Source organism: Oncorhynchus clarkii, chromosome 6 (genome assembly GCF_045791955.1).
Source record: "Oncorhynchus clarkii lewisi isolate Uvic-CL-2024 chromosome 6, UVic_Ocla_1.0, whole genome shotgun sequence".
Lineage (NCBI taxonomy): Eukaryota > Metazoa > Chordata > Actinopteri > Salmoniformes > Salmonidae > Oncorhynchus > Oncorhynchus clarkii.
Window position 1 is genome coordinate 49,896,802 of NC_092152.1, and position 137,400 is coordinate 50,034,201.

At 40.5% G+C, this 137,400-nt stretch overlaps 2 protein-coding genes across 2 annotated transcripts; one reads left to right on the plus strand and one right to left on the minus strand.

Moving 5' to 3' along the window:
- Positions 1-2,788: 2,788 nt before the first annotated feature.
- Positions 2,789-60,610, plus strand: LOC139411271 (centrosomal protein 120). The gene is made up of 20 exons (XM_071157335.1): positions 2,789-3,024; positions 3,432-3,588; positions 3,765-3,879; positions 11,122-11,266; positions 12,533-12,681; positions 15,528-15,725; positions 15,950-16,174; positions 16,385-16,622; positions 16,955-17,129; positions 20,655-20,804; positions 26,849-27,052; positions 27,218-27,314; positions 27,665-27,826; positions 27,919-28,008; positions 28,191-28,283; positions 30,569-30,730; positions 32,546-32,668; positions 40,210-40,308; positions 51,602-51,747; positions 59,727-60,610. Exons 1-20 carry the CDS (start codon positions 2,976-2,978, stop codon positions 59,935-59,937), a joined length of 2,988 nt encoding a protein of 995 aa, XP_071013436.1. The 5' UTR covers positions 2,789-2,975; the 3' UTR covers positions 59,938-60,610.
- Positions 60,611-69,453: 8,843 nt separating this feature from the next.
- Positions 69,454-125,124, minus strand: LOC139412121 (PR domain containing 6). Its single transcript, XM_071158929.1, has 8 exons — positions 124,632-125,124; positions 121,894-122,201; positions 90,298-90,425; positions 85,890-86,014; positions 83,268-83,610; positions 79,226-79,309; positions 73,652-73,828; positions 69,454-69,571 (listed from the first exon to the last, which is right to left on the minus strand). The coding sequence occupies exons 1-8, from the start codon at positions 125,122-125,124 to the stop codon at positions 69,454-69,456; spliced, it is 1,776 nt and encodes a 591-aa protein (XP_071015030.1).
- Between the last annotated feature and the right edge of the window lie 12,276 nt (positions 125,125-137,400).

The window sequence follows — 137,400 nt, forward strand, 5'->3', positions numbered from 1 at the left end:
AGGGGCAGAACGGCAGATTTTTACCTTGTCAGCTCTGGGATTTGATCTAGCAACCTTTTGATTACTGGCCCAATGCTCTAACCACTAGGCATACCTTGTTGATCTTGTGAACTTCACACGTGAATGCAGAGCCTCTCAGTCAGGAAATGTGTGCAAGTACTTAAACTTTGCAAACATAGTGTTGTCAGCCAGAGGTAAGTCAGTGAATGAAACATGGCAAAAACTTGCTCAGGTGATAGTGGAGAAGAAATCAGACCTGCTTGATAGAAACAGTCTTAACTGTATTTTTGGACGAAGGTAGTACTGGTGTTGTCAATATGGAAAATGGTTATTGTTCATGTAACACCAGTAGCTTTGGGCAAAAGTGTGTCTGTCAAAATGTTTATCACATGATAACAGAGGAGCAAACTGAGCATGAGGTAGCTACATCAATCGAAGCTGAACCACCAAGCACTTATTTTTCAGCAACATGCCCACCGCTGCTACACACACAGACCATGCTAGGTGAGCTTCACCAGTGGAGCACCTCTTCTCAGTACATGGAGACAGAGATGTGCAACTCTGTAGAGAGAGCCTACATAATTGCCTTTGGTAAATTTCCCTCTTGCGCATCAGCCCGCAGAATCACACCTCCACATCCATACAGATGGAGAATACATGGACAAAACACAGCAGGGTAGTCAGAGAAAAAAGGCAGTCAAGAATGTTAACACTGACGCAGCGTTTGTTGTAAGATCGAATCCCCGAGCTGACAAGGTAAAAATCTGTTGTTCTGCCCCTGATCAAGGTAGTTAACCCACTGTTCCTAGGCCGTCATTGAAATAAGAATTTGTTCTTAACTGATTTGCCTAGTTAAATAAAGGTAAAATAAATAAAAAATTGTGTGAGGACTGTAAATCAAATGTCTATGCGTTTATTAATGTACATTATTGTTACTGGTGTAGAGAGTAGGCAGGAGGCAGTCGCAAGTTTAGAACTAACTGTATACAAGACCCCTGGGAGCTAGAAAGAAGGGGTCAAATACTTATTTCCCTCATTAAAATGCAAATCAATTTATAACATTTTTGACATGCATTTTTATGGATTTTTGTTGTTGTTATTCTGTCTCTAACTGTTCAAATAAACCTATCATTAAAATTATAGATGGATCATTTCTTTATCAGTGGGCAAACGTACAAAATCAGCAGGGGCCAAGGTGAGTCCAAAAATGTATTGTATGCTACTGCATAAATTATGCAATATGCAAGGGAGATATGTATACTGTAGCTGAGAAAGTAATACTAAGTGTATGTTGTGTAGTAAGCTGTTCGTAGCCCATGTGCCTCACCCTAATAATTTAGTATATTTTCACCAACGTTGTATTGTAAACACATCGTCGCTGGTGTGTGCTTATTTACCTATTACCTGTTTTATAGAAATGTAATCATCGCATATTGTAAGAGCTTTCATTGTCTGTTTGTATGTAAGAACAGCCCGGTTTCTGACTTCTGTCGCTGTACATTTCAAAAGTTCTGAACAAATTGTTATACTGATTACGTGGGGGCAGGTAGCCTAGTGGTTGGAGCATTGGGCCAGTAACTGAAAGGTTGCTCGATGGAATGCCCGGGCTGTTTTGCCCCTTAAGTACCCAGTGTTCCCCGGGCGCCGAAGGCGTGGATCAGCCTCCCGCACCTCTCTTATTCAGATTTTAGTTGAATGCATTCAGTTGTACAACTGACTAGGTATCCCCCTTTCGTCCGTCGTCTCTCGCTCATTAATGACTGAAACGATTGTTGTAAGTAGGAACCACATTTGTTTAAGCAAGTCAGCCATATTAGCATTTTTTTTGAATGCATTAAAACGAGGCGGAATTAACAGTAGCAGTGGTAAGGTGTTGGGACTGCTGTTGGAACAGCTTTATGTAGGCACCGTCTGTCACCGTTATAGTGCAATTAATGTATTGTTTAGTGTTGTGGCTTTGCTGGCATGCATCCCATTTTTTTGTTTGCCCCGCCAAGATTTACATACTAAAATCGCCACTGCCTATATCTCAATGTATTTTTGAGGTAAATCTATTTCGCACCACCAGCGGGATTCCCTTTCATGCTCAACAGGCTGGTGAAGCGAGTCAATCAGAAGAGGCTTTACCAGCGCTGTGAACTGACCAATCAGCGAAGCGAAGTAGCAGCATATTTTAGTTTCAACTAATTTATGCCCGATGTCCACAAGTTGAATATATCCGTCCTTGATGCACATGTGTCTCGCAAGGCTGCAGAAACGTTTGCAGCATTGATAATGTCATTTTCGCTGTGTCTGGGTTCGACCAAAGCGTCGATTTCTACCGGGATCTCCATGCTAAAAATGTTGCATGGAGACACATTGCCAATATGATTGGATTACCTGGTTAGTTGAATGTGGAAGATAGGTGCTGGCAATTAGCTAAACGATCTAGCAAAGTGGTTAGCTTTGTAGTTAGTTGGTTTGGCTGTTTTATGAACGTCTGTTTGTAACAACGCACGAGTTGAAAATAAGGAATTCTTGCGCTATACAGAACGCACCGCAGCATCACCAACCCAGCGTTGCGGACTGCTTCATTAACAATAAGACTTCAGCCGGAACACATAGTTTGTGCAACTTCTGGACATGAGGCTTTATGCGATTCTGCAAATGTAACGAAACAGAGGAGGACCTACCTAAATGTGTCCAATATAAACGTTCCAAAACGTTTAGCGTTTGGAGTTAAACGGTTGCTACAGACGAAACGATTTGCAACAGAATCGGCGTAATGAATACACCCGAGGTCTCATTCGACACTTCCGATTTTGAACGAAAGGGGTGGCGGCAAATAATAACAACAAAGCGGGGTATGCAACGGGCAGACTCCCCGGTGAAACATATTTCTGACAGCCATTGCTAGATAAGTCTAGCAAGACAACCAGAAACACTTTGTTAAAAAATAAAGTTAGCTAGCCAGTCTAACTTACACAAATGCCATTATGGCATCGAAGTCCGACCAACTTCTCATCGTGGTGTCCATTCTTGAAGGTAACGTTTGGTCAAAGTCAATCCGTCTTGTATTTTATTTATTTATCTAAACATTAGTTCTACAATATTTACTAAGCGTATGTATTGTAGCTAACGTCAGCCAAAAGATACTGGTAGCTAGTTAGCTAATTTTCTCACTTTTGTTTCTTCAACGTTAACGTAGCTAACTAACGTTAGCTAGTTAGCTATCTTGTAACTTTAGTTAGCGAGCACATTACGGTAATGTTTAGTTAACGCCAGCTAGTTAACTGTTAAATCTAGCTAGCTACATTTTGCTAGCTGATAAGCTTCTTATTGAAGTGGTTGGTTAGATGGCTAGCCATGGTGTACATTTAGCTAAGCACATTATTGTATGCCACATAGAAGCTACGAGCATGTCTGTTTGAAATATTTTTTGCTCGACCCAGGTCGTCAATTCCCAAAGAGCCAGCGCCACAACCTTATAGTACATGCAAAGTTTGATGGAGAGCAGTTGGCTACAGACCCTGTTGATCACAAGGAGCAGCCTCAGTTCTGCACAGAGTTGGCCTGGGAACTTGATCGCAGGACCTTGCACCAGCACAGGTCATTAATAACTACATACCTTCTCTCTAGATACTATTGATGCCCAGTTACTTAATTTTACTTTCATGATGGTTCATTTCCCTGCAGTTATGCACTTTGATTGCTGATGCACAAGGCTACTACTAGTACACATGCATGCAACTGAAGATTGTAATGTCAATGTTTTGTACCCCCAGACTCCAGCGCACACCCATCAAACTACAGTGCTATGCTGTTGATACAACCACATCTGTGAAAGAGTGTGTTGGATATATTATTCTTGATTTAAGATCTGTGCAAGAAATCAAACAGGTGAGCTCCTCCGGTGTTCTCTGAATATTGCTATTCTGCAATTCAAGATGTTAGCTATCAATGTGATACCGTCTTTTTGCTAATTACATTCATACATTGAAGATAAGTTCAAATTTGATCTGTCACATGCTTCGTCAACAACAGGTGTAGACGAACAGTGAAATGCCTACTTATGGGTCCTTTTCCAACTATGCAGAGTTGAATAAATAGAAATAGTGACTAAATACACAGACAATAACGAGTAAATGTAACATGGATGTACACAGACTCGGTACTGGTACTCCCTATGTGTAGGGGTAAAAGGTAATTGAGGTAGCTATAGTTATGGGGTAAGTGAGTAGGCAACAGGATCAATAATAGACAGGAGCAGCGTATGTGCTGTGTGTATGGCGTCAGTATGCATATGTGTTGGGATGTGAGTGTGTGGGTAGAGTCCAGTGTGTGTTCCTAGTCAGTGCAAAAGACGGTAAGTCCAGGTAGCCATTTGATTAGCTATTTAGCAGTCTTGTTTAGTAGTCTTATGGCTTGAGGCTAGAAGCTTTTCAGGGTCCTGTTGGTTCTAGACTTTGTGCACTGGTACAGCTTGTCGTGCGGTAGCTTGGGTGACTGGATTCTTGGACACTTTTTTTTGGGCCTTCATCTGACACCACCTGGTGTAGAGGTCCTGGATGACAGGGAGCTTGGCCTTAGTGATATACTGGGCTGTGCTCCGTACCCTCTATAGTAGAGGTCGACCGATTCATCGGAATGGCTGATTAATTGGGGCCGATTTCAAGTTTTCATAACAATTGGTAATCAGCATTTTTGGACACCGATCATGGCCGGTTACATTGCACTCCACGAGGAGACTGCGTGGCAGGCTGACTACCTGTTATGCGAGTGCAGCAAGGAGCTAAGGTGCTAGCTAGCATTAAACTTATCTTTATAAAAAACAATCAATCTTAACATAATCACTAGTTTACTACACATGGGTAATGATATTACTAGTTTATCTAGATTGTCCTGCGTTGCATATAATCTATGCGGTGCCTGTTAATTTATCATTGAATCAGAGCCTACTTCGCCAAACGGGTGACTTAACAAGCGCATGCACGGAAAAAGCACTGTCGTTGCACCATTGTGTACCTAACCATAAACATCAATGCCTTTCTTAAAATCAATACACAGGTATATATTTTTAAACCTGCATATTTAGTTAATATTTCCTGTTAACATAAAATAAATTAAACTAGGGAAATTGTCACTTCTCTTGCATTCTGTGCAAGCAGAGTCAGGGTAAATGCAGCAGTTTGGGCCGCCTGGCTCGTTGCGAACTGTGTGAAGACCAATTCTTCCTAACAAAGACCGTAATTAATTTGCCAGAATTGTACATAATTATGACATTGAAGGTTGTGCAATGTAACAGCAATATTTAGACTTAGGGATGCCACCCGTTAGATGAAATACGGAACGGTTCTGTATTTCACTGAAAGAATAAACGTTTTGATTTTGAAATTATAGTTTCTGGTTTTGACCATATTAATGACCCAAGGCTCGTATTTCTGTGTTATTATAATTAAGTCTATGATTTGATCGAGCAGTCTGACTGAGCGGTGGTAGGCAGTAGCAGGCTCGGCAAGCATTCATTCAAACAGCAATTTCCTGCATTTGCCAGCAGCTCTTTGCTGTGCTTCAAGCATTGCGCTGTTTATGACTTCAAGCCTATCAACTCCCGAGATTAGGCTGGCAATACTAAAGTACTATTAGAACATCCAATAGTCAAAGGTATATGAAATACAATTGGTATAGAGAGAAATAGTCCTTTAACTACAACATTAAACTTGTTACCTGGGAATATTGAAGACTCATGTTAAAAGGAACCACCAGCTTTCATATGTTCTCATGTTCTGAGCAAGGAACTTAAACATAAGCTTTTTTACATGGGAAATATTGCACTTTTACTTTCTTTTCTAACACTTTGTTTTTGCGTTATTTAAACCAAATTGAACATGTTTCATTATTTATTTGAGACTAAGTTGATTTTATTGATGTATTATATTAAGTTAAAATAAGTGTTCATTCAGTATTGTTGTAATTGTCATTATTACAAATCTTCCAATTAATTGGTATCAGCTTTTTTTGGTCCTCCAATAATCGGTATCGGCGTTGAAAATTCATAATCGGTCGACTCTATAGTGCCTTGCGGTCGGGTGCTTTGCAGTTGCTGTATGTGGTGCAGCCTGTCAAGATGCTATCAATGTTGCAGCTGTAGAACTTTTTGAAGATCTGAAGGCCCATGCCAAAGGGGGAAGTTACTCTGACGTGCCCTCTTCACAACTGTCTGTGTTAGAGGTCGACCGATTATGATTTTTCAGTGCCGATACCGATTATTGGAGGACCAAAAAAGCCGATACCGATTATTGGAGGACCAAAAAAGCCGATACCGATTAATCGGCCAATTTTTATTTATTTGTAATAATGACAATTACAACAATACTGAATTAACACTTATTTTAACTTAATATAAAACATAAATAAAATCCATTTAGCCTCAAATAAATAATGAAACATGTTCAATTTGGTTTAAATAATCCAAAAACAAAGTGTGGGAGAAGAAAGTAATGTGTGCCATGTAAAAAAGCTAACGTTTAAGTTCCTTGCTCAGAACATGAGAACATATGAAAGCTGGTGGTTCCTTTTAACATGAGACTTCAATATTCCAAGGTAAGGGGTTTTAGGTTGTAGTTAATATAGTATTTATAGGACTATTTATCTCTATACCATTTGTATTTCATATACCTTTGACTATGGGATGTTCTTATAGGCACTATAGTATTGCCAGTGTAACAGTATAGCTTCCGTCCCCCTCCTCGCCCCTACCTGGGCTCGAACCAGGAACACATCGACAACAGCCACACTCGAAGCATCGTTACCATCGCTCCACAAAAGCCGTGGCCCTTGCAGCGCAAGGGGAATAACTACTCCAAATCTAAAAGCGCGTGAAGTTTGAAACAGTATTAGCGCACACCCAGCTAACTAGCTAGCCATTTCACATTGGTTACACCAGCCATTAGGCTGATAGGCTTGAAGTCATAAATAGCGCTGTGCTTGCGAAGAGCTGCTGGCAAACGCACAAAAGTGCTGTTTGAATTAATGATTACGGACCTGCTGCTGCTCAGTCAGACTGCTCTATCAAATCAGACTTAATTATAACATAATAACACACAGAAATACGAGCCTTTGGTCATTAATATGATCGAATCCGGAAACTATCATTTCGAAAACAAAACGTTTATTTCAGTGAAATACGGAACCGTTAGGGATGCCACTCGTTAGATAAAATACCGAAGTCTAAATATTCTTGTTACATTGCACAACCTTCAATGTATGTCATAATTACATAAAATTCTGGCAAATTAGTTTGCAATGAGCCAGGCAGCCCAAACTCTTGCATATACCCTGACTCTGCTTGCAATGAACGCAAGATAAATTACCAATTTCACCTGGTTAATATTGCCTGCTAAACTGGATTAGTAGTTATAACTAGTGATTATGATTGATTGTTTTTCATAAGATAAGTTTAATGCTAGCTAGCAATTTACCTTTGCTTCTACTGCATTCGCGTAACAGGCAGGCTACTCGTGGAGTGCAATGTTTAGAGCGTTGGACTAGTTAACTGAGCGGTTGCAAGAATGGAACCCCTGAGCTGACAAGGTGAAAATCTGTCGTTCTGTCCCTGAACAAGGCAGTTAACCCACAGTTCCTAGGCCGTCATTGAAAATAAGAATGTGTTCTTAACTGACTTGCCTAGTTAAATAAAAGGTATATAAAAATATATATATATTTGTATTTTTATATAAATGGAAATCGGTGCCCAAAAATACTGATTTCCGATTGTTATGAAAACTTGAAATAATTAATCGGCCATTCCGATCAATCGGCCGACCTCTAGTCTGTGTGTGAACCATGTTAATTCCTTAGTGATGTGGACACTGAACTTGAAGCTCTCAATCGCTCCACTACAGCTCCATCGATGTGGATGGGGGCGTACTCGCCCCTCTTTTTTCTGTAGGCCATGATCAGCTTCTTTTGTCTTCCTGATGTTGAGGAAGAGGTTGTTGTCCTGGCACCAGATCTTATGTCTGAATAATGTACAAAGTTAGCTTGAACTCATGAAAGTCTGTATTTTGACAAAATGTCACATAACATACTGTATGTGTGTTGTGTAAATTCTGTCTTTTTATAAATACATACAGTGCATTCAGAAATTATTCAGACCCCTTGACGTTTTTCCACATTTTGTTACATTACAACCTTATTCTAAAATGTTTTTCCCCCTTTTCAATCTACACATAATACCCCACAATGACATAGCAAAAACAGGTTTTTAGAAATTGTAGCAAATTTATTTAAAAAAATCAGAGGTATCACATTTACATAAGTATTCAGACTCTTTACTCAGTACTTTGTTGAAGCACCTTTGGCAGTGATTACAGCCTAGAGTCTTCTTTGGTATGACGCTACAAGCTTGGCACATCTGTATTTAGGGAGTTTCTCCCATTCTTCTCTGCAGATCCTTTCAAGTTCTATCAGGTTGGATGGGGAGCGTCGCTGCACAGCTATTCCCGGGTCTCTCCAGAGATATTCGATCGAGTTCAAGTCCGGCCTTTGCCTGGGCCACTCAAGCACATTGAGACTTGTCCCGAAGCCACTCCTGCCTTGTCTTGGCTGTGTGCTCCGGGTCGCTGTCCTGTTGGGTGGTGAATCTGAGGTTCTGAGTACTCTGGAGCAGGTTTTCATCAAGGATTTCTCTACTTTGCTCCGTTCATCTTTCCCTTGATCCTGACTGGTCTCCCAGTCCCTGCCACTGAAAACATCTCCACATCATGATGCTGCCGCCACCATGCTTCACCGCCGGGATGGTGCTAGGTTTGTTCCAGATGCGACGCTTGGCATTCAGGCCAAATAGTTCAATCTCTGTTTCATCAGACCAGAGAATCTTGTTTCTCATGGACAGAGTCCTTTACGTGCTTTTTCGCAAACTCCAAGCGGGCTGTCATGTGCCTTTTACTGAGGAGTGGCTTCTGTTTGGCCACTCTACCATGGAGGCCTGATTTCATGGAGTGGTGCAGATATGGTTGTCCTTCTGGAAGGTTCTCCCATCTCCACAGAGGAACTCTGGAGCTCTGTCCGAGTGACTATTGGGTTCTTGGTTACCTCCCTGACCAAGGTCCTTCTCCCTGGATTGCTCAGAGCAAACTCTTTCCATTTAAGGATGATGGAGGTCACTTTGTTCTTGGGGACCTTCAATTCTGCCAAAACATTTTTGGTACCCTTCCCCAGATCTGTGCCTCGACACAATCCTTTCTCTGAGCTCTATGGACAATTCCTTTGACCTCGTGGCCTGGTTTTTTTCTCTGACCTGCACTGCCAACTGTGGGACCTTTTTATATAGAGCTGTGTGTGCCTTTCCAAATCAAGTCCAATTTAATTGATTACACCACAGGTGGACTTCAATCAAGTTGTAGAAACCTCAAGGATGATCAATGGAAACAGGATGCACCTGAGCTCAATTTTGTGTCTCATAGCAAATAGTCTGAATACTTGTGTAAAGATTTTTTTTTTTTTTTAAATCTTATTTTCAAAATTGTTTCAACATGTTTTCGCTTTGTCATAGTGGGGTATTGTGTGTAGATTGCTGAGAAATGTTTTATTTAATACATTACAGCCTCATTCTAAAATGTGGAAAACGTTGAGGGGTCTGAATACTTTCCAGACTGCACTGTGTGTGTGAGATGTACAGTACCAGTCCATTTTTTTTTTGTTGGTACTATTTTCTACATTGTAGAATAATAGTGAAGACATCAAAACTATGAAATAACACATGGAATTGTGTAGTAACCCAAAAAGTGTTAAACATCAATGTTTTATATTCTTTGCCTTGAGGACAGCTTTGCACAGTCTTGGCATTTTCTCAACCAGCTTCATGAGGTAGTCACCTGGAATGCATTTCAATTAACAGGTGTGCCTTGTTAATTTGTGGAATTTCTTTCCTCAATGCGTTGGAGTCAATCAGTTGTGACAAGGTAGGAGTGGTATACAGAAGATTGTCATTTCCCAAATAGGGCTAAGAACTGCTAAAATAAGCAAAGAGAAATGACAGTCCATTATTACTTTAAGACATGAAGCTCAGTCAATCTAGAAAATGTCAAGAACTTTGAATGTTTCTTCAAGTACAGTCACAAAAACCATCAAGCGCTATTATAAAACTGGCTCTAATGAGGACTGCCACAGGAAAGGAAGACCCACAGTTCATTAGATTTAACTGCACCTTAAATTGCAGCCCAAGTAAATGCTTGACAGAGTTCAAGTAACAGACACATGTCAAAATCAACTGTTCAGAGGGGACTGCGTGAGTCAGGCCTTCATGGTTGAATTGCTGCAGAGAAACCACTACTAAAGGACACCAATAAGAAGAGACTTGCTTGGACCAAGAAACACAAGCAATGGACATTAGACTGGTTGAAATCTGTCCTTTGGCCTGGAGTCCAAATTTGAGATTTTTGGTTCCAACCGCTGTGTCTTTGTGAGACGCAAAGTAGGTTAACAGATTATTTCCGTTTGTGTGATTCCCACCTTGAAGCATGGAAATGTGGTTGTCCTTTGCTGGTGATCCTGATTTATTTAGAGTTCAAGGCACACTTAACCAGTATGGCTACCACAGTATTCTGCAGCGATACTCCATCCCATCTGGTTTGGGCTTAGTGAGACTATTTGTTTTTCAACATGACAATGACCCAAAACACCTCCAGGCTGTGTAAGGGCTATTTGACCAAGAAGGCATCAGATGACCTGGCCTCCACCATCACCAATTTGAGATGGTTTGGGATGAGTTGTACTGCAGAGTGAAGGAAAAGCAGCCCAAAATTGCTCAGCATATGTGAGAACTCCTTCAAGACTGTTGGAAAAGTATTCCAGGTGAAGCTGGTTGAGAGAATGCCAAGAGTGCAAAGCTGTCATCAAGGCAAAGGATATCTACTTTGAATAATCTAAAATATATTTTGATTTAACGCGATTCCATATGTTATTTCATAGTTTTAACGTATTCACTATTCTACAATGTATCCAAACTTTTGACTGGTACTGTGTGTCTCTCTTTGTTTTTTGTGCCAGCACAATTTCACCCAGTCAAATTCCTGTACATACAAATGTATCTGAAGAATAAAAGTGATTCTGATGAGACTTGTTTCATTGTGTCCCCAGGCTCCTAAATGGTATCCCTTACTAAGCAGCAAGTACACCAAGTTGAAGCCAGCCATTCTGCTCACCATTGCACTGGAGAATGACACCAAACAAACAGAGTTGTCACAAGAACGATTCAAGGCCAAAAAAGCACCACCAAGACAAGGTGAGGAGTGTCTTCATAGGATGTGTCCCAAATGACACCCTTTTCCCTACATGGTGCACTCTGGTCATAGGACTCTCATCAAATGAAGAGCACTATATAGGGAATTGGGTGCCATTTGGGATGCACAAATTTGAGATGGTGCCTTGCAAAAGTATTCACCCCACCTTGGCATTTTTCCTATTTTGTTGCCTTACAACCTGGAATTAAAATGGATTTTTATCATCATTTGATTTACACAACATGCCTACCACTTTGAAGATGTAAAATATTTGTTGTGAAACATAAGAAATAAGACAAAAAAACAGAACTTGCATAACTACCCCCCCCCCCCCCCCCCAAAAAAAAAAGTCAATACTTGGTAGAACCACCTTTTGCAGAAATTACAGCTGCAAATCTCTTGGGGTATGTCTCTATAAGCTTGGCACATCTAGCCACTGGGGTTTTTGCCCATTCTTCAAGGCAAATCTGTTCCAGTTCCTTGAAGTAGGATGGGTTCTGCTGGTGTACAACAATCTTTAAGTCCTTCCACAGATTCTCAATTGGATTGAAGTCTGGGCTTTGACTAGGCCATTCCAAGACATTTAAATGTTTTTCCTTAAACCACTCAAGTGTTGCTTTAGCAGTATTCTTAGGGTCAATGTCCTACTGGAAGGTGAACCTCTGTCCTAGTCTCATATCTGTGGAAGACTGAAACAGGTTTCCATCAAGAATTTCCCTGTATCTCCACCTTGTCCCTGACCTGTTTGGAGAGCTCCTTGGTCTTCATGTTGCCGCTTACTGGTGTTGCAGAATGTGGCCTTTCAGAACAGGTGTGTGTGTGTATATACCTACTGAGATCATGTGACACTTAGATTGCACACAGGTGGACTTTTTATTTAACTAACTTGTGACTTCTGAAGGTAATTGGTTGCAACAGATCTTATTTAGGGGCTTTATAGCAAAGAGGGTGAATACATATGCACGCACCACTTTTCAGTTTTTTATTTTTTGGAACACGTTTTTTCCATTTCACACAAAATAGTCCAACTTGGTGAAGTATGTCCATTACATTAAGTAAAAATCTATTTAAATTAAAGCTATAAAAATCTATTTAAATTAAAGCTATAAAAATCTATTTAGATTGTAATGCAACAAAATAGGAAAAACGCCTAGGGGGATGAATACTTTTGCAAGACACTGTAGATAAGTTATAATATATTACTTGAACACGTTTGGGAGATTAGGCTATATTTGGTGTTTTTAACAACTGTCACCTGTTTTTTGTAGGTTCTCCTGTGTTGAGTAACCTTTTGCCAGAGAAACTAGAGGCTGTTCTGAAAGAGGATGAAGGATATCTCCAGATTGGACATCAAGATTATTGCACTGACTTGTTTGTTTTGTCTGTTACTGTGGCCTTTGCTACCAAGCTTGAACAGGTAAAGTGCTTCTTCACAAGCATTGTGTAAACATATATCTAGTAGTTACTTTTCAATAGCTAGGTGTCCATCCAGTTGGCCACAGATTTTCATGTGGATATTTTATAATCCGCATAAAAACAGTATGCACATTTTCCCACCAGAGATGTTTCCATCAAATGTACTTGTTGCTGTGCGTGATGGTGTAGTGCACATAAAAAAACTTTTTGTGGTTAACCTGTTGCGACGACCAAACCCGGATCCGGGATTCTATTTATAGACCTAAGCTCATTACCATAACGCAACGTTAACTATTCATGAAAATCGCAAATGAAATGAAATAAATATGCTAGCTCTCAAGCTTAGCCTTTTGTTAACAACACTGTCATCTCAGATTTTCAAAATATGCTTTTCAACCATAGGAAAACAATCATTTGTGTAACAGTAGCTAGCTAGCGTAGCATTTAGCGTTAGCATTAGCGTTAGCATTAGCGTTAGCATTTAGCAGGCAACTATCACAAAAACAAGTAAAGCCTTCAAATAAAATAACTTACCTTTGAAGAACTTCTGATGTTTTCAATGAGGAGACTCTCAGTTAGATAGCAGATGCTCCGTTTTTCCAAAAAGATTCTTTGTGTATTAGAAATAGCTCCGTTTTGTACATCACATTTGGCTACCAAAAAAAAAAAAAAAAAAAAAAAAACGAAAATTCAGCCCTCAAAACGCGAACTTTTTTCCAAATTAACTCCATAATATGGACTGAAACATGGCAAACGTGGTTTAGAATCAATCCTCAAGGTGTTTTTCCACATATCTCTTCAATGATATATCCTTCGTGGAAGCCTGGTTTCTCCTTGCTCTCAAATGGAAAAATAATTGCACCTGGCTTTACGCTCCAATTTCGACGCAGGGACACCAGGCGGACACTTGGAAAATGTAGTCTCTTATGGTCAATCTTCCAATGATATGCCTACAAATACGTCACAATGCTGCTAACACTTTGGGGGAACGACAGAAAGTGTAGGCTCATTCCTTGCGCAATCACAGCCATATAAGGAGACAATGGAAAACAGAGCTTCAGAAATTCTGATCATTTCCTGGTTGATGCATCATCTTGGTTTCGCCTGTAGAATGAGTTCTGGGGCACTTACAGACAATATCTTTGCAGATTCTGAAACTTCAGAGTGTTTTCTTTCAAAAACTGTCAAGAATATGCATAGTCGAGCATCTTTTCGTGACAAAATATCGCGCTTAAAACGGGAACGTTTTTTATCCAAAAATGAAATAGCGCCCCTAGAGATCAAAGAGGTTAAATTCCCATGTATTAAAATAAAAAATACAAGTTAAATAGGTTTCCGTCACATTTTCAACTACTGATGGTTTCTCACAAAAAATGTTGCTTTATAGACCGAGTGTGCCCGCTCTGGTATTGGCATGTGCGTTCTAGCCACCAGTGGTATCTGCGTGCTGTTGACTATAGCACATGTATAGCCTACACAATAATGATGATGATATTATTATATGATATTATTATTGACGAAGAGCAAGATCATTTCTTTGGTCTAACAGCAGCCAAGCAACGATGATCGTGTCACCAGAATAGTGTGTGTGTGTGTGTGTGTGTATATATATATATATATGTGTATATATGTGTATATATGTATATATGTATGTTTGTGTGAAATGTTCATGAAAAGTCTTCTTGCTTTCCCAAAGACCTTTTTTCAATTAAACGTTATCTTCAAAGTTGCCTATGCTTCCCTGGCACAATTTTATGATTATTTTTATTAATCCGGTGGTATTTGTTTAGCAAATTCTACTATAATGTGGGCTATAAGCACTGCTAAACAGCAGCCTCTTGCTAGGTGTGAATTAAAGGGTAACTACACCCAAATATCAGCATTTCTCAGATTTCTTCCAGACCTCAAAAGCGGTCTACTGATGTGGTTTAAGTATTGTGCACTTGGATCATCATTTTTGGTTTTCTATTAAAAAAAATATGTAAAAAAAAATTGAAAGTGGGATTTTGAGAGCGAAAACCTGAAACAAATGGTTAAATGGAAACCTTATTTTTCAAGATAATGTGGGCTATGTGCTTTTTTTCTGTTTTACCCTCTTGAGCTGACAGCCTTGGGGCGATATTTGCATACATTGTCAATGCCTCGGTAAAGTATGAAGAGGGCCATTAAGACTAGAGGCTCTCGAGTGGTGCAGCGGTCCTAAGGCACTGCATCAGTGCTAGAAGCATAACTACATACCCTGCTTTGATCCCGGGCTGTATCACAACCGGCCGTGATCGGTAGTCCCATAGGGCGGCGCACAATTGGCCCAGCGTCGTCCGGGTTAGTGTAGGGTCTGGCTGGGACAGGCCGTCATTGTAAAATAACTGACTCGCCTAGTTAAATAAAAATAGGCTACCACCTTCTGCTACTCTATATACTTGTGGAAAACACTGAGGATTCAAAGATAACTGCAATGTACACTAATGCTGAAAATATTAGCATAAACATTAGTCAAACTTGACCCCAGAATTTGTATATAAACTCAAAACGTTAAGTAATGTCTTTACGAAGGATTGCCTGCTGCATTCAAACAACCAACCTACAGCGCTAGTCTAAACTTGACTTGCGTCATCTGTTATCACTTGGTATTAAGGGATAAACATGGTAATGCTTTCACTGATTGTATATAAAGGAAGATAGTTCCTAAATGATTGTGCTTGCTTTGTTATCCAACTGATCTTGTCCTTTGTCATCCTGTGAACACCATTCATTGCTGCTCGCAGCTAGATTTAAATATGTATTCTGTAGTTCATGCCGGTATTGCAGGTGTGCATTGACAGTGATTTGTTTGCTTGTGTGTTTCAGTTGATTCCTAGTACGATGAAGCTGGTCGGTGAAGGGTCTGAGTTTTTCTTCTATTATACCCTGCTGGGTAACGACATCACCAGTGAACCTTTCCAAAACCTGATTAGCCCCAGCTTTGAGCCAGAGAGGGCCTCGGTCCGAATCCGCAGCAGTGATCCCGTTCTACTGGCCTTTCTCAGCCTGCAGCCCAGTCTTCAGGTGCTGTGCTGTCTGTCATGCTCTCACGTGCTAACGTGACGCAAGTAGTTGCTTTGCTGGAGTGTCAACAAAGTCTGGTGTCATTGTCATTTGATTTTTAATCAGATATAACATGACTCCCATAAAATGGTGACAGAAATATTGCAAAAAAGTTTATTTTTTGGCGTCAATGGAATCCGTTACACTAGTGTTTCATAATCGTCTCTGTGTATGTTTTGTCACAGGTCCACCTCTGCTGTGGGAACCACTCCCTTGGCAGCACAGAGGTCTCCCTAGCTGGCCTGGCTAAGAGCAGTGTGGACCTGGAGAAGCAGGTGGCCACAGTGGAGGGGGCCTTCATTCTCCAGCCTCCTAACCGAGCCAAGCAAAGCTTGCCTCCTGTCCCCATGGATCTGCAGCCCACTGTGGGGGTGTCCGTCACACTCAGGAGAGAGGCTCTCACTACTCCGGTAAAGAAAGGCCTACTTGACACATTGAGCTAATCACGGTTACTAACCTACTGATCTGATGTAATAGAATGTTTAATACCCTACTGCTGTAGGGCTCAATTACTTGGTTACTGTCTCTGATGTTGGTTGTCTCGATTTTGCATCATTGCAAATGACAGGAGGAACTTTGACAGAGGTGGTTTCTCTCTGTCTCTCTCTGTGTGTTGGTAGGTGGGAGCTAATGCAGAGGGAGATGGTCCTCTGATTCCACTGAAGACCGGGACTGTGGAGCACGTCCTCCCTCCATCTCCCCCTGCTGAAAAGTGGCACCGAACTCCCTCACCTGGCATAAAGTCCCCCATTAAGTCTCCCACGTCCCTAGCTGAGTCCCCTCCCAACCCCCTCACAGAAAGTGGGGCTAACAGCCTGCAGGTAGAAGCTGCCTTGCAGGCTCAACCTCTCCCAACTGGTAGGTGTTTGTTTGAGTGGGCTCATTCACATTCATTTGGACATTTTAGACCATTCCATTGGTCCTAAAGTTAAATCTCTGGGAGACGCAACACAAATGCGCCCCCATCTCAAGGGTTTGGCAGTAAAACCTGACCTCTTTCAGTTCCACTTTTGGGGAACGACACAGTAGGCACACCCACCACACTTCCCCTAAAGGCTTTTCGCACAGCATTTTTCTTAGCCCTCGGTTAAGCCCAAGAATTAGTCCATTTGAAAAGCCTCTGAACAAGAAAGCCAGGATAAAAAGCACTAACATGTCTGTGGTTGTTTCTGTCTGACTTGGGCCTCCAGGTTCGGTCCTTGCTCCGTGCCAGGTGGAGGACGAGCCTGAAGGAGGCTTGTCCTCGGTCAGCGTCTCTGCACCAAAGATAGCCATCCCCTCCTCGGCACATCACTACTGTTTCTCCATGGACCTGCGCAGTGTCCGCAACATAAACCTGGGCTTCCCTGTCAGCTGCACACTTCGGTAGAGTGATCATCACAGTTTTTGCTCTGTACTGAAAATGCTGTATCCTGAAAACTTGACTGCTGAAATGCACAATTTTCTAGGATTGTATTAACAGTGGACTAAAATGTATTTGTGTAGAATTCCTTTAACAAGCCTTTGGTTTAGTCCAGTTATTCCCCCCTTCTTGGCACATTTGAGGTCTCGTTTTATCTCTTTATTTTTCTTGAAGTGTCAACTTTGATTCAGCTCGAAAATGTACATTCCATTCCTCCAATCATTCTTTCATACCACAAAATGTAAGCCACGTTACCATATGGGTTATTCCAGCAATTCGTTGCCTTTTGGTCAAAGAAACGTTTGCTTTCACAAAATGTTTACATTCTGGGCTCTATTTTAACAAAGCCCTACAGCAACGGTAAATCTTAGTGCTGGTGGTAGCGTTATAGGTTCAGGGGTGCGTCAAATATTTTAGCTATTTTCACAACTAGAATTATGGGCACAGTAGCTGGCGGTGGTGTGAATGAGCTGGGTTTTGATTAATTAACTAGTTGTGGGTATGTCGAGGCTTGGCCCCTCACTAGCCAATCTGAACGTGCTCAATGGCGTAATACAGTTATTTCAGAAAGTATTCACACCCCTTGACTTTTTCCACATTTTGTTATGTTACAGCCTGAATTTAAAATGGATTCAATTTATATTTTTTTGTCACTGGTCTACATTCAATGTTCCATAATGCCAAAAGTGGAATTGTTTTTAGAATTTATATATATATATATTTATATATTTTTTTTACAAATCAAATACTCTGTCTTCAGTCAATTATTCAACCCCTTTGTTATGGCAAGCCTAAATAAGTTCAGGCGTAAACATTCGCTTAACAAGTCACATAACAAGGTGCATGGATGGACTCTTTGTACAATAGTAGTGTTTAACATGATTTTTGAATGACTACCTCATCTCTGTACCCCACACATACAATTATATGTAAGGTCCCTCAGTCAAGCAGTGAATTTCAAACACAGATTCAACCACAAAGACCAGGGAGGTTTTCCAATGCCTCAAAGAAGGGCACCTATTGATATAAAAAAAAGAAGACATTAAAAATCCCTTTGAGCATGGTGAAGTTATTAATTACACTTTGGATGGTGTATCACTACAAGATACAGGCGTCCTTTCTAACTTAGTTGCCGGAGAGGAAGGAAAACGCTCAGGGATTTCACTATGATGCCAATGGTGACATTAGAACATTTAGAGTTTAATGGCTGAGTTAGGGTTATAGGACATTGTAGTTACTTCACAATACTTACCTAATTGACAGAGTGAAAAGAAGGAAGCCTGTACAGAATAAAATATTCCAAAACAAACACTAAGCCACTAAAGTAATGCTGCAAAAATGGTGGCAAAGCAATTAACTTTTTGTCCTGAATAGAAAGTGTTATGTTTGGGGCAAATCCAATACAAGCATAGTGGTGGCTGCTTCGTGTTTATTCGTATGCTTGTAATCATTAAGGACTGGGGACTTCTTCAGGATAAAAAAAACAACATAATGGCGCTAAGCACAGGCAAAATCCTAGAGGAAAACCCGGTTCAGTTTGCTTTCCACTGGCACTGGGAGATTAGCAGGACAATAACCTAAGACACAAGGCCAAAACAACCCTGGAGTTGCTTACCAAGAAGACAGTGAATGTTAGTTTTGACTTAAATCTATTTTTTTTTTTTTTTGAATTTTACCCCTTTTTCTCCCCAATTTCGTAGTATCCAATTGTTGTAGTAGCTACTATCTTGTCTCATCGCTACAACTCCCGTACGGGCTCGGGAGAGACGAAGGTTGAAAGTCATGCGTCCTCCGATACACAACCAACCAAGCCGCTGCTTCTTTAACACAGCGCACATCCAACCCGGAAGCCAGCCGCACCAATGCGCCGGAGGAAACACCGTGCACCTGGCCACCTTGGCTAGCGTACACTGCGCCCAGCCCGCCACAGGAGTCGCTGGTGCGCGATGAGACAAGGACACCCCTACCGACCAAGCCCTCCCTAACCCGGGCGACGCTAGGCCAATTGTGCGTCGCCCCACGGACCTCCCGGTCGCGGCCGGTTACGACAGAGCCTGGGCGCGAACCCAGGAGTTTTGACTTAAATCTACGTGAAAATATATGGCCAGACCTGAAAATGTTTGTCTAGCAATGATCAACCACCAATTTGACAGCTTGAAGAATTTTGAAAACAATAATGGGCAAATGTTGCACAATCCAGTTGTGGAAAGCTCTTAGAAATGTACCCAGAAAGACTCACAGCTGTAATCGCTGCCAAAGTGCTTCTACAAAATATTGACTATGGTGTGAATACTTCTGTAAATTAGATATTTCTGTATTTAATTTTTAATAATTTGGCAAACATTTCAAAAACATGTTTTCGCTTTGTCATTATGGGGTATTGTGTGTAGATGGACCCCTCCCTCACCTATTTAATCAATTTTGAATTCAGGCTGTAACACCACAAAATGTGGAATAAGTCAAGGGGTATGAATACTTTCTGAAGGCACTGTATAGCCAAGATGCATGACTGATGAATGGCAAAGATTGACTTTATTCAGTCAGTTCGTCACCTTTTATAAACTAGTTGTCAAGCAAAGCACAACAAATAGCTTATGCACCACGACTCTGCGTGGCTAAGTGGATTTCGACTCATTGTTACCACAAATACTCTCCCTGTCATGAAAAAACGATTTCAACCAACCACAGCCCATACAAATTGTCCTGGGAGGCGGGACAGACGGCAGACTGCATTCCCCTGTCATCATTTGCTTTGTGACTGACATGCGAATGCCTATCTTATCAATAGATCACTAGAAGATGCACATCATTCATTCTAGCGGGAGAGGGCTTGACGTATTGGTGAATTCAAACTTTTTTAAATGAAAAGTAGCCTGGTTAATTTGAAGTGGGGAAAAATAGCAGGCGGAAAATGTGTCTGTAACCGGCTGATTTAGCCGACAGCTGGCGCTAATGGAAAACACTGCCATATTAAAAATCTGATCTATTGAATTCTCCATGTGGTCTATTTTAAAGGGAACTTCATTTTAAAGCTGCAGTATTTAACTTTTTGGGCAACCCTGCCCAAATTAACGTAGACAGTTATAGATCTGTCATTCTCTCTGAAAGCAAGTCTAAGAAGTGGTAGATCTGTTCTATGTGTGCTCTTTCTGTGCTTCCCATTCTTAAGTTTAGTTTTTCCTTTTACTTTCGGTTTTGTACACCAGTTGAAAACACAATATTTTCGGGTATTGATAAGATTTTTCCACAGCAGTTTAAATCGTAAAATTATTCTCTACACTTGCTTGCTTTGTCACAAACTGAAATTAGGCATACTATTAGAATTTTAGCAACCAGGAAATGGCGGAGTGATTTCTGCAAATTGCACCTTTTTTAATATAACAGGCTTTTAAAATCTATATTGTTACACAATTTCTACTTCAAATATCAAAGTGACGCAAAAGGCACTTTTTTTCGTGGAAAGACCCAAGTATTTTCTCTCGTTTCAGGTATGCATACCAGTTTTTCGGGAGTGCCGCCCCCATCATGACCAACCCCCCAGTGGAGGTGAAGAGGAACATGGAGGTGTTCCTGCCCCAGTCGTACTGTGCCTTTGATTTTGCCGCTCTACCTCACCAAGTCCAGGACACCTTCCTCAGGTGTCTTGTCACATTCTAGAGGAATACGTGAAGCATGCACTTTTAGGGGCTTGTTGTGCCTACTTGTTTCATTGTGCCAAAGGGGTGTTTTTGACCTAGCACTAACAAATCCAGAATCAAATCAATTGCTTGATTAGTTGGTTAGTTGAATCAAGTGTGTTAGTGTTAGGGAAAAATCTAAAATGTGCACTCCTTAGGGTCCCCAGGACCAGGGGCCTAATTTATCAAAGGTGCGTGCACACAAAAACACACTCTAAACCTTGCGTTTCCACAGGTTGGTATTTATACATTTTGAACTTGAGGAAAGTGTGTGTATCTCCATGTACAGCTCAGGCCTGTTAGTAGTGGTTGATCAATTGTATTGCAAGCAAATATTATTATTTTGGGGGTAATGTATGTGTTTGATGCCTTTGAATTATAATGATGTTAACGGATGCATTTGCCGTTGGTAAGGAGATTGCATAGCAGCATGTTGTCTAATATGTTTATTTTACTTGTATTATCTAGGCCTAAATCATAATCATATTGCAGGGCTGGTTTATTCCCGCTACACAACAAATATTAGGCTATCATTTAGCCATTGCTCATTCAATATCCAAGCATGCTACCATTTAGCCATCGCTAAATAAATCATTCAACTGCATCAGTAAAACAACAATGGCGAGGCTATATACAGGGGTTACCGGTACAGAGTCAATGTGTGGGGGCACCGGTTACTCGAGGTATGAGGTAATATGTAGAATTATTGAAGTGACTATGCATAGATAATAACAGAGTAGCGGCAGCGTAAAAGAGGGGTCTGGGTAGCCCTTTTGATTAGCTGGAGTCATGGCTTTGGGGTAGAAGCCTAGACCTAGACTTGACACTCTGGTACCGCTTGCCGTGCGGTATCAGTGAGAACAGTCTATGACTAGGGTGGCTTGGGTATTTGACCATTTTTAGGGCCTTCCTCTGACACCACCTGGTATAGAGGTCCTGGATGGCAGGAAGCTTGGCCCCAGTAATGTACTGGGCCGTACACACTACCCTCTGCAGTTCCTTGAGGCCGAGCAGTTGCCATACCAGGCAGTGATGCAACCAGTCAGGATGCTCTCGATGGTGCAGCTGTAGAACATTTTGAGGATCTGAGGGCCCATGCCAAGTCTTTTCAGTCTCCTGAGGGGGAATAGGTTTTGTCGTGCCTTCTTCGCGACTGTCTTAGTATGTTTAGACCATGGTAGTTCCACTGCAGCCCCGTCGATGAGAATGGTGGCATGCTCGGTCCTCCTTTTTCTGTAGTCCTCAATCATCTCCTTTATCACGTTGAGGGAGAGGTTGTTGTCCTGGCACCACACGGCCAGGTCTCTGACCTCCCTATAGGCTGTCTCATCGTTGGTGTCATCGGCAAACTTGATGATGGTGTTGGATTTGTGCGTGGCCATGCATTCATGAGTGAACGGGAAGTACAGGAGGGGACTGAGCACGCACCCCTGAGGGTCCCCCGTGTTGAGGATCAGCGTGGTGGATATGTTGTTACCTACCCTTACCACTTCGGGGAAGACCATCAGGAAGTCTAGGATCCAGTTGCAGAGGGAGGTGTTTAGTCTCAGGGTCCTTAGGTTAGTGATGAGCTTTGAGGGCACTATGGTGTTGAACTCTGAGCTGTAGTCAATGAATAGTGGGAAAGGGTCTTGTGGAGTGCAATAGAGATTGCATCATCTGTGGATCTGTTGGGGCGGTATGCAAATTGGAGTGGGTCTATGGTCTCTGGGATAATGGTGTTGTGAACCATGACCAGCCTTTCAAAACACTTCATGGCTACAGATGTGAGTGCTACATGTCAGTAGTAATTTAGGCAGTTTACCTTAGTGTTCTTGGGTATCTGAGAGTATGGTGGTCTGCTTGCAACATTGGTATTACAGACTCAGTCAAGGACAGTTTGAAAATGTCAGTGAAGACACTTGCCAGTTGGTCAGCACTTGCTCGGTGTACACGTCCTAGTAATCCGTCTGGCCTTGTGAATGTTGACCTGTTTAAAGGTCTTACATCGGCTATGGAGAGCGTGAGCACTCAGTCGTCCGGAAAAGCTGATGGACTCATGCATGCTTCAATGTTACTTGCCTTGAAACAAGCATAGAAGTAATTTAGCTCGTCTGGCAGACTCGTGTCACTGGGCAGCTCGCAAGCCCTGCCACATCTGACGAGCGACCATTTTTCCATCTCGCTCATTCAATATCCAAGCGTGCTCGAAAGTAAATAGACTGGTAACCTATTTTACGTTTTGGGTTGGCTACAGTATTGCTGTTCGATAGGCTGATGTCACTCTCCTATTTGATATCAGAGCCAAAACCAAGACAGATAAACATAATCATCTATTGATGAACATAGCATCGTCTCAGTCAAAAGGCTATGACCTATTATTGAACATGTAACTGATGTAATGAAGCAGCTAATAAAGAGTTAAAGAAAAAAAAAAACATTTGCCTAAAATGCAATTAGCTGGAAAACACTTGTAAACAGCACACCTAATGTGAGCGGTTCCATATGTGACATGACAGAGATGAAAATCTCAAATTTAGAGGTAATCTAATAGCAACAATAATTGCCTCCAATTATTTTTGGATTTTGGCTAGGCTACTTTGAAGCAAGTTAAGACATTCCTCATTATGATAAATAAGATACTTTTCTTCATAAAGTCTGTGGACACCTGCTTGTCAAACATCTGATTCCAAAATCATGGGCATTAATATGGAGTTGGTACCCCCTTTGCTATAACAGCCTCCACTCATCTGGGAAGGCTTTTCACTACATTTTGGAATATTGCTGCAGGGACTTGCTTCCATTCAGCCACGAGCATTTGTGAGGTCAGGCACTGATGTTGGGCGATTTGGCAGGACAGAATCCTGTAGGAAGCACAGAATCATTTAGAATGTCAATGTATGCGGTTGCGTTAATATTTCTCTTCACTGGAACTAAGAGGCCTAGCCCGAACCATGGAAAAACCCCAGACCATTATTCCTTCTCCACCGAACTTTACAGTTGCCACTATTTATTGCGGCAGATAACGTTCTCCTGGCATCCGCCAAACCCAGATTTGTCTGTTAGACTACCAGATGGTCAAGCGTGAGTCATCCCTCCAGAGAACGCGTTTCCAATGCTCCAGAGTCCAATAGCGGCGAGCTTTCCACTCCAGCCGACGCTTGGCATTGCTCATAGTGATCTTAGGCTTGTGTGCGGTTGCTCGAGCCATGGAAACCCATTTTATGAAGCTCCCGACGAACAGTTCTTGTGCTGACGTTGCTTCCAGGGGCAGTTTGGATCTCGGTAATGAGTGTTGCAACCGAAGACAGGCGATTTTTATGAGTTAAAGCACATGGCGTCCCGTTCTGTGAGCTTGTGTGGCGTACCACTTCTCGGCTGAGCAGTTGTTGCTCCTACATGTCCTACACCTGGCAGCAACGGGTGTGGCAGAAATAGCAGATTTCACCATTTTGAAGGGGTGTTCACTTACTTTTGTATGATTAATTGATGAATTGTTAACCGTTAACATCCCTAGTTCGAATAGACAATCACTTGTTTTTAACAGTCACTGCGAAATGTTTAAACGTTCCGATCAAATTTGCCATTTCGAAACTCTCATGGCCAAAGTTCCAACATTTCCAAATCATACAGCATTTTTGCTACCACAGAAGGTGAAAGTGAGGGTTTGGGGTTGCTTGTTCACAAGCACACGTGTCTATTATGGCTCTAATTTATAATTGAAAACATGCCTATATGTTGCCTGCGACAGATTAATGAATCCCAATCATTTGCTGCGCAAGCAAATCCTAGAATCTCCACCTGCACCAGAATTTTACATTACATTTAGTATGCACGGTTGATAAATGAGGCCCCAGGATTGGGAAACACTGGCTAGTTGATGGTTGTCTACTTGTTTCATTTTGGTTGTGTACAGATAAGACAACTCAAGGTTTCTTTTGATTTACAGTGCCTTCGGAAAGTACTCAGACCCCTTAACTTTTTCTGCAGTTTGTTACATTACAGCCTTATTCTAAAATGGATTAAATAAAATAAGCAGCAATCTACACACAATACCCCATAATGACAAAGCGAAAACAGGTTTTTTGAAATTTTTGCAAATGGATTAAAAAAAAACGGATATCTTTATCTAAATAAGTATTCAGACCCTTTGCTATGAGACTCGAACTTGAGCTCAGATGCATTCTGTTTCTATTGATCCTTGAGAGGTTTCTACAAACCTGGAGGTCCACCTGTGGTAAATTCAATTGATTGGACATGATTTGGAAAGGCACACACTTCTTTTTATATAAGCTCCCACATTTGACAGTTCATGTCAGAGCAAAAACCAAGCCATTAGGTTGGAGGAATTGTCCGTAGCGCTCCGAGACATGATTGTGTTGAGGCACAGATCTGGGGAAGGGCACCAAAACATTTCTGCAGCATTGAAGGTCTCCAAGAACACAGTGGCCTCCATCATTCTTAAATGGAAATAGTTTGGAACCACAAGTCTCTCCCTAGAGCTGGCCGCCCGGCCAAACTGAGCAATCGGGGGAGAAGGGCCTTCAGGGAGGTGACCAAGAACCCGATGGTCACTCTGACAGAGCTCTAGAGTTCCTCTGGAGATTTGAGAACCTCCCAGAAGGACAACCATCTCTGCAGCACTCTACCAATTAGGCCTTTTATGGTAGAGTGCCCAGACAGTTCTCTTGGAGTTTGCCAAAAGGCACCTAAAGACTCAGACCATGAGCAACAATATTCTCTGGTGTGATGACCTGAATGCCAAGTGTCACGTCTGGAGGAAACTTGGCGCCATCACTACGGTGAAGCATTATGGTGGCAGCATCATGCTGTGGGGATGTTCTTCAGCGGCAGGGACTGGGCGTCTAGTCCGGATCGAGGCAAAGATGAATAGAGGAAAGTACAGAGAGATCCTTGATGAAAACCTGTTTCAGAGCGCTCAGGACCTCCGACTGGAGCTAAGTTTAACCTTCCAGCAGGAAAACGACCCTAAGCACACAGCCAAGACAACTCAGGAGTGGCTTCTGGACTAGTCTCTGAATGTCCTTAAGTGGCCTTGCCTGAGCCCGGATTTGAACCTGATCAAACATCACTGGAGAGACCTGAAAATAGTTGTGCAGCAACACTCCCCAACCAACCTGACAGAGCAGGAGAGGATCTGCAGTGAAGAATGGGATGAACTCCCCAAATACAGGTGTGCCAAGGTTGTGGGTTTATATCCAAGATGACTTGATGCTGTAATCGCCTCCAAAAGTGCATCAACAAAGTACTGACTAAAGGGTCTGAATACTGTAAATGTGATTATTTTTTTGAAAGTTTATTAAATTAGCACAAAAAAAATCTAACCGGTTTTGGTTTGTCATTATGGGGTATTGTTTGTAGGTTGGGGGGGGGGGGGGTGTGATATTTAATACATTTCAGAATAAGGTTGTAACGTAACAATGTGGAAAAAGTCAAGAGGTCTGAATATTTTCCCAAGCCACTGTAAATACCCATTAATGTACACCTTTTTAAGAGGGATTTATCTATACAAAGACACATATGACTGAATAATCAGTCCACCATTCTGGTGTGTTCAGACAATCAGACTATGTATGGCCACAAGGAGAAGGGGTGAATTTGCCCCTAATTGCTGATCTTTGGTCAGTTTTTTCCACTAATGGTTGTTAGGATTGTGGGAGGTGAAGCTGATTCTAGATCTGTACCAAAGGGAAACTTCACCCTGGAGCCCACCAGAGATTCTAGTCCCACTGTGCTTGGGCTGCAGGTAGCCTGGTGGGTAGGGGTTGTTGGGCCAGTAAACGAAAGGTTGCTGGATCAAATCCCTGAGCTGCCCCTGAGAAAGGCAGTTAACCCACTGTTCCCCGGACTCCGATGACGTGGATGTCGAGGCAGCCCTCTGCACACCTCTGATTCAGAGGGGTTGGGTTAAATGCGGACGACAGATTTCAGTTGAATGCATTCAGATGTACAACTGACTAGGTATCCCCTTTTCCCCTGTTAATGGATTTTTCTCCTTGGTGTAGGGTGCCCCTAGTGGTGGAGGTGTGGAACAAAAATACCAGCTCCAGAGACATTCTCCTCGGCACGGCCAGCATACAGCTGTCCCACCTCCTGACTGCAGAGAAGAGCCGCTTCCTGGGCCCCATGGGCCAGCAGCACTGGAGGCAGACCTTCTCCGAGAGGATCCCAGTCATAAAGGCCCAAGGGATTTCAGCGGCAGGGACTGGGCATGCTATATATAGACTCTTGGAAGATATTATCATCAGTAGTAGTCATGTGTGGCTGCAGTTCTATGTATGCTTGCTAGATGGCACCCTTGACTGCCTCTTGACTGCTTGGTTGAGCTAATGTTAGTACGGTGTGAAACAACTTGCGTGTGTCTCCTTCCACAGGCCCAGTGAAAAGGTGGCTGAGCTGTGCTACGTCACAACCCTGGAGAACCTTGGTTTAGTCAAGGTCCAAGATATTGTCATGTCTGAGTCCTCCCAGGTACAATGTGGTACATGCTGTATGTTTGTACACAAGTTGATGCTTTTAGATTTGTGCACCACTAATTCTGTAATTCACCATTTGAGCTGTAGTGAGAGACCAAGTAGAATGACCAGGGCACATTCATAAATCATCTTAGTGGGTGCTGTTCTAGGATCAGGTCTTCCCTGCCCATGTAATCAGATTCATTATACTTTTAAAAGGCCACTACTTCTACTTTGAGATGCTTTGTGTATACGGGACTGGTCAGGGCCCATATTTATAAAGTTGTCTCACAGTAGAAGGGCAGATCCAGGATCTGTTTGGCCTTTTTAGATCATAGTAAATAACATGATATTGTATTGTGACAGAATGGGTATTCTGTGGCACAGAAGACGATGCCAGCTCTGCGACCAGCTCCTCCCAGCAGTGCAGGCGGAGTCCCCACTGAGCCCCGCGAGACACTGGAGTACAGGGCTGCCCTGGAGCTGGAGATGTGGAAGGAGATGCAGGAGGATCTCTTTGATGACCAGGTGGCTATACTGCAGTGAATGTGTTATTGTAGCAATTCCATTGATGCCTTTTTGTTTTGGTACAAACGTGTGTGTGCGCTCAACTTCCTCAGCTGAAGAAGAAAGAGCTGGGCCATATGCAGGCGTTGGCCGAGGAATGGAAGAAGAGGGATCGGGAGCGCGAGTCTCTGGTCAGAAAAAAGGTACACCCCCCCCCCAGTTTTGCATCCCCCCCCCCCCCCCCCCCAGTAATGGTTAAGGGTTTGATTGGGCAAGGGGAAGATGATCCTAGATCTGTACCTAGGGGAAACTTCACTCCGGAGCATTATACTACTTTTCTTATGGTCGTTTTGTGACAGATGTGCCTTATGTGATGTGTTTCCAGGAGGTAGAGTACAACATCTTGGAGGAGCAGCTTCAGAAGATTCTGGCTGACTTGGAGAAGAGAGAGAAGCATCTAGGCCATGCAGAAATGGAGGTTGGTATATTTAATATTTTTTAAATGTAAACATTTCAAGGAGAGCGCCGGACGCACAGTGTAATGCACTGTATGTATAGTCTTACAAATGTGAAACTGCACATGCGCTGGGTGCAATCTGACTGCCTGATAGGCACCCTGTAGTCACCTCACTGATGAAGCCGGTATCGCTACACTTTAAATGACTGTATTCTACGTAGTGCAACTATATGTAGAGAAGATAATGGAGCTATATATTTTTGACAATTAACAATTCCCAAAATATAAACTAATCAGTCCTTGACAATCTAAAATTCCCCAAATGTCATGTGTGGAGCTCGGACCCAGCTCCGCTAGGGGGCGGAAGAGGACCCCTCAGTTTCATGTCCCTCTATAAAAATAGAAAAAAAGTTCAAATGATTGAGTGGCAGGTTGACGCAAAATCTGTATCTCCCCTTCACTGTGTCAGCAAAATGGACAGAGCACCTATGTGTTGGTGGGCAATGGAAAGCCACCGGGGCAGTTAGGTATGACTCCTTTTGGGTTTCCATAAAAAGCAGGAAAAAACAAGCTTTACTTAGTGGTTGTTCAGGCAATGTCTGAGAATGCACTGTAGGACTTTTTATGTCTGTGACTCACTAGTTCTTAAAGAAACCAACAGTGGCTGCCCTGTGCACTGGAGAAACCGTGAAAAGGCTAATAGATCAAAGGTGGGCCGGACACCTCGCTACTGTGTCAGTGGTTGTTTAAAGTTGTGACAGCATTGTGAAGTTCCTCTGACATCGAATGCACGGGTTCGTACAACACAGAAGTAAGACTTGAGGCTACAGGGCTGCTGAAGGTGGTGACCGAGCCAGGCTTGGAAGTTTGTAGCCACCGTGGTGCACAGTATCCTCAGTCTTCTCGATCCTCCAAACAAATTTACTCGAGGCAAAAGCAACGGATCTACACTGGCATCCGCAGTGCGTTGGAGTGCATCGAGAAGCTGAGGTGTGACAGAGTTCGAAGTCATTTGGGCATAGTGCAAATGCTGTCATTGGTGAAATGTCAGAACGATTTAGCAAACACAACAGCCAACTGCTGGAGGACCTTTGTACCCTTGACCCAGATAGTCTTTCTAGATGTGAAACCATTCGCCTTTTGTTTACTGCGTTTGTTTGGTGTTAATTTTAAGTAGCCTAAATATAGATTGTGTCAATCTGATATTTAGTTTACTAGGCCTACTACTTGGTACCGCTGTTTTGTTCTGTTCTGTTCGCATCTGTTCACATTAGCAGTTGTCTGTATTCTAAGCCAAACTGGAATTCAGTATTTTTGTTGGCTACTACTTTCAGCATTTAGTTTGCATTATTTTGGTAAGTCAGCTGTGTGTACGGCTGCATTCACATAGGTGAATTACCCAATTACAAACAGCCTATCTATATTCATTACCAAAACGACCTTGCGCTGTCCGTTGTGCTGATACAGCGCAGCGGAGATGGGCTACAGATTTCGTGCCAACCTGTCACTTCTAAAGCACTCAATGATCTCGGAGTCTCAGCATTTGAACATTGTTTATTTTGGTACAGTGTGATATAAGCAGAATTCAATAAGTCCAATGCAGGAACCCCCAAAAATTGTGCCACCCCCGCTGATTTCAACTGCCCCATTAATCACTTTATCCTGGCGCTGAGACTGATGGGTCTCCCATTTGATTTTGTTATGTTTGAGTCACTCGGCTAGCATAAGAGCACGGCATGAGCCATGGCAAAATGTGTAGCACTGCAGAAAAAATAATTATACATTATTCTATCTGTTTTGTCACATACACTGGATAGGAAACTAGCTTTAAAACTCCACATTTTCTCTCAGCCCCATGGCAAAATGTGTATAATTGCATGGAATTAGCTTTGAAACATTTTCTCTGTGGCCAAGGGGGGGAGGGGGGCCCTCAAATTGTTGGTCGGAGAGAATGCCATTGGCTACGCCCACTACCCCCCCTCCCCCGTGAACTTTGCCACCGCTGCAAAAACAAATCCTCGGGAAATACTGCAACGGGATAGAAATGATTCACCATAGGTTGAAGGTGATCACTCGGACAGCTGGTTATTATCTTGCCTTCTAAGGGATTGGACCTTAACCATACCAGGAAAATGGACACCATAACACCACACCATAACAGAACTCTCATTTACTTTTTTTGGGCAGTTTGGCAGTTACCTGTACATCCCAATAATACATTTCACTCTGCATACCTTTAGCGTTACGAGGGTGTGGATCCTTGCTCAAACCTGTATTATTAACCCCATCACTGCTTGTGCTTTCAGATGCAGCGCTTGCAGAGGGAGATGCGGGCTGAGCACGAGTTAAGCATGTGCAAGCTGCAGGAGAGCGGCCGGCGGCTCCGCGAGGACTGCACTCACCAGGTGGATCTGGAGAGGTCAAGGGTCAGGCAGCTGGAGGAGGAGCGTGGCAGGCAGCAACAGCAGGTAGGCGTCAGGGCGCTGGACTGGGGAAGGAATGCTAGGCTGGCCCGCTCAATACCCACCTTGGGAGCAGATGAGGGTCCTGGGGTGACCATTGACCATGAGGTCAATGGGCCATGTCATCCCCCGGTGGACATTGTGAAATGGACAAAAAAAAGAGAGAAGAAAGCAGCACGGGTCAGACGGACACTGGGGTTTCGGCCAGGCTTCTTGCCTCTTGCAGTCTCTGAGGATACCATCAATATCTGACCAGCCGTGACCATAAAACCCCGATCTGCTGTTCTCTCAGGCCTAACACACCCGGTGCATTGCATGGTTCTGTAGTAGAACAGACCTGGCCTTTAGCATTTATTAAATTCTTAATTTTGTTTTCCCAGTCTCTCAATGACTTACCTGGTTAAATGAAGGCAAAATGTGTATATTTATTTCATTACAGAATGAGAGGTGATAGCATGTTCAAGTTCTGGAAAATGTATCACATACTCCCCTGTTTGATTTCCATGTGTCACGAATGTGTTCTGCTCTATAGTAGATTGTCAAAATGATCAAAATAGCGGAAAGAGTTCAGCAGCAGCCATGTGTGTGAACTTATACATAATACACCTTGAAGAGCAGGCTAAAGCAGGGATTCAAGCTGTGAAATTGGCTCAGTTTTTCTTCATTTTAAAATAGTGAGTTTGATTTAGTCCAGATATAGTCCTTAGTGCTTTTTCAATGTTAAGAGAGGAGAGGAGAGAAACCAGCCCCCCTGCTTTACTAATGTAGGCCAACCTATGGTATGTAGGCTACAGTATGCAATGAGATGTTGGTTCTTTTCAGTCCCACTCCATCCCCCCAGTATGCTCTGGATATTTTGCAGTGAAGAAGAAAATGTGCATTATTTTCGCTAGAATCTCTCCCTTGTCCTCCTCACAGACAAACCCACTTACTGAAATAGTTGTCTGCCGTCTCATTTTCCCAGAAAATATCTGGACTCTCCGGCCATAACAAATCAAGCAAAGTAGGTTTCTGACATGCGGAAAGAAGGCAGTGCTGTGAAATCTGCTAGCCAGCCTGCCATGCTGCTCTATATCTTGTCTCCCCATGTCAGGAATGTGTAAACATACATTTGTCGTCCTCTGTCGGCACACACCAGAGCCCGTTTATCAGGCCTGGATCCATCCACCCTGCCTTCCAGCACAGAATACCAGGCATTGTGTGTGGGGTTTGTTGCTCTTCCGCCTGCCTTGTCTAAAAGACCGACAGGATAACATTGAGAACCGCACAATCTCAATTACTCTGGGGATTTAGATGTCAGCAAACACCAGCTAGGCTCCTATGATTTTGAGGAATCTGGCATTTGTTTATTAATCAGTGGAAGCATTGCATAGGACTCACGGCCGTCAGTGAAAGTTGTTACAGTATAATGTATTGTTCTCGTTTGTGGGTCGCGCTCCTAGCCAAGTCATGAGCTACTCTCCTGTTCTCCATTTAGTCAGAGCAGTTGTAAGGTTGTTAAAATGTAACACTGACAGTTAAGCCTTTGGGTGACATTTATTTTTATGCAAAAATAACAATCATCATTATCTGTGTCATTAATTGTGCGGTGATAATTTAACTGGAGTTTAGTAAACTGAGCAATACATAAATAGTCTCTTTATAACACACATTGTTGAAGAGTTTTAAATCAAATCACATTGCGAGGTTGAGTTTTGTGGGAAGTTTTGCACTGTGCGCTATAAAAACGTTGCCCTATATGTGTAACACATGACATAATTGGTAGTGATGAGGAATAATCCTTTTCTGTTTCGCTCCTCATAGTAAGTTCTTCTGTTGTAGATGCTGGATGCAGAGAACAAATACAAGCTGTTGGAGAAGGAATACCAGCAGTTTCGGGAGCAGCAGAGCATTCGCCCTGAGATCAGACTACAGTCTGAGATCAACCTGCTAAGTCTGGAGAAGGTGAGCACATCAACTTCTAACTATACTGCTTACATAACCCCAGTTCTCTGATATTATGAGTGACGTATTTCAGTGGGATTTCATTCCCATAACTTGAAGAAACCAATCACAAGCGTCTGTTGAAGACAGACCTGAAGAGCAGCGACTATGGTGCGCCCTCACCCTGTATAAAGACGCCACTCTCCTGCTCACTGCCACATTTTTTCAAACATGCGTCTTGCGATTAGGGAAGTGCGGTGAAATATTTCACTCATAACATCAGAGAACTGGGGTTGTGTAAATAACCTTGTTCTCTTTCAATTACCTGTTCTGTATTTCACGGTGGGATATGGTAAACTCCGTATCGCAACATGCTCTCCAAAAGCCAGGATATCCCAACACAGAGACCCTCAAAGGTCCCTAAACTGAGGGTACACGCTCCGTAAAGGCATGGAAACGATTAATGGCAAAGAAGACTGGTGTTTTGCGGTTACTATTTAGTGAAGCTGCCAGTTGAGGACTTCGAAGGCATCTGTTTCTCAAACTAGACACTCTAATGTACTTGTCCTCTTGCTCAGTTGTGCACCGGGGCCTCCCACTCCTCTTTCTATTCTGGTCAGAGCCAGTTTGCGCTGTTCTGTGAAGGGACTAGTACACAGAGTTGTACGAGATCTTCAGTTTCTTGGCAATTTCTCGCATGGAATAGCCTTCATTTTTCAGAACAAGAATAGACTGAAGAGTCTCAGAAGAAAGTTCTTTGTTGTTCTTTGTTTTGAGCCTGTAATCGAACCCACAAATGCTGATGCCCCAGATACTCAACTAGTCTAAAGGCCAGTTTTATTGCTTCTTTAATCAGCACAACAGTTTTCAGCTGTGCTAACATAATTGCAAAATGGTTTTCTAATGCTCAATTAGCCTTTTTAAAACGATACCTTTGGATTAGCTAACACAACGTGCCATTGGAACACAGGAGTGATGGTTGCTGATAATGTGACTCTGTATGCCTATGTAGATATTTCATTCAAAAATCAGCTGTTTCCAGCTACAATAGGTATTTACAACATTAACAATGTCTACACTGTATTTCGGATCAATTTGATGTTATTTTAATGGGAAAAAAATGAGCTTTTCTTTCAAAAACATTTCTAAGTGATCCGAAATACATTTCTAACATTTCTAAGTGACCCTAAACTTTTGAACTGTAGAGTACATAGAATGAACAAATACGTCTGCTCATTTTTTGTAATTTTTCAATGGTTGCTTCAGGGCGCTGCTCATTGAACATCATTCAGCCCGTAAGTCACAACGAACGAGAAAGTTGGCATGGTGGTTTGACGGTGAGTTGCTTGCCAGCGACACTGTAGTTAAGTAAATAATCAAAGTACACTTCACCAAGCAAGCAGTGGCCCTGTCCTCATCACATACACGCATAGCTAGCCAGTAATGTATTTAGCCTAGCTAGATAGCTATCAATTTGTACTTATATGCGAACACTGGACGGTCGCCAAAGTGAACACCTACTCATCCTTGACACAAAATATGCAATCTACAAAAAAAGCAAGACAGTTGGTGAAGAGCTATCTTTCAGGCCATGTGTTTACATTCATGATGAGATAAGATTGTTTGTTAGCTAGCTAAATTAGAACGTGTGTGACTGAAATCAGTGCTGCAAACATTTTCCTGCATGAATGTTTTCAGTCATCAGCGCATGCCATTTGCAGCTGAAATATATATAGAAAATACATTTTGTATTGAATAACACTGTAATTGACATTCATTTCAATAAGAAAACATTCCCGTAATGAACAGGTAGCGTGTGCTTGTCATAACAAGCTCCCATTGCCAGGTTGTCATAATGTTTCTTTACATGACTGTTTTACGTTGACTGTTGTAAGGCACTGTAGTGAATCTACTCCATACAAATGCTGACATCTAGTGGTGACATTATGGACTGCATGCTACTACATATTTTGTGAACTTGTCAACAGTGCCGTTTCAGATTTACTTGGAGACTAAGTTTCATTAATCTCATTCAACCCTTGTTTATTTGTGAGCTTGTGGTGCTTTAGCACAAACACTTCTGCATTCGTATCCACTGCCATAGATGAGTACATCTTAAAGATAAGCTTTAGAAGGTAAACCGAACACGTTTTTTGTATTTACTTCCTTATTTATAGAGGATACAGTATTTTTTTGTGGTTATAACATGACAAATTAACTTTGATTTGACTTGTTCTCAAAAGCCATTGAAATGGCAGCAGCGGTATGAGAACCAGCACATTCTTGCTCAAACAATATGGCTTTCCTTAGTGTGAAATCCTCGTCGACCCACTGTGCTGTCACTCACTATGATCAATGGGCTGATGTCGCTTGTCTAAATGTCAGTTGTGAAGCTAATGGCAGTGACGCCCATAGCAAGTAGCTCATGGATGTGCGTTTTACCAATACTGTGCAACTCCGGTAGGGCAACAACTGGGAAGAAAAGAAAAAGAAACGCACATACTTGGTAGTGTGTGCCGGGGCTCGAGGTTCTTGACCAGTCGGCGAAAGCCAACATCATCCACGACAGAGAACTGTTGATTGTCAAGGGCAATGAATTCTATTATCTTAGCGCTAATGGATTTCATCTTTGAGTTGTCTCGCTGACATTGTCTTACTCTTTCAAATGACTGCTCGACTTGAACTTGTTAAGTTGTTGGAAGTGCGCACCTAGTTTTTTTTTCTGCTTTTGTTCAAAGTAGTCAATGAACGTCTGGGGGTGATGCACTTTCAAATGAGTAATTTGGTTTGTGGTATTGAACGATTTCACTTTCTCCCCTCGGGAAATAATAGCAGCAGAAACGTTTCATATGGCCTTTTTATCTTCCTTTTGAAACTTAAAAATAGATCCACACAGCAGACATTGTGGGCTAGGTTAGGAATGCTGTTTTCGTGGCGTCATTGCGACATGTACCTACGTTAAATAGGAATGCACGTCAGCTTTGACATTGGTTTTGCACATTGGCGTTAAACTAGACATTGGGCCAATGCCGATGTTGGCATTTTTAGCTAATATAGTACGATTCTCATGTGCTTACCATTTATATTGTGCATCCCTAGCTGTAACATAAAATGTGGGAAAGGTTAAGCGGTCTGAATACTTTCCCGAAGGCACTGTATGCATCTGTTGGTCAGAGATACCTTTAAAAAAAAAAAAATCAGATCAGAAAACCAGTCAGTATCTAGTGTGACTGCCATTTGCCTCATGCAGCGCAAAATCCCACTGGCTACCATCCATTTGCCTCATGCAGCGCGAGGCATCTGCTTCGCAGTTGGTCAGTCTGTTGATGGTAGCCAGTGGGATTTTGTCCCACTCCTCTTCAGTGGCTTTGCGAAGTTTCTGGATATTGGTGGGAACTTGAACACGCTGTCGTACACGTCGATCCAGAGCATCCCAAACTTCCTCAATGGGTGACATGTCTATTGTGTATGCAGGCCATAGAAGAACTGGGGCTTCCAGGAATTGTGAACAGGTCCTTGCTACATGGAGCTGTGCGTTATAATGCTGAAACACGAGATGATGGCGGTGGATGAATAGCACAACAATGGGCCTTGATCTCGTCACGGTATCTCCGTGCATTCAAATTACTATAGATAAAATGCAATTGTGTTCATCGTCCGGGGCTTATGCCTGCCCATACCATAACCCCACCGCCACAAGGGCGGAATATTTTCACATCAGCAAACCGCTCGACCATACGAGGCCATACACGTGGTCTGCGGTTGTGAGACTGGTTGGACGCACTGTCAAATTCTCTAAAATTACATTGGAGAAGGCTTATGGTAGATAAATGAAAACTCGACAGCACGCTCCCTCAACTTGAGACGTGGCATTGAGTGGGCTTTTATTGTCCCCAGCATAAGGTGCACCTGTGTAATGATCATGCTGTTGAAACAGCTACTTGATATGCTACACCTGTCCGGTAGATGAATTATCTTGGCAAAGGAGAAATGCTTACTAACAGGGATGTTATAAAAATTTGTGCACACAATTTGAGAGATACGCTTTTTGTGCATGTGGAGCATTTCTTGGATCTTTTATTTCAGCTCATGAAACATTGGCCCAACACTTTACATATTTGTGTGTGTGGTACTAGACAAAAAATTGGACACCTACTCATTCAAGGGTTTTTCTTTATTTTTAAAACTATTTTCTACATTGTAGAATAATAGTGAAGACAGCAGTACTATGAAATACACACATGGATTCACGTAGTAACCAAAAAAGTGTTATACAAATTCTTCAAATTAGCCAACCTTTGCCTTGATGACAGCTTTGCACACTCTTGGCATTATCTCAACCAGCTGTGAGGTAGTCACTTGGAATGCATTTCAATGAACAGGTGCGCCTTGTTAAAAGCTAATTTGTGGAATTTCTTTCCTTAATTCATTTGAGCCAATCAGTTGTGTTGTGACAAGGTAGGGTTGGTATACAGAAGATATTTGGTAGAAGACCAAGTCCATATTATGGCAAGAACCGCTCAAATAAGCAAAGAGAAACAACAGTCCTTCATTACTTTTAGACATGAAGGTCAGTCAACACGGAATATTTCAAGAATGTTTCTTCAAGTTCAGTTGCAAAAACCATCAAGCGCTATGATGAGGACCGTCACAGGAAAGGAAGACCTGCTGCAGAGGATTAGTTCATTAGTTACCAGCCTCAGAAATTGCAGCCCAAATATATGTAACAGACCTATCCCAACATCAACTGTTCAGAGGAGACTGTGTGAATCAGGCCTTCATGGTTGAATTGCTGCAAAGAACACTACGAAAGGACATCAATAAGATGAAGAGACTTGCTTGGGCCAAGAAACATGAGCAATGGACATTAGACCGGTGGATATCTGTCCTTTTTGGGTCTGAGTCCAAATTTGCAAATGCCGTGTCTTTGTGAGACGCAGAGTAGGTGAACGGATGATCTCCGCATGTGCGTTTCCCACCGTGAAGCATGGAGGAGGTGGTGTGTTGGTGCTTTGCTGGTGACACCTGTGATTTATTTAGAATACAAGTCACGCTTAATCAGCGCAGCATTCTGAAGCGATATGACATCCCATCTGGCTTGGGCTTAGTCCGGCTATCATTTGTTTTTCAACTGGACAATGACCCAAAACACAGCTCCAGGCTGTGTAGGGGCTATTTCACCAAGAAGGAGATGGAGTGCTGCATCTGATGACCTGGCCTCCACAATCACCCAACCTTAACACATTTGAGATTGTTTGGGTTGAGTTGGACCGCAGAGTGAAGGAAAAGCAGCCAACAAGTGCTCAGCATATGTGGGAACTCCTTCAAAACTGTTGGAAAAGCATTTCTCATGAAGATGGTTGAGAGAATTCCAAGAGTGTGTAAAGCTGTCATCAAGGCAAAGGGTGGATATTTTAAAGAAATTAAAATGTATTTTGATTTCTTTAACACTTTTTCGGTTACTACATGATTCCATGTGTGTTATTTCATAGTATTGCTGTCTTCACTATTATTCTACAATGTAGAAAATAGTAAAAATAAAGAAAAACCCTTGAATGAGTAGGTATATTCAAACTTTTGACTGGTACGGCATGTTTATGTAAATACAGTACCAGTCAAAAGATCACCCGGCGCAATGCTAAACTTTGGCTGGAGTGGTGTAAAGCTCACCGCTATTGGATTCTGGAGAAGCGGAAACGCATTCTCTGGAGTGATGAGTCACGCTACACCATCTGGCAGTCTGACTGACTAATCTTTGTTTGGTGGATGCCAGGAGAACAATACCTCCCCGAAGTCAAAGTGCCAACTGTAAAGTTTGGTGGAGGAGGCTGGTTCATGGTTCGTGCTAGGCCCTTTAGTTCCAGTGAAGGGAAATATTAATGCAACCACATACAATGACCTTCTAGACATTTCTGTGCCTCCAACAGTTTGGGGAGGGCCTTTTCCTTTTTCAGCATGACAATGGCCCCGTGCGCGCACACATACAGAAATGGTTTGTCGATCGGTGTGGGAGAACTTGACTGGCCTGCACAGAGCTCTGACCTCAACCTCATCAAACTCCTTTGGGATTAATTGGAACGCTGACTACAGGCCTAATCGCGCAACATCAGAGCCCGACCTCGCTAAAGCGCTTGTGACTGAATGGAAGCAAGTCCCCCCTGCAATGTTCCAACATCTAGTGGAAAGCCTTCCCAGATGAGTGGAGGCTGTTATAGCAGCAAAGGGGGGGACCAAATCCTTATTTATACCCATGATTTTGGAATTGGATGTTCGATAAGCGTGTAGTGTATGTATCCATTGTCAGATGTTTGATAGGCAATGCATTTGGTACAGTTTATGATTTGACCAAGTGACAGCCTTATTCTAACCAGCTCGTCAAAACAGTGTGCAAAAAGTATTGTATTAGTAGCTAACTGTATTGCTATAAAAGTATTCTAGCGTATTGCTATAAAAGTATTCTAGCTAGTGTCCATCACTGATACACGCAATAGTTCCTTTTCCTGGCTCTCTACAAAAAGCTTTAGGGCCAACTGTTATATTGGTCCCCTAGTAGCCAGCTAGTGGAGAACCTTGTAAACATTACAGCTAGATCGTTACAGCTGTTGTTTAGTTAGCAAGCCAGGTAGCTAACAAGCTAGCTACATTTCGAGTACAGTAGCTAGACGAACTACCTAAACTTTACTCATCAGATATCCTAATCAGAAAAACTGCTGAATGTTAGATAGCAAGCATTGTTACAGGTACTATTTATGCGTTAAACTACATTGGAAACTATCCATATTGCTAATAGTTACCGGTAGCTGGCTGGCTGGCTAGCTAGCTTTATTGGTGTAGGGAGTAGATTAGCTAGCCTCCCGTATTGCCGCTAAACTCTGTATTCATCCTCCTTGATTATTCAATTCCTTTCCACGCCATTCTTAACAGCTTCTACCACCAAGCCATAAGACTGCTGAACATCTAATCAAAGGGCTTACCCAGACTATTTGCATTGCTACTCTGTTATTATCTATGCATAGTCACTTTAATAACTCTACCTACATGTACATATTACCTCGACTAACCGGTACCCCCTGTATATTGTCTCGCTATTGTTATTTCACCGCTGCTCTTTAATTACTTGTTCCTTTTATTTCTTATTCGTATTTTTTTAACTGCGTTGTTGGTTAGGGGCTTGTAGGTAAGCATTTCACTAAGGTCTACACCTGTTGTGTTCGGCGCATGTGACTAATAAAATTTGATTAGCAATGTACATTTGCTTTAAAAAAAAAAACATTTTAATAATTTCGCAGACGCTCTTATCCAGAGCCTAGCTGGCTCTGGGGTTCGTACCAGCGACCTCTGAACCGTTAGGCTACCTGTAATTGAAAGAGAACCACTTATAACTTGTTTATAACAATGTATAACTTATTTGCAACCACTTATAGTCTGTTTGTAACCACTTAGAACTAGTTTACAACCACTTCTAACCTGTTTGTAACCACTTAAAACCACAGGTTGTAATTTTTACCTTTTTTTTTGTTGAGGTTGTGCTGCATCTTTTAATCAACAATCTGTTATTCAAGGTGGAACTTGAAAGGACACTGGAATCGACGACAAAGTCTAAACTTCATTACAAGCAGCAGTGGGGGCGTGCTTTGAAAGAACTGGCCAGATTCAAACAGGTAGGCCAATTTAGATGACTACCACTTTGATTCAACAGAAATGTATTTGCCTGTGGTATGCTAATACCAACATGATCAGCATGTTTGTGCTATTCTATAGTTAGAATATGTAGGGGTCATATAGATATATACATTAGGAACAACTGCTCTTTCCATGACATAGACTGACCAGTTCAATCCAGGTGAAAGCTATGATCCCTTATTGATTTTACTTGTTAAATCAGTATAGATTAATCAGTGTAGATAAAGGGGTGGAGACAGGTCAAATAATGATTTTCATGCCTTGAGACAATTTACACATGGCTTGTGTATGTGTGCCATTCAGAGGGTGAATGGGCAAGAGCTGTTCCTAATGTTTTGTACACATATGTGCTATACAGTGCCTTCGGAAAGTATTCAGACCTTGACCTTTTTTCACATTTTGTTACAGCCTTATTCTAAAATGGATTAAATGAAAAATAAAAAATCCTCAGCAATCTACACACAATACCCCATAATAACAAGGCAAAAACAGTTTTAAAAATTGTTACAAATAAACAGATACCTTATGTAAATAAGTATTCAGACCCTTTGCTATGAGACTCAAAATTGAGCTCTGTTTTCATAGATCATCCTTGAGATGTTTCTACAACTTCAATGGAGTCCACCTGTGGTAAATTAAATTGATTAGACATAATTTGGAAAGGCACACGCTTGTCTATATAAGGTCCAATAGTTGACAGTGCATGTCAAAAAAATAGAACTGAAAATAGCTGTGCTGCAACGCTCCCCATTCAACCTGACAGTGCTTGAGAGGCTCTGCGGAGGAGAATGGGAGAAACTCCCCAAATATATAGGTGTGCCAAGCTTGTAGCGTCATACCCAAGAAGAGTTGAGGTTGTGGACAGGTGTCTTTTTATACTGATAACAATTTCAAACAGGTGCCATTAATACAGGTAACGAGTGGAGGACAGATGAGCCTCTTAAAGAAGAAGTTACAGATCTGTGAGAGCCAGAAATCTTGCTTGTTTGTAGGTGACCAAATACTTATTTTCCACCATAATTTGCAAATAAATTCATTAAAAATCCTACAATGTGATTTTCTGGATTTTTTTTTTCTCTCATTTTGTCTGTCATAGTTGAAGTGTACCTATGATGAAAAATTACAGGCCTCTCATCTTTTTAAGTGGGAGAACTTGCACAATTGGTGGCTGACTAAATACTTTTTTGCCCCACTGTACACTACCAGTCAAAGTTTGTTCACACCTACTCATTCAAGGGTTTTTCTTTATTTTTACAATGTTTTACTTTGTAGAATAATAGTGAAGGCGTCAAAACTATGAAACGACACATATGGAATCATTTAGTAACCAAAAAAAAGTGTTAAACAAATCAAAATAGTGTGTGCAAACCTGTCAAGTCAAAGGGTGGCACCTTTTGAAGAATCTCAAATATAAAATATATTTTGATTTGTTTAACACTTTTTGGGTTTCTACATGATTCCATATGTGTTATTTCATAGTTTTGATTATTCTACAATGTAGAAAATAGTAAATAATAAAGAAAAACCCTTGAATGAGTAGGTGTCCAAACATTTGACTGGTATTGTACTGTATTTACGCATGTACATACAGTGCATTCGGAAAGTATTCAGACTTTTTTACGTTACAGTCTTACTCTAAAATGTATTAAATAAAAAATCCTCATGAATCTACACACAATACCCCATAAATCCAAAGCAACAGTTTTTGGTCATTGTTTTGTTAATTTTTAACAAATATTGCATTTACATATGTATTCAGACCTTTTACTCAGTACTTTGTTGGACTTTTGGCAGCGATAACAGCCTCAAGTCTTCTTGGATATGACAAGCTTGGCACACCTGTGTTTTTGGAGTTTCTCTTATTCTCTGCAGATCCTCTCAAGCTCTATCAGGTTGGATGGGGAACGTCACTGCACAGCTATTTTCAGGTCTCTCCTGCCTCGTCTTGGTTATGTGCTTAGGGTCGTTGTCCTGTTGGAAGGTGAACCTTCTCCCTAGTTTGAGGTCCTGAGTGCTCTGGAGCAGGTTTTGGTATTTTATTAGGATACTCATTAGCTGTTGCAAAAGCTTCATGGGGTCCACATGAAACATGACATAATACAGAACGTTAATAGACCAGATCAGCTGAAGAGCAGAACTACATCAATGTTTTTTTCAAGGCACACGCAGCCTAAATATCAATACATGCACACAAACTATCTAGGTCAAATAGGGGAGAGTTGTGAGATGTATTTGTTTTTTGAAACTAGATTTTCTGTTCATTTGAACAATATGAGATGGAACAGAGTTTCATGCAGTAATGGCTCTATATAATACGGTACGCTTTCTTGAATTTGCTCTCGATTTTGGGACTGTGGAAAGACACCAGGTGGCATGTCTGGTGGGGTAAGTGTGTGTCAGAGCTGTGTGTAAGTTGACTATGTAAACAACAATTTGGGATTTTCAACACATTAATGTTTCTTATAAAAAGTGATGCAGTCAGTCTCTCCTCAACTCTTAGCCAGGAGACTGGCATGCATAATATTTATATCAGCCATCTGATTACAATGAAGAGCAGGACGTTCTGTTCAGGGCCAGCTGCAGCTTAACTAGGTCTTTCCTTGCAGAACTCGACCACACGACTGGACATTAATCAAGATGAGAAAAAACTAGAGCCTACAGAACTTGCTTTTTGGAATATGGTGTCAAAACAACCATTGACTCTAGCGGGTTCTTGGTCACCTCCCTGACCAAGGTCCTTCTCCCCGATTGCTCAGTTTGGCCGGGTGGCCAGCTCTAGGAAGAGTTTTGTGGTTCCGCACTGTGGTTCCGCACTTTTTCCATTTAAGAATGATGGAGGCCACTGTGATCTCAGGGACCTTTAATGCTGCAGACATTTTTTGGTCGCCTTCCCCAGATCTGTGCCTCGACACTCTATTCCTTCGAACTCATGGCTTTGTTTTTGCTCTGACATGCACTGTCAACTGTGAGACATTATATAGACAAGTGTGTGCCTTTCCATATGCCCAATCAATTGCATTTACCACAGGTGGACTCCAAGTTGTAGAAAGATTTCAAGGATGATCAATGGACACCTGATGCACTTAACTCCTCTAGGGTAGGGGGCAGCATTTGGAATTTTGGATGAAAGCGTGCCCAAATTTAACTGCCTTCTACTCAGGCCCAGAAGATAGGATGTGCATATAATTAGTAGATGTGGATAGAAAACACTCTAAAGTTTCCAAAACTGTTAAAATAATGTCTGAGTATAACAGAACTGATTTGGCAGGTGAAAACCTGAGAGAAATCCATTCAGGAAGTAGGATTTTTTTGTTGTTGTAGTTTTCTGTTCAATGTCATTACAGTATCCATTGACTTAGGACTCAAATTGCAGTTCCTATGCCTTCCACTAGATGTCAACAGTCTTTAGAAATTGTTTCAGGCTTGTATTCTGAAAAATGAGAGAGTAAGAGCAGTCTGAATGAGTGGACCCTGCCGTGTCACAGCTTTTTCATGCGCGCGACCGAGAGTGTGCCTTTCTTGTTTACCTTTTATATTGACAACGTTATTGTCCGGTTGAAATATTATCGATTTATTTAGGCTAAAAACAACCTGAGGATTGAATATAAACATCATTTGACATGTTTCTATGAACTTTACGGATACAGGTTTTTTTTGTCTGCCTGTTGTGAATGCGTTTGAGCCTGTGGATTACCGAACAAAACGCGCAAACAAAACGGAGGTTTTTGGATATAAAGAGAGACTTTATCGAACAAAAGGAACATTTATTGAATAAATGAATGTCTTCTGAGTGCAACCATATGAAGATCATCAAAGGTAAGTAATTCATTTTATCTCTATTTCTGACTTGTGTAACTTCTACTTGGCTGGTTACTGTTTAATGATTTGTCTGCTGGGCTATGTTCTCAAATAATTGTAAGGTATGCTTTCGCTGTAAAGCATTTTTTAAATCTCACACCGTGGTTGGATTCACAAGAAGTTAATATTTTAAACCTATGTAAAATAGTTGTATCTTTTCTGAATTTTTATAATTAGTATTTCTGTATTTGAATTTGGCGCTCTGCAATCTCACTGGATGTTGGCCAGATGGGACGCTAGCGGTCCCACATACCTTAGAGGTTAAGCTCAATTGCGAGTCTCTTAGCTCTTAGATTTATTTAAATGTTTTATAAATTTGCAAACATTTCTATAAACCTGTTTTCGCTTTGCCATTATGGGGTATTGTGTGTAGATTGGGGGGGGATGATACATTTTAGAATAAGGCTGTAACGTAACAGTATGGGAAAAGTAAAGGGGTCTGAATACTTTCTGATTGCACTGTGTGATATAGCCCATATCATGCACACCTACGGGGCATAGTGTGGAAATGATAACAAAAGTGCAGGGAATGCAGACATTTTTGGTGATGTTGAAGTTTGATTGAATAATCAGAATGAAGTTAGCCACATTGTTGCATCCCTAGAGTAATGAACTACTTATGTAGCATGTTTAGAGCTTTTTTTCCAAAACATAAAATACTGTCATACTGTGAAAAACATTTTGTTATTTTGGCCATATTTCCCAGCCCTAGGCATAAATCATATCTTTGTTCCCCCCACCCTCTGATGTCTAAATATTTTACATTTGTTGCATCCTTGCAGCATGTGTCAATGATAAATAATTAACAGCTGGAGGATAAGTGTGAATGCAAATAAAGGAAGCCGCGTTAGTTAACTTTATTCTACCTTTCACAGCCTCATCATACAGTATATCATGTGGATTCATTCGGTGTGTGTGTGTTTTTACATGGGCCCCCCCCCCCCCAAAAAAAAATTCAAAGGTCTATTAGACATTGATCACTTTTAAATCAGCACAACCTTATAGTGGGCTTTGAAACCTGTGCTGCGTCTGGAGTGAACCCTTCGAGGGACTGATCCAATGTCAACAACGTCGGCACACTGGGCTTATCAGGCCTCACTAATAACTGTTAAAGACAAAAGCCAGCTGGAAAATCTGAACCCCCTTTTTTCTGGACTTTCTAAGTGCCAGATATATGTTAAGAAAACACAAGTTGATTTATGTTGCACTAAGGGCTTCATAACTTAATGTGAAATAGTCCTATAAATCATGTTTGTATTATGTTAAGCATTAGCCCAGGCGTTAACCATTTAAATGTCACACTTGTTTTTAGGAGTATCTGTCAGACCTGTGCTTGGATACGCTCAGTGTAGTTAACGTTTGTTTGGTATCATTATTTGTTTCACCTATCAACTCGTCTGCATAATGTTTAGCTACGTTGCGGCAAAGAAATTCTCCCTTCAGGAATAATGCCTTTTCCCTCTAAAATGTCCAGATGGTAAGAATGAAATGCAGTTCTTTAGAAAACTTCTACATTCCTGACTTAGCCCTTAGCCTTATCTTATCTCTTAGCCTCTAATACAGCAGATACGGTCAACTGGTTAATTTGAGCCCAAGTATGCCTCCTACTCCCCTAACTCTGAACCGCCTTGGTATTTGGTGTCAGATAGTGTGAGACCTGAAAAACTGGAGCTTTGAAATCCCCCAGGTGTCTGTCTGTCAGTCGGCTTATTTTCCAGAAAACTGTAGTTGAGGCCCATCTGGGCAGCTTGCTTCACTCAGGCGAGTACCTAGTCTAACCCACTGGATGCAGGCCACTGGGAATGGGGGTCATTCACTGGTCACTCAGTCCTGCTTGTGCTGCCTTTGTCCTCTCTCCTCCCTCTTGGAGAGAGCCAGACTCTGGAGGGCTGTGTTTACCAAGATCCTGTCCTCCATTACTGAGAATGCAGTGGAGTACCACACACCTAACCCCTAGCGTGGCGCTGTTGTCCACTATAAATACTTAATGCACTTTTCAACCAGCAGTAACTGAGGAAATCCTTTGCCCAAGAGGCCTTACAAAAATCACTGCCATAATTGTTTCAGTGTTGTTGCTTTGGCGCTTACTTGGCAATGTGCGATCCAGAAATGTTTCTGTGGTTTGTTTTTCTAGCAATTTTGGTAAAATAAATGTATTACAGGCGACTAATGTTCAGTTTTGCCCTGGCTGTGTGAGAAAAAGTAACTTGTCTGTATTTTAACCAGTGATTGTCTGGAAAAGGGAAGCGGTGTCCATATCTGAACCAATAACTGCTAAGTGTCAGGGAACACATGACATGTCCCTAAGCTGCTGTTCTTTGAAACCGTCATAGGATTCTCTTGGTCAAAATGCTTTTTATTCTATGATCAGCTTTTTATTCCATGGTACCAATGTAAACACTGGTGATTGGGGAAAAAATCTGTAGTTATGTATCGCAATATTATTTTGGATAATATACTTTCCAAGTATTGATTTGTAGTAATAATAATATACCATTGAAGTCGGAAGTTTACATACACTTAGGTTGGAGTCATTAAAACTAGTTTTTCAACCACTCCACAAATTTCTTATCAAACTATAGTTTTGGCAAGTCGGTTAGGACATCTACTTTGTGCATGACACAAGTAATTTCCAACAATTGTTTACAGACAGATTATTTAACTTAAAATTCACTGTATCACAATTCCAGTGGGTCAGAAGTGTACATACACTAATTTGACTGTGCCTTTTTAAACAGCTTGGAAAATTCCAGAAAATGATGCCATGGCTTTAGAAGCTTCTGATAGGCTAATTGACATAATTTGAGTCAATTGGAGGTGTACCTGTGGATGTATTTCAAGGCCTACCTTCCAACTCAGTGCCTCTTTGCTTGACATCATGGGACAATCGAAATAAATCAGCTAAGACCTCTGGGGGGGGTGGAAATGGTGGACCTCCAAGTCTGGTTCATCCTTGGGAGAAATATCCAAACGCTTGAAGGTACGACGTTCATCTGTACAAACAATAGTACGCAAGTATAAACACCATGGGACCATGCAGCCGTCATACCGCTCAAGAAGGAGACGTGTTCTGTCTCCTAGAGATGAATGTACTTTGGTGTGAAAAGTGCAAATCAATCCCAGAACAACAGCAAAGGACCGTGTGAAGATGCTGGAGGACACGGGTACAAAAGTATCTATATCCACAGTAAAATGAGTCCTATATCGACATAACCTGAAAGGCCGCTCAGCAAACAAGAAGCCACTGCTCCAAAAACGGCATTTAAAAAAGCCTGACTACGGTTTGCAACTGCACATGGGGACAAAGATCACACTTTTTGGAGAAATGTCCTCTGGTCTGATGAAACAAAAATAGAACCTTGTGGCCATAATGACCATCGTTCCGTTTGGAGGAAAACGGGTGATACTTGCAAGACGAAGAACACCATCCCAACCGTGAAGCACGGGGTTGGCAACATCATGTGGGGTTGCTTTGCTGCAGGAGGGATTGGTGCACTTCACAAAATAGATGGAATCATGAGGAGGGGAAATGATTGGATATATGGATATATTGAAGCAAAATCTCAAGACATCGGTCAGGAAGTTAAAGCTTGGTCGCAAATGGGTCTTTTCAAATGGACAATGACCCCATACTTCCGAAGTTGTGGCAAAATGGCTTAAGGACACCAAAGTCAAGGTATTGGAGTGGCCATCACAAAACCCTGACATCAATCCCATAGAACATTTGTGGGCAGAACTGAGAAAGTGTGCATTAAAGGAGGCCTAGAAACCTGACTCCAGTTCTGTCAGGAGGAATGGGCCAAAATTCACCCAACTTATTGTGTGAAGCTTGTGGAAGGCTACCCAAAATGTTTGACCCAAGTTAAACAATTTAAAGGCAATGCTACCAAATACTACTTGTGTACGTAAACTTCTAACCCACTGGGAATGTGATGAAAAAAATAAAAGCTGAAATTAATCACTCTCTCTACTATTATTCTGACATTTCACTTTCTTAAAATAAAGTGGTGATCCTAACTGACCTAAGACAGGGAATTTATACTAGGATTAAATGTCAGGTATTGTGAAAAACTGAGTTTAAATGTATTTGGCTAAGGTGTATGTGAACTTCTGACTTCAACTGTATATAGCTATATCTATTTATTTAAGATGGTGTTAGCTAGTGCTAGTCTGCTGTACTTCAACAAAACGCCAGTATTCTTCAGCCTATAGCTTGTTATTATTTTTCATAGTGAGCCAACATGTTTTCAACACTTATTTCCATGACTAATCAAAACAAATTTTGTCGTGCTTGTCTCTCTGCTGCAGATATATAGTGAGCATTATGTTGGAAACATCATCTCAATAAAATCGCAACATTGAATTGCTATATATATATATATATATATATATATATATATGTATGTATGTGTATGTATGTATGTATGTATGTGTATGCATGTATATGTATATGTATGTATGTATGTGTATATACAGTGCCTTGCGAAAGTATTCGGCCCCCTTGAACTTTGCGACCTTTTGCCACATTTCAGGCTTCGAACATAAAGATATAAAACTGTATTTTTTTGTGAAGAATCAACAAGTGGGACACAATCATGAAGTGGAACGACATTTATTGGACATTACAAACTTTTTTAACAAATCAAAAGCTGAAAAATTGGGCGTGCAAAATTATTCAGCCCCTTTACTTTCAGTGCAGCAAACTCTCCAGAAGTTCAGTGAGGATCTCTGAATGATCCAATGTTGACCTAAATGTCTAATGATGATAAATACAATCCACCTGTGTGTAATCAAGTCTCCGTATAAATGCACCTGCACTGTGATAGTCTCAGAGGTCCGTTAAAAGCGCAGAGAGCATCATGAAAAACAAGGAACACACCAGGCAGGCCCGAGATACTGTTGTGAAGAAGTTTAAAGCCGGATTTGGATACAAAAATATTTCCCAAGCTTTAAACATCCCAAGGAGCACTGTGCAAGCGATAATATTGAAATGGAAAGAGTATCAGAACACTGCAAATCTACCAAGACCTGGCCGTCCCTCTAAACTTTCAGCTCATACAAGGAGAAGACTGATCAGAGATGCAGCCAAGAGGCCCATGATCACTCTGGATGAACTGCAGAGATCTACAGCTGAGGTGGGAGACTCTGTCCATAGGACAACAATCAGTCGTATATTGCACAAATCTGGCCTTTATGGAAGAGTGGCAAGAAGAAAGCCATTTCTTAAAGATATCCATAAAAAGTGTCGTTTAAAGTTTGCCACAAGCCACCTGGGAGACACACCAAACGTATGGAAGAAGGTGCTCTGGTCAGATGAAACCAAAATTGAACTTTTTGGCAACAATGCAAAACGTTATGTTTGGCGTAAAAGCAACACAGCTGAACACACCATCCCCACTGTCAAACATGGTGGTGGCAGCATCATGGTTTGGGCCTGCTTTTCTTCAGCAGGGACAGGGAAGATTGTTAAAATTGATGGGAAGATGGATGGAGCCAAATACAGGACCATTCTGGAAGAAAACCTGATGGAGTCTACAAAAGACCTGAGACTGAGATTGAGATTTGTCTTCCAACAAGACAATGATCCAAAACATAAAGCAAAATCTACAATGGAATGGTTCAAAAATAAACATATCCAGGTGATAGAATGGCTAAGTCAAAGTCCAGACCTGAATCCAATCGAGAATCTGTGGAAAGAACTGAAAACCGCTGTTCACACATGCTCTCCATCCAACCTCACTGAGCTCGAGCTGTTTTGCAAGGAGGAATTGGAAAAAAATTCAGTCTCGATGTGCAAAACTGATAGAGACATACCCCAAGCGACTTACAGCTGTAATCGCAGCAAAAGGTGGCGCTACAAAGTATTAACTTAACCTGTTGCGTCGACCAAACCCGGATCAGGGATTCTATTTACAGACCTAAGCTCATTACCATAACGCAACGTTAACTATTAATGAAAATCGCAAATGAAATGAAATAAATATGCCATCTCTCAAGCTTAGCCTTTTGTAAACAACACTGTCATCTCAGATTTTCAAAATATGCTTCTCAACCATAGGAAAACAATAATTTGTGTAAAAGTGGCTAGCTAGCGTAGCATTTAGCGTTAGCATTAGCCTTAGCATCCAGCACGCAAGATTTCAACAAAAACATAAAAGCCTTCAAATAAAATCATTTACCTTTGAAGAACTTTGGATGTTTTCAATGAGGAGACTCTCAGTTAGGCAGATGTTCAGTTTTTCCAAAAAAGATTCTTTGTGTATTAGAAATAGCTCCGTTTTGTACATCACATTTGGCTACCAAAAAAAAAACAAATTCAGTCCTCAAAACGCGAACTTTTTTCCAAATTAACTCCATAATATCGACTGAAAACATGGCAAACGTTGTTTAGAATCAATCCTCAAGGTGTTTTTCACATATCTCTTCAATGATATATCGTTCGTGGAAGCATGGTTTCTCCCCTCAATCAAATGGAAAAGTACAAGCAGCTGGCGTTTGCGCACCGAATTCCACGCAGGACACCAGGCGGACACTTGGAAAATGTAGTCTCTTATGGTCAATCTTCCAATGATATGCCTACAAATACGTCACAATGCTGCAAACACCTTGGGGAAACGACAGAAAGTGTAGGCTCATTCCTTGCGCAATCACAGCCATATAAGGAGACAATGGAAAACAGAGCTTCAGAGATTCTGCTCATTTCCTGCTTGACGCATCATCTTGGTTTCGCCTGTAGAATGAGTTCTGGGGCACTTACAGACAATATCTTTGCAGATTCTGAAACTTCAGAGTGTTTTCTTTCCAAAAACGGTCAATAATATGCATAGTCGAGCATCTTTTCGTGACAAAATATTGCGTTTAAAACGGGAACGTTTTTTATCCAAAAATGAAATAGCGCCCCTAGAGATCCAAGAGGTTAAGGGGGCTGAATAATTTTGCACGCCCAATTTTTCAGTTTTTGATTTGTTAAAAAAGTTTGAAATATCCAATAAATGTCGTTCCACTTCATGATTGTGTCCCACTTGTTGATTCTTCACAAAAAAATACAGTTTTATATCTTTATGTTTGAAGCCTGAAATGTGGCAAAAGGTCGCAAAGTTCGAGGGGGCCGAATACTTTCGCAAGGCACTGTATATGTATGTATGTGTATATGTATGTGTATATGTATGTGTGTATATATATATATATGTGTGTATATATATATATATGTATGTATGTGTATATACGTGTGTGTATAGGGATACCCTATTATCGTATTCAGCACCTCAGTATCGTGATAATTTTGTATCTTTTAGGTCCCTGCCAATTCCCATCCCTCAAACACCTGGTTATTTTCCTACTGTGTTTGAGAAAGTATGCTGTGCTGCAGAACAGAGTGATATGATAACAGCCTTCTCTGGTATGTTGTGTTAGAGAGAGCAGGAGAGCGCCATGACACGGCTGAAGAAGCAGCAGCAGGAGCTGGAGACCATGAGGCTGCGCTACCTGGCAGCCGAGGAGAAGGAAGCCGTCAAAAGCGAGAAACACGAGCTGGAGGACATCAGGAACGAGCTGAACAGGTACTAACTACCACATTCTACGCTAGCATTATTTATCTTCCAAGAGCCTGGAAGGTTCACTTAAGACAAGTTAAGTGGAATTTAATTCAAAACAACTATAGTCAAAGGCAAAAGGGACTTCTATGCTCCCTGTATTTATTCATTGACATTCTTATGCCAGCTTTATACTAAACTTGGCAACAAAAAAAATGAAACGTTCTCTCACTGTTAACTGTGTTTATTTTCACCAAACTTAACGTGTAAATATTTGTATGGACATAACCAGATTCAACAACTGAGACATAAACGGAACAAGTTCCACAGACATGAGACTAACAGCAATGTAATAATGTGTCCCTGAACAAAGGGGGTGGGGGGTCAAAATCAAAAGTAACAGTATCTGGTGTGGCCACCACCAGGTACTGCTGTGCATCTCCTCATGGTCTGCACCAAATTTGCAGATTCTTGCTGTGAGATGTTACCCCACTCTTCCACCGAGTCACCTGCAAGTTCCCAGACATTTCTGTTGGGAATGGCCCTATCCCTCACCCTCTAATCCAACAGGTCCCAGACGTGCTCAATGGGATTGAGATCTGAGCTGTATGCTGGCCATGGCAGAACACTTTCATTCCTGTCTGCAGGAAATCACGCGCAGAACGAGCAGTATGGCTGGTGGCATTGTCATGCTGGCGGGTCATGTCAGGATGAGCCTGCAGGGAATGTACCACACGAGGGAGAAGGATGTCTTCCCTGTAACGCACAACGTTGAGATTGCCTGCAATGACAACAAGCTCAGCCTGATGATGCTGTGACACACTGCCTCAGACCATGACGGACCCTCCAACGCCAAATCGATCCCGCTCCAGAGTTCAGGTCTCGGTGTAACGCTCATTCCTTCAACGATAAACGCGAATCCGACCATCACCCCTGATGAGACAAAACCGTGACTCGCCATTGAAGAGCACTTTTTGCCAGTCCTGTCTGATCCAGCGACGGTGGGTTTGTTCCCATAGGCGACGTTGTTGCCAGTGATATCTGGTGATGACCTGCCTTACAACAGGCCTACAAGCTCTCAGTCCAGCCTTTCTCAGCCTATTGTGGACAGTCAGAGCACTGATGGAGGGATTGTGCGTTCCTGGTGTAACTCAGGCAGTTATTGTTGCCATCCTGTACCTGTCCCGCAGGTGTGATGTTCGGATGTACCGATCCTGTGCAGGTGTTGTTACACGTGGTCTGCCACTGCGAGAACCATCAGCTGTCCATCCTGTCTCCCTGTAGCACTGTCTTAGGCATCTCACAGTACGGACATTGCAATTTATTGCCCTGGCCACAGTCCTCATGCCTCCTTGAAGTATGCCTAAGGCACGTTCACACAGATGAGCAGGGACCCTGGGCATCTTTCTTTAGGTGTTTTTCAGAGTCAGTAGAAAGGCCTCTCTAAGGTCACAGTTATGAAAACTTAGGACACTAATTGCCTGAGGTGCATGTTCATTAATTGTTTCTGTTCGTTGAACAAGCATGGGAAACAGTGTTTAAACCCTTTACAATGAAGATCTGTGAAGTTATTTGGATTTTTACAAAACATATTTGAAAGACATGGTCCTGAAAAAGGGATGTTTATTTTTTTAATAAGTTAATAAATATTTACAGTTTAAGTCATCCATTTACATACACTTAGGTTGGAATCGTTAACTTGTTTTTCAACCACTCCACATATTTCTTGTTAACAAACTATAGTTTTGGCAACTCTGTAAGAACATCTCCTTCGTGCATGACACAAGTAATTTTTCCAACAATTGTTTACAGACAGATTATTTCACTCATAATTCACTATCACAATTCCAGGTCAGAAGTTTACATACACTAAGTTGACTGTGCCTTTAAACAGCTTGGAAAATTCCGGAAAATTATGTCATGGCTTTAGAAGCTTCTGATAGGCTATTGACATAATTTGAGTCAATTGGAGGTCTACCTGTGGATGTATTTCAAGGCCTACCTTCCAACTCTGTGCATCTTTGCTTAACATCATGGGAAAAATCTAAATGAATCAGCCACCAAAAAATGGTGGACTTCCAAGTCTGGTTCATCCTTGGGAGCAATTTCCAAACGCCTGAAGGTACCACGTTAGTCTGTACAAACAATAGTACTTGAGTATTAACAGTATGGGACCACGCATACCATCATACCGCTCAGGAAGGAGACTTGTTCTGTCTCCTAGAGATGAACGTACTTTGGTGCGAAAAGTGCAAGATGCTGGAGGAAACCGGTACAAAAGTATCTATATCCACAGTAAAACAAGTCCTATATCAACATAACCTAAAAGGCCGCTCAGCAAACAAGAAGCCACTGCTCAAAAACCGCCATTAAAAAAGCCAGACTATGGTTTGCAACTGCACATGGGGACAAAGATCGTACTTTTTGGAGAAATGTCCTCTGGTCTGATGAAACAAAAATGGAACTGTTTGGCCATAATGATCATCAGTATGTTTGGAGGAGAAAGGGTGAAGACTAAGAACACCATCCCAACCGTGAAGCACAATGGTGGCAGCATCATGTTGTGGGGGTGCTTTTGCTGCAGGAGGGACTGGTGCACTTCACAAAAATAGATTGCATCATGAGAAGGGGAAATTATGTGGATATATATTGAAGCAACATCTCAAGGCATCAGTTAAAGCTTGGTTGCAAATGGGTCTTCTAAATGGACAATGACCACAAGCATATTTCCGAAGTTGTGGCAAAATGGCTTAAGGGCAACAAATTCAAGGTATTGGAGTGGCCATCACAAAGCCCTGACCTATAGAACATTTGTGGGCAGAACTGAAAAGGCGTGTGCGAGCAAGGAGGCCTAGAAACCTGACTCAGTTACTCCAGCTCTGTCAGGAGGAATGGGCCAAAATTCACCCAGCTCATTGTGGGAAGCTTGTGGAAGGCTACCCGTAACATTTGACCCAAGTTACACTCAAGTAGTATTGCCTTTAAATAGTTTATGTAAACTTCTGACCCACTGGGAATGTGATGAAAGAAATAAAATCTGAAATTAATCATTGTGTGTGTGTGTGTGTGTGTGTGTGTGTGTGTGTGTGTGTGTGTGTGTACACTGCTCAAAAAAAGGGACTTGGAGTTACATTGTGTTGTGTTCCCCTTATTTTTTTGAGCAGTGTATATATACAGACACACATACATGTGTGTATTTATATATATATATATATATATTAATACAGCAGTAGGACCGCTACCAATGTAACTCCACGTCAATCACACTTCTGTGAAATCAAACTGTCCACTTAGGAAGCAACACTGATTGACAATAAATGTCACATGCTGTTGTGCAAATGGAATAGACAACAGGTGCTTTCACTCTAGTGGTAGCATGAGACGGAGTCTACAATTTTTGTGTGATTTTTGTTGTCAGCACATTCAACTATGTAAAGAAAAATTATTTAATACGAATATTTCATTCATTCAGATCAAGGATGTGTTATTTTAGTGTTCCCTTTATTTTTTTGAGCAGTGTATATATTTGTGTGTGTGTGTGTGTGTGTGTGTGTGTGTGTGTGTATATATATATATATGTGTGTGTGTGTGTATATATATATATATGTGTGTGTGTGTGTATATATATATATATATATATATGTGTGTGTATATATATATATATATATATATATATATATATATGTGTGTGTATATATATATATATATATATATGTGTGTGTATATATATATATATATATATATATATATATATGTGTGTGTATATATATATATATATATATATATATGTGTGTGTATATATATATATATATATATATATATATATATATATATATATATATATATATATATATATATGTGTGTGTATATATATATATATATATATATATATATATATATGTGTGTGTATATATATATATATATATATATATATATATATGTGTATGTGTGTGTATATATATATATATATATATATATATATATATGTGTGTGTGTATATATATATATATATATATATATATATATATATATATATATATATATATATATATATATATATATATATATATATATATATATATATATATATATATATATATATATATATATATGTATATATTGATTTATTTATATATTTATTTATATACACACAGTGGGGCAAAAAAGTATTTAGTCAGCCACCAATTGTGCAAGTTCTCCCACTTAAAAATATGAAAGGCCTGTAATTTTCATCATAGGTACACTTCAACTATGACAGACAAAATGAGAATCCAGAAAATCACATTTATTTGCAAATTATGGTGGATAATAAGTATTTGGTCACCTACAAACAAGTAAGATTTCTGGCTCTCACAGACCTGTAACTTCTTCTTTAAGAGGCTCCTCTGTCCTCCACTCGTTACCTGTATTAATGGCACCTGTTTGAACTTGTTATCAGTTTAAAAGACACCTGTCCACAACCTCAAACAGTCACACTCCAAACTCCACTATGGCCAAGACCAAAGAGCTGTCAAAGGACACCAGAAACAAAATTGTAGACCTGCACCAGGCTGGGAAGAATGAATCTGCAATAGGTAAGCAGCTTGGTTTGAAGAAATCAACTGTGGGAGCAATTATTAGGAAATGGACATACAAGACAGCTGATAATCTCCCTCGATCTGGGGCTTCACGTAAGATCTCACCCCGTGGGGTCAAAATGATCACAAAAACGGTGAGCAAAAATCCCAGAACCACACGGGGGGACCTAGTGAATGACCTGCAGAGAGCTGGGACCAAAGTAACAAAGCCTACCATCAGTAACACACTACGCCGCCAGGGACTCAAATCCTGCAGTGCCAGACGTGTCCCCCTGCTTAAGCCAGTACATGTCCAGGCCCATCTGAAGTTTGCTAGAGAGCATTTGGATGATCCAGAAGAAGATTGGGAGAATGTCATATGGTCAGATGAAACCAAAATAGAACTTTTTGGTAAAAACTCAACTCATTGTGTTTGGAGAACAAAGAATGCTGAGTTGCATCCAAAGAACACCATACCTACTGTGAGGCATGGGGTGGAAACATCATGCTTTGGGGCTGTTTTTCTGCAAAGGGACCAGGACGACTGATCCGTGTAAAGGAAAGAATGAATGGGGCCATGTATCGTGAGATTTTGAGTGAAAATCTCCTTCCATCAGCAAGGGCATTGAAGATGAAACGTGGCTGGGTCTTTCAGCATGACAATGATCCCAAAAACACCGCCCGGGCAACGAAGGAGTGGCTTCGTAAGAAGCATTTCAATGTCCTGGAGTGGCCTAGCCAGTCTCCAGATCTCAACCCCATAGAAAATCTTTGGAGGGAGTTGAATGTCCGTGTTGCCCAGCAACAGCCCCAAAACATCACTGCTCTAGAGGAGATCTGCATGGAGAAATGGGCCAAAATACCAGCAACAGTGTGAAAATCTTGTGAAGACTTACAGAAAACCTCTGTCATTGCCAACAAAGGTTATATAACAAAGTATTGAGAAACTTTTGTTATTGAACAAATACTTATTTTCCACCCTAATTTGCAAATAAATTCATAAAAAATCCTACAATGTGATTTTCTGGATTTTTTTTTTCTCTCATTTTGTCTGTCATAGTTGAAGTGTACTTATGATGAAAGTTACAGGCCTCTCGTCTTTTTAAGTGGGAGAACTTGCACAATTGGTGGCTTACTAAATACTTTTTTGCCCCACTGTATGCATACACACACACACACACACACACACACACACGGATATATATGTACAGTGCCTTGCGAAAGTATTCGGCCCCCTTGAACTTTGTGACCTTTTGCCACATTTCAGGCTTCAAACATAAAGATATAAAACTGTATTTTTTTGTGAAGAATCAACAACAAGTGGGACACAATCATGAAGTGGAACGACATTTATTGGATATTTCAAACTTTTTTAACAAATCAAAAACTGAAAAATTGGGCGTGCAAAATTATTCAGCCCCTTTACTTTCAGTGCAGCAAACTCTCTCCAGAAGTTCAGTGAGGATCTCTGAATGATCCAATGTTGACCTAAATGACTAATGATGATAAATACAATCCACCTGTGTGTAGTTCAGGGGCGGCAGCGTAGCCTAGTGGTTAGAGCGTTGGACTAGTAACCGGAAGGTTGCGAGTTCAAACCCCCGAGCTGACAAGGTACAAATCTGTCAACAGGCAGTTAACCCACTGTTCCCAGGCCGTCATTGAAAATAAGAATTTGTTCTTAACTGACTTGCCTGGTTAAATAAAGGTTAAAAAAAAAAAAAAAAAAAAAAAAAAAATCAAGTCTCCGTATAAATGCACCTGCACTGTGATAGTCTCAGAGGTCCGTTAAAAGCGCAGAGAGCATCATGAAGAACAAGGAACACACCAGGCAGGTCCGAGATACTGTTGTGAAGAAGTTTAAAGCCGGATTTGGATACAAAAAGATTTCCCAAGCTTTAAACATCCCAAGGAGCACTGTGCAAGCGATAATATTGAAATGGAAGGAGTATCAGACCACTGCAAATCTACCAAGACCTGGCCGTCCCTCTAAACTTTCAGCTCATACAAGGAGAAGACTGATCAGAGATGCAGCCAAGAGGCCCATGATCACTCTGGATGAACTGCAGAGATCTACAGCTGAGGTGGGAGACTCTGTCCATAGGACAACAATCAGTCGTATATTGCACAAATCTGGCCTTTATGGAAGAGTGGCAAGAAGAAAGCCATTTCTTAAAGATATCCATAAAAAGTGTTGTTTAAAGTTTGCCACAATCCACCTGGGAGACACACCAAACATGTGGAAGAAGGTGCTCGGGTCAGATGAAACCAAAATGGAACTTTTTGGCAACAATGCAAAACGTTATGTTTGGCGTAAAAGCAACACAGCTGAACACACCATCCCCACTGTCAAACATGGTGGTGGCAGCATCATGGTTTGGGCCTGCTTTTCTTCAGCAGGGACAGGGAAGATGGTTAAAATTGATGGGAAGATGGATGGAGCCAAATACATGACCATTCTGGAAGAAAACCTGATGGAGTCTGCAAAAGACCTGAGACTGGGACGGAGATTTGTCTTCCAACAAGACAATGATCCAAAACATAAAGCAAAATCTACAATGGAATGGTTCACAAATAAACATATCCAGGTGTTAGAATGGCCAAGTCAGGCCAGACCTGTCCAGACCTGTCCAGACCTGAATCCAATCGAGAATCTGTGGAAAGAACTGAAAATTGCTGTTCACAAATGCTCTCCATCCAACCTCACTGAGCTCGAGCTGTTTTGCAAGGAGGAATGGGAAAAAATGTCAGTCTCTCGATGTGCAAAACTGATAGAGACATACCCCAAGCGACTTACAGCTGTAATCGCAGCAAAAGGTGGCGCTACAAAGTATTAACTTAAGGGGGCTGAATAATTTTGCACGCCCAATTTTTCAGTTTTTGATTTGTTAAAAAAGTTTGAAATATCCAATAAATGTTGTTCCACTTCATGATTGTGTCCCACTTGTTGTTGATTCTTCACAAAAAAACAGTTTTATATCTTTATGTTTGAAGCCTGAAATGTGGCAAAAGGTCGCAAAGTTCAAGGAGGCCGAATACTTTCGCAAGGCACTGTATGTGTATGTGTGTGTGTGTGTGTGTGTGTGTGTGTGTGTGTGTGTGTGTGTGTGTGTATGTATATATATATATATTCTCTCACTCACACACGGATATATATATTATACATACCTACATACAACTGTATATTCATATATATCCGTGTGTATATATAGATATATCTGTGTGTAGTAATATATATTTATCTATATATGTATGTGTGTAGATATATATGTGAATATTATATGTATGTATATTATATATACGTGTGTGTATATGTATGTATGTGTGTACTTATGTGTGTATATGTCATTTATCTGATGTGAAGTTCCACTCTTCCTTGGGTTGTTTTCTGAATCCATTTGCTTCAACATCTTACCCTACTCCCCCACTGGCTGTGTTTTTCTACTGCAGGTTAAAACAACAGGAGGACAAGAAGCCATGGGGCAGCAGCTCTGCCGGCCCCGCCGTGTCTCTCAACGAGAGTGCCGATGATCACCTCAGCCGGCTGCTGGAGGAGAGAGACACTCTGTTACGCACAGGCGTGTATACACACGAAGACCGCATCATCAGCGAGCTCAACAGGCAAATCCAAGAGGCCATGGCACACAGGGTGGACCACTAGTCTAGCATCTCATGCGAATGCATGATAGAAAACCAGCCATCAGACTCATCTAAATGTGAAGTGTTGATCAATTCCTAGTGTGCCAAATGGTCCGAATTGGACTATCAGATCACTTCAAGCTCCAGGGACAGTAGAAAGTTAGCACAAAGGCAGAAAACTTGAAGGAACAAGTGAGAGTGTCTGCCTTTGCAAAGGATTGACTTTGTTTTGTGTAAGTGTTTTTGGTTATTTTTCCATTATCATTTTGGCTTTCTTTGTTACATTTGTTTTTAATTAGTGTTACTACTACATACTAATGTTATTATTAGACTATATTATCTGTTTTATACTATGGGCTAATGTCCACATTTTAGAGATGATTGTGAAAAGGGAAAGGCCTAAAATTATTTTACCAAGCGTTACATTCCAAATGGATATGGTTTAAATTATTAGAACGAGAGGTCACTTAGTGGTTGAAGGTTCGTTGGTGTGTTTATACTGAATAAGTTGTCTGTATACACCAGGTGGCGCTGTAACATCAGCAAAGCTACATGTAAATTTACCAGTTTCTTTTTTCAGATCCAGAATTAGTGTGATAATTATTTGTTTGTCATGACTAACATGCATAGACGATTCTTGAATGTATATTGATTTGTGTGTATTAAATAAATAAATTATTTTGGGATTATATGCACCTTCATAGTCTTGTGTTAGTGAGCTCAGGTTGGTTTTCATCTCTGCACCAGTGGAGGATGCAGAGGGGAGGACGGCTCATGGTAATGGATGGAACGGAATTAATGGAATGGTATCAAACACATACTCTCCTTGTGTTTGACATTCCATCCACTCCATTCCAGCCATTATTATGAGCTGTCCTCCCCTCTGCATCCTCCACTGCTCTACACCAGTGTCAAATAGTCAAATCATACTTAATTGTATTCGAAATGGTATCGCATGCATTTAGGTTAAGTCAACTTGTTGTTTGCCATTGGACCCACTTAAATCTAACATCTTAAAAAGGCTTTATAGAGCATTCATATGTTCTTCATAAGCAGTATAAAACTTGACTAAACAATTATAAACAAAGTCATCGACATAAAGGTGATTTGCAAAAGGTGCCGTAAGAAGCCATTCTACATAGTTTTATTTGCTAATGAAGGATTTCTTGTAGGCCTTATAAAGCATGAAGGCTTCATTAAAGGGTGACCGCACTTCCTGATTATTTAAATTTGGTCAGCAAGGGAGAGCCGAAGCCAAAGGATTTACTCAAAATCTGTCTGTGTGAGATGAGCACTTTTTTTGGTATGGAGGTCTATGAGAAAGTGTTGAATTACATGAGGCTTGTTTGATCAAATATTTCTGTAATGTTTAGGCTGTTACAAATGTACTGATTATAAGTGGATGCACGTGGCATTTCGGCAACTTTGAGAAAAACAACTTAATTGTGCCTGTTGTTGACACGCGTATCTGCCATCTCACTGGCTAGAATGGTCCCACCTGATCTTGCCTGCCTTCAATCATTGAAGACATATATTCCCATTGTTTGAGTGGTCATCTGGCTATCTTGTCAATATAATAGATATTCTTTAATTTGGTTAATTAAGAAATACTCGTGGCCATGACAATTCAAATGTGAGTTGTTTTTGTGGTTTGGTTTGATGGGTTTCTTGTGTGTGTTCGCAGGCGGGAAAAGTTATCCAAATAATTTTGCCAATTAGCTTCGGCAAGCTGGTGTGCGACCATGGCAAAGTTGTTGGTTTGACTTTGGATATCTCCAAGGCTAGTTAGGCACTATCAATAAATTACAATGTAAATTAGACAATATTTCATGTTGGATTCTTTTCAGTTTTCTCATGAAGTGTTTTTTTATATTTGTATATTAATTTCTACAATTTATAGTTGGTTTGAGGTTTTTAAGTCATTGAAATTTGGAGCTATTAGAATTTTAACATCTAATTTACCTATGGTCCCGAACTAATCCCATCGGGATATCCAAAGACAACCCAAATGTACCACAGGCATTACGATTGGGTCGTGTGCAGCTGCACTCCGAATTGACGATTACCGGTGTGCTACCAGCTGTGGGCATGTGGGCAGGATTGAAACAAATCCAACCCAGAGAGGAAGAGGTGAAGCCAGAGGCTCAACTCGGCCCAAAATCGGTCTCCTCCAGCAGGTGCCGTTTTTGCGCCCACCAAACGAGCAGTTTTTGTTTGAAGTTCAATGAGTGTTGAATTTGGTAAACAAAAAATGTGACGTTTTGTAATGCTTAGGTTGTTACGAGTGTACTGATTGATATAAGTATGAAAACGTAACGTCCTGGCAACTGAACAAACAACAACTTTATATCGGAGTTGTGCCTGTTGGTCACAAGCGTATCGGCCCTCTCATTGACTAGAATGGTCCCACCTGATCTCGCCTCCTCCCCGACTGCCTTCCATCTTCGAGGACTTGTATTTCCATTGTTAGAGTGAGCACTTGACCAGCTGGTCAATATAATAGATCATTTGTGGTCATTCTTAATTTACGTTGTGGTGCAGTCACAACCACAAGTCTCACAGACGAGACTGACTTTATGACCAAAATTGACCTCTTTACAATTTGTAGCAAATTTTGACGGTAGAATAAATGTTTCAGTCTCATATCGATGCCACAAGTTCGTTTTTAGAGTTGCTCTTCAAGCCTTAAAAAGTTACACTTCATTTAAAGTTGATGAAGTGCTGTCTTTATTTGGCCTGGTAATTTCTAAAGATGTGTGGAGTGTAGTTGGCATAATATCCGATTACAGTAAATGACTCCAGTCCCTAAGAGTATTTCTCAAAACACATCCTACGGTATAGCAGAGGGAGCACCCCCCTATCCACATCGATGGGACAGCAGTGGAGAAGGTGGAAAGTTCTAAGTTACTCGGTGTACACATCACGGACAAACTGAAATTGTCCACCCACACACACAGTGTGGTGAAGAAGTCACAACAGCGCCTCTTCAACCTCAGGAGGCTGAAGAAATTTGGCTTGTCACCTAAAATCCTCACAAACTTTTAGAGATGCACAATTGAGAGCATCCTGTTGGGCTGTATCACCGCCTAGTACGGCAACTGCACCGCCCTCAACCGGAAGGGCTCTCCAGAGGGTGGTGCGGTCTGCACAAATCATCACCGGGGGCAAACTACCTGCCCTCCAGGACACCAGCACCTGATGTCACAGGACGGCCCAAAATATCATCAAGGACAACAACCACCCGGGCCACTGCCTGTTCATCCCGCTACTATCCAGAAGGTGAGGTCCGTACAGGTGCATCAAAGCTGGGACCGAGAGACAGAATCTGTTTTTCAATCTCAAGGACATCAGACTGTTAAACAGCCATCACTAACACAGAGACTACTGCCTACATACAGACTTGAAATCATTGGCCACTTTAATAATGCCACTTTAATGTTTACAAATCTTGCATTACTCATCTCATCTGTATATACTGTATTTTATAGCTATTGTATGTTCCATATCCCGCTCTGTCATTGCTCATCCATATATTTATATATTCTTATTCCATTCCTTTAATAGATGTGTGTATTAGGTAGTTGTTGTGGAATTGTTAGATTACTTGTTAGATATTGCTGCACTGTCAGAACTAGAAACACAAGCATTTCGCTACACTCGCAATAACATCTGCTAACCATGTGAATGTGACCAATAAAATGTTATTTGATTTATATCCATTGTATCTGTCATGTCAATGGCTGCTACTCTACCACTCTGACACCGCACACATGTTTGATGTTAAGCGCCTCTATTAATCACTCTTCTTTTTCAAGTTTTTTTTTTTAGGTTTGATACTCAAGGATTTATAGATGGATTCTAGGGCACCAACCCAAATTCCACATTAACAAATGATAGAACAATGTAATTGAATATTTCGAGATGGGTTGATGAGCTCAATCTGCTGACCTGCGGGTGCAGGAGTGTGATAGCTTACACATGTAATCACATGTTGAACATGTCTTAACACCGCCTGAGTGTGTTCCCATGCGTTCTGTCTGGTGGTGGTGGGTGGTGGATGGCTTGTGTTGTCATCTGGGCTGACAGTGTGCAGACGCTCACAGCTCATCCGTCTGGTGGCTGAAGTGAAGGGCTGAATTCCTCCTGGCTCTTTATCTGGCTGGCGAGGAGCAGGGCCCAGGGCCTGCTGGAGACTGCTGTCTGTAAAACCTGGCCCAGCTGATAGTGACGTATGGCTTGTTTAGACACTTGCCCTCCTCGCTGCTTGAACTCCCCCGTACTTATGAGGACAGACCGTCAGCAACAGCTTACACAGATGACATAAAGACACACTATCAGCATGTTTACCGAGTCACTCACTCCAGGCCCGGGCCCATGTGATTTATTCTCGTTTGAGCCGTGGTGGCTAACTCCGGGCCTGGAAACACTTTTCTGGGCTTTGATTGCTACCTTTGGCATTATGCATGGGGCCTAACCTGACAATGATAAGTATCTCTGGCATGACTTGTGTGACTGGTGTTCACTCTGCATAATGTGAACAGACTATTTGTCATGTTGCAGCTAATGGGAGAACCTGGGTGAAATTAATAGTAATTTGTCAGACACGTGAATATGGATCACCAAGTCCCATGCCATAATGGAATCTCCCTTAGACCATGTTTTACACTGGGAGAGTTTCCATTAAGTGGTGTTAATCAGATAAGTAGAAATTAATCAGGTCATTAAGATTATAGTTAGACCATGTGACCATGATCATACAGTACTGTGCTATGACCAGTAAGGTGAGGATGATGCGTTAGTGGGGTTTCCCACCCTCTTTCACCTTTGGCTGTTATGTTCCACACTTAAATTGATCCCATTGGATCACATAATGTGCATGGTGTATGCTCTCTGACATACACAACTGTACAGTAAACTCAATAAAACTGGGGGGGAATCCAGCGCTCTGACACGTTAAGTTAATAAACGGTGGTTGTAATTGAACAAGGTCAAGAGAGAACTTTCATTTCTCAGACTTTTTCCCTACATTATGTTTCCAATTAACTTTTTTTTTTTTTAAGTTAGAAAAACTCCAGCTTGATCACTAATTGCTTTTGAAAGTGTGACCCTTGTCTGTTTAATATTTTCCCGAGCAGGAAATTCCATGAAACGCAAACCATTACAGTCCAAACCCCCAGGGCCACTTTCACATGTAGCCTTTCAAAATAATAATTTTTGTGTGATCATTTGTTTAGCCTGAGTGAAGCTGCATTTCACAGGTCCTAGTTCCCATGGCAAAGTATGGTGATTGATGTATGAAATCTTAACTGTATTTGTTTTACAAATTTGTCAAATTCCCGTGAGAATCATTTGTTTAAATCACTCTAAAAGCTGGCAACTTTGTTTCTAGTACTGTAACTTCAAACTGCGATAGTTGCTAAGCATGTGCGGAAAGGTGGTTAAATATGTTTTTTCTATTTGAGTTCAAGGTAGTGTTATAATTGTTATAACCTTCAAATGTATGTGGTGTGTGCATGGAAGAGCAAGTAAGATTATTACTGGAAAATGGAAACAGCTGGCAAAATATGGCCATTATATGACTAATCCAAACACACTATGACAATACAGGTGATGTGAAGCGCTAAAGTGTCCCACCAGTGGGTGAAGATAAGATGTTTTGTTAAAGTTGACTGCTAGCACACTTAAAGGTCCAATGCAGATGTTTTTATCTCAATATTAAATCATTTCTGGGTAACAATTAAGTACCTGAATGTAATAGTTTGAATGAAAATGTTGAAAAAGAAACAAAAATAGCTTCTTAGCAAAGATAAATAACTCAAGCAATACTTTTTCTAGGACTGTCTGGGAGTTGTCTGGGTAGGGAGGGGAAAACTAGCTGTTATTGGCAGAGCGGTTTGGAACTCTTATTGGTCTATTTACTAATTTACCACCTGGTGATGTCAACTCCCTCCCACCACAACAGGCTGAAATTTTAGGCAGTCTTTTTAAACAGCTCTTATCATATACACTACCGTTCAAAGGTTTGGGATCACTTAGAAATGTCCTTGTTTTTGAAAGAAAAGCTCATTTTATGTCTATTAAAATAACATCAAATTGATTAACAATGTCTACACTGTATTTCTAATGTTGTAAATGACTATTGTAGCTGGAAACGGCATATTTTTTATGGAATATCTACATAGGCGTACAGACGCATATTATCAGCAACCATCACTCCTGTGTTCCAATGGCATGTTGTGTTAGCTAATCCATGTTTATCATTTTAAAAGGCTAATTGATCATTAGTAAACCAGAAAACCATACAATAGTCAATTACAACATTAACAATGTCTACACTGTATTTCTGATCAATTTGATGTTATTTTAATGGACACATTTTTTTTTTGCTTTTCTTTCAAAAACAAGGACATTTCTAAGTGACCCCAAACTTTTGAACGGTAGTGTATATATATATATAAAACACAAGAAAATCCAGTTTTTGACTGCACTAACAAAGATAATGGCATTTTGATTCCACTAGGTTGAACACGAAATAATGCCCAACTTAGAACATTAATCCTCAAATCTAACATGTTATTGGAATATGGGTCCAGACTGCTCAGGAACTCAGATCCCATCCTGTCCCAAATATAGCCACCAGACAGTGTTTACCAGCACTAAACCAAGTGAGGAGTTTATAATGCCTTAAAAGACCTGTATATATATATATATATATGTCAATTCCTAACCTTGTCTATCCTCACCAAATAAGATTGGGCAAGTTGAGCCAAAATAAGCATTGCAAATCATTTACATGTTCTGTTTGAGTGACATGGACAACATGGGAAATGAAAGCAGTTTTACCCTGACTCAGTCATATGAAAGGCTCTCTTTAACAGCAGCACAGGTCTCAGAGCAGCAACACCCACACATTGCTGAAGGGGGAAAAGACTTGTGGATAGGTTTATTGAAAAAGCTGCTTTGAATTCTGTTTTTACTTGACGATTTCAGCCAGGGGTTGAGAAGAAAAAAAAGGGCCATGCTTGAAAGGTGTATGGACGGCCTAATAAATCAGGGGCGGTGTGAGCAAGCGGAGTTCATGTTCTCCGGGTCAGATCCATAACCTCTCGACAGCTGCCCGCGCACTAGAACCAACGGCGCTGTGGGACGTGACCTTACAGACACACAACGCAGGGGCCACGGGCAGGGAGCACACCCCGCGGACACACTGATACATCACCGCCTGCTAAGATGAATCTGAGAAAACGCTTTACCGCTATGTCCAACACACACACAAACTCTCTTTGTAAAGAACAAACATCAAGTGACAGGAAAATCATGGTTGAAAAAAACAGAACATTTCAGACTTTCTGGTTTGTGATGGCTGGAAGTGATGTATCGTGTTTTCAGAGACGATTGCCATTTTTCAAAAACCATGTTAAAAAATCTAATTCAATGTTATTTGTTTTAGATAGAATAGTATAGCACATTGTCCTCCATAAAATATCACAGGCAATTTTTTTAAAGTACTAAAATAATACTACTAATTCTTAGGGCAACGGTAGGGATATTGCATTGTTCAAAGTTCCATACCTTTAAACGGATTATACCTGTGATAGGCGATAAGTGTAATGTTAACACATTACAAAATATAATGATTGTGATTTGATATACAAATGACAAACATTCACAAAAGTAAAACAGATTAAGAAGCAATGAATTAAACCATCAATAGAAGTATTGATAATATTCAAAACTGGGTCACTGTTTTAATTTCTACAGAGGAATGGTTTGAGCCCTTTCTTATAAAAAAATAAATAAAAAAAGGAAGGGATGAAATCATGCAAACAAGAGTCCAAATGTTGAAAGGTCAGAGTTAAACACACTTTGTAGAAGTCTTTCTCATAAACCAGGGATCCCCAACTGGCTGGCTGTGGGCGATTTTATTTGACCCCCAAGTTCTGACTTAAAACACTGAAAGCACCAGCAAATCAGCTCTGTGATTTTAATTTTAGGAATCTGTTCCAAAGTATTCCCCACACGTAATAGATAGATATGTGATCGTATACAAATGTAAGCAAGGTTTGAAATTATTGTTTTAGCTCAATATTATATCTGTTTGGGCTTCTTGCGGTCAATTTGCAGTCTACAAATCATTTGTAATTATGTTCCGCCCCCTGACCCTCCGCTCAAGAAAAAACTAAATCGGCCCGTGGCTGAATCTAGTTGATGATCCCTGTCGTATACAGATGATTATCATACACGTTTCTTCTTTTAATCTGATTTAAATTGCTTTGCTTATTCAACTCAAATCATTTTATGCCCATAATAATACAGCAATAAACCAGTTTGATTTGATAAGATTTGCATCAACATGTCTGATGACTTGGTCTCAAAGTGAATCCATCCCTAAATGCTCTAATTTCAGGCTCAAACCTCGTTGGGCTTTGTCGTGCTTTTCCTCACCTGTTTAGAAGTGTATCGTTATGAGACTATGTACATCCAAGACGAAATCGAATTTACATCGCGTAGTAAAACTAACAAAACAATCACAATAACAATGTAAAAAAAAAAAAAAAAAATGCAGCACATTTCAAATCATAATGTAGTTTGCCCTTGAATCTTAAACTGAACGTCACCATTAAACAGGTATAGGGAAGCTTACAATTGTGCCTGTGACAAATAGATATCACTGATACATTGAGATTAAGGGCAAACCAGATGTTATTTGACTGATTTCCAACCTGGATCTTAAACAAATGCTTGCCCTGAAATACAGTAGTTTCTTAATAGATGCCATGAAAACTCATCTTCCTTTTCTGGACAAAATGTCTATTTTAATCTGTGAACTATCAGTTTTACATTTAATAACAAGAATGTGAAGATGTATAGTATTTTTTTTTTTTTTTACACAAAATTAATATTCAAATAGTCTCCATTCTTATATTTAGGAGCATCAGATTGAACTGAAACAATTAAATAATCATTATTAAAAGTGCCCGAAGCATGACATGAGAGCAATAGAAGATAAATATAATTTAGTTTTCACAATTCATACTGTGGATAATAGTTTCTTATTTTTGTGGTGGAAACACAGTCCCCTCCTAAATCATGCTTCGTGGTGCAATTTAAGAGAAATTGTGCATTCTCAGTAGAGGCATGTTCTACCCTCACAGTTCCCCCCAACATTCCTTTCCCTTTGGTATTAGGATACAAAGAATAAGACAACTGAGATATAAAGCTACATACAGTGGACATTTTTGGTATTTTTTTGCTGTCCCAGTTTCAGGTCTTCTTTGGGAACCATAACTCCCCAGTCATAAATAAATAATTGTTTCTCCTCCCTTCAACATCCCCACTCCCCCAACATTCCCCTCCCCCTCCTGGTCCCTTTTCTGTGCCAAGATCAATAACTCTTAACATCTTACTTATTTTATTACTGCTTTTGGTTTTCTGGGGCTGATTGAGAGTTTCTCAGAGGAAATCTTTGGTTTTGTTTAAGTGTCCGTGACATTTAATCATGATTTTCCTTGCAGTTTAATTCCGGCCAGTCAATCAGCTAATCCACCTCGATTGATTCGCTGCTCTCGCCGCTGATGGGCTTGCACTCGTTGGGCATCCGCTGGTGTCTGCTGAGCTGGGTGGCCTGCGTGAAGCTCCTGTCGCACCTCTCGCACCTGAACACACAACACAAAACGACTCAGAGAGGCCAGCCGTACATGCCACCTCATCACTCGGCATCCTAATGGCAACTGACACTCCAAAGTGGCTGGGAATCTGACTGGGCCAGAGGGCTGTAATTGGAGCCTAGTCCTCTGGCCTTGATGCCGATGATGGGCGAAGGCCCCAATGCCTCCCAACATTGGGCCCTGTCAATAATCTCAGAGGAGGGGCCCCCCTCAAGGGGCCTGTCTAGATAAGGCACGCATCATTGTCACATCCAGTAGATAGAGAACAAAAAGAGATTTTCGGTAGGCCGGCTATCAAAGAGAGCCTCTCCTGAAGTATTGTGCTTAGCAGCCCAGAAAGAAGGGACCGTGTGCAATGTAGGGGGCTGGGTGCTGCTAATGCACTTGGCTAGGGGGCTTGGTGTCTAGAGTAGTAATTATGTAAGGACAGCTTCTTATAGCATTCTGTTCTACTAACTGTATCGAATCATTAGTTACATCATAGCAATTTGTGAGAATCACCCCTTTCAGTAAACTAGATCCTTCTACTATCAAGTTTTCCAGATTATGTGACAAGGATGCACCCGTTTCTGTCAATCTGCTAACAGTAAAAAGCGGCGGATATGCGGTAATGTCCTCTTAGTTTTACTGAATTTGCTGTTTGTGCCTAAGGTAAAAGTAGAGCCAGTGAAAGGGCCAAAGTTGCAGACTACACAGAATTCGTTTAGTGACGTTTTGCAGTAGAAAACACGTGAGCATTCCTGACTAACAGAAAATGCCAGCTTTAATCTATCAAGCATATCAGCTCAATGAAAATAACTCAGCCCCTATTGATTAGCTAAAGATTACTGTGGTGTATTCATTAATGTCTTTGTGTGCCTCTTCCTCTCTGGAGCATTTGAAGTGCTGATGACACATTTGTGTATCACTGATTGCTTATTAGAAAGCTGATTCGTTACTTGATTGGTCGGCCTCAAATCAGTCACCTTTTCACACCACTGTCCCTGGCTACATGGTGACAATCTGGTGGGATTTATTATCTACATTGATGAGAGGACAGTAGCTGCTGTAAATTACATTTCATCCCAGTTTCATCCCATTTTCAAACTTGCGAAAAACTATGGATCACTGATATACAGATAACTGCCAAAAATAAAGTAAACACTTGAGTAAATGAGGGATAAAAAGTATATTGAATGCAGGTGCTTCCACACAGGTGTGGTTCCTGAGTTAATTAAGCAATTAACATCCCATCATGCTTCGGGTCATGCATAAAAATGCCTTTTTTTTTGGCTACCATTGCTAGAAGAGATCTCAGTGACTTTGAACATAGGGGGTTTAAAGTGTGTGTGTGTGTGTGTGTGTGTGTGTGTGTGTGTGTGTGTGTGTGTGTGAGAGCATGAGTGTGCGTGTGTGTGAGAGAGCGTGAGTGTGCGTGTCAGTTACCAGATCTCAACTCAATTGAACACTTATGGGAGATTATGGAGCGCTGCCTGAGACAGTGTTTTCCACCAACATAAACAAAACAACAAAAACATTTTGTGGAAGAATGGTGTTGCATCCCTCCAATAGAGTTCCAGACACTTGTAGAATCTATGCAAAGGCGCATTAAAGCTGTTCTGGTGACTCGTGGTGGCCCAACACCCTATTAAGACACTATGTTGGTGTTTCCGTTATTTTGTCAGTTACCTGTAAGATGAAAGATGTAAGATGAAAATTCAATATAGATGTATACGCTCATATAATGTCAATATTGCTGTCCTGGCAATCATAGAAATGTTGATACTTATATCAAGGAGTCCTACTGTACTCACTGGTAGAAATGGTTCTTACTTTGTTATTGTGTAAGAGCGGTATGAACAGTATGAAATCATGACATACTTATCTAACTTCATTTAATAGAGTTAATTGCACAGTAATAATGCATTTACAATGTCTTATTATAGGACCGGGTAATATAATATGTGACTGTATTAAAGCTAATGTTGGCACAATAGGGTGTGCTTTACAGTGAACGTTCCAACAGCGTTTGTCTATGATGTTGAGTCAACAAGGTCACATGCATATAATGTCCATTAGACTAACATAAATCTATTAGCCTGTGTGAGCCTGTAACTTGCTCAATTAATTACATAAATCTCCAACAGCATCAATCAGACTGGCAGAGATATGGGGAAGCATCTGGCATGGCAGAGCCCAGTTAACACAGAACATTTTTCATGAATGTCCCTGAATGTTCTCCTTTGGTTATTTGAAAAAATAACCTTCTTACAACATCCAGGAAACGTCCTCCCCCTACCCGCCCAAAACCAAAATGGGTTAGCTGGGAAGGATTTTGCTTTGTGGACTATGGCAGAACAATAGCTATGCTTTGTGATATATACTACTGGTCAAAAGTTTTAGAACACCTACTCATTCAAGGGTTTTTCTTTATTTTTACTACTTTCTACATTGTAGAATAATAGTAACGATATCAAACTATGAAATTACACACATGGAATCATGTAGTAACCGAAAAAGTGTTAAACAAATCAAAATACATTTTATATTCTTCAAAATAGCCACCCTTTCCCTTGATGACTACTTTACACACTCTTGGCATTCTCTCAACCAGATTGATGAGGAATGCTTTTCTAACAGTCTTGAAAGAGTTCCCACATATGCTGAGCATTTGTTGGCTGCTTTCCTCCACTCTGTGGTCCGACTCATCCCAAACCATCTCAATTTGGTTGGGTGGTTGGGTGATTGTGGAGGCCAAGTCAAGTGATGCAGCACTCCATCTCTCTCCTTCTAGATGAAATAGCCCTTACACAGCCTGGAGATGGGTCAGGCTGTGTAAGGTGTTGGGTCAATGACCCAACTGTATTGTCCTGTTGAAAAACAAATGATAAACCCACCAAGCCCAAACCAGATGGTTTGCGTATCGCTGCAGAATGATGTGGTAGCCATGCTGGCTAAGTGTGCCTTGAATTCTAAATAAATCACAGACTGTGTTACCAGCAAAGCACCCCGACACCATAACACCTCCTCCTCCATGTTTTTTACGGTGGGAAATACATATGTAGAGATCATCCGTTCACCCAAACCGCATCTCACAAAGACACAGAGGTTGGAACCAAAAATCTCAAATTGGGACTCCAGGCCAAAGGACAAATTTCCACTGGTTTAATATCCATTGTTCATGTTTCTTGTGCCAAGCAAGTCTCTTCTTATTATTGGTGTCCTTGGGCTGCAATTTCTGAGGATGTTAACTCTAATAAATGTATCCTCTGCAGCAGGGGTAACTCTGGGTCTTCCATTCCTGTGGCGGTCCTCATGTGAGCCAGTTTCATCATAGTGCTTTATGGCTTTTGAGACTGCACTTGAAGAAACTTTCAAAGTTCAAGGCTCCTTCCTACCTTGTCACAACACAACTGATTGGTTCAAACACATTAAGAAGGAAAGAAATTTCACAAATTAACTTTTAGGAAGGCACACCTATTAATTAATTGAAATGCATTCCAGGTGACTACTTAATGACGCTGGTTGAGAGAATTCCAAGCTGTCATCAAAGCAAAGGGTGACTATTTGAAGAATCTCAAATATATTTTGATTTGTTTAACAATTCTTTGGTTACTGCAAGATTCCATATGTGTTATTTCATAGTGTTGATGTCTCCACTATTACTCTACAATGTAGTATATAGTAAAAATAAAGAAAAACCCTTGAATGAGTAGGTGTTCCAAAACTTTTGACCAGTAGTATATGTGCTGTAGCAGAGACGAAGCTTCCACTTTCAAATACAGCCTTGCCACTGAGATACACTCAAAAAAAGGTGAGCAAATATTTCAATTTGCAGTGTAGTTGAAGTGATTTTTTTTTTGTACCATGTAGGCATTGTGAAACCTCTGGCCTCATCTAATAAGTGTCTTCTGGCACTGTGTGTGTGCTAACCTTAAGTGTATATCAGTATTCAACTATCACAGGCCTTTTCAGACACAGTGGGCAATGGTGGGGGCGACAATAGGAGTAGACAGTGTGCCATAAACATTCATTGTGCTTTCTGTAATGGTGTCATTGGAGGAAGCAATGGTACTCACTGTTACTTACTTGAATGGCTTCTCCCCAGTGTGTGTCCGGATGTGGTTGTTGAGAGTGGTGGCTCCTGCAAATGCCCGGCCACAGTAGCCACACTTGAAGGGCCGGTCGCTGGAGTGAGTGACGACATGGTTGCGCAGCTCCGACGGCTGGGAGAAGGACTGGGAGCAGTGTCCACACTGGTATGGTCTGCAGACACACACACAGAGGGGTAGAGGAGGACACCAAGCTCCCGTTACCATGGCAGCATGACCCTAATCAACCATGTGGCCCCAGTCCATGACTTGGCCATCTATCAATATGTGCACAACATACTGGAAACATTAGGTATAGTTGGGTTTTTCTGTTTCCTTCTGTCGGTTGTTCCTATCTGTATGTAGAGCTCTAATGATCTTTGCTAATTCTCACAGTGATCCCAATGAATAAGTGGGGCATGATAACAAATCACACATTTATTGACAGAGGCCACAAAGAAATGCTCTTACAGGAGTAATTAGACTAATTGACTATTCAACTGTGCCATCAATCACATGATTCCTTCAGAGAGAAGACAAACCTTCCAGGGCAAAGTTATTACTCCCTTTACCAAATGACAATGATTGCATCAATTAGATGGTGTGATTTTAGACAGCCTAGAGTTTAACAGCACATGATAACACCAGAAGATAACAGTGTGCAGATGTTAGGAACAATGTTCTTTATTTTGTTGTTAAATAGGCAAAATAAACCATGCACATTCTGTGAATCTGAAGGCATAGCTAGCGGTATTATGTGGAGGAAAAGGGAAAGTAATTAGAGCAAAATAGTGTAATATAATGGAAAAATTCTCACTTGCAGTTTTCCACATAAAGCTGCAATTCCATGGGGGTTCTATTCATTTATCAGCCCCATTCTATAAAGTATGCCTCAGTGACTTAGACCACAATTTATTTTGAGGTTTTTCTATGCGAAGGTGCATTGATTGTGAATACTTTAATGTGATTAATGTGTGGATATAATTTATTAGGGCCGCGCCGTGTGATTAATGTCAGGTTATTGTTTATTACAGCAGTGAGCCTGGGAGAGCCCCACAGATAAACACCTCCATCACCAACACAACACAGGGAGCCTCTGCAGGGCCACGCACGCAGGCACATATACACAATAACGAAGGAAAAAATACATGTACACAAATACTTGTATGAAAGTAATTGTTCAGGTTTCTAATAGATTAACAGGTCACCGACGGCTTGATATTCAATTAATTGCTTATGTAAATAAGGACAAATCTGTGGATAATGTGTCTATAATCTAAAGTCTTTATAATAACAAGGCAATATTATTTGGAATAATTTGGATCAAATGATTTACTTCTTGGGATCTGTTTTTGTGCTATCAATTTCTTGATAGAGACATATTTATTATTTCAAAATAATACAGGACTATGTAAAGCTCTTTGTCGGCTCAGCAACTAACAGTTATTCTCCACTGAGACAACTTACATTTATAAGAGGAAACCCCTTTGGCATTGCAGCTATATGTCTTGGTTTTGAACAATACATATATCAATGGTTTAGAAAATCACTCCACAGAAAATATCTACACTACACACACACACACACACACACACACACACACACACACACACACACACACACACACACGGTCTTAGTTTCCATGTTATTGATCAATCTATTACATTCTAGTGTTGAGATAATGGCCCTCGTCAACCAATCATGGTAATCAAATGAGCAGGGAACAAAACAAAGACCTCATAAAGGTTGTATTGTATTCTATTGTATGGTATTCCACCAGTTGAAAGCTTATTGGGTTTATGAGCGAAGGATAGGATTTAGATGATAAAATAAATTGGTGGATGAGGACAGCTCTTTTTCAAAGTCTAACCATTATGTTGTGCCAACTGTTCCAAAACATGACCCAATGGAAAAAGTAGCATCATACTGTTTGCATTGAAAAGATTAGTGAGTTCAGCATAATTGCAATGATTCAAGTGACAGACAAACAGATAAACCGGAGCGAAACAACATCTGTAGGGCTCTTCTGAGCTTAAAAGGTGTGGGGTGAAGTTGCCCCTAGATGCTGATCTTGGGTCAGTTTAGCATTTCCCCCACTAATGGTTAGGATTAGGGAAGAGGAAACTGATCCTAGATCGGAACCTAGGGGATTCTTCACCCCGGAGCCCTCTGAAAGTAGTGGTGGTGGGGACTGTTTGACAAATAATATCTCTCAATGACAGCAAGGATCACGGCTCTTATTCACAAAGTGTCTCAGAGTAGATGTGCTGATCTAGGATCAGTTTTTCTGTTTAGATCATAGTTAATATCATTACATGGACAGGGAGGACCTGTTAACAGATCAGCAGTTCTACTCTGAGACGCATTGTGAATATGGCCCTGGTCATCATCTGGTGGGATGAAACTACGTTTCTGCACTATATAAATATATCAATTTTTGAGCCATCCCACACTCCAGGTCAGTAGGGGAGAACGGGTTGGTTGTCACACTTTTGGCCTGGGTGGCTACTTTGAAGAATCTCAAATATAAAATAGATTTTGATTTGTTTAACACTTTTTGGTTACTATATGATTCCATGTGTGTTATTTCATAGTTTTGATGTCTTCACTATTCTACAATGTAGTAAAATCAAGAAAACCCCTTGAATGGTGTGTCCAAACTTTTGAATGTTACTGTATGAAAAACACAAATTCCCCTGAACGTCTTGTCATACTAACATGAATAAACCAGGTGGATGAGTTTTTTTCAAAGAATTCACACGCTATCCTTAAAATTACTACACAGCGCCATTTCGATTGGGAGTAATAAGCACTGTGACAACCAGCCCCGGTCTCCCTTTAGGGATGGAACGTCATTTACATAATTGATACCTGGAGGAAAATAAGGGGAGGGTCATGCTTTTTCAATTTCAGTCAAGGGTCCGTCCGGGTTTAGTATTTTTAAAAAAAGTCTAGTCCAGGGATGGTCATGTAATTGATAAAATGTCTACATTTCTCAGTGTTTTAGAATTAGTTTCTTATTAGGCTACATATCGATGTGTGCCCGATGCCACCCCTCATTTCTGATTCTCCTCTGGGCGGGCAATATCAAGTACACCTATAGGTTATTTACTGTGGCCTCAAATCAAATGATCCATAGAATATAGGCTACTAAGTGCAGACTGGCCTATAGCCTATGTTCTGTTCAGTTTGAGAAGGAGAGCACGAAGATGAGGATTACTGGAGGTCAACTTGGATAGCTTGCTACTACTATAATACATTTTTATTAAAAACAACATGTTTTTTTGCCCATGAAGTAGACCTATATCCATAGGTTTTGTCGGTCAATTCCTCCACCCACCATGCACTCTTTAAATATCCTACATCCATGTCAGTGAAGGGCTATTAAGTTCAAACCAAGACTCAAATTGAGGGGGTATGAGAGGGTATGCCATAGGCCTACTTTTTATTGAAGAAAATGGCAAAAGCTTAAGATTGAGGAAAATAAAATGGATCTGATTATATAAAGTTATCTATAACAGCACTTTGGTCTGCAATGCTTTATACCCGTGAAAGACGTGACTCCGATGCATATGGGGATATCATTGTTTCATTTCTTTGACATTCAGAGGCTGAGCTACAACCTATAGCCTAAGAGACCATTTTTTTCTTCTAATTATGTCAGATTCAGACAAGATGTTTAAACCCAGACAGCTTTTAGGGAAACACTTGTGACCTTCTCTTGTTGAGTTAAGCCACAGAAGAAGAGTAGCCTGCAGTTAAAGCTTACATTTGTCTGCTTTGGTAGGCCTACTCTGTCTGGGGTGGAAAGGTAGGCCTACTCTGTCTGGGGTGGAAAGGTAGGCCTACTCTGTCTGGGGTGGAAAGGTAGGCCTACTCTGTCTGGGGTGGAAAGGTAGGCCTACTCTGTCTGGGGTGGAAAGGTAGGCCTACTCTGTCTGGGGTGGAAAGGTAGGCCTACTCTGTCTGGGGTGGAAAGGTAGGCCTACTCTGTCTGGGGTGGAAAGGTAGGCCTACTCTGTCTGGGGTGGAAAGGTAGGCCTACTCTGTCTGGGGTGGAAAGGTAGGCCTACTCTGTCTGGGGTGGAAAAGTAGGCCTACTCTGTCTGGGGTGGAAAGGTAGGCCTACTCTGTCTGGGGTGGAAAGGTAGGCCTACTCTGTCTGGGGTGGAAAGGTAGGCCTACTCTGTCTGGGGTGGAAAGGTAGTCCTACTCTGTCTGGGGTGGAAAGGTAGGCCTAACCCTTGGAAGTACCATGTTCAGATTCCTAATGACATCTCAGATTAAATCATTTGTAAACAGGGACAGTTTCATTGCAAACAAGTCACACTGATTTTGCATCGGAGAAATATGATAAGATGAACACAGGCCTATCATCTCTGTCCATTCTTAACCTGTAATTTTGGTAATTTTGGTGGTATTAAAAAAGGTTCTACTAATATGTCAAATAATTGCATGACCTGTTTATAAAAATGTTTAAAATTCTCTAACCTGCAAATACAATGATCGATTCATGCAATGCTTAAAGGAGATATTTTCACCTCTACTCTTGTCCATGCTTGTCTGCGAATCCACAACCTTCTGGCCCATAGCCCTGTGCACTATCAAAATTCCTGCGTTGCCCTGTAATGCTTACAGGACAAAGAACAACTTTAAAACGGCATATCTAAAGCTCTGGCCTGTCCAAGAAGTAAGGGTAAACAGTAAACATGTTCTCTGCCATCTACTTTGTTTTAATAATTATTTGGGGTATAGGGGAGGGTCACTTGTTTTTTTTTTCAGGTGTTCAGGGATAATTTAGGTAAAATATATTTTGCTGAATGGAGGGCCATCCATTTTCATTTCAGAGAGGTCCGATTTTCTTCATGTAACCCTTATTATAAATAATGTTACCTTACTGGTTAGGGTTGAATAAAGATGCTATTTAAAGTTATTTTGCTTTCAAGTAATTGTATGATTATTACAATTCAATTAATTGAGTTTTACAATTCAGGAGATGTTACTTTTATGCATAAATAAATATAATATTTTGTCTAACAATCTTGTTACTCCGAGTTGGTGGGGCTAAAATTTGGTAGACGTCTCAGCATGATCTAAATCTACAACTAAGGGTGCTTCACAAATGGCACCATATTCCCTATACTGTACAGTGCACTACTTTTAATCAGAGCCCAAAAGGGTCCCATTTGGGCCGCATCCACTATCTACATAGCCTACATACTATATATCAATGCTCTTGATTTTCCATAGCAATCCTTAGCCCTCAAACCAGTAGAGCATCTGTGGTTTTAGACTCAAGAGTTATCAACAAAATAACTGAATAATCTTATGTGTCAACAAAGTCAGGAGTGTACACATACGTAGTACTAATATAATATAAGCCATTTAGTGGACACTTTTATCCAAAGCGACTTACAACAGTGAATTAATACATTTTTATATGGGTGGCCCAGCAGGAATCGAACCCATGATCCAGGCATTGCTAGCTCAATGCCCTACCAACTGAGTAACACAGAACCACACTAGAATATCAAGTGCTCATTGCTGATTAGAGTATTGAAACGTTATTTACTGAGGTAGAGGCCCTTCTGTGCTACACACCACCACTTCTTTCCCATTTGAAACTCTCAGTAGGGCGATCCCTGGCCTTTTCGCCCTAAGAACAGAAAAAACAAAGCCTGAGCAGTAACCACCCTATCGTTCATTGGAAATGCAGAAGAACAAACATAATATCCTTCAAAATGAATGCTCATAGTTACTGCACACCTTATTTGGGTAAGTGATAGACTATCCTCAAATGCTTCATTTCTTAAAGGAATACTGTACAGTATTGTATTGTTCTGTTAGATATTCAATATTAATAAATACTATTGATACATACTGAAGGCTGAATACTAAATTAAAAGATAAGTAGCAAAGTAAACAGAAACACAACAGGCTTTGTTCCTTGATCTACTATATTATCATAAAGATACGCTATTTCTTTAAAATTGAGGGATACATTCCAAGTGACTAAAAAAAGAAGAAAAACTTCTCGGGCACTCCTTTGTAGGATCTCAGCTAAACAGGTAAGCAAAATGATTTTTCTAGTGCTGATATACTACAGCAATTCATCTTTCTCCCAAATGTACATATAAACTAAACATCAATAAATATGTATAAGCCAAAACCCATAAACCACAGCCGAGAACATTTTAAACAGATGCATTGGGTAATTTACTGGGTGCAAAGGCTGTGCATCCAAATATCAACAGATCCAGATTCCCTTGTTCAGCTAAATTTTATCTGCACCCCAGGGTCATAAAGTTGAGTATTGACAAACGCTCATATTGACTTCAACTCCTGGGTATCCAGGCAACATTTTTCTTCTGTATGAATATTAGTTTATTGAATAAGTGGCATCTGTTTTCCTCCGCATCACAGTTAGGGTAGGTATTTCTTTGTGACAGCTGCAACTGATTTATAGGTTTGTATGCTCTGAAGAAAAATTGTGCTAAGCAAAAATGTCCAATACACCCCCCCCCACTGCATTTAATTAAGTTGGGAGATGTTACACACTGGATTTGAACCCTGAAACCACTGTGAGAGAGAAAGACCACATGTATTGGCATGCAAATTACTGATAGGAACAATGAATTGTATCTGATACAGCATAGGGGAGACTCAGAGGTTGGTTGTCACAGTGCTAATTACTCCCAATTTTAAGGTTCAAATGTGTGAATTATTTGAAATAACTCATCCACCTGGTCAATTCATAACATAGCATAGCTCTCGACCTTCGCCTCTCCCGAATCCGTATGGGAGTTGTAGCGATGGGACAAGACTGTAACTACCAATTAGATAGCACAAAAGTGGGTAGAAAAAAGGCGAACATTTAAAAAAATATATATATATTAGCATTTGTAGGGGTCTGGACTGGACAAGATCTGTACCAATCATATATGTCTATGTTTCACAGGTTTGGTCATCACAGTAGAATTCAGTACAATACAGTGAATTATACTGTACTCTAGTGTTCTCCACTGTACTAAACTCTACTGCACTGATCTATACTGTTTTACAAGACCCCTTCTCCATCTGTTTGACCAGAAATCAAAGCCTGCTTATTCCACATTTTTGGGGGATGGAAAATTGTTGAAAAAAATAGAGTTGAAGTCAGAAGTTTACCTACACTTAGGTTGGAGTCATTAACACTCGTATTCAACCACTCCACAAATTTCTTGTTAACAAACTATAGTTTTGGCAACTCGGTTAGGACATCTACTTTGTGCATGACACAAGTAATTTTCCAGCAATTGTTTACAGACAGATTATTTCACTTATAATTCACTGCATCACAATTCAAGTGGGTCAGAAGTTTACATATACTAAGTTGACTGTGCCTTTAAACAGCTTGGAAAATTCCAGAAAATCATGTCATGCTTTAGAAGCTTCTGATAGGCTAATTGACATAATTTGAGTCAATTGGAGGTGTACCTGTGGATGTACTTCAAGGCCTACCTTCAAACTCAGTGCCTCTTTGCTTAAAAAAATCAAAATAAATTAGCCAAGACCTTAGAAAAAAAATTGGTACCACGTCCATCTGTACAAACAATAGTACGCAAGTATAAACACCATGGGACCACGCAGCCATCATACCGCTCAGAAAGGAGACGCGTTCTGTCTCATAGAGATGAATGTACTTTGGTGCAAAAAGTGCAAATCAATCCCAGAACAACAGCAAAGGATCTTGTGAAGATGCTGGAGGAAACAGGTACAAAAGTATCTATATCCACAGTAAAAACAAATCCAATATTGACATAACCTGAAAGGCTGCTCAGCAAGGAAGAAGCCACTGCTCCAAAACTGGCATAAAAACGCCAGACTACTGTTTGCAACTGCACATGGAGACAAAGATCGTACTTTTTGTAGAAATGGTCTGATGAAACAAAAATAGAACTGTTTGGCCATAATGACCATCGATATGTTTGGGGGAAAAAGGGGAAGGCTTGCAAGCCCAAGAACACCATCCCAACCGTGAAGCACGGGGGTGGCACCATCATGTTGTGGGGGTGCTTTGCTGCAGGAGGGACTGGTGTACTTCACAAAATAGATGGCATCATGAGGCAGGAAAATGATGTGGATATATTGAAGCAACATCTCAAGACACAAATGGGTCTTCCAAATGGACAATTACCCCAAGCATACTTCCAAAGTTGTGGCAAAATGGCTTAAGGATAACAAAGTCAAGGTATTAGAGTGGCCATCACAAAGCCCTGACCTCAATCCTATAGAAAAATTGTGGGCAGAACTGAAAAAGCATGTCCGAGCAATGAGGCCTATAAACCTGACTCAGTTACACCAGCTCTGTCAGGAGGAATGGGCCAAAATTCACCCAACTTATTGTGGGAAGCTTGTGGAAGGCTACCTGAAACGTTTGACCCAAGTTAAACAATTTAAAGGCAATGCTACCAAATACTAATTGAGCGTATGTAAACTTCTGACCCACTGGGAATGTGATGAAAGAATTAAAAGCTGAAATAAATCAATCTCTCTACTATTATTCTAACATTTAACATTCTTAAAATAAAAGTAGTGATCCTAACTGACCTAAGAGGGAATTTCTACTAGGATTAAATGTCAGGAATTGTGCTAAACTGAGTTTAAATGTATTTGGCTATGGTGTATGTACATTTCCGACTGTATGTATGCCTTCATTTCTCAAAAATATAGCCCAGACTATTTATTAGCTTTTATTTGACATGAAATTTGATTTGCTCCTATGTTAGTGCTCATTGGGCCTTTCATGTCAAATCAAACCAAATGTTATTTGTCACATGCGCCAAATACAACAGGTGTAGACCATACAGTGAAATTATTACTTACATGCCCTTAACCAACAAAGTAGTTTTAAGAAAAAAAGTAAGAGATAAGAAAAACAAATAATTAAAGAACAGCAGTAAATAACAATAGTGGGGCTATATACAGGGGGTACCGGTTCAGAGTCAATGTGCGGGGGGCACAGGTGTTGAGGTAATTATGTACATGCACGTAGGGTTATTAAAGTGGCTATGTATAGATGATAACAGAGAGTAGCAGCAGCGTGGGGGGCGGGGGGGGGGGGCTATTTATAAGACTGTATGCTATATTGCTTCACTTCCTGTTACAAAAGGAATAAGCTACTAGCAAACAGTATGTAAACCAACCCCATACTGTGTGACAACCAACCCCACGATGGGGCTGGTTGTCACAAGTGGACCGTGTGTTTGATGGCTTTTAATGGCATGTTGGAATAAGATGTGAGGATAAAAAGGGTCCCCATTTCAACCCCAGACCTTGGTCTTTCTACTAATATTGAAGAGAGTCTTGTAAGATATACTGGTGCTGAGAAATACACTCGAGTAAAAAGTGTGACAACCAACCCCATTCATCACTACACTATATACAATAGCATGGCAAGTGTTTTTTTTTATTTCCCCAATGAACCCCATGGAAACAGAACTTTCTGAAATTAAAAATAGACACAAAGCAAGAAGAACGCCTAAATGTCTGTAAGAGTCTGAGACTACTAGGATATATCAAGCATTATGATGATTCATTTTATGAGATGGCTCAAAGGCTGTTTGTTACCTTACCTGTCTGGGTTCTGTGTGCACACATGCATCTGGAGCAGGATGCGTTGCGTGAACGTCTTAAAGCACTGGCCGCACTTCCAGAGGTGCCAATCACTGAACTCGGTGCTCAGCTGGCTGGTGGAGGTGGGGCTGGCTAGGACTCGCTGGTTCTTAGAGCTCATCTGGTTGAAGCCGGAGTCCGTGTGGCCACCTTTGTCCATCAGGGAGAAGCTTCTGGAGCAGGGCGAGTGGGGGAAGACCATGGAGCGCAGCAGGGCCACCGAGAAACCTTTGCCAGTTTTACTGAGCGGCTGCAGCGTCTCTTGTCTGCTCATGGCCTCCATAACTGTGGTTGGTACATTCACTAAAGGAGGAAAACAGTAGAAAACATGGAACATACAGTCATGTAAACCACTATCGGCATGTGATGTGAGGATACAGCTAGTATGTTGTGCCTTAGCACCCTTATACAACTGGAATGGGGTAACATTCATTCTAATTCACAAGGTCAGAATTTTAATATTGAAAATAAAGACATTGGAAAAATATTATGCTTTGAAGCTTATGCATCCTATTTGTATTATCACAAAACTTTTATACTGAATAGATTTCCATACATACATGTTTCCCTAGCTACAGTTAATAGAATACTGTCATCACAATTCATTAACTAATTTAATCTGTCTTCATTTCACTTCGGCTAAATGCAACAGGCTAAATGTATACTTATTTTATCTTGGTTCTGAGTTTGACTGTCATTGACTATCTTGTTGTTGTTTTTCTTACCATGTGGGTGAGTTCTAGTCATGACCAAAACATAACAACACAGATGAGATCTATTCTCTCTCAGCTACTGGATCACAGAAAAGAAAAGCTGCAGTCTTTGTGCATCCTAAGCATAAACAACTTGATGCAAGAAAGTTTCATTGTTGTTATAAGAAACATATGATGATTCTTCATCACTACACACTGATCTCTGACTGCATTCAAGAAGTCAGAGCCATAATAGCTCATGGGTGGACAAACCACATCCCACATTCTTTGTATTGCAACACGCTGTGTACATAAACACAGATTTACACAACTGTAACGTGATACATGTGGGAGTAGGGCTAGGCCTTTCTTATTTAATAAAACTTCAATTTTTCTGGGCATTGTTTTAATGTTAGATCTCGTAACGCTGTTCAGTATCGGGCTAAGGAAGTGTGATTGAAGCTAACTTGTGAAAATGTACATAAAAACAATTGTGAGGTGGTTCTGAAGTTGTGCATGTTGTAGACGAGAGCATTGACTAGTTAAAGGGCAAATTCATAGTACTGAACCTAACCAATCCAGCAGCTTTCATTTGCTATCACATGCACACACTATTCCTTCATGTGGGTTGTATTAGGGGAAGAGGTCTATTTCTGTGTAACCAGGCTTCAGTGTCTGTAATGGGTAGATTCTCCTTTAAGAGAGCTATACTAAGATATATTGATTCATGCAGGGTATGCTGATTTGCAAGGAGTTCACAGCACTCTCCCTTCTCGACCTCTCCATTGTTTGCCACGTTTTAAGGCTGCAATACTGCATCTATCAAATTATACTATACACTTTTAAAACAGTTTATATGAAAAGGCACTTGTCTAAACAGGACTCCAACTAGACTGAAGTAATAAAATGTCGAACATGTAAACAGTGAACTGTCAGGCCCTGTCGGTTGTCCAAGACCTCCAGTGGCCAGTGAGTTCCAAAGAAACCAGACAGAGCAGTATGGGGCAAAATGCTGGTTAAGACAGAAAATAGTCATTCATTTTCCCAAATGCTCCTACAAAGACTGTTAACAGACAATCCCTCAAAAATGTCTGGGGGAGATAAATACTATTGTTTCAATAAACCTAACCGATTGTCTCTTCTATGAGAGAACAGCTTAGAAAATAGAAAATTGTGATACGTAACTAACGGGTACTGTCCGTTGAAAATCAACATTGAGTCATTGGTTTAATTCGCCACAATATGACAAAATAATTTTTCATCCTGTTTGCACTGGCAAGGTTTGTTTGGTTCAGCCATATAAATCAGGCTTAAGTAAATTTAAGGGTCCACTATTTGCATCAGTTTTTGTGGCTTGGCACAGCTATGCCCAGTCAAATGCTTTTTGTCTTTAATAAAATTACATACTGAAATCCAAAGTAAATAATAGCATTTTCATTAACCTACTACTTTTTGGACAATAGTCCTTTTGCAAATATGCTTTGTTGGGTTATGTTAGGCACCAGATTATTTATGTCTGTCATTAAGTCCTATTCATGACAATGTTGTGTACTATATCATTCTAGTATTCTTACATGGAAATACTAGATATCTTTATAGGAGTCATACTATATTTGGATATTTTTAAAAAATTGTTTAAATCAGTACATGCTGATGGCTGTATGTGGATCATATCCCTTTTGAATGTTCAGATGAAATAGGGACAATAACAACAATTGCACACCAACCCAATGGCCCAGCACAGAGTAATGTACTGTATACTGTATGTATGTTTTTGTCTTATTTCCTGTATTAGTTAATTGGGACAGAAGAATGAAACAAATTAGTTGAATATAGAAAAAAAGGAGAGAGATGACTAGAAGAGATGAGAAAGGAGAAAGAGATGCTTACAGTTTTCATCCTGTGCAATGCACTGTAGAGGGATGCCAAAGAAGGAGGTGTAGCTGTCATTGTACCAGACAAGGAGTTCTGTTCCTCTTGGAATGTCCATACATGCCCGGTAGAATATACATGATCTGTGCAGTAGAGAAAACAATGCTGTCAATTCATCGACCCACTTGGCACAAACTGGTTGTTTCAATGTAATTTGTCAACGTATTGTGACGTGGAATCGACATGGAAAATACATTGGATTTTAAAAAAAGTTGTTTTGAGGGTGACGTTTCAACCACAGAATTATGTCATTATGGTAACCAATTTTCAACATAGATCAAGCTTGTATAAAATATGTTGAATATGTACCTTTGAAACAATATCAGATTTTCTACATTATAGGCACTGTCAGTAAAAAACAATAGGCTGGGCAGCACCTCCTACTGAAGACATGATCTATCTACAACTAATCCATCCATGGTATTAACCAAGCCCAGGACTGCTTCGTTTTGATATTTGTCACTGACGACTACCAATGTGCTATCATGAGAATGAATAACTAAATAGATTCACTGTTGCTATCAAAGTCATTCCAAAGGAGGTTCAATAGAGCAAATGAAATGTAACCATACTTTAAAAGTCATTATCTAATAGGCCAATATAGCATTTGCGAAATCAACAGCTATTGTTTCAATTCAACCCAGGGTTCAACAAAAAAAATAGATTTCAAATGTAATCTTCAAGTTAATAATTAATATGTTGGATTTACGTCTCCATCTTAACCAGAAATGTAAGTTACAGAATAGGACTTCATCAAAAACGTGTTCCTGCATTCACAGGGACTTAATTCACGGTAAACACTGCATATGTCTGTTCAATCGAAAAAATGACCTTTACATTTCAAGCGAGCTATAGCGCTGAACTTTGGCTATACGGATTGAATTGAGCCCTAAATCAAAAATCTGACATTGTTTCTCCATTAGAATTTGTGCTTTTAGATGTTTGAAAGCATAGAGATAACACTTTGAGAATTCAACAAACTTCTGTATTTTTGAGTGGGTGAATAAAGGTTGAAATCTCATTGATCAACGTCTCAACCAAATATTCCCCAAATTTTGATGTTGAAATGTGGTGTGCCCAGTGTGTATGTGTGAACTGCTCACAACACAATTTCATGTACAAACGATGTACGACAGTAAACGCAAACAAAAGCATTAGAGGCCCTCAGTATGCCTTTTGCTTTGTGTCTGACAGAATATATAATCACGTCCAAGCATCACATCCAATTTCCTCTTTGGCGAGTTGAAAAACTCCGCATGTGACAGGCTGAGGTTTTACAAGAAGAAACATGGCAGCTGTAATGCAATGCTTATTTAATGAATCAGTTTCGAAATGAATAGGCATTATACTGTACATTTCCATGGCAGTGGGATATGCATTACTTTGTCACTATCTTAAATATGCCCCCATGCTGACATTCCAGGATTTTGCTTCACTAGAAAATAACATATCCATATATTTCAAATAATTATGTAAAAAAAAAAAAAAACTATAAACATTTGACAGAATTGCTTCTTTGGTCTCGGCCTAGCTGCTGAAGCCTGTGAGTTTGTATTAATTCCTTCCACCACAACATAAATATGAAGCAAAGACAAGCCCATAAATCAAATACATCTTATAACCTGAGAAAAGCACAAGTATTCCATGTATTTTATACCCTTGTAATGTTCCGTCTCTCAGTTTGGCCTCACTTAACATAAACACTGGAGCACACAAATAAATGTACTGGGACTAAATGACTCAGTTGGCTGCTGACAGAGGGCTGTTTTCTAAGCGATAGGTGGTCTTGCACACTTTGAGGCGGGTGAAAGAGTGTAAATGTAAACCATTTCTTACAAGCCTGCTGTCACTTTCAAAACTTGTGCAAATCTCAGCTCAGTGGAGCACATCAAAGGCATTTTTTCAGTTTTGGATAATATTTCCCTTGCTGACATGTATTTAGTATTGTGGTTGGATGACTCATAAAGACAACGGCGGGACGTCCCAGTGCAGGCAAAGTGAAGCACATGCCAATGGACATTATTGTCAGAGCAAAAACAAAACAGCCATCCCAGGGTCAATCAATCACGAGCTGCTTTGAAGAGAATTCCATTTAGATATTGCAAATCATAACATAAGGAATTCAAACCAGCTGACTGCCTGTGGAGGACATCCCCACACGGCTCAGAGGAGGGAAACAGGAGTGTCTGCATTAGGAGTACATGTATATGATGATGTGGAACTAAGTCTCAAAGGTTTTCACTAATCATAGCTCTCTCATAGTTATGGACCAGGGCCTGTATTCACAAAGCATCTCAGAGTAGGTTCCCTCTGTCCACGGAATCCTATTTATTATGATCTAATAGGCAAAACTTATCCTAGATCAGCAATCCTACTCTGAAAAGCTTAATGGATATGGGCCTAGTTTGGTACAATCATGGGTCAAGACAGCAAAACTATTGGATCTAGTCCACAGATCATCAGTATTAAGTTATTCCGCTTCATAGTCTTGGACTACTTTGTATATATACACTACCGTTCAAAAGTTTGGGGTCACTTAGAAATGTCCTTGTTTTTTAAAGAAAAGCTCATTTTTTGTCCATTAAAATAACATAAAATTTATCAGAAATACAGTGTAGACATTGTTAATGTTGTAAATGACTATTGTAGCTGGAAACGGCAGATTTGTTTATGGAATATCTACATAGGCGTACAGAGGCGGATTTATCAGCAACCATCACTCCTGTGTTCCAATGGCACTTTGTGTTAGCAATCCAAGTTTATCATTTTAAAAGGCTAATTGATCATTAGAAAACCCTTTTGCAATTATGTTAGCACAGCTGAAAACTGTTGTGCTGGGATCGGTGTCCCTCCCATGGGACGGTTGAGCTAACGTAGGCTAATGTGATCAGCATGAGGTTGTAAGTAACAAGAACATTTACCAGGACATGTTCTGTCCTGGACATCTGATATTGGCAGAAAGATTAACAAGAATTTAAGCTAACTGCACTGTTCAATTACAATAGCTTTTACAGTGAAAGAATACCATGCTATTGTTTGAGGAAAGTGCACAATTTTGAACATGAAAAGTTATTAATAAACAAATGAGGCACATTTGGGCAGTCTTGTTACAACATTTTTAGCAGAAATGTAAATTGTTCATTGGATCAGTCTAAAACTTTGCACATTCACTGCTTCCATCTCGTGGCTAAAATCTAAATTGCACCTAGCCTGGAATAACACATTATGGCCTTTCTCTTGCATTTCAAAGATGATGGTACAAAAAAATACAGAAGAATGGTTGTTTTTTTATCTTTGTATTATCTTTTACCAGATATATTGTGTTATATTCTGCTACATTCCTTTCACATTTCCACAAACATCAAATTGTTTCCTTTCAAATGGTACCAAGAATATGCATATCCTTGCTTCAGGGCATGAGCTACAGGCAGTTAGATTTGGGTGTGTCATTTTAGGCTAAAACTGGGAAAAAGGGGGTGGATCCTTAAGAGGCTAGAAACTAAGGACATTCTTCTGAAACTCGTCAGTCTATTCTTGTTCTGAGAAATGAAGGCTATTCCATGCGAGAAATTGCCAAGAAAGTGAAGATCTGGTACAACACTGTGTACTACTCCCTTCACAGAACAGCGCAAACTGTCTCTAACCAGAATAGAAAGAGGAGTGGGAGGTGCACAACTGAGCAAGAGGACAAGTATATTAGAGTGTCTAGTTTGAGAAACAGATGCCTCACAGTCCTCAACTGGCAGCTTCATTAAATAGTACCCGCAAAACACCAGTCTCAACGTCAACAGTGAAGAGGCAACTCCGGGATGCTGGCCTTCCAGGCTGTCGAGTGTCTGTGTTCTTTTGCCCATCTTAATCTTTTATTTTTATCGGCCAGTCTGAGATATGGCTTTTTTATTTGCAACTCTGCCTAGAAGGCCAGCATCCCAGAGTCACCTCTTCACTGTTGACATTGAGACTGGCCAACAGTGGTACTATTGTAGGGGTTGATCAATTTTTTTGTTAGGGCAAATCAAGTCTGACATTTTTAAGCGGAAATTACAAACTTTAGGAGCCTTTTCAAACCTCAAATAGACTTCAAGCTTGAATTCCCTGCTGTGCAGGAAGATTCCTACAACAACATGATGATCAAATTAAGATATGGCATCTGTATGGTAAGCCTGCATAGACTGCAGCTGACAGTGTCAAATTTGCTGTGTGAATAATAATTGATGCCTGAATACATAGTGTTGATCACATGCTGTACTCGCAGTTGGGCCTACATGGTATGGAGTGATATTAATGTTAATACAATTTCTAAATGATTAAATTCCTGGTGGAAGTAACATGGTACTTTCCCACCCACATTCCATGCAGTCTTTACCTGTACTGGACCACCATCATGTTTTGCTCGCCACAGTGCCGTGCACAGCGAATGTATCTCATCCAGCTCGACTTGCTCGGCTCATTGCCGTCAATAAAGTGCTGTAACGTCCCTTCCTGGTCATAGATCTGGAAGGCAATGGGGGTTTATGTAGTTAGTCTTCCTACAGATACACAACAAGCATGATTCATTAAAGCACCCTTTAATTGTTATCTACACAACTTTCAAAAATGACGCACACAGGAATTAGGAATGTGATGGACTGCCAAGCTCCACGTTGTTGTAAAATGTATACAGTGTACATGTGAGAGCATTGTATAAGTATAAACATGATTTGCCCGAGAGCAGGGCTCTCCAACCTTGTTCCTGGAGTGCTACTGTCTTGTAGATTCACTCCAACCCTAACCTAGCACACTGATTCAAATAGTTAACTCGTTGATAAGCTGAATCAGGTTAGTTACAACGGGGGTTGAAGCAAAAACCTACAGGAGGGTAACTCTCCAGGAACAGGGTTGGAGAGCCCTGCCCTAGAGTATCGGTCAAGTATGAAAATTATTTGCTCTAGGTTAACAGCATCTAAAGTTGATGATGTGAGTTAAAGCTGGAATCCTTAATGGTGAAACTGCCATGTCAGTTTGTGATATTACAACAACAAAGTTGCTACAAACAACATTGCACGTGATAGAACAACAGCATAAGTAATGAAATTTGTTTAACCTCCACCTCTGCTTTGTAAAAAAATTATAATAACACCGGCCGTGAGGCCGACAGTGGCGCTTTTTCCGCTTATTGCGGATTCCATCTTTAAAAGGATGGCATACAATTTTGGTTTTAAATATTTGAGTGGCTTCCTTTCCTTCCTCTCTCTAGCCCTATTTATACCAGGTTCTAACATGCGTCCTTTGTCCTGATTGTGTCCACATCCTGATTGTGCCCACATTTGTAGACAGGTGTAGACAATGATCTGATTGTGATCCGATCTTCCTGCCCACCTCCGGAGGTAGTCGGGCACGCATTGTGTCTGGATATTTCACAAGTGTTGACATAGGGTAGCAGGGAGTCAAACTCATTCCATAGAGGGCCTAGTGTCTGCTGGTTTTTCGTTTTTCGTTTCAATTAAGACCAAGACAACCAGATGAGGGTAGTTCCTTACTAATCAGTGAGCTTAATTCATCAATTAAGTCAAAGGGAGGAGCAAAACCCACAGACACTTGGCCCTCCGTGGAATGAGTTTGACACATGGTTTAGAGCATTCGAATACCTGAGCCGACAAAGTGAAAAATCTGTCGACGTGCCCTTGAGCAAGGCACTTAACCCTAATTTGCTCCAGGGGTGCTATGGCTGACCCTGTAAAAATAAATAAATAAAACATTTCACTACACTTACAGTATCCTGTGTGTGACAATAATAAAACATCTGGACAGTGAAACCATTTAAATCATCATCATGATCACTTCTAAAATCATTGACAGGTGGTACCATTGACTTATGACATCGATATGTGTAAATTCATCATATTTTTAAAGAATATCTGTCAAATAATTTGCATACAGTGAGGGACCAGGAAATTTGGTCACAATGTGGACACAGTGGATAGAGACACATTTTAATACCATGTGTAGATGCATATCTGAAAATATAGGCACAATAAGAATGTGGACAAGATCAGGACCAAGTATGCATTTTAGCACCAGGTATAAACGAGGCTTCTCGCTCTCGCTCTCTCACTCTCACTTAAAGCTCTGTTAACATATGTGCCCCCAATATCAGTCACTATATATCAACCAACCAATCTGAAATAGCCACACAATGAGAAAACAATATATATTTATTTGGCCATTTCATCATGTTCATGGCAAAAAAAAAGCTACTCATATTGGAAAAGCTGGTTGACTAATAAGTACATTGAAGTGAAAACATAGAGACATAAATATAAGATGTAAGGACCGTATCTAAGAAATATAATAATTTCTGAATAAAACATTTGAATTGTTTATTTTGGAAGATATTTTTGTCGGGGATAATCATGGATAATAGTGATGTACAATGTCCTACTCTTCGAAATGTATAAAACAGCTTTAACCCTGTCGCAGTTCATTCAGTTTGCATCTAGGCAGTAAAGGGGATTTGAGCCTTGTCACTGGCCACCAGCAAAATGGATGAGATTTCAAGACCCCACTGACCCCATTGAATCTCTGACATCTAGTTTGTCGGCTGTGATTCCCCTTCCTTATGCCATTCCATTCTTATCCTTGTGGCTTTTCTGGTGAACCATCTCTGGCTTTGACAGCATGATAGAATACTTGAAGGGATAGTTCACCCAAATTACAAAATTACATATTGGCTTCCTTACCCTGTAAGCAATCTAGTTTCCTTGGCACTGTTTCCACATGCTAACATTTTAGCATTTTATATGAGCTTTTTTTGCACAACATGTCAAAATCATCCGAAAGTATGTCAAATTGATTGTGAACCTCAACAAAGTCACTTATCGATCATTTGAACATGATGCGCAAAAAAATGCTAATATCAGTCCAGTGACTTGAATGAGGTTTGTGCCACAGATGCTAAAACGTTAGCATGTGGAAATAGTGCCCAGACAAATCAACTTTTACAGGGCAAGGAAACCAATTGTGATTTTCTAATTTGGGTGAACTTTCCCTTTAAGGTATTACTTACACTGGAGATGTTTGTTACACAAGTACAAGACAGGTCCTCCAGCTGCTTTATCTAAATGATCATATCCATCTTGAGACAAGAGATAATTGTGCACTGTAAATAGACATTAAGAAATTAAGAAAATTATACTTTTATTTACTTATTTCCTTTTTTTCTATTCAACAGCTGACACTTTTAAACTAGTTTTCCTAAAATCTGGACTGAGTCACAATTTAAACTAAGTGGTGAGCACTTAATAATAGACAAGGGTTATGGGAAATGCAAAGTGGAATCTTACATTTGGTCATTTTCAGTAATACAAACATAAATGGCAAAAACAATTGCCAGATCAATGTCATATCACTGCCATACAGCAATCATGGAATTGGGATTTTTTTTTCATCGTATATTGCAATGGGAACAGAATGTAGTGACATTCAACATCAGATTATTGTTATTTGGAAAGAAGCAGGGTGAAAAAGTGACATTTTAAAAATCGTATTTGGATGGAGAAGCCAGCCTGTCATTTTTACTATAGTGCTTATAGATCCCACAGGCCGATGAAGCAGTGAGGAGAGCAGCCTCTCATCAACAGAGCCTGTGCTGTGATCACAAGCAGCAACCACCCTTCACTGCACCCCAACATATTTTTTTTTTGGTCCACTTGAAAAAGTCCTGACAGTCCATTCATTTCCCTGGCCTGTGGAGCAGCACACTGTTTGACTCGTCTGATCCAGACACTTTGATGCTGGAGCTCTTCCAGGGTGTCCCGCTGAGTACAAGCTCCTCTTCCCAAATCCAGGGAAAAATAAGTCATTGTCCGTCTTTCTAAGTGAGAAATATTCTCACTGTTAAATGGGTATTTCTTTTTCTCCTTTTTGTCTGTCCAGCTGGACAACAGCAAGTGATGTTTACAGATGTGATATTTATGTTGATATTTTTTTGTGTTTCCTTTGCAGTATCCAAATATCTTTTGGAGTGGAATCGTTTTTTTCACTCCTTTTGAGAAGATAGATGAATTTGTATTCCTTCCTTCTGCCAGCTTTGCCGAGTCTCGGGTCATGTTGTTACAACTTGTTATATTAGGCCGATAACAAACACATGGAGTACTGTCATCATAAATAATTATCCATAATTTTCTGTGTGCCTGGACTAAAGAAATCATTGCATGTCGCATGAAGGTGTAATGATTGACAACATATGCATAACGTTTTCCCAAAATGCTGCATGATATTTTTTATGGCCTTCATGTGACATTGGATTTGACATAACACAGTATTTATGCACGATACGTTGGAAATGCATAACAGCCTGCATTAAGCAGGGTTTATGGCGCTTTTTGAATGCTTTATGAACTTCTAATGTACATTGGGACACATTTGCGAAGCCACTGATCCCTACAATACGTATTAGGCCCCAATCTCCTCCACATAGTGTAATATGGGTCATTCCACGAAGTGAGTTCCTTTAGCATCCCTTTGATATTTTCTGAATAAATTGTGCACCAATAATTGCATTTTAAAAGCCTTTTATATTAAATTGGTGGCCTTTAATATAGACCACATGGAAAATTCAATACATCTGATTTTTAATATGAAAAAAGGTTTGCTAAAAGGGCCAAAATTAATCATTAATCATATCCCTCCGTCAACCATGTGTAACTTCAAGAAATATTTTAACCCACTTAATCCCCAAATTTCACCATCATTGTAAAGCCATAGTTGTTTTGTTGCTTTGACAAAAGTAATTTCTGAAGATAATTTTTTATTTCATGTGATTAGTGATTCATTTACGTCTGTCCCTCATTTTAAGATCAACCCTGTTATGTACGTGAACTGTTACTCTCATTTTAATTTAACATTTTAATATGGTGAAACCTGTCACGACTTCCGCCGAAGTCGGTTCCTCTCCTTGTTTGAGCGGCGTTCGGCGGTCGACGTCACCGGTTTTCTAACCAACGCCGATCCATCTTTAATTTTCTATTTGTTTTGTCTTGTTTTCCCACACACCTGATTTACATTCCCTCATTATTTGACGTGTATATAACCCTCTGTTCCCCCCATGTCTGTGTGTGGAATTGTTTGTTGTAAGTGTTTTGTGCATTTCTGACTGGTTGGCGACGGGTTGTTTCAACCCATATGTTGCTGTTCTGGGTGCCGTTTGTTTTTGCATCATTAAAGGGCTGTTACCCATTTCTGCTCTCCTGCGCCTGACTTCCCCGCTGCCAGTTACGCACCGCTTACAAAACCCTTCCTTGTTTTTCCTAAAGAAACATTGAACATTATCTACATTGAACAAAAATACAAATTCAACATGTGAAGTGTTGGTCCCAGGTTTCATGAGCTGAAATAAAAGATCCCAGAAATGTTCCATACGCACAAAAAGCTTATATCGCTCAAATTGAGCACAAATTTGTTTACATCTCTATTAGTGACCATTTCTCCTTTGCTAAGACTATCCATTCACCTGACAGGTCTGGCATATCAAGAAGCTGATTAAACAGCATGATCATTACACTGGTGCACCTTGTGCTGGGAACATCAACACAATGCCACAGATGTCTCAAGTTTTGAGGGAGCGTACAATTGGCATGCTGACTGCAGGAATGTCCACCAGAGCTGTTGCCAGATACATTCATTTCTCTACCATAAACTGCCTTCAACGTTGTTTGAGAGAATTTGTCAGTACGTCCAACCGGCCTCACAACTGCAGACCATGTGTATGGTGTTGTGTGGGCAAGCGGTTTGCTGATGTCAACACTGTGTACAGAGTGCCCCATGGTGGCATTTGGGTTATGATATGGGCAGGCATATCTACGAACAACGAACACAATTGCATTTTATTGATGGCAATTTGAATGCACAAAGATACCGTGATGAGATCCTGAGGCCTATTTTCGTGCCATTCATCTGCCACCATCAACTCATGTTTCAAAATGATAATGCACAGCCCCATGATGCAAGGATCTGTACGCAATTCCTGGAAGCTGAAAATGTCCCAGTTCTTCCATGGCTTGCGCACCAGCACAGTTTGGGATGCTCTGGGTCGATGTGTACGACAGCGTGTTCCAGTTCCTGCCAATATCCAGCAACTTTGCACAGCCATTGAAGAGGAGTGGGACAGCATTCTACAGGCCACAATCAATAGCCTGATCAACTCTATGCGAAGGAGATGAGGCAAATGGTGGTCACACCAGATACTGACTGGTTTTCTGATCCACGCCCCTACTTTATTATTTAAGGTATCTTAAAACTGATTTAAATTGACTGATTTCCTGATATGAACTGTAACTCAGTAAAATTAGGTGAAATCAAATGTTTGTTTTTGACCAAGTCACACTTCTCAAAAGGCACCGAATTGAACGACCCACATTCGACAGGGCAGCCCAGAAAACACACACTGATTAATAGCCCTCATTGTACTCTAGTCTACACAGAGGGTTACAAATGCAAAGCAAAGGCAAAGTGTGCGTCTGCAAACTCAACGTCAGTGAAAACAGCATTTAGCATCTCGAGCAGTGCTGTGTCTCTCCCGTGTATTTTTCTCCCGACAGGATCTGACAGCACAACACACACACATATGCACACCCTGTTGTATTTCTTCCCATCATGTCCAATAAATACCACAGCATATGACTTATGCTATCAATGTCAACAGTTCAGCCCCTCCATTATTATACATTTCCCTGCATACGTGACCTTCAGTTCTCTCTGCATGCTAAACAAGCCCTGGTCGTAGTGACATCTCACTTTATTGAGGAGCGGCCTGTTTATTACGGAGGTGAACCCTGTCAATAGCATTGCTGAAATCTGTCTATAGCTCACTGGAGCAATCAATTTTGTAAATGATTGCGATAATCAAGGAAATTGCCAAATTTATAAATCTCTGTATACAGCATTTTAAAGGCCACTTTACAGTAACTGCTGATGCTCTGAAAGCAAAGGGAGTTGTTTGTATGTGTTGTTGTGGGATTGGGATTTTACTGATGTGTTGAGCAAATAAAGGAGAAATAAAGATAAATCATAAAATGGAGCAGAAGAGCTTTTTCTTCTTTTGATATTCACACCTAGGGTTGCAAAGGGTCGGAAATATTCTGGAAATTTTCCATGGGAAGTTACACCTCGGAATCTTTTGGAATTTTGCTTAAATTCATCAAAAAGGTAGCTAATAACAGTGAACTTTTTTTGTGGGATACACATAAGGAAATTCTAGGTTTTGTGGCATATTTTGGTTAAACAATCCCCAATTCAATGGAATTGCAACCCTCTGCATGCACAGTACACTCTTCCATCATATGTACAGCTGATTCTCAAGATCTTGCACACTAATGAGATGCTATTGAGCCCACACTACTACACTTTCTTAGCCAAGGACTACATGCTTTCTGGTAAGTTTTGATTACAATACTGGGTGGGGTGAATATATTTTATATGACATCATTTTTTGTTAACTAGTAAATAGTACCCTACAGCAAAGTGTGTTTAAATCATTTCTAACTTGTTAACAATTTCTGCTAGTTAGTTTTTGCTACCATGTGGGTATTAGCTTGCTTGAGCCTGCTAACTGAGGAATGTTCATTCACCTGTTTCCATACATGTTTAATTTTAAAACATGTATCTTACAAAGGAGTTGTTTAATCTAACTGCTTAACTATTTATCTGTACATGGAATTGTATTTGTCGTTTTTTTTACAGTTTTTTTTCTAATCTTTACAGGAAAATGCCACGGGCACTATCGGATATGTGGAGACATTCCATTGCAGCTAATGTAAAAGGAAAAGCTGTGTACATTTGCAAATACTGTGCCAAATCATATGTGAAGAATGCAACAAAGATCCAGAATCATCTGGCCAAGTGCATAAAGTTCCCTCAGTGCTCACAACAAGCAACCTCTGACAGAAGTCCCTCTACTTCTATTTGAGGTGAAAATGATGAATCAGACACCTTATCGATAGCAACAGCTCATGGTCCTCATGGAATCAAATGTTTTGACTCAATGGAGGAATGAAGTCAGAGAAATGCTGATGAATGTCTTGCTTGAGCTGTGTATGCAACTGGTTCACCTCTGATGCTCACAGGCAATGTGTATTGGAAGAGAATTCTGAATGTTCATTGCCCAGCATACACCCCTCCAACCAGACATGCTTTATCTACTCATTTGCTGGATGCAGAGTTCAACAGAGTTCAAGTGAAGGTCAAATAAATCATAGAGAAAGCACTGTATTGCTATCATCTCTGATGGGTGGTCTAATGTTCGTGGGCAAGGAATAATTAACTACATAATCTACAACTATCAACCAGTATTCTACAAGAGTACAGACACAAGTGACAGACACACCGGTCTCTACATTGCAGATGAACTACAGGCATTCATCATTGACCTTGGACCACAGAAGGTATTTGCACTGGTGACAGACAATGCTGCGAACATAAAGGCTGCTTGGTCTAAAGTGGAGGAGTCCTACCCTCACATCACACCCATTGGCTGTGCTGCTCATGCATTGAATATGCTCCTCAAGGACATCATAGCACTGAAAACAATGGATACACTCTACAAGAGAGCAAAGGAAATGGTTAGGTATGTGAAGGGTCATCAAGTTATAGCAGCAATCTACCTCACCAAGCATCGGGAGGAGATTAAGAGCATCACATTGAAGCTGCCCAGCAACACCCGTTGGGGTGGTGTTGTCATCATGTTTGACAATCTCCTGGAGTGGAAGGAGTCTCTCCAAGAAATGAACATATCTCAGTCTGCCGATATGAACAGCACCATCAAGAGGATCCTCCTGGACAATGTATTCTGGGAGAGAGTGGTAAGCAGCCTGAAACTCCTGAAACCTATAGCAGTAGCCATTGCACAGATTGAGGGAGAAAATGCCATCATGTCTGATGTTCAGACTCTGCTTGCAGATGTAAGAGAACAAATTCGTACTGCCCTGTCCACTTCACTGTTGCTCCAAGCAGAGGAAACTGCAGTGCTGAAATAGATCAAAAAGAGTGAAGACTTCTGCCTGAAGCCAGTACATGTTGGACCCCAAGTACAGTGCCTTGCGAAAGTATTCGGCCCCCTTGAACTTTGCGACCTTTTGCCACATTTCAGGCTTCAAACATAAAGATATAAAACTGTATTTTTTTGTGAAGAATCAACAACAAGTGGGACACAATCATGAAGTGGAATGACATTTATTGGATATTTCAAACTTTTTTAACAAATCAAAAAATGAAAAATTGGGCGTGCAAAATTATTCAGCCCCTTTACTTTCAGTGCAGCAAACTCTCTCCAGAAGTTCAGTGAGGATCTCTTAATGATCCAATGTTGACCTAAATGACTAATGATGATAAATACAATCCACCTGTGTGTAATAAGTCTCCGTATAAATGCACCTGCACTGTGATAGTCTCAGAGGTCCGTCAAAAGCGCAGAGAGCATCATGAAGAACAAGGAACACACCAGGCAGGTCCGAGATACTGTTGTGAAGAAGTTTAAAGCCGGATTTGGATACAAAAAGATTTCCCAAGCTTTAAACATCCCAAGGAGCACTGTGCAAGCGATAATATTGAAATGGAAGGAGTATCAGACCACTGCAAATCTACCAAGACCTGGCCGTCCCTCTAAACTTTCAGCTCATACAAGGAGAAGACTGATCAGAGATGCAGCCAAGAGGCCCATGATCACTCTGGATGAACTGCAGAGATCTACAGCTGAGGTGGGAGACTCTGTCCATAGGACAACAATCAGTCGTATATTGCACAAATCTGGCCTTTATGGAAGAGTGGCAATAAGAAAGCCATTTCTTAAAGATATCCATAAAAAGTGTTGTTTAAAGTTTGCCACAAGCCACCAGGGAGACACACCAAACATGTGGAAGAAGGTGCTCTGGTCAGATGAAACCAAAATTGAACTTTTTGGCAACAATGCAAAACGTTATGTTTGGCGTAAAAGCAACACAGCTGAACACACCATACCCACTGTCAAACATGGTGGTGGCAGCATCATGGTTTGGGCCTGCTTTTCTTCAGCAGGGACAGGGAAGATGGTTAAAATTGATGGGAAGATGGATGGAGCCAAATACAGGACCATTCTGGAAGAAAACCTGATGGAGTCTGCAAAAGACCTGAGACTGGGACGGAGATTTGTCTTCCAACAAGACAATGATCCAAAACATAAAGCAAAATCTACAATGGAATGGTTCAATAATAAACATATCCAGGTGTTAGAATGGCCAAGTCAAAGTCCAGACCTGAATCCAATCGAGAATCTGTGGAAAGAACTGAAAACTGCTGTTCACAAATGTCTCCATCCAACCTCACTGAGCTCGAGCTGTTTTGCAAGGAGGAATGGGAAAAGATTTCAGTCTCTCGATGTGCAAAACTGATAGAGACATACCCCAAGCGACTTACAGCTGTAATCGCAGCAAAAGGTGGCGCTACAAAGTATTAACTTAAGGGGGCTGAATAATTTTGCACGCCCAATATTTCAGTTTTTCATTTGTTAAAAAAGTTTGAAATATCCAATAAATGTCGTTCCACTTCATGATTGTGTCCCACTTGTTGTTGATTCTTCACAAAAAAATACAGTTTTATATCTTTATGTTTGAAGCCTGAAATGTGGCAAAAGTTCGCAAAGTTCAAGGGGGCCGAATACTTTCGCAAGGCACTGTATGCTGGCAAGAGCATCCTGTCTGGTGCAGAGATCAACAAGGCCTATGGTGTCATCACTACCGTGTCTCGCCACCTTGGCCTGGATGAGAGCAAGGTTCTTGGCAGTCTGTCAAAGTACACTTCCAAGCAAGGGCTTTGGGACGGATAGCAATATGGCAGTCGTGCCAACATATCTCATGAGCCACCTGGTGGAAGGGACTTTGTGGTTCTGAGGCTCTTTCCCCTGTTGCCTCCATCCTCCTCCAAATCCCAACAACATCAGCCACCTCAGAGCGCAACTGGTCCTTGTTTGGGAACACACACACCAAAGCACGCAACAGGCTGACCAATACAAGGGTTGAAAAATTGGTGGCCATCCGGGCAAATTTGAGGCTTTTTGAGCCTGACAACGAGTCATCCTCAACAAGGTTGGAAAGCGACAGTGAAGATGAGGCCCCAGTCTGATATTCTCAGAGTCTGATGTTCAAGAGGTGGACATTGAGGAGGTCCAGGGAGAAGACATGGAAGCCTGAGAGGAAGACAACCAAAGCTTTAGTTTCTAGACTATCATTTTACAGATGTTGAAAACGTTTTTGGGAGATGCGATGGATCATTCAATATTCCCTTTATTTTGTTGTTCAGTGAAATCATCCCATGTGAGAAGTCTACTCATTTAATTAAAAGTTAAATTTGCAACTAAATTGTTTTTTGAAAAAAATTATATTGGAAGGATTTAATCATTTGCGATTATGTCTACTTATGATAAAGTAAAAGGTTTATGTTTCTGTATCCATATGATATGGTAAAAATATCCAATGCAAAAAACATCTACATTTAAATGTGAATAATATTAATTTGCAAAAATGTCCATTAATTCCCATATATTCCCGTTAATTCCCATATATTCCTGTTAATTCCCACGGAATGTTTCCACCTCTGAATATTCCCCAAAATGTGCAACCCTATTCACACCCATCTGTCAACTGTGTTTAGATAACAAACAAATCATTTCAAAGCCAAGTGGACAAAGTTTACCTACACCATGATGAAGAGACAGACAATAACTGCCAGGTCTTGCCATGTCAATCTAGAAGAAAAAGAAACGCACACCTATTTAGGCGAGGTGCTGGCTAGCAGAGTAGAAAACTTGAAAATAAAAGAGAGCTGCACACTCTAGGAGCTCAGATGCAAAAATGTAATTACCAATGTTTCGACATCCAAGCTGTCTTCATCAGGGTATAATCACAAACACTGCGGGATGACTCGTTTATGTAGTGTCAGAAGACACAGGTGTCTGTAATCATGGCCAAGAGTGGCCTAATATCATTGGTTAATTATCAAATATTAAAATGTCATACAAAGAACAGTAAACAAACAACAAATGGATAGCATACAATCATAAATTCATTTGACTACACAAGCTTACAAACAATTACAATGGCAAAGTCACAATAATCACAAGAATGGCTTCAGATGAAAGTCTACGTAGAGACCGAAGGGCGCAAGGGTCTTTAAGTTAAAGATCCAGGCAGCCTCTCGTTTTAACAATACATTATCAAGGTCACCCCCTCTCCTAGGGAGGGTAACATCTGAAGCCATTCTTGTGATTATTGTGACTTTGCCATTGTTTGTCGAAACGTTGGTAATTACATTTTTGCATCTGAGCTCCTAGAGTGTGCGGCTCTCTTTATTTTCAAACTTGCCATGTCAATACCATAATATGTCCTGTGTTGGTTAACGATGTCAGAATTACAATAAAACTCAAATATAACTAAAAAATCTTCATGGTATCTAAAAAGGACTATAGAAATTGCCTATTTAGTTCCAAATAAAGTAACAGGGTTGGCGATTTCTTCTTAAATCAGACATAAATCCCCTTGTGACAGGGGGATAGAAGGTTGTTTTGTGCAACAGGGAGTGGCAATTGAATACAAGCTTCACAAAAACATTTAATTGTTAAAACATTTCTAGCCTGTCTATCTATGGGTAACAGGATTGACGTGCTTTTACTATATGAATTTACTATTAGATCAAATATTTATTTTGAAAATAATATTTAAAAAGGAATAGTTTCTCAATATTAAAAAGTGAGTTCAGTTCACGTAACAGGGTTGACCTTAAAATTAGGGACAGACGTAAATGAATCACTAATGAAATTATATAAAAAAAGAATCTTCAGAAATGACTTTGTCAAATCAACAAAATAACTAGGGGTTGACAATGATGGTGAAACCTAGAGAAGTTTGGGGATGAAGTGGGTTAAAATCTTCCTAGAAGTGACACAGGGTTAGCGGAGGGACATGTCAAAACGAAGAATTTTGGCACTTTAGAAAGCCTTTTTTCTAATTCAAAATCTAATTTATTAAATTCTCCATTTCTACTTAAAATATCACAAGGCACTCATTTAGTGGAATGACCCGTGTCAGTAAATGTTGAATTCTCCTGGCGCCACACAGAACTGATTTTAACTGCAGAAAAGAAAACATAATAATGATTTCTTTGTAACTAGAAGTACTATACTCTAGTAGTACTTGAGCATTGAGGAGGGGAAATTACATACAGTAAATGTTAAGAAGAGGAAGTCAGAAATCCAATAACGTGTCTGATATCAAAAACTTATCCAAGAACATATAACACCCATTTATGGTCCTCATGTTTCCTTTTCCTGGGTCCGGTAAGAAGGTGCTGTGGCTTACAGTTAGTTCTCAGTAGCCCCTCAGCCATTGATCTGTCTCCCAGTGTCCTGTCACTGCTTTAGTTACTGCTCAATCTCCCTGGGCCGACATTTACGGCGCGCTGATTGGGCCCTGTCACTGTCCGGGCTGTAAATCGTCCTGGAACAGCTGTGTGTTGATGCCTGGCTGGAGGAGCAACCCCAAAGGCTGCCTGATAGTCGTTTGACCTCCTGGCCTTATTACATCAAGTAAATCAGCCTCCGAAGCCATTAGACGGAGGCTGGGAGCTGGGGAGAGTCCCACCCGGCCCACTCAGGGATAGCACAGACCCCAAGCAGGCAGGATTACCCACCACCACCACCACCATCTTATCTGCCGAAACACTTAACGGCCATGTCCCAAGCGATGCTGGCATGTAAATGGGTTACATGGATCAGTTATGCTCCATATGATGGATTCTTCAAATGAGATACTCGAGCCTCACTGTATCGGTTCAATGGTGTGAACACACCTAAAGTGAACATGCTCAGTTTCAGTTCATTGTATTGTGTGCAGTTCAAGGACAAACCACTCATTCAATAATTACCAGTTAGCAATAATTACCATTTAGCATTATTACCAAAGGATGATGATACATCTAAATAAACTTTTCTGGAGCCAGTGTTAGTAACAGAGACGATTAAAGAGACGTTCCGGAACTTTGGCGAATTTGTCAGTATTTTTTTAAACTCCCACTTTGGGCTGGATGTGTCAATGTGTTTGAAAGCGACTGTTTTCTGGAAGCTGTGTGGCACCATTGTCCCTATTCAGGGAATCTACACAGATTTTGGTGACATAATGCAAGCTTGGCACACGGGGGCCAGCCCCCTAGCCAATGAGCTTCAGCCCCTTGTCATTTGAGTGACAGTTAGCAAGATGCACATTGACGAGAGGCAGACAGTAGTTAGCTAATAGAGTTGTCGCATGGATTGTGTAAATATTTTCAACATGTCAGCTGAAGAGGCAAGGTATACAAGCTATAGACAGTGTTTTTATGAACACAGATTTACAAACTGATGTATTTTATGACAACATCGCCGGTTGTTAGTCGAGCTAGGCTAGTTTGTTAGTTACAGCTAGAGCCATGTATTGAGCCATGTATTTTGAAACAGGAAATAAAAGGCTCTGGCTATAGCTAGCTATACTTTACAGTACTCCACATAGTGGATATGTAGCTAATGAAAATGTTATACTAATAAAGCTACAGGATTAGCAGTACCCATTCATAACTTCAGTAATTACTTTTTATTACTTACCATTAACATATGAAATCTAAAAACCACAAGACTATTAGGAGCTTCCCATATTGACAATCAACGTATACAATGTGTTGCTCGTCATCAGACTAGCCGAGGGAGAGGACATGGTCCACGGATGAGAGGAGGACAAGGAAAGGTTGTACAAGGTGCGTGTACCCCAGGGCCAGGCTCGAGCTGCCCGGGGTCCAAGTCGAGCAGCGAGGGCTGGAATAGATGCTCTAGGGCCGAGGACCGAGAGAATGAGGGAGCAAATGATACGAGGTACGAGGTGCATTTGCAATAGCGCTCAGCATGCAAAATGTCAATGGATATTTCATAGGACTAATTCATTATAAAAATGCATCACTTCTGAACATAACTCTCTTTCCCACTCTAATGCAGGGATATTTGATAGCATGAATAAACAATATTCAATATAATTCCAGTAACCTATTAAACATTTTCTAGCACAATAGCCCATCCTATTACACCTGTATAACTGTGCCACGCATGGTACTTTCGAAAGGGTCTCTATGAATCAAAAGTATTCTTATATGGGTACTGCGGAAACATGTAACTAATATAAGTGGACTATATGTCTTATATGAAGTAGGCCACATTCATACACAAAATACAGAACTACACGGTGGTAGTATATATTGTCACATATGTAAGAAACACAGGAATTGTATAAGAATAATGTGTTGTGTGTTTTCTTACAGGAAGCAAGCCATAATCATATGATTGGCCTTTAAAAATGTGTATAAATAATTTACAAGGTTATTAGAGCTTACTGCAGCCATAGCTTTATAGGTAGGTCTAGGTGTATTATGAAAATCCATGTTGACATTTGTTTATGTGTGAATTTATTAGTTATTTGTAAAGTTCAGAAGTCCACTGGTTGTATTTTGAAAATAAAGTTCCAGAAAAAGAACATTGTCTGTGTGAATAGTAATATGTTTCTTGCTTGGTTATTGCAACTCCGGTGTGGTAAGGGGATTGCCAAGGCCGCAGGAAGGTCAAGGTGTGGTGGATATGGGCCTGCTGATGTCCATCTCCTGCACATACAAAAAGTCTTTAGCATACAGAAATGGGTTACATGTCAAACAAAACACATTCATTTGTGCAGAGCCTTTCAAAACTTTTTGACACTAAGAGTGGGAATTTGCACACAGTGACAGCCATGAACATAAAGCTGCGCACCTGGTTTACCAACATGTAAACATGTAGATATTCTGGTTTTGTTCTCAAACCTGGTCCTTTGCTCATGTGAAACCTTAAGTAGATTTGGCTAGGAGTGTGTTAGTGGATTTGACGTTTGTGTGATATGATCAGTCACTTTAAAACCATACAATGCTGAAATCATAGATGAGTCAAGTAAACGCTACACTGCTGTCACTTCTACAGAATCGATGATGAGTCATCACATAAACTCAATTAGAGACAGCTATTATTTAAAAGTGGCTCTGCATCAGCTGACAATAGGCTACACTGTATTATAATATGTACAACTGCAAATTCTCGGTATGGAATAACAGGCCGTCTAGGGAGATGGTTCCAGCCATTTACAAACATCATGTTTGGCCTAACAGGTACACTCCCTGATGGGTCAGACCTATTGTTTGTAAACTGCTGGAACCATCGTCCTAGCCGCCATCCTACTTCTTATTCCACAGGGCAGAAACCAGAGAGACATATTCCTTACAGACCATAAGAGTGTTGATGCCAATTCATCACATGACCTACATGCATGCTTATGTGATGATTCTCACAGTATTCTAGTTTTACACAAAACTGTAGCTACATTACAGGGAACAGAGCACAGTTATATTTACATGCTGTTGTGAATGTCATTGATCTCATCCTCATTCAAACTGCCATCATCCTCATCAGCAATACTCATCTTGCTCATTCTTCAAATAGAAAACACAACAGGTTAAATGGCCAGAACATGATGAAGCTTGGCTTGTAAATCTTATCATATATGACACAAATAACATGGGAAACATTCCATCAACAAATGACAGCTAGTCCAAATCAAACCTTACCTGTCGCCAAGAGCCTCTTGCATGTTTGATCATCTGGCATGTCTGAAACCAGCTCTGCTATTCCTTGTTCTTCTATCAGTAATTCTTGTCTGGAAAATGACCACATTACTTACAAAGGATACTAAAAAGTCAAACTAACACACTGACACTGCATCAGGGGCTTGGCTTCAACTGGGCAGCAGATCAAAATATGAAATCGAGCTGCAGAGAGTGAAAAAGGTACTAGGTATTCCCCCATAGAGAATGATAGAGGACTCATCTTTGTATATGTACCATTATAGAGTCTCTGACAGGGCTGTGCCATTGAGGGAATCTCCATTTTTAAGAAGTATATTTTCTTCTTCACTATTGGCAGATCCCTCCTGATGACCCGGATGGACATGAGTCATCAGGAGGGTTCAGCCAATGAAGTTGGAAGCCCCACCCAGTTGATTACATTAAAATGGTGGAAGCCATCAATGGCGCTGCCCATGCTAAAACAGCCTTTTGGCCACTAGAGACCTCTATCATTCTCTATCGTATAGCCTAATAATAACAATATAGCTAGCACCGAAATATACTGTTTCATATAGTTACAGACAACCAGTTGTAAACATAGCCTAGCCACTTAGCCTGCTAGCTAGACACTGGTAGCTACAAACAACAACAATGTCCACCCTTCTAGCCAGTCAACAAGAGATTCTATGCATCTACAAAAATACACAACATACATTAGTAGAGTGATTTCATGTTTTGAAATGTGTTTTAGTTGGCTAGACAGACAGTATGATGTTCCCTAATATGCATTTACCATGTTAGCTAGCTAGCTTGCTACGATACCTTTTAAAGTATACTATGACACAGAGAGAGACTGTTGGCTAGCCTAGTTAACAGACACAGAATAGTTCCTCTTTACATAAGCACTCAAAATAGGCTTCTAACTGAATAAAATATCAACATGGTTTCTAATGCTAAAGCTTAGTCTCTTACCTTTCGCCCGAAGATTACTTTTATGGATGTCCAACACTGGATGAGGCAACAGTGTTTCTCTTCCTTGAGGCCATCTCGGAAAAGCATCCAAGATCTATTATTTTGCCTTCTGCCTTTGTCTTTCATGAGCGGCCCTGCCATTCGACATCTAGATCTAGTTTTCTCTTCTTGGGCCTGACATCATAAGTATCAATAGCATCCAAGTTTTTTCGCACAATTATGACTGAAGTAACCTTCCTCTATGGCTGGCTTGAGGGAGTGAGTGAGTGCGTGAGAGAGCTACATGCATGACATTTGTTTTTTCCAATGAAGGCACTATCATGTGATCAGGTCCAATGAGGTTGCACAGTGAAAAAAGAAGGCTGGCCCAGGCCTGCCCGGCATTATCCAATGAGGTTGCAGGGCAGGCCTAACGGCTCAGTGGAAACTTCATGCACATGTACACACAGCAGCGAGAGAGAGCGAGTAAGCACGTGGTGCATATAGTACGCAATTTTCGGGGACCACCTTTGGCTCATGAGGGCTAATTTTAGAACTACTGGCAAAAAGTATACAAACGTTCCCTGGAGATCTCTTTAAGCTCACTCAATGTAATTAATGGCAGAGGTATAAAGGCAGACACAACTGAAATCTGTCATCATGCCCTCACACAGAGAAAACGCCTGTTGAATTAGGGTTAAGGACTTTTCGGGGTGACTATCACAATTAACATATGCCACAAATGGATTCCGCAGAGGTACAGTAGGTAGCTACAGTACAATACACATATTGTGGCAGCTTTAAAATGTCTCAAAAAATAGATATCAACGCCTTACTAAACCCCTGGTTGAGACTGTAAGTGCAGTGGAATATAAACGGCTTTGGACATTACATGATAATAAGTTTTAATGTTTCATATAGGGCTATCAGTGATTAGGCTTTAGATATTTCTTCATGCATCTTGCTCTCTCTTGGTGATGGCAAATATTATTTGAACCTAAGTTGTTACATGGCTTTCACACTGGCTGCTAAGTAAAAGCAGTCTTCTCAGTGATACTGTATGATTATAATTTAAAATGTTAGGTTTACTGAAGGTGAGTGCAGTGGATATGTTTACCTTTCCTCAAAACCTTCCATAATCTACCTAGCACAGGCCTTTTCCAAAAGAAGTGGAAAACTGGTGCTGAGACGCAATCAATGACTGTTGGTCCACTTTTACAGCAAATCAATGTAAGTTCAGTAATTTATCAGTTCTCTTAATCTCCACTACTTGTTATTCCAGCTCATTGCCCTGAATGTGATCAGAGGACACAGACACAGATTGCAACAATGCCATACAATGACTACCTATAGTATACCAAACTACTGATTGTATTCATTCTAGTTGATCAGTAATGTACGCCTCACGAGGCATTTGAAAACCTCCCTGCTCTTTGTGGTTGAAATTCACTAGTCGACTGAGGGACCTTACAGATAATTGCTTGTGTGGGGTACAGAGTTAAACACTATTATTTCACACAGACTCCATGGAACTTATGTGACTTGTTAAGCACATTTTTACTCCTGAATTTATTTAGGCTTGCCATAACAGAGGGACTGAATACTTACTGACAAGACATTTCACTTTTTCATTATTTTTCATAAAAAAAAATACACACAGTACCAGAAAAAAGTTTGGACACACCTACTCATTCCAGGGTTTTTCTATGTTTTTACTATTTCCTACATTGTAGAATAATAGTGAAGACATACAACTGTGAAATAACACATATGGAATCATGTAGTAACCAAAAAAGTGTAAAAAAGTGTAAAACAGTGTTATATTTCAGATTCTTCAAAGTAGCCACCCTACGCATTGATGACAGCTTTGTGCTCTCTTGGCATTCTCTCAATCAGTGTCATGAGGTAGTCACCTGGAATGCATTTCAATTAACAGGTGTGCCTAGTTAAAAGTTAATTTGTGGAATTTATTTCCTTCTTAATGCGTTTGTGCCAATAAGTTGTGTTGTGACAAGGTAGGGTTGGTATACAGAAAATAGCCCTACTGTAAAAGAACAAGTCCATATTATGGCAAGAACAGCTCAAATAAGCAAAGATGCTCAAATAAGCAAAGACAAATGACAGTCCATCATTACTATAAGACATGAAGGTCAGTCAATCCGGAAAGTTTCAAGAACTTTGAAACTTTCTTCAAGGGCAGTGGCAAAAACCATCAAGCACTTGGATGAAACTGGCTCTCATGAGGACCGCCACAGGAAAGGAAGACACAGAGTTACCTCTGCTGCAGAGGATAAGTTCATCAGAGTTACCAGCCTCAGAAATTGCAGCCCAAATAAATGCTTCACAGACTTCAAGTAACAGACACATCTCAGCATCAACTGTTCAGAGGAGGCCTTCATGGTCGAATTGCTGCAAAGAAACCACTACTAAAGGACACCAATAAGAAGAAGAGACTTGCTTGGCCCAAGAAACACGAGCAATGGACATTAGACCGGTGGAAATCTGTCCTTTGTTCTGACGGGTCCAAATTCCAGATTTCTTGTTCCAACCGCCGTGTCTTTGTGAGACGCAGAGTAGGTGAAAGGATGATCTCCACATGTGTGGTTCCCACCTTGAAGCATGGAGGATGGGTGTGATGGAGTGGGGGTGCTTTGCTGGTGACACTGTCAGTGATTTATTTAGAATTCAAGGTACACTTAACCAGCATGGCTACCACAGCATTCTGAAGCGAAACGCCATCCCATCTGGTTTGCTTTTAGTGGGACTATCATTTGTTTTTTGACCAAGAAGTAGAGGGATGGAGTGTTGCATCAGATGACCTGGCCTCCACAATTACCTGACCTCAATCCAATTGAGATGGTTTGGGATGAGTTGGACCGCAGAGTGAAGGAAAAGCAGCCAACAAGTGCTCAGCATATGTGGGAACTCCTTCAAGACTGTTGGAAAAGCATTCCAGGTGAAGCTGGTTGAGAGAATGCCAAGAGTGTGCAACGCTGTCTTCAAGGCAAAGGGTGGCTACTTTGAAGAATCTAAAATCTAAAATATATTTTGATTTGCTTAACACTTTTTTGGTTACTACGTGGTTAAATATGTGTTATTTCATAGTTTTGATGTCTTAACAATTATTCAACATAATTCCACTTTGATATTATGGGGCCAGTGACAAAAAAAATCTAAATTGAATGAATTTTAAATTCAGGCTGTAAGACAACAAAATGTAGAAAAAGTCAAGTGGTGTGAATACTTTCTAAAGGCACTGTAGGTATTAGCAAATGAATGTATGTACTTTACTGTCAAATAGACATGCTTGACTATGGTAAACCTGCTTTTTGTCATTAACTAAAAGCACTAACAACCATAATATTTACAGTGCCTTCGGAAAGTACTAAGACCCCTTGACTTTTTACGTTACAGTAAAGTTATAGTTTTTTTTTACCTCTTCAATCTACACACAATACGCCATAATTACAAAGCAAAAACTGTTTTTTAGAAAAAGTTTGCTAATTTATTACAAATAAAAAACTGAATTATTACATTTACATAAGTATTCAGACCCTTCATTCAGTACTTTGTTGAAGCACCTTTGGCAGCGATTACAGCATTGAATCTTATTTTTTAAATAAAAATAATAATATATATTTATTGAATATTCGAAACATACAATATACTTGCAGTGAAGCCGCTCAACAACTACATCATACCAGTCATCCAACAGATTCCCATTCAGAGCGACACACAGAACCATCTAGGGTCAATGCCCTGCTCAAGGGCAAGTTGACCGATCTACCACCAGGCTGAAAAACGTGAACCCGAACCCTCCAAGATCCCCCCCACAGTTTCCCAATAGCTGTCCCTCAACCATTCGTGACCCCTCCTACAGCCCCCCCCTCCCAGAAGAAAAATAAAAAATACAATGAATTCCATTCCCCACCCCCAAGAACCCCCCACTGCACTAACAACCAAGAGAATGAACTAAAGAGAAAAAAGGAAAAGACAGAAGAAAACAGCAAACAACAATGCAAAAAAATTATAAAACAAAATAATACATTTAAAACAAAGGACATAAAGGACAACTAAAATCATAACAGCAATGCCAACTGTATATGTTTTTGTGCATGTCTGGCACTATTACATGTATGTCTGTGTTCTTGTACGTGTTTATTTGAATGAGAGTGTGTGTGTATGCATGTGTACAAACACCTGCATGGCATCAGCCTCAGGCAAACCGGCATTAGTTGTAAAAACACTGCCCCTCAGTGTCATTCAAATATACTTTTTTTAATTTTTTTACTTTTATCTTTGACCATCATTCTATCTCCCACACAGCAACTCCACTCCCACTTATCTCCAATTCCACATCCCAAACCTCAGCTTTCCTCAGCCCATCCCATCTATCTCTGCTGGCCACCCACTTCGGGTTTCTACGCAACACATACCTTTCAACTATGCTGTGATGTTCAATGTACAGTTTCAATCTATCTAATCGAATTGAATCTACAGATTGCGAGTTGAAGATACATACTTTACTAAGAGTATTAGTATATTAGTAATTGACTGACCCGGTCTCTCCAGATCTCATAACAGTACTATTTCTAGGGTCAATTTTAGATCAATGTTATGCATTTTCAGCCATTCCTGAACCTGAGACCAGAAACAGGCTACCTTAGGGCAATACCAAAATAAATGGTCTATTGATTCTGTATCCTCACAACAAAATCTGCAGAGCTTTGATGACTTTATGCCCAAAATATTCAACATTTTGTTGGTGGAAAGAATTCTATATAATCATTTTAGCTGAAAAGCACAAAGTCTTAAATCTTGCGTTGTTTTATACATCAACTCATACACCTTGTACCATGGAATCGGTGCATCAAAAATCTCTTTCCCACTAATTTTGCAATCTGTATGGCACAGTTGTCAACATCCTGGTCCTCAAATGAAACTGGCATACTTTCCTATTTATGCTATTTGTATTCCTCCGCCAGTTTTGATCCTTTATATTGGGCAGACAGACCAGTTCCCTACCTCCTCCCGCTGCCACCTGCCTCCTCCATTTTTGGGGTAATGCTGTAATCAGTTGGTTGTACTCTTGGATTGAGCAGACCTTCCCGTACAACTCCACGAAGGACAAAATACCATTTTCAAACATCATTCTCATAAATACAGGTATTTTATCAACCAGCACATTTGAGTTCAGCCATAATATTTGTTGTAATATTTGTTCTATCATTTCAGGGGGAGGAAATTGAAATTGTAGCCATGCTTGTTTGAAAAAGAGAAATAGTTTGAAAAAAGTATCACTTTCAGTTAATCAAAAATGAGACATGGCAATCTGCACAAAGGCAAAAATTACATTTTTAAACAATGGATGAGCTTTATTTAGTAATCTACTTGAGAACCATTTAGGGTTCAAATTTAACTTTTGAATGAGTGAAGCTTTTAGAGAGAGGTTTAGTGCTTTTATATTTAATAATCTCAACCCAACCCAATTCATATTCATTATATAGATAGGTACATTTTATTTTGCCCGGTTTAGCGTCCCAGATAAAGCTAAATATTTTTTTGCTCATGTGATTTGAAAACTAATCATCAGGAGTAGGCAATGCCATAAGTAAGTGAGTAAACTAAGATATGACTAAGGAGTTAATCAGCGTTTTCCATAAATAGACAGGTATTTACCTCTCCATGGTTGCAGGATCTTGTCTATCTATAGTTTTCTATTGAAATTCATTGTGGAGAGCATATTTACAGTGGGGCAAAAAAGTATTTAGTCAGCCACCAATTGTGCAAGTTCTCCCACTTAAAAATATTAGAGAGGCCTGTAATTTTCATCATATGTGCACTTCAACTATGACAGACAAAATGAGAAAAAAATATCCAGAAAATCACATTGTAGGATTTTTAATGAATTTATTTGCAAATTATGGTGGAAAATAAGTATTTGGTCACCACCTGTTTGAACTTGTTATCAGTATAAAATACACCTGTCCACAACCTCAAACAGTCACACTCCAAACTCCACTATGGCCAAGACCAAAGAGCTGTCAAAGGACACCAGAAACAAAATTGTAGACCTGCACCAGGCTGGGAAGACTGAATCTGCAATAGGTAAGCAGCTTGGTTTGAAGTAATCATCTGTGGGAGCTATTATTAGGAAATGGAAGACATACAAGACCACTGATAATCTCCCTCGATCTGGGGCTCCACGCAAGATCTCACCCCGTGGGGTCAAAATGATCACAAGAACGGTGAGCAAAAATCCCAGAACCACACGGGGGGGACCTAGTGAATGACCTGCAGAGAGCTGGGACCAAAGTAACAAAGCCATCAGTAACACACTACACCGCCAGGGACTCAAATCCTGCAGTGCCAGACGTGTCCCCCTGCTTAAGCCAGTACATGTCCAGGCCCGTCTGAAGTTTGCTAGAGAGCATTTGGATGATCCAGAAGAAGATTGGGAGAATGTCATATGGGCAGATCAAACCAAAATATAACTTTTTTGGTAAAAACTCAACTCGTCGTGTTTGGAGGACAAAGAATGCTGAGTTGCATCCAAAGAACACCATACCTACTGTGAAGCATGAGGGTGGAAACATCATGCTTTGGGGCTGTTTTTCTGCAAAGGGACCAGGACAACTGATCCGTGTAAAGGAAAGAATGAATGGGGCCATGTATCGTGAGATTTTGAGTGAAAACCTCCTTCCATCAGCAAAGGCATTGAAGATGAAACGTGGCTGGGTTTTTCAGCATGACAATGATCCCAAACACACCGCCCGGGCAATGAAGGAGTGGCTTCGTAAGAAGCATTTCAAGGTCCTGGAGTGGCCTAGCCAGTCTCCAGATCTCAACCCCATAGAAAATCTTTGGAGGGAGTTTAAAATCCGTGTTGCCCAGCAACAGCCCCAAAACCTTCACTGCTCTAGAGGAGATCTGCATGGAGGAATGGGCCAAAATACCAGCAACAGTGTGTGAAAACCTTGTGAAGACTTACAGAAAACGTTTGACCTCTGTCATTGCCAACAAAGGGTATATAACAAAGTATTGAGGTAAACTTTTGTTATTGACCAAATACTTATTTTCCACCATAATTTGCAAATAAATTCATAAAAAATCCTACAATGTGATTTTCTGGATTTCTTTTCTCATTTTGTCTGTCATAGTTGAAGTGTACCTATGATGAAAATTACAGGCCTCTCATCTTTTTAAGTGGGAGAACTTGCACAATTGGTGGCTGACTAAATACTTTTTTGCCCCACTGTATATACTGTATTTTGTGATATGACTACCGAATATGTCTACTTCACCATCAGCCCATTTTATAGGTAAACTGCAGGGTAATGAAATTGTATTTTTTAAAGATCCAATACGTAAAATTGTACACTAGTCATAATTAGGTTTTAGTCCAGAGATCTTCAATGAGACATTGCAGGGATCTAGCTTGCGGACTTAATATTAAACTTGAGTCATCGGCATACATGGACATCTTTGTTTTTAAGCCTTGTGTTTCTAATCCTTTAATGTTGTTATTGGATCTGATTTTAACAGCTAGCATTTCGATGGCCATAACGAATAGATATGGTGACAGCGGACACCCTTGTTTAGCATTGAGTCTTCTTGGGTATGACGCTACAAGCTTGGCACACCTCTATTTGGGGAGTTTCTCCCATTCTTCTCTGCAGATCCTCTCAAGCTCTGTCAGGTTGGATGGAGAGCGTTGCTGCACCGCTATTTTCAGGTCTCTCCAGAGATGTTCGATCGGGTTCAAGTCTGGGCTCTGGCTGTGCCAGTCAAGAACATTCAGAGACTTGTCCCGAAGCCACTCCTGCGTTGTCAAATCAATCAAATCGGATGTTATTCGTCACATGCGCAGAATACAACAGGTGTAGGTAGACCTTACAGTGAAATGCTTACTCACAAGCCCTTAACCAACAATGCTTTAATAAGAAGTTAAGAAAAAATAAGTGTTAAGTAAAAAGTCTTGGCTGTGTGCTTAGGGTTGTTGTCCTGTTGGAAGGTGAATCTGAGCGCTCAGGAGCAGGCTTTCTCCATTAATCTTTGCCTCGATCCTGACTAGTCTCCCAGTCCCTGTCGCTGAAAAACACCCCCACAGCATGATTGTGCCACCACCATGCTTCACCGTAGGGATTGTGCCAGGTTTCCTCCAGACTTGACGCTTGATATTCAGGCCAAAGATTTCAATCATGGTTTCATTACACCAGAAAATCTTGTTTTTCATGGTCTGAGAGTCTTTAGGTGTCTTTTGGCAAACTCCAAGAGAGCTGTCATGTGCCTTTTACTGAGGAGTGGCTTCTGTCTGGTAACTCTACTTTAAAGGCCTGACTGGTGGAGTGCAGCAAAGATGGTTGTCCTTCTGGAAGGTTCTCTAATCTCTTCAGAGGAACTCTCGAGCTCTGACAGAGTGACCATGGTCACCTCCCTGACCAAGGCCATTCTCCCCAGATTGCTCAGTTTGGCCGGGTGGCCAGGTCGAAGGAAGAGTCTTAGTGGCTTCAAACTTCTTCCATTTAAGAATTATGGAGGCCACTGTGTTCTTGGGGACCTTCAATGCTGCAGAAATGTTTTGGTAGCCTTCCCCAGATCTGTGCCTCGACACAATCCTGTCTCGGAGCTCTACGGACAATTTCTTCGACCTCATGGCTTGGTTTTTGCTCTGACATGCACTGTCAACTGTGGGACCTTATATAGACAGGTGTGTGCCTTTCCAAATCCAATCAATTGAATTTACCACAGGTGGACAATCAAGTTGTAGAAACATCTCAAGGATGATCAATGGAAACAGGATGCACTTGAGCTCAATTTCGAGTCTCATAGCAAATGGTCTGAATACTTATGTAAATAAGGTATTTCTGTTTTTATTTTTAAGAAATGTGCAAAAAAAAATGTAAAACCTTTTTTTACTTTGTCATTATGGGGTATTGTGTGCCAATTTGTGCCCTTGAACAGGGCATTGACTCTGGATGCTTCTCTGTGTCGCTCTGAATGGGAATCTGTTGGATGACTGGTATGATGTAGTTGTTGAGCGGCTTCACTGCAAGTATATTGTAGGTTTTGAATATTCCATTTTTTAAAAATGTATATATATTTTTTAAAGACTCAATGCTGTAATCTCGGCCAATGGTGCTTCAACAAAGTACTGAGTAAAGGGTCTGAATACTTATGTAAATGTAATAATTACACTTTTTACTTGTAATATATTGGCGAACATTTCTAAAAAAACTATTTTTGCTTTGTCATTATGGGGTATTGTGTGTAGATTGATGAGGTAAAAAAAAAACAATGGAATCAAGGCTGTAACGTAACAAAATGTGGAAAACGTCAAGGGGTCTGAATACTTTCTGAAGGCACTGTATAGCTCATATACATACCAGAGGAGGCTGGTGGGAGGAGCTATTGGAGGATGTGCTCATTGTAAAGGCTGGAATGGAATCATTCCAGCCTTTACAAGGTAGAACTACGTTTCATTAATTCCATTCCAGCAATTACAATGAGCCCGTCCTCCTATATCTCCTCCCACCAGTCTCCACTGATACATACACTGTAAAAGTGAAGCAAAACACTGACATCAAGTCAGCTACCTGCTATAGTATGGTATGATGTAACAGATAAGTATGAAAATGTTTGAATTTGACCAACTTTATGGTGAAACAGTTTTTAAATGTTGGATTAGGAAACCATACATTTCAGTTGGCTCAAGTGGGCAATTGACCAATAAAGTGATTTTAATCTTAATTTTAATAAATCATTAAAGTCCTAGTGCAGTCATAAATGTGACATTTCTTGTGTTTTATATATATTTCCACACTATGAGGTTGGAATAATACTATGAAATGGTGAAAATTATGATAATGTCCATTTAGTGTGAGAATTGTTTGAAAAGATTGCATGAAATTTCTGACTGTTTTGGTGGGATTGAGGTTTGGCCTGCCTGGTGACATCACCAAATTTAAATTAGTTAATAGACCAATAAGAAAAATATTTCCAAACCTCTCTGCAATTAACAGCTAGTTTTCAGTTTTCCCCTCCCTACTCAGACCCCTCCTATACAGTACGAGCTAAATTCTTGCTTGAGAAAATGCTCTTTGCTTAGAAGCTATTCTTGTTTCTTTTTGACAATTTGAATTGACACAGTAAGATACTTAATTGTTACCTAGAAATGATATGATATTGAGAGAAAAACAGCTACACTGGACCTTTAAAAACCCAACCAAGAAAGATTGTCTGCTGTATGACATACAGACTAAAAACATAAAAATGCTCACTTGAAACTGTTTCAGCACTCACATTTTACAACTATAAAATAAATCAGGGCATAATAATTATCCATTCAATCAGCCAATGTTTAGATAATAGACAGAGGGTTCTACATGAAACCCAAAAGGTTTCTACCTGTGGGGAATGCCAAAGAACCCTTTTGGAACCCTTTTTTCTAAGAGTGTAGATATGCTTTCTCACACAAAGGAGGCCAGGAATCAGAGGGGAAATGGACCATAAAATAACTTAAATTACAAATTATGTAGCTTTCTGAGTCAGTGAACCAATGTTAAACATGTCACCTCCACACTGGCTCATGCAAAATACAAATAATTATCCTGGCCTGTGGCCTAAGCAGCATATTATTCCCCAAGAACACCCGCTGGTGCAGTTTCAAGGAATGATGTCATATAAGTCTACTGAATCTGAGTCTCATGAAGATAGGCAACTAAAAGGCCCAGCCATGGGCCACATCACTGTGCTACTTAGCAGTACAGCTTCCTTGCTCACAAGTCCTTACTGGTACTTGATCTTGTGTCCTCTGCCTGGCCAACACACAAGAACACGCTGCTTGACAATGTAGTAACCAGTTGCACCACTGAAAAGGCACTCATCTGGCAGCACCATTGGCAACCTTTCAAGCAGTAGAGTGAGTTTAAGGCACAAACTGTTACACTCCCTGTTACACTCCCCCCCTCTAAACTCACACCACAGTGACCCCAGCCATTGAGGTGAGCACAACTGTGGTCATGGCACCACTGTAACAAACACCACTGAGTTACTTAGCAGTATAGCTTCCTCACTCACAAGTCCTTACTGGTACTTGATCTCGTGTCCTCTACATTGCCAACACATGTGCCTGTTTTGTTCTAATATGTTTGCCACATTAAATCACGTCTACGGTGATTCATTTTAATCTCAATACACAACATTCTTCACATTCTTTTCTCCTTTTGAGGAGATGGCTTGTGTATGTCTATACTGTAGTTGTTGTTGCATAAGTTATATCACTTCATTCTTATCCCGTTATGAGATGTTATTTCTTTATGTACTATGGCAAGCACATGGGACCTTCTTGAACCCTGGACATTCCAGCGTCAGAGTGGACAGACTTAACACAAGACCATGCTACACGTCCAGTGGGAACACTGTGGGAAAGTCAAATGCCGGCAGTCTGTCCGGAACTTACTGTTCCGTCAAATTAGGTCACTCAATTCCTGAGTGTCTAATAGGAATGGTGCACAACCACAATCACTATGTGTCAACCACAGAATCTATGGCCAAAGGTGGGCCTACATTTTCCACAGAACCAAACAAATAAACAGCGGCAACACCGTTGTTGTTATTATGCATACCTCTCAATCATATATAGATATTTTTTTTTACATGACATCCATTAAAATATAAACAAAAACCGACTGCAAAGTTAAGCCTATGTTAAAACTGTATGGCCCTATTCATTGAACAGGCCAAATGCTGCATTTCAATCTGGGCTGTGTAGGGTACCCTGAACATATAGATGAACCTATAGATGATACAACATAATAATTAGTTCATAAGAGACCTTAATCCTGCCATATTCCAACTCATGATGACATCACCCTCCAGAATTTACAGGGCTGCTTTTCTATTCCCAGACCTAAAAACATGTTCATTGGAGATTCTCCATCGACAATGCTTTCAAGTTTATGAATAGGCTTAGTCTGGGTCTAAAAAAAAAGATGAATCCCATCTTCCCCAAAGTAATTGCGGCAGACTTCCAGAGAATAGTTCTAAAATCCATGCTATCCCATTTTATTGCAGAGAAGAATATGCTTATTGGACATTGGCATCAAGATGCTTGACTGGACACTTGAAAAGTGTAGAGTAGACAACACAGAGCAGGTATTGAGGAGAGTATATCGGTGCCTGTTTTTCTTTTTATCAATAATGATTGGAGAGTTTAACACTTACTGCGTTTCGTGAAGACAGAGGCCCTGCAGCCGAGGGTGGATTGGAATATTGGATTCTCTTTCTGAGTTTTCCCTCCCTCCACCCACCTCAGATCTGTTTAATCTATTGGAATTTTTACAGTCCTCTCTGGCAGAGCCAGTGTTTAAAGCTCTGTCACACAATACATATATAAGCAGTAATAGTGTTCTATCCTGCCTCAGGGGCCTTTACAACAGCCAGTTTGTGGGTGAAGAGCCATGACGGCCAAATACCACAATGTTCTTTAATTATACACCCCCCACATCATATGTGAACTCCGAAGACTGTTTCTTGAGATCATATTTCTGCACAGATATACACTACATACACTACCGTTCAAAAGTTTGGGGTCACTTAGAAATGTCCTTGTTTTTGAAAGAAAATCACATTTTTTGTCCATTAAAATAACATCAAATTGATCAGAAATACAGTGAAGACATTGTTAATGTTATAAATGCCTACTGTAGCTGGAAACGGCTGATTTTTAATGGTATATCTACATAGGCGTACAGAGGCCCATTTTCTGCAACCATCACTCCTGTGTTCCAATGGCACGTTGTGTTAGCTAATCCGAGTTTATAACTTTAAAAGGCTGATTGATCATTATAAAACCACATTGCAAATATGTTAGCACAGCTGAAAACTTGTTGTTGTGATTAAAGAAGCAATAAAACTGGTCTTCATTATACTAGTTGAGTATCTGGGGCATCAGCATTTGTGGGTTTGATTACAGGCTCAAAATGGCCAGAAACAAAGAACTTTCTTCTGAAACTCGTCTATTCTTGTTCTGAGAAATGAAGGCTATTCCATGCGAGAAATTGCCAAGAAACTGAAGATCTCGTACAATGCTGTGTACTTCTCCCTTCACAGAATAGTGCAAACTGGCTCTAACCAGAATAGAAATAGAAGTGGGAGGCCACAGTGCACACCTGAGCAACAGGACAAGTACATTAGAGTGTCCAGTTTGAGAAACAGACGCCTCACAAGTCCTCAACTGGCAGCTTCATCAAATAGTACCCGCAAAACACCAGTCTCAATGTCAACAGTGAAGAGGCGACTCCGGGATGCTGGCCTTCTAGGCAGAGTTCCTCTGTCCAGTGTCTGTGTTCTTTTGCCCACTTTAATCTTGTATTTTTATTGGCCAGTCTGAGATATCGCTTTTTCTTTGCAACTCTGCCTAGAAGGCCAGCATCCCAGAGTAGCCTCTTCACTGTTTACGTTGAGACTGGTGTTTTGCGGGTAGTATTTAATGAAGCTGCCAGTTGAGAACTTATGAGGCGTCTGTTTCTCAAACTAGACACTCTAATGTACTTGTCCTCTTGCTCAGTTGTGCACCGGGGCCTCTTTCAAAAACAAGGACATTTCTAAGTGACCCCAAACTTTTGAACGGTAGTGTATATATATATATATATATATATATATAAATATATATACCATTTAATGCAGTAAAAATTGGCAGTGATAAATCAACTATTGATTTAAGCGACAAACTGATAGAACACCATTCAAACCAAATGCCATTCAAAAACATCACACTTCATTTCTTTGTAATTTTCGTATGTTGGATGTTAGGGGGAAAAAAACGAATTAGCGTCAGTTAGTTTAAAAGGCACCTCTTTTGGCAGGTACACTGTATCGTTGCCTGCTCCCGTGCTCTGAATTCTTAGCCATATCCGTTGATGTGGTTAACGGGTGAGAATGATCATTGGTCAGCTGAGGAAACAGTGACCTTTATCACCACTACCTCATGGGAGTTATCTATCAATTTCACTTGCCACACAAAACCGATTCAAATCATTAGCATACCGCCAAATGCTAATGCAGGTATTCATACTTACAGTATACAGGACATTGAATTTTCCCTTGAACTGTATACACATTGAATCACTTTCAATCAGTGTATGCAGCACTTACATCATGACATTATTCCTATACTGAAACACTTCAGGGTCATTTCTAGTACCCATATCATGGGGCCACACTTTAAAGACAAAACCCAGTGGATGTGTCCACAACTTCACAACCCAATCCTGGTCATCTGTACTGTTACAGTACCTGGAGTGATGTTACACAATTTTAATTTCATCATCATGAACCATAAACTTACCTCCCATAAGTGCCTTGTGTTCCGCACCCCTCCTGACTGCAACTTATCCAGGAGGAGGGGGACTCCCGCAAAGGGGCCGATCCAGGTGCCCTGTGGGATACGCTGGGCGGCACAGATGCCGTAGCCAAGGCCGGGCACAGTGCTGGTGCAGAGGCACACCTCACGGGGCAGGTCCCGCAGCCAGTCAGGGACATCTGGGGGCGGCACGGCCGGCGCTGCACTGCTTGTCCCCACCAAGCGCCGCAGCGAGTGCAGGGGCCCGTGCATGGGGCACTCTCCGTTACGGTTATCTGCACACATGTCACACCCTGCAGGGCACAGCAGGTAGAGGGGGTTTACCAGCAACTCATCTCACATGGTACACATGGGTTACTATCACGTACTAACACTTTGACCAGGGAAAAGATGTATGTGTAATAAGTATAACTTATTTGCATTTTGATATATATGTATATATATATATATGTATATGTATATATATGTATATATATATATGTTTTTACTTTATTGTACTTATATACTTATATACTTATATATATATATATATATATATATAGTCATTGGTCAGGAGAAAGGGAGGATGTACACACATTTTTAAGCAATCATTCAACATAAGTGTTTTGTGACATGTTTTGAAAACATTTTCATGCAAATCTTCTGCATTGTTTGAAAATTATAATTTGATTATATTGCTAATTTAAGAGGCCACAATAATGTTTATGCATAACCAAACATAATTATGTTAAATACATGCCTAATTGGGTTTACAGAGGGATTGAAAAACATTGCACCTTCTGTCACCAGATGAAGAAAAAAGCTATGTCTAAATCAACTTAAGAATAGTGTGCGACTATGGTGTGGCCTTGCTCATTGCTGTCATAGCGGCATGAGTCATGGTACTGGGGGGATTCATTTTGGAACTGAAAGAGGTGTGCAACTCAAGTCGAGACCATACATATCCTACCGATGTTGTCATGTTGTTGATATGTTAATTTTGGCGATAAATTGGGGCTGTTTTACAAACATTAATGGAGTAAACTGGAATCGTAGGCTACTCCCAGATTGTTCCCCATGCAATGCGTAATGAATTTCATTTAAATAATAACGTTTAAAAAATGTAGGCTACTTGCCTATATGTTACAGTCATTCAAATACCTGAACAGCACCAGCAACATGCTTCATAGATCATGCAGTAAAAAAGTTTAATTTCAACACTGACGAAATATTTGGAGAAATGGCCGAAGGACAAACCAACACCTTTTTGACTGATTAATATAATCGTCTTCAAGTGTCAAGTACCCCCAAAAGTCCTATGTTAGGGCTTCTGAGCTAGAAAAACAGTTTAGCCTAATAACAGGTTACATACACATAGCCTAACCTCAAGTAGGGCCTACGCATTAAAACCTATCTGGCTGTCGGTGTAATTACACAAATTATGAAGTAAATGAAATTGTATGTTTCCTTGTGTAATACACACTTCAGCTATTTTATAAATTACCGACATTGCATTGGTTTGAAATATGGGGGAGAGAATACCGAATGTAGATAAAGCAGTCTCGCTGTCCCCGGGAGACTTCCATATACCATGTTCGGATGATGAATAGCGGCCGATGGAAAAGATCGATCTCTGATCCACACTCAGTCCACTCTCTTCTACAAAACTATACAGCAATTAATTGTGGCTTGTCCCCCCATCCCTCATCTCCTTGTGGCACATATCGATGGAGATTACTGCTGATGGGCCGTTTTATCACCTTAAATAAACACCACCATTTCAAACTTCGCTTTAATATAGAGAGGGTTGTCCTCGACGTCTATTTCCATCCGATAATGTAAAAGCAAAAATTCTTCAAGCAAAAAATAAAATAAAAGACTGATGAAGAACGCAGACTGAATTTCTGATGTCAAAACCAATTGAATAAAACATATACATAATGTGATGTTGTTGATTTGAACAAAATGAAAAGAGAAAATGATTGTTTTCTTATTAGTGCCCAATAAAACAAATTGATAAAAGCTTTCATTGATTTAAAAAAAACTTTGCCTAAAGGCCTAATATTAGCCTATCAATGACGAGCTCAATGTTATTTATTATTTATCATATTTATCAGAATATGATTATTTGTGGAATCCGTTTAAATGTCTATACATTGGATGTATAGGCAAATAAGGACATGTTGTCTATTGTTAAAGCCTATATCAACGGTTGTAAATGGGCTATAGCTATCACATTTGCCGCCCTTGCAAGTTGTGCTGCAGTTGAACACATGAAAAATACTATATTTGTTCATCAGTGGAATAGGATATACATAAATTGGTGTGAATATAGATGATCAGAGTTAGTGAACCATGCATACGCCTAATTGACCCATACTACCCAAACACGCGCGGGGCACCTGCTGATGGTCAATGCTGAGAAGCATGACTTTCATGGGGCAAAACAGAAGTTTGGTGTGCTCGAGGACCCTTGATTAAAAGGCAATAGAAAGCCTCGTCTAGGCCTAGCATAGTTTATATTAGTCCATAAAGTCTGATTATGAGTGATGGGGAGGAGCGAGATTAAAATTATTGACGTGTTTTGTTCAATTGTGAGCATAAAGTCAAATCACATTTTCTTATATGCCTAAAATGCGGTAACCTTTTAACAGCTGGATAGGCTCGTTAAATAATGCCCCCTTTAAATAAAGGGAAAACAATATTTCCACTGGAATAGTATGTGCCGTGGAATTCATACATACGATTGTTGTGGTCGCCGGTGTGATTGTTCAATGGGATAATCTCCATTCTCTGCTGTCCGTAGAGGTAGTAGTCTAACTCATCGGAGGTCAGTTTAAATCTGGACCCTTTGTCATTCTTAAAGCTGGAGGATATACAAAGTTCTTTCGCTTGGAGGTTGGTGTTGTCTGACGAGACAATGTCAGAAGAGAGAGTTTGTCCAAAAAGTGCAATTTGTGGCACAGATAGTTGAGATAAACCTGCCAATGATGAAACGGATGGAGTCGATGAAGATGTGGAGGAAGGTGTTAAAGCCGACGATGATGATGTGGAGGAGATCAGGTTCGGCCGCTGACGGAGACTTTCCACCGGAACAGCTACCCTGTCCGGCGGCTGCAGCTGCGTAATGCCTCCATTCTTCAACTGGCTTTGAGGGAAGAGCTGCTGCCAGTGTTGCATGTACGTCGGGTCCACTTTCAAGAAAGCAGATCCGCTAGGGTCACCGGGTTTTAACATCTCAAACAGGAGCTAGAGGAGACAGTAAGCAGTAGGCCTAACTTAGTCTACTTGAAAGAGACAAGTTGAGCATTCAAATTATGTTGCTTTGAAATAAGTGAATTATTACACAATACAACATATGTAAAATAAGCAAAGTATCTAACAATCGCACTTTACGCATAGTTTACGCACAGTTTACACATTGCATGAACATACGTAATCAATTTTGATAGTAAAATAAATTAACACAGCGAGTTGACCTGACCAAAAGCATTTTACCAGTACAAACACTAAAATGTAAATGGAAGTCAACCTCATTAGCCTTTCAGGTCTGTGAACCTCCCATCACATAGGCTACTCATCCTTGCGCTAAGGCAATGGTAGACAGTCTGCTACTTTTCAGAGTTTACGAGCAATGTTCTTTTCAACGAAATGGCAAGTGGGAGCATCGACCTAACAAGACTTACTCTGTTGCGTGAAAAAGGGGATTGGTCCTCGAAGGTGATTCCAATAGTATTTCCCAGACTCTTACACCATAATAGTATGACTTCGGATACGCGGCGTATGTTTCAAGCTCTATGTCTGAAGTACAATATTATCTCCTCCCGCTCTTGTCCCTCTCCTCTGAGCACTCGCAGGATCAGAGCAACTGCACGTGGGTTTTACGACAGCATAAAACACAGGGGACGAAAAAGTTCACACTGGCCCGAAATTGTATTGCCGCATCTCTTTGCCAAAACTATTCTTGGATTTTAGGCTTGAAAGAGTTGAAAGTGGGACAGTTTTTAATTAAATTAGAAATGCAAATAGATAACGCCCATGACCAACAGCATTAGCATATATAACCTATTAGGGTGCGTATTTAACTTATGATCTGAGGCATGCAGTCATGCACCTTTTGATTTATTTTCAACCACATGAATAAGGAACACACATATTATGCTAATGATGAATACGACCGTTTGTTAATCATGTTTTGAAAGTTTTAATTTCATTGGGGTTCAAGGTGTGCAAGGGCTACTTAAGCATATGTATTCATATACACCTTTCCCTTTTTCATGACATTTGCCGACTGATTCAATAAATAGGTGCACCTCAAGATAATGTAGACTGCCTCATGGTATTGTTCCTTTAACTTGTTATCCAGCCCGTGTTTCCCACCGTTTCACATGAGCTTGAGAAAGTTATTACTGTTTGTACAGTGTCTGTATAGCCTATCTAAATGTAGGGCATTTTACACAATTCCTTCCAGAGGGGTGGTAAAATGTTTTGACTGGCGTGATTTTGACAAGGCCATTTGTCATCTCGAGCCCTCTGTAGATTGATAACGAAGAAAAACACCAACATAATCGTCTGAAAATGAACTCTTGTCTACAAAAGCGCAATTTCACTGTAAAAGAATGTGAAAAATAACACAGCCCTCCAAACGGACTGATTGAGGGATTTCTTGAGGGACGAATAGCCTAGCTCATGTAGGCTATACACACAAAAACTGATTCGAACCTCAACCCCTTATTTTTGCACACCAGTAGGCCTATTTACCTCAACTCCAATCATCAAACTCAACTTTACAACATGGGAACAAGTCAGTTATTTATGCATCAATCCAGTTTTCGAGCTAATAAGCTCTCTCAAGCTCACTGAAGCAATCAAACCTATCAATACATTTAACAGCCATTCAAAATATTATTAATGAGGTGTTGCATGATTAAAGGGATATTATTAATATTATTCATAATAATAATCATAATTACTATAATAATTATAAATAATAATAATGAACACATGTTATAAGCCTATTCATTGGTTATTATGTAGGCCTGTTGTTGTTGTTTGCTATAAGCATGACCAAATCATTGATATTGTCCTATGCTTGGATTTTTAATTAAGCTACAACGTCGTTTCTAGAGCAAAGCGTAGCCTACACAAGGAGAGCATTGGTGTTTTCATTCATTGATTAATGCTTCCTAAAGTAAAGCACATTGGAGTAGGGGCTCGGATCAATAAATTAACTGCCAAAATTAATCATGTTCTATGACAAAAGCTAATTATTTAGACATGGGCCTATAGAAAATATTATTTATATATTTATGTAACCTTGATTTGAAAGCAGGCTATAGCCTACTTAAATTGTTGTGCTCTCATTTGCATAGTGTATTCTGTTTGACATTCAATTAAAACGTTTACATTTCTTGTTAATTAATTCGCCTGATGAATGCAAGACAAATGGACGGCTGTCTTTGACAGAAGTCCGATAAAGAATTCAACAACCTCTCCCCATGCCCCAAGTGTCTCCTGATCTTGGCTCTAAGGTCACGGGTTGCTGAGTATATAATTAATTAATATGGACGTATATTCAGATGGGAGTTAGTCTCTTTATTTCAACTTATTCTACACCCAAGCAGGCCTTTACGTGTTTTGAGAAATGTGTAAGTGCTTAATATTTAGGACGACTAAATTATATAGCCAACATATAGTGATGAAAATTATGCTATTTTGAATTATTGGACATTAATGCTAAAGGCAGTATAAGAAAAATACCGCCAGTTGAAAAAACGACTTTCACTCAAAAAAAAAAAACTGTCAATTAAACGTGCAAATAGTGAGATACTTGTCTGTGACGTTTCAAGCAGGGAGATAACCTAAATGGGCATGTCCTGTGTCATCATCTCGTTTCCGATTGGAGAAATGCAAGGTGTTATAATTGCCCTCTGTTACAATTTCCCACAGCCTCCCCATATTTATAGTATTTCTTGCAAACCTGTATACTTGAAAGTGCTCATTTGTTTCAATGAACAAGCTCTGCAGTCATGACACAATACACGATCTGAGTGCTTGCTCTTATTGGTGGTATTGCCTAAGGCTATAATTTTCCCTAGGCATTACTTTCAACATGGGAAATGTAGGAGAAAGTATTTTATTCATTCATGCTTTTGGATTTCCACGTTTAGATATAGGAAGGCTATTTTGATTAGGCCTATTGAATCCATCTCAGATGGAACTGGAGATTAGTTGAAATAAGTTTGATAATATTGGTCTTCATGGGCATAAAAACATAAACACATGTATTCTGTCAATATCAAATAGCCTAAATAGCCTAAATAGCCTACCCATGTCCTGAATTCTGTAGCCTATTCGCTGTCTCTTCACAGACATAAATCGCAACTCTCCATTTGTTTGTACACAGGAAAATAAAACAATAGCCAATATACCTATAGTATACCTATAGTCTCCAGTATACCTATAGTCTCAATTCAAGGGCTGGAGATGTTGGATGTGTAACCTCAACGGCTGAACAACTGTGATGTCCCAAAAGTTGCAAGAGGGCGCAGTAGTTGCCTGGTCCAGACTAGGGTTGAATGGCACGAACCAGGTTACCGAGATTTACCGGAATTTACCGCCCAAAACCACTCCTTTTTTCTGGGATAAATAACTGCGAGAAACCGGTAAATTATAATAAATTATTTATATGACCTGTTAAATGATATGCTATGTCTAAATCTGGCTTCTCTACGGCCTCTGCATGAGAAATCATCAATGTTCAGGGTGGGGACACAGCCCATCTCAGTATGGAGCGTGGTTCACAATGCATGTAGATCTAGCATCTCATCATGGTAACTTTTGTTCTTGTGACAGGTAGCCTGCATTTGCTGCAGCATAGTCTATGCTATGGTAATATAATATAATTTATCCATCTCCATCTGGCTTCCAGGGGTTACCTTTTTTTATTGTAATAATTTATTAAATGTTTTATTGCAGCTGCAGAGTTTTAAAACAGCCTATCACTCCAATATCCTTGCTTTAAATCAGTACACACATGAGCACTCTCTCGAAGTCTTTCTCTCTTTCCATCAACTCAAAAAATATATATTGAACAAAAATATAAACACAACATGTAAAGTGTTGGTACCATGTGCTGAAATAAAAGATCCCAGAAATGTTACGAACACACAAAAAGCTTATTTCCCTCAACAAATGGTAAACACATCCCTGTTAGTGAGGATATCTCGTTTCCCAAAATAATCCAGCCACCTGACAGGTGTGGCATAAGAAGCTGATTCAACATGATCAGTCCACAGGTGCACCTTGTTCTGGTGACAATAAAATGCCACTCTGAAATGTGCAGTTTTGTCACACAACACAATGCCACAGATGTCTCAAGTTTTGAGGGAGCGTGCAATTGAGATGCTGACTGCAGGAATGTCCGCCAGAGCTGTTGCCAGAGAACTAAATGTTAATAACTCTACCATAAGCCGCCTCCAACATTGTTTCAGAGAATTTGGCAGTACGTCTAACTGGCCTTACAACCGCAGACCACGTGTAACCACGCCATGCCAGCACCTCCACATCTGCGGGATCGTCTGAGACCAGTCACCCGGACAGCTGATGAAACAGAGGAGTATTTAGGTCTGTAATAAAGCCTTTTTGGGGGGAAAACTTATTTTAAATGGCTGGACCTGGCTCCCCAATGGGTAGGCCTATGCCCTTCCAGGCCTACCCATGGCTGCGCCCCTGCCCAGCCATGTGAAACCCATAGATTATGGCCTAATTAATTTATTTCTAATTGACTGATTTCCTTATATGAACTGCAACGCAGTAAAACAGTTTAAATTATTGCATGTTGCTTTGATATTTTTGTTCAGTATAGATAATCCGGTTCTAGATTGATATAGCCCTAGATGTCATAGTCTACCTCTTTCAGGTAATACATTAAATGCAGTATTAGCCTTATATTTAGCTAATTCATGATGGGTTGGTTATGCATAGTAAGTTTCTAACTTGTAGCCTCTGTCTCTTGAACAATACGCACGGCACCAGTCTGGCCTATCTCCTTAAAAATTGCTCCTTCGCTCTTGGAGTCCCATGCAGGAAAAATTAGACTAGAATAGCTTCTGGATATGACTTTTATACCATATCTTATACCAATAGCCTATGTGAAGAGGGACACAAGCCCTAGCTTGTTAAATGTTAAATAATGCAGCCAATAGAACTTACAAGTAGTTTGAAAGAAGAGCGAACATGCGATGGTGGTAAGCTATTGCAGTTAGGCCTATTTCATCAGACCCATAACCATTCAATCTTCGTACAAGAGATGGTAAAGCCTTCTGCATCAATTTCCAGTCCAATATTATTCAAGAATGTCATTAAAATGATGAAGATAAGAACAACACAACTTATTTAATTTAACTGTTGAACGCAAGGAACGAATGAAGCAAAAATAGAAAGAGAAAGAGGAGGTAGGCTAATAAAATTTGGGGAAATATTATAAAAGACATATATGCATCAGCCTACTAATTATACAAATAGGCCTGATTATATTTTAAAATGTGTGTGAAATGTTAAATGTCAGAATAATAGTAGAGAGAATGGTTTATTTCAGCTATTATTTCTTTCATCACATTCCCAGTGAATTAGAAGTTTACGTACACACAATTAGTATTTGGTAGAGTTGCCTTTAAATTGTTTAACTTGGGTCAAATGTTTCGGGTAGCCTTCCACAAGCTTCCCACAATAAGTTGGGTGAATTTTGGCCAATTCCTCCTGAGAGAGCTGGTGTAACCGAGTCAGGTTTGTAGGCCTCCTTGCTCGCACACACTTTTTCAGTTCTGCACACAAATTCTCTAAAAGATTGAGGTCAGGGCTTTGTAATGACCACTCCAATACCTTGACTTCATTGTCCTTAAGCCATCTTGCCACAACTTTGGAAGTATGCTTGTGGTCATTGTCCATTTGGAAGACCCATTTGCGACCAAGCTTTAACTTCCTGTCACATTCTGACCTTAGTTCCTTTGTTATGTCTTTGTTTTAGTATGGCCAGGGCTTGAGTTGAGTGTGTTGTCTATGTTGGTTTTTCTATAATTTTGGATTTCTGTGTTTGGCCTAGTATGGTTCTCAATCAGAGGCAGCTGTTAATCGTTGTCCCTGATTGAGAATCATACTTAGGTAGCCTGGTTTCACTTTTGAATTGTGGATGTTTGTCTTCCGTGTCAGTTACCACACGGGACTGTTTTGTTTATTATTTTTGTTTCATCAGACCAGAGGACATTTCTCCAAAAAGTAAGATCTTTGTCCCCATGTGCAGTTGCAAACCGTAGTCTGGCTTTTTTATGGTGGTTTTGGAGCAATGGCTTCTTCCTTCCGGAGCAGCCTTTCAGGTTATGTTGATATAGGACTGGCCACCCCTCATAGCCTGGTTCCTCTCTAGGTTTCGTCCTAGGTTTTGTCCTTTCTAGGGAGTTTTTCCTAGCCACAGTGCTTCTACACCTGCATTGCTTGCTGTTTGGGGTTTTAGGCAGGGTTTCTGTACAGCACTTTGAGATATCAGCTGATGTAAGAAGGGCTATATAAATACATTTGATTAAAATTTGGTTGATATAGGACTCGTTTTACTGTGGATATAGATACTATTTTACCTGTTTCCTCCAGAATCTTCACATGGTCCTTTGCTGCTGTTCTGGGATTGATTTGCACTTTTCGCACCAAAGTTTTGTTATCTCTACGAGACAGAATGCGTCTCCTTCCTGAGCGGTATGACGGCAACCCATGGTGTTTATACTTGTGTACTATTGTTTCTACAGATGAATGTGGTACCTTCAGGCATTTGGAAATTGCTCCCAAGGATGAACCAGACTTGTGGATGTCTACCATTTTTTTGGCTGATTTATTTTGATTTTCCCATGATGTCAAGCAAAGAGGCACTGAGTTTGAAGGTAGGCCTTGAAATACATCCAAAGGTACACCTCCAATTGACTCAAATTATGTCAATTAGCCTATCAGAAGCTTCTAAAGCCATGACGTCATTATCTGGGAATTTTCCAAGCTGTTTCAAGGCACAGTCAACTTAGTATATGTAAACCTCTGACCCACTTGAATTGTGATACAGTGAATTATAAGTGAAATAATCTGTCTGTAAACAATTGTTGGAAAAATTACTTGTGTCATGCACAAAGTAGATGTCCTAACCGACTTGACAAAACTATAGTTTGTTAACAAGAAATTTGTGTAGTGGATGAAAAACTAGTTTTAATGACTCCAACCTAAGTGAATGTAAACTTCCGACTTCAAGTGTCAGAAGCGTGGATGTAATTGGACATTATCTTCAATCCAAAAATGTAGGGAGAAAAAAATTCCAGTAGCTAGCTGCATGAGTGAGAATGTGGACTTTGCCAACAGACTACTAAACGCTAATGGATGTGAGTGAAACAAAAATACTTTGATATGAGCAGCAATGTAGTCATTTACATCACCGAAAATTGGTGGAAATGGGAACAAGACTGAACCTGTTTTACATAGCCAGTGGGCTAAATGACAAGCCGGTGGAAAATAGCAGTTTTTCTACACTGCATCGGCGAGGATGTGATGGAGATCTACAACACGATGGAGATTCCATATGCTGATCCACAGGACAAGAAAATGGCAGAGATGAGCAAGCGTTTGAAAAATATTGTGCAACACGGAGGAATACTGTTGGCAGAGAACAGTTTTAGGAACACAAGTTCAATGAAAAGCAAGTATTGACAAGTTTATAACCGAACTGAGGCTGAGAGCACGCAACTGTGAGTTCAGAGACACTGAGGATCTAATGCTAAAGGAGAAAATTGTGTTCAGCATCCCAGGCAGTGTTAGCAGAAAAATTTACCAAGTAATTCAAATTACAAGAGATTGAGACTGTATTCATATCCCATGGAGGCACCTGCATAAAACCAAAGGGCGTAATGACATTGCAAGTGCACACTGCACAAACAAGCTAAAGTTCTATGTTACAGATGCATCTGACTACTTGGCAGAGAGGTCTGTGTGCAGCTTGACCTCATCAGAAAAGTTGAAACAGTTGCCACCACGGTCCGCAAGCGCTACGCATCTGTGTTCAAAGGACTATGTGAGTTTCCAGGCCAGCACCACATCTACATTGATTCAAAAGTCTCTCCTGTTGTTCATGGATGTAGGAGGAAAATCCCATATGCTGTGCTTGACAGGCTGAAAGAGACATTGGACATTGAGCAGAAGGGTGTGGTCAGCAAAGTAACAAAACCAAAAGCGTGGGTGAGCAGTCTAGTCAGAACTGAAAAGAAAAATGTTTCTGTTAGAGTATCCTTGGACCCCAAGGACCTGAATAAGTCCATACAGCATCAACACTTCTCCATACCCACGCCAGAGGATGTGCAATGCAAACCAACAAGAAATAACGTCTTCACTATTCTAGATGAGAAGGATTGGTATTGGCAAATCAAGTTGGATGCGGAATCAGCTGCTCTCTGCACATTCAATAACCCATAGGGGAGGTAACAGTTTAATCGCTTATCCTATGGCAAAAAAAGTGCCAGCGAGGTATTTCAGCAGATTAACTCAGATCGTTTTTTAAATAAGAGCATGACCGCATTCTACAGCAGGCAATGGACAGAGCCATCCGTCTGAATGTGAAGTTCAATGATGATAAGATACAGTACACGGTGAGTGAAGTGAAATACATGGGGCACATCACCAGCACAGATGGGGTTTAAGCAAGGTGACAGCAATCACAAAGATGCCCCCACTAGAAGACAGAAAATATCTAGAGGCTACTGGGCATGCCACGTTTCCTAACTCAGTATATCCCAGATGAAGCCACTCAGAATCTTCTCCAGGAAGGACATGGCATGGCAGTAGCACCCAGAACAACAACCAGCACTGGAGATTGAAAAAAAGCCATCTCCACTGCTTGTGACACTGCTGAAATTATTCAAGCCACAGGAAGAGATTGAAATCAAGTGCATTGACAAACTGAAAACTCCAAGAACACGACAAACTGAAAACTATAAATAGCTCTCTTCAAGTCGTTTCATTAAAACAAATCTCTAGGCCTAATAAGCAGGTAGACGTGTGAACAATAGCCTAAATAACGAATGTGTAATAAATAACCTAGAGATAATGACCATGGCTGAAGTCCACTATAGCCTTCCACCTTATAATGCGTAAAATGATGGTTTTGTAATGCTCGAAATTGCACAGGATGCACTGTCGGGGTGTAGAGCGCTCGCTCCTGCGCATCTATCTTTCCGCTATTTCTCACTGAGCTGAAGCATGTTGGTCTACATTCTAGGGCTGTTTATACCCTACGGAGTTAGACCCTACCGAGAGTAGCGTAGTGTCGCAATGTCGTTCACGTCACAAAAGGGGCTGCTACCTGTAGTGTCTTCAGACATTCGATGTACTCCTGTGCAACGTTTGTAACGTTAAAACGCGCACGTTTGTAACGCGCCATATCATTCCTTGCGTAGCAGTGTTGTGTAGGCAATTAAAGATTGCTTGGTTCCTTCATCTGATCTATACCCACTGGGCAAGGGAATTTCGTATCTTATTATTTCACACGGCTATGTGGGAAGCTAATCAACTTCAAAATCACCTCAACTTCATGATTGCTGTCTTGGTTTAACTTGGCATTCAATAAGAAGCCTATAAAAAAATGTATGCACTCAACTACTGTAAATCTGCAAATGACTAAAAGGCAAATGTAACATTTTCCATTGATAACGAAATATAATCTCTAACAATAAACCAAACAACATTGTTGTTAGAATTTTGTTAGAATTAGAATGCCCCCCAAATGTATTTTGTTTAGAAGTAATAACTACCTGATTGACTACCTAAAAACAGCCCCATGCCATGTGCTTTTTGTGAGCAAAAATGATGGCATTCTATTTTTAGCTGATATGGGAGTGAATACATTCAAGCTGCATATTATACTGGGATAATGTTATAGGTTACACTGGCAAGTAAAGAATATTTTCCGGGCCATTTGATTCAATTAGAAATCGGGTTATTTCACACGTGGGAAGCTAAAAGGCCAGCTCGCTTGCTGTTTTTAGCCAGATAGCTAGCAAACTGCTAGCGGCATAGCCTACAGCCAACTGGCAGGCACACAAGATAATGTAAAACAAACCTAAACTTTCAGTGCATGTAGCCATTATTCAAATATGCAGTTGGTTTTCATTTAAATAAGCTAAGAGTGGTGATGTTTTAAATGTGATTCTTTGCTTTTACCACAAATGGGAAGACAACAACAAGAACATCTCTGCTATCGCCACCTTGTGTAGGTTGCTATTTGGAGGATTAGGAACACATGGACCTGCGAGGGTATCATGTTACAAAAGGTGCATGTCGCTCCAAAAAAATCGGACTCTACCCAAGAGCATGCATGCACGTAGATCTACACACACAAACACAGGCTTGCCTCAAGGTGGAATTTGATGGAAGCCTTCATGAACGAACAGCGACTGTGTTGAATACATACTGGTACGAGAGTCAACGAGAGTCTACATTTTCATTTGTATTATTAGATTTTTTTTAAACCTTTATTTAACTAGGCATAGTTCATAACGTGTATAGGGCAATGACAGCACATTGCATTCATCCCATTCTAACGTTGAACGTCTTGGTACATTTATCGACATATCTTGTGATCTGTTTCACCTGTCCTTGTGCTTGTCTCCACCCTCCTCCAGGTGTCGCCCATCTTCCCCATTATCCCCTGTGTATTTATACCTGTGTTTTCTGTCTGTCTGTGCCAGTTCGTCTTGTTTGCCAAGTCAACCTGCGGTTGTCTCTTAGCTCCCGGTTTTTCCCCAGTCTCTCTTTTACTTGTCCTCCTGGTTCTGACCCTTGCTTGTCCTGACTCTGAGCCCGCCTGCCTGACCACTCTGCCTGTCCCTGACCTGGAGACTGCCTGCCTCCATGTACCGTTTTTGGACTCTGCGCTGGCTATGAACTCTTGCCTGTCAGCGACCTGCCTTTTGCCTACCCCTTGGATTATAATAAATATCGGAACTCAAACCATCTGCCTCCTGTGTCTGCATCTGGGTTTCGCCTTGTGTCGCTATAGTTTGAACTGGCCATGACTGACCCAGCAGACTTGGACCAGCTCAGTCACACTGTCTCCCTGCAGGAAGCCACCATTAAGAGACAGGAGGAGCTACTTCAGAATCTGAACTAGAACCGTCATTCTGACGGTAGTGGATCGGTTTTCCAAGGCCGACCATTTCATCCCTCTCCCCAAACTACCCTCTGCCAAAGAGACGGCCCAGCTCATGGTGCAGCACGTCTTCCAGATCCACGGACTCCCGGTGGACATGGTCTCCGACCTGGGTCATCAGTTGTTGTCTCAGTTCTGGATGGCTTTCTGCACCCTTATTGGGTTGTCGGCCCGCCTGTCCTCCGGATTCCATCCCCAATCCAACGGCCAGTCGGAGCGAGCAAACCATGACCTTAAGATGCCTCGTCTCAAACAACCCCACTACCTGGAGTCGACAACTGGTCTGGGTGGATTATGCCCGGAACACTCTTCCCTGTTCGGCCACTGGACTCTCCCCTTTTGAGTGCTCCATGCGGTATCAGAGTTTTTGGACTCTGCCCTGGCTATGAACTCTTGCATGTCCCTGACCTGCCTTTTAGCTATCCCTTGGATTATAATAAATATCAGCGCTCAAACCATCTGCCTCCTGTGTCAGCTAGCATTAGGTCACTGGAAATGGATCTCAAAATAGCCTATTTTTGTAATACACTAATATATTATATTCTAATCTTCACTTTTCAGTCTGTGGTTCACACCATAGAGCTCCAAGACACAAATGACCGAAACCTGCCTTATACAGTGTGTCATTGTCAACAGTGGGAAGACTGAAGTCAAAAATCAATTCATTGTGGAGGTGGAGGGATGGGAGGGTTATCACTACACTTTCACTAGAGAAATATTATGCAGTTGTTGTTTGTGTTAATTTATTACTAGAGCATATCCGTGGCTCTCTAATGGGTATACTAACTATTAACTAAATAAATACTTAATTCATGAGAAGATGTCATTTATAATGAATATGTTAAAACTGCTGGGCGTAATTTGTTGTTAGTGTAGAACAAATTGTCAAATGATCAGTATGTAATTTGTACTATCCACTCAGCACTTTGTCATGCTAAGCTGAAACAACTTTTTTTCTCTCACATTGTTGATACAATTAAACAATGTATGCAATACTTAACACATTTTCACATATGCTATGCATCAAATGTCATCACAGCAGCTGTATGACGTTAAATGCATTTGAATATGTTAATGAGGTCCCCTTTGTGAATAAAGTATGTTGTGTTGTCATGGTCATAATATTTTTATATTCTCTATGAGAAATCACATTTTCAGGATTAATCAGGAAGATGTAGTAGTTAGCAGGCTGCAAAATGATGAATATAAGAACAATATTGTGCACAATTGCATTAGGCAATGTTCCTATTAGGTACCTTTGAGGGTTCAGTGAGACGTTATCCCAC

Bases quoted from the DNA above. Each gene is read 5' to 3' on its own strand.
- LOC139411271 (XM_071157335.1), top strand. From the start codon at position 2,976: ATGGCATCGAAGTCCGACCAACTTCTCATCGTGGTGTCCATTCTTGAA. The intron at 11,267-12,532 runs GTGAGGAGTGTC...TGTTTTTTGTAG, and splicing joins AAAAGCACCACCAAGACAAG to GTTCTCCTGTGTTGAGTAAC. The intron at 27,315-27,664 runs GTACAATGTGGT...GTATTGTGACAG, and splicing joins TCATGTCTGAGTCCTCCCAG to AATGGGTATTCTGTGGCACA.
- LOC139412121 (XM_071158929.1), bottom strand. From the start codon at position 125,124: ATGTTAAAACCCGGTGACCCTAGCGGATCTGCTTTCTTGAAAGTGGAC. The intron at 90,426-121,893 runs GTAAGTTTATGG...ATTGCCTTCCAG, and splicing joins ACACAAGGCACTTATGGGAG to ATCTATGACCAGGAAGGGAC. The intron at 79,310-83,267 runs GTAAGGTAACAA...TTCTGTTCTTAG, and splicing joins TGCACACAGAACCCAGACAG to GGCGAAAAGGCCAGGGATCG.